Raw genomic sequence first — 121,896 nt, 5'->3', positions numbered from 1 at the left:
ACATCTGCTCGCATTGGCGATAGAATCCAAACTGATTCAATTTTTGTTAGGAGCTTTCTTTTACGTGATTTCGTTTGTAGGGATTCGTCTCTAGCATTCAGAAGGACCAAATTGAGAAACTCACTACGATATTCACCACTTTTCGGAACATTTCCCTCAAACGATTTGTTGTACAGCAGCAGATATTTTGTTTTCTTCCTAAGAACGCGTTCTGGATTGGCTGGTGTTGACATGGGTCAAATGAGACAGGTTTTTCAATAGTGTACTATTGAAATACTTCAATGCTTTTGCTATACACGTCTAAGTTGAAAAATCTCGATTCTATTGGTAGTAAGATTATAGAAATCCCTTCACAGATCACTGAGCTATGAGCTTTAAAAATACGAGAAAGACAAACGCGCCTTATGAATTATCCTCTTTGATACTCGTTTATACCAAACATTTCAGAAAAGTTTGATTTTGAATTATTTGAGATTATGTCACACAACTGAAAATTTTATCATAAAATTGTGATCATATTCCCGATGGCATGTAGCAAAAATTATCTTGATTCGTTAGATACAACAAGAGATATTCACGATCAAAAACTTATCGTAAATTTTGAAAAGGCACCCCATAGTAAAGTAAGTCGTATTCACGACAAAAATGGCATTCGGTTCAATGGTCTGTTTTAAAATCGGCAAAGGAAGGTCTCGTGTTGGCCTCCCGTTGAACGACTGATTGGACGTTCATTGGAGCAATGATCCAACGTATTGGACCAACGAAGGACCACCGTTGAACGTTTTTTTCTAAGAGGGCACTTAGAGATTACTGTCCACTTAAAATAAAACTAGCGCCCACAGGGTGGCAGTGGGGGTCATTTTGGGAATCACCCCAGATAGACGATGAATAGGCCATCGTTTTTTCTTACTAGCAAACCGCTTTCGTGTGCTACACGGTAATTATCGCCAATTATTGGCGAGTATTGCGATGAGATTTGAGTGAGTGTCGTACATTTAGGCTGTGAACAGAGATGCCAGAAGTTAGTAGTGCCATTTCCGTAGATTGATTTTTCTCGAAAACTCACTTAGTTTCGATGTATTTCTTCTTTGGATGTAATGTGTTTTGCTATTGGATCGAACTACATGTGTTAATCACTTCATTTTCTAGTGGGAATGAGTACAGCACAAATGTATGTGCAAAACACTTGAATCGGTCAACTCTGTTTCAAATGAAATCTATGTGGAAAACTATGTGACATTCACATGAAATGCATATAGAATCTAGAGGTAACGATATATCTGATCGTTTTTAAGTGCATTTCATATAAACGTAGCATGCTTTCCACTAAATATCAACAGTTTTTACACTCATTTTATGAGTTAAGTGTTTATTTTCATGAATTTCATGTGTTCTATAAGCAGTGATAGATCGAATGCTTTGCACATGATGCTAGCGTGCAAATTATTTTCAGTGTACAGATCGATGCACTCAGAAAAATATTATGGTAACAGTTACTATATAGAGGGCCAACGTGACCATGCGAGTATAGTAGTTTTCAGCCGACTATTAAATCAGATGATTTCAACAATAGTCAAGTTCATGTTTACTATAAATGGTATCGGCTCTAGAATAGTAATATTGAACAGTATATTGTATGAATAACTAATACGATTGAGATGGTTAGGCTAACCATGACCGAATCTTTATTTACATTGTGGTTTTCGCTATAACCAGAGCCATGGTATTTTTGACATTTCACTTCTAGTTATTTCGAAACTGAAGGCAGTGGTTGATTCAACAATGCTGAAGATCAGCAAAACATGAGCTAATGTTAAAAAGTTTTATGAATTTGAATTCTAGAACAAGAACATCAAAATAGTTTCATTGAATTCTATTTTATTTTTGCAATTATTACAATTTTATTATGATGATGTGCCTGGTGAAATATTGATTATCAACGTAGACACGGAGCAGCATTGCTTGGTTGCAACTGTTGATCCCAGGCTCTGTTCGGTGAAGTTTTTCCTGAAGAAGAAATGGAAGAAATCCAATGGAAATGGAAGTCCAGAAACAAACCTCAATACCCACCTGCCATATATTGTTATTTTTTTCGTCGGATTCGAGCGATTTGAATCCGGGAATCGGATGATGTTCGTCGTTTTTAATCAATCGCTTGATGTTGTTTCTACAGCGACCGATAACGAATAATAAAAATTATACACACACTTAAATATTTTAGCTGAGTCTCGGCAAAAAAATGCCGAGATTCGCACAGCCGAGTAATCAGCAATCATCTCGGCAAAAATAAAATAACTGAGCGTCTCGGCACCCTCAAATTGAACAAACGTCAAATATTGCCGAAATCGTCAGCATAAGATTTACTGTTTGCTCAGTGAAACGTTCGCTGAATATTCGGCAATCCAATAAAACGAAAAAATGAAAAAACAAATTACCGAATCATTAGTAATTAAAAATCTAGTCAATTTTGTTTGTTTGTAATTTCTCAACATTATAAACACACCATTCAGGATCAAAAATTCATTTTATTAACACTTAAAGGAGGCTTACAAATTTTTCGCTAGTAGTGCTTAAAGCCTCTACCTTAAAACATGTAGCATAATAAAAAGCGGCGTTTCTGGGTGCGGCCACCTTGAGTCGAGCTGGAAATATGAAAATAAAAATAAATATACAAAAATGTTCAATATTTAATGATGCATATACGGTATTGTTCAAAAAATAAACTTACTTTGATCTATTGAATTTGTCCATGCATTGAGTTATTTTTTCGCATATCCCCACAAAGTTTTGTCTCGAGGACTCTTTGAGCCCCGTGTTGGGTGTTTTTCCCTTATAATGTGCTCTGATAAAGTCGCTTTTTATAAAGCGAAACATGTCACTATATTTATTCAATATTTTTACTTGCAAGTGGTTCCACGTTCCAGATTATCCATTTTTTCACTCGAGAATTTCATCAGAAAATAATCGCGCAATGCGAAGCGAAAATGTAACGCGGCAATAAATGACAGCTGTCGTGCTGAATCTCGGCAACAGCTAGCGCATATTCCGAAATCTCGGCAAACGTCTTTGCTGATATCGGCATATCTGTTGTTTACTGATAAATTCATTTCATTTGATTTACCGAAATATCAGTGAATGCATTTAACGAAGTTCAGAAACATGCGTATTGATTACTGAGCAATCAGCAAATTTAGGTGTTGCTGATCAGTTTCGGCATTTTATTATGCCGAGCTCAAGAAATGGTTTTAAGTGTGCAGGACGTCGATTTCACTAGAAAACAGCCATTGCCGGCAAAATTGTTGAAAAATTTAATTTCAACGACGGAAACTAGTAAGGCTACAAAATTTACTCACCTGCAAGACCTTCCAAATTGCACAATATAAGTCACAATATACATTTTTTTCAAATCATTCACTGATGTGTTACGAAATTGTCTGCTGTATTGTAACTTTATGTGACAATAACAAAGTATATCCGTTTATTGACAATTTGTATAGTCAGCACAAATGAAAAACATAGTCGGTTAAAAAACACTATACGAAAATGTGCTTACTACATAAATTCTGTTGATATGGACTACATGAATAGTGTTTTCAAACTTCCACATTTCATTTAAACCATGTATCTATTTATGGTAACATTATTATACTGTGTACATATTTACATGGTAGCGATAACTATTCAGCTCCTCATATATATCAAGGCTCGAGAGCAATTTCACCTCACTAGAAATTGTGATTTTAACTATTTGTTCTTATATTTGAGATGACTACCATTGTCAGGATGACCATGCCAGAAAAGTCATAAATACAAATAGTTTAGTCAAGTCGTAGTCTTTGTTGTCTAGTAATTTATACAATACAGATGGTGAATAGTCATATATCATGATTGTTGCTACTATTTAAGCGTATAGTTGAAATGACAATGGAAAACAGGCTACGGTTACTATGGTATTTTGCTCAGTGTGGTTATTTTCCGACACTGAAAAAAATCTTGCAATGAAAATTCTAATATTAATTCTTTAGTAAAAATTATTTCTAGTGACCCAAATAACTTTCCATCCGTAAAACTTTGAAATGGGCCGCAGTTTTAGTTAAATTTATCTACTCGACACAAAATAACCATCAAGCGTCAGATTTCAACCAAAAGTTAAAATTAACCGCGAGATGGTTCACAGCCTAATGCCCCGTTTACACTTCTGCTGGCTGCCAGCATGCTGGTGTCAGTGTATGCCCTCTTAGGAAAAAACGTTAAACGGTGATCCAATGATTGAACGTATTGGACCAACGAAGGACCACCGTTGAACGTTTTTTTCCTAAGAGGGCAGTACACTGACACCAGCATGCTGGCAGCCAGCAGAAGTGTAAACGCTACATAAATGTGTACGACACTGCTTAAGCAAACGACTGACCAGGGATGTCAGGTTCACAGATTAATCTTGTGTTTCACAGATTTTGAATTTTCTGCACAGATTTTAAAACTGAAACAGATTTACACAGATTTCTGAAAATGATCATAGATTTTCACAGATTCTTGAATAAATCACAGATTTTGGAAATCGAGCACAGTTTAGCACCAAAAACTACAGAGCGGTTGAGGAAAAAGGTACAGAGCGTGTTGGTAGTGAGGTTTTGGGTTTGACCACAGATTTTTGAAAAAATGACCTGGCATCCCTGCGACTGACACTATTGGGATCGCGCGACTACACGGAAAATAAAAACTACCTATTATTTGACTTCTTTTTACTTAATTTTGAGTACTTCCTTTCATTCGCTCCTTCAATTGTTGTCAAAATACAAAGAGCAAAACCACCCAACAGCGAGAGTTTCGTTCAATAAGCTAAAATTAAGTAAACCGTATTAACTTGAAATTGAGTCAATACGACTCAACTGTAGAGTAAATATAACCCATCTTTAAGTATTTTTTTGCACGTGTCTTACGAAAACTACCTAGAGCCACTTTACCTAAAATTAGTTTATTGAACGAAACCCCCAAATTGGGTGGAATGTACTTAAAATTAGGTTGATTTGCGGTTCCGTGTAGGAAACACGGTAAGAGCCAGAGATGCCAGGTCTGCTGATTTGTCTGTAAATCTGCAGATTTGGGGTATAGTGCAGCAGACAATTTTTGTTGTGCAGACTTTTGAAATTCTCGCAGACTTGAAATTCTCACCGACTTTCGCCTATATTTACAGACTTTTGAAATTGCTGCGACCTTTTTTTTTTTTGCTCGCCAAGTCAGTTTTGCGTGTCATACTTTATAGAGAAATTGCTGCCAGCAAAAGACATACTTGCTGACTGCAAATTTTTTTCAGATTTACAGACCCTGGCTGCAAATATTTGAAATTATTACCTGGCATCTCTGGTAAGAGCAAGACTTTTTCTAGAGTGCCTATAACCAGAGTGACGACATCTCATCCGTAAGTTTGGCAACAATTCAAAACATTCCATTAGCTTTACATTGAATTGACAGGTCGTTTGCTCGTTTGGAACTGGGAGCTGTCATTCCAAACGAACAGCTGTCGCCACTCTGATTATAGTCACTCTAACTTTTTCCATAACGGAACTTTAAGACCGCTCACATTCAGCGTGAATCTCATTTTTTCTAAGAGTGTAGTTATAATATTTGGATGAATTTACTAGCAAATTTTTATGAAAAAAATATCCATGAAGGGCTTTTGTTACTGCCACGCACCTCTCAGCAGTTCTACATAATCCGCTACACACACGTAATGTGATCTAATACGAAGATGTAACTAACACCATCATTGAGTGAGAACGTTTTGACATTCGATTTGCTTACACAAAAGCATTGTTTATAAAATGGAGTCGAAAGAACAAGTGCGTACATTTTTTTTGCACAAACGTTCTAAATATACATCGCATCATGACATATCGAAGTCCATATTTCGACAATATGTAGTGTTTTGAAACGCTTCCGAAATCGGTTGACTGTCGATAGGAAACCGAGATTTAGCGGCATACCGCATGACAACTTCATATCCCAGCGGAATGCAGTGCTTAGGCTGATTAAAAAAAAATTTTATCCATTCTGCCCGATATTAAACTCAAAAGGTCATGACGTCGTAGTACTTCGCTCGAAAAGTTAAAAAAAAAAATCGGTAGAATATAGGTCGTTTCAAAACAGAAACGAGAAACAGGGAACCAGTTCAAATACAAGAGCGCGTAAGCAGCACGAAAAAATGTTCACAAATATCAAAACAGACGTCAAGTAGCTTTTTAGTCGTAAGTTTTACAACGGTTTTTCAAGGAAAAACCTTGACGTCTTGTCATGCAGAAAATAACAATAATGTTGTACAAAAGTATGGCAATCCTCCGAACACCCCAGAACTTCATCCAATCGAGATATTGCGAAACTAAATCTTGGGAAATCGAAAGGACAGAAAAATAATGAGAAAAAATGTCTTAAGTAGGAAAAGACTGATGACATCCTGCTGAACTTAATGGGTTGATTCAACCATCAGGCTAGAGCATGCGGATATAACAAGGCCGAATACTTTATGGATCAATTTGGTGTATGCCAAAACTGAAAAGAACCTATGTAAGCGTTTAAGCATAAGAATGATGATTTGAATTCGATTTTCAACGAATGCCGTTGACTGCTGTTGCTGTTACCTAAGAAGTGTATCGAAAATAAGCTCCACAAATTTTTCAAATTATGATAAAAAACGATATTTTATTCAAACTAAAAATTGATCCTTTATTGTACGAGGTTAGACTTGAACATAATGAAAACCGGATGAAATTTATGTCATTCCTTCACGAATTTTCGAACTTTCGATCGAACGCTCTTTATCAAGTTTCGGACAAGTGTTGCATCGCTTTTTTTGGACACTTGAGCCCAAATTTTTTTGTGAACTCCTGATGTTCCCAGCTGCCTTACCAGTCTTCTTGAAGACCCTCTTCACGATTACACAGTAACGTTCGATGGGTCAAAACCGAGGGTAATTTGGTGGATTGATATTTGTCTCAACGAAATTTATAAGCTTTTCCGCAAGCCAATTGAGAGTGGTTTTGGCATAGTGAGCCGATGCTAAATCCGGCCAAAACAGTGGAGGTGTACTATGCTTCTTATATAAAGGTAGCAATCTCTTCTGGAGACACTCAGATCGATAGATTTCGGCATTTATAGTTCCGGTAGTGTAAAAAAGGTTGACTTCAAACCACAGGAACATATTGCTTGCTATACCAGTACCTTTCGACCGAATTTCTCCATTTGAATCGACTTGTCCGCATCGCTCACATCCTTCCCAACGACGACAGTAAAGTATTGTGGACCTGGAAGGATTTTTGAGTCCTCGTTTACATAAGTATCATCGGCCATCAAAACGCATGCCTCCGGACACTGCCAAAAACGCGAATACAATTTCCGGGCCCTTGTTGCTTCTCGCTTCTTCTATTCTACACTTTGTTTCGAGATTTTCTGCTTCTTGTAGGTCTTCAGGTGATTTCGCCTCATGATACGCTGGATCATTCCGACACTCGTTCCTGCTATTTTGTCCAAATCACATATTGACATTGATTTGTTCTTCATGATTAGAGATACCACTTTCTGGTCCAGTTTCGGGTTGGAAGAACCGGGTTTTCTGCGTCTTCCTGGTTGTGTTCCCCAAACTCATTAATGATGGTATTAACACTGATATGATGAATTCCAAACCGCTTCGCTAATTTTCGCATAGTAATACCCTTCTTACTAAGCCATGTGTTCAGAACCTTAATTTTCACTTTCTTTCAATACGCGACATTTTGAAAACGCAGAATTTCAACCGCACAAATAAGTAAAGAAACGAAAGCTGACAGCCAAACGCACAGCATGCTGTGATCTGAGCATAAAAAACCATAACAAATACATGCATACAACACAAATGTATGTGGATAGCTTTTTTACGATACACTCCTTATTCTCAGACTGATCCGTTGTTTGTGGGTACAATTACTGACTCTGAATAATGAATACGAAGCTACTGTTATCGAATATTGCTGAAAAGAACAATCAACTGGTTCTCTTGCTGTGGAATGACGAACACAAAGCAATATCCTGTTAATCTCCTTTGTATTAAATTTCGAAAAAGCGTAAATTGAGACGCATTCACGTCTAAAGTTTCAACCTTAGCTAGCAATCATAATGAAATTGAGGAACACAACGACACTACTGAAATCAAAAAGACACAAGTATACAAGTTTTCATAACGTATATTATATGATATATCAAAGATATTTGCAATTAGTTCTCCATTTTTATAGGTATTAGAAATGTTCAATTAATCCACCAATGCGTAACTGATTTCAATAAAATGTAAAATTATTGTAACATGTATAATATATGCTTAGGCCACTTTTGGAAGTCGATTCAATAATTGCACTTGTGGCTTAAACAACCTTACAGCGTTAATCCTCTAACTTTTACTTGTTCCTAAGCACATCAACGATTACCTCGTCAACCGTGTGATTGTTCAGTAAAGATTTGATATTGTCGTCGTCCATCGTAAGTGCGAAAAGAATTTTCGTATTCTCTCGCATGTGGGTGGTGCAATCACCGGAATCCTCATCGCTTGCCGGTTTGTGCCCGCAACGCTGAATAACATTACTTAGTACCTCCTCGACTGGAGCCGTTGGCCAACCAAATTCTACCAGCGTTTCTTCGCCAATCAATAAACATAGCAGTTCAGAGATTTTAGTTTTCAAAACAGCATCACTAAGGAAGATAGGAGTACAATCGTCTTGGTCTTCGATCTTGATCTTGGCAGTTGAGAATTCGCTAATCTCAGAGGTTCGTTTACTCCTCTTCCGTTCTTTGGTAACTTTTTTCTTAGGCGTGACAGGCTTCGGCTGGACCACTTCCTCTGAAATGGGAATCACTAACAACTCTTGGGTTTCAGTTACTTTCATTACGCGTTTTTGTTTTAATTCCGGTTTGTTATCTTTTCTCTGTCTAACAGGTAGTGGAGCAGGGGGCGTTTTTAACGGAGAAGGTGGGTTGAATTCCACTTCTTCTACCACCTGAATTTCTTTACTTTGCTCATCTTTCACGTTTACTTGCGAGCTGATTTGAACAATTTGAATATTTTCAACGGGTGTAATTTGGAACACTTCTCCGTCAATCTCTAATACTTGATGATCTTTTTCCATTTCCTGTGGATCACCAACATCCATAAGTACTGATTCTTCGGGAATCTCGTAAATGTTGTCACTATTTGACGGAACCGCAACGTTTGATCTAGAAGTATTTGCCGATTATTATCAATAGAATACACTGAACCCACAGTAACTACTCACCGATGTTTTGCTCGCATGTGTCGGGTCAAACAATCTTGGCGAATGAACTGACGATCACAAATTGTACAAATGGATGGCTCCTCGACGATGTGTGTCTTTTGATGAAGTCTCATAGAAGCTTTAGATACGAAGCATTTCTGACATTGAGGACAACTGAAGTCTGCAACGAATTAGGTTATGTTGATGGGAAATTTTCATCAGATGATTCTCTTCTCAACTTACTTTTAACTGAGCTGTGCGAGTCCATGTGGCGGTTAAGATCTTCTTTTCTCATAAATTCTTTTCCACAAGTCTCACATTTCTGCTGTTTTTCCTTCTTGTGAACGAAACGGATATGTTCGTCCAATCGAGCCTTGCGATTGAACTCGCTTGAACATTGATCGCATTTGAACCCATTTTCTCCAGTGTGGTTGAACATATGGGAACGAAGTTGCGTTGCTTGGATAAATCGTTTGCCACAAACTGTACATTGGTGAGGTTTTTCACCTGCAAGCGGAAGGTGGTTGCTTAGTGGTGGAAGTAATATACGGAAATGAAGAGAAGGTAAGTCGAAATTGAGCGTCTTTGAAGATGTCAAATTTACCGTGTGCGAAGCTCATAGGAACAATTTGAGGGTAATAAATGGAAGCTTTATGACAGTATATGATGATGATGATGATGGTCCCACCTCATACCCCTACAAAGGTGTGAGCAGAACGAGTTATCTAAATGATAATTAATATTTTTGCACATATCTTAACAAGTAAACAAAAGAAAAAGATCTGATTAATCTAGCAGGTATAGATTCTTCTTCAAAAGAACGACAACGAATAACATTCAAATATTCCAGGGTTAATCAAGAAAATTTCCAACCCGGGAAGATCCTTGATCACATCAGGAATCGAACCCGATATCTTTACCAGTATCAGACAGTAATTCACCTGGCCCTTCCCGCCGGACCAGTTCTTCGCTACACACATCAGCTACGATGGAGTAACGAGACTGCGGATGAGCAGAGCCAAGCCCAATTCCATCAACAACTGTCGATCCCAATTAGTTTCCCGAATCTATTCCTTAGTTTATTAATCAAAACTTGCGATCAAGGTCAAGAGCAAACTTAACACACCGAATGCTAAGGCTCTTCGGCCAGTTCTGTTCGCTTTACAAATAGTCACTACCTGCTTTGCGCGCGAGGCTCAAACGTTTGTAGACTGCTCATTATTTTTAACTCTCAAACAAACTAAAAATCCATCATCATCATACCGAACACAGTAACTTAATACGTCTCACAATAATATATACACATATATATATATATATATATATATATATATATATATATATATATATATATATATATATATATATATATATATATATATATATATATATATATATATATATATATATATATATATAAATACAATCTTCGTAATCCGTAAAAAATCTAAAAAATTTGAACTAACTAAATATTTGCTTACAAAGCGGACTTTATGTGTGAAATACTTTTTGAACTCCACTAATGTCGTCGCGCGCTTGATTTCTCTTGGCATCGAATTGAAAAAACTTATTTTCCTGTACAATAATGAGTTTTGCGATCTGACTAACAAAAAGCTTGGTGTTCTAGCATCAGATGCGTTTCTAGTATTGTACCTATGCAAATCAGTTCCTCTTTCAATTCGATCACACAAATATCGAGTCAGCATGCCATTTAAGATCTTGAAAATAAATACCATGGTTAAGTAGTAAATTCTCTGTTTCACTGAAAGCCATTGTAATGCGTTCAGTAGAAAATCTGAGGAGGTATATCCACTACATTTTAGAATTAATCGCATGATCTTATTTTGCAGTCGCTGTAATCTCAAGATTTGTGTGTTATTAGCAAGAAACAGAATCGATGGGCAAAAGTCAATGTGTGGTGAAATGACTGTTTTATATAGTAGAATCTTACTACGGATCGTTAGGTCATTTCTCAAACGACACAATATACCGTACTTTTTGGCAATCTTCTTGATGACGTTATTAATATGAGATTTGAATGTTAACTTTTCATCAATTATGACTCCAAGATACTTCATTTCTCTAACGCGATCAATAGTTTCACCATCAATTTCCACATTGGCGTCATGACCAGGGCCGGTGAAAGAGGTGGGTACGGTGGGTAGCACTACCCACCCGAAAATTTCAAAGGTGGGTAATTACCCTACGAACACCCGGCGGCCTGGTTATCGACTGGAGCGGTTCTTCGGTTTTTGTTCTCTATACCGGTGTGCGAATTCATAATACTGAGAACCGTACAAACAGTGCTCAGGTTTTAAACATCTATATCTCAATCATTTTTAATTAATTTTCCATATTATTACATGAACTGCATTAAAAATATTTCTACACTTCGATTGGAGTTGATATATTTCAGATAATTGGTGATCGAAACTTCAGTTAGTAACGAAAATCTTTGTCATGGTTTCTTCTAACAAATGCATACAAGTTCACAGTTTCCATTAAATTTCTGCGTTTCGATGAGTGTGTTTGCTTTTAAGAAAATCACTCATACAAACCAAGATTCTGTATCGAATGAACTTGAACTCTGTGTGGTTCAGAAAAGAAGTAAAAGTTGCTAACACATTGTTCAAACAGTCCAGGAACTAACCAGAAAAAACATAATTTCGTGTGCAGGCATATTTTTTATTATCAACATTATCATCTTCAAATGACATGTAACCGTTCTAGCACTTTATACATTTTGCAATACAATCCTTATAGAATGATTTGTTACTGGTCTAAACATCGGCTTCCTTTGCGGCGATGACTGTTTTATTCGTGCCAAATATTTTTAATCGGCGTGTCTTTTTTTTGATCCGCAAAAGACAAGCAATCGCTGGGGGCTAGGAAATTGTGAACAAGGTGGATGAGGATGAGGATTTTTTTCATTGTTTTCATTGACTTATGGCACGGAACATTGTCTTGGTTAACGGTGAATCACTTTTGATGGTACTTTCCTGTTCAAGATAGTCTGGATTTGACTTCAACCTTTCACGGAAAACAATTCAAGCAAATTTTTTACTTAGTATTAGAAACTATCATTAGGACTACAATGTGTCTGTTGATTTTACAATGATAGTCGATGTTAATTATACCTCGAACATCTAAAAACATATGCCATGATTGTTCCAGCTACCTGTTACGTTTTCAGATGGCTTTCCCAGTCTGAATGCTGGTATGACTCCAGATAAAAATGTGGATCCACCATGTTTCGTCCACTGTTTCATACCAACGCATTCCATTTTATTGACATTCTAAATAATTATATGTTTTTGATTTCGGGAGGGGCCAGAGCCCCATGGGCCCCCCTCTGGGTACGTGACTGTCAGATAGGGGGCATATTATAACACTTTACCCTATGTCTCGTTTTTGTGTTTTAGTGTAGAGTAGCCGTTTTCAACCAACTATTATAAATGTTACACCATACTTGACGAAAAATATTTGTAGTCGTTGTGAGTACATTTTGTAAAATTATTGTATTTTGTGACTTAATAATACGTAAAATTACAGTTGCCCTGAAGATGAAGGTATAACCTTCGGAACGTTGCCCTTTTACGAAAAAGAAATGTTTTGACCAGAAACCAATTGTCCAAAAAAGCCATCTCTTTATTTGAAACAACATTAACTGGTCGCATCCGCATCAAATAAATTTGATTTTGCGTTCATACATCACGTTCATCAAAAGTTGCTTATTTTTTCCGGTTGACTGCTTCATTTAGCCACGTTCCAAATCAGAATACCACAAACCTTCATTTTTCATGGATCCTAGTGGGGAAAACACTTCTCAAGCTATAGCTGGGCTTGCGCGTTTTTACCTTTAAGAAGCAATGTTTTAGCAACACACGGAATTCGTTATTTCCATTTTTTATAAATGAAATAGTAAAGTCACTTATATGTCGATAAATTCAGTGTTCGTAGCTATTGATGTTAAATGTTCTTTGAAGGTTGGTACTTTGGATTGAAAACAAATATTGGCAGTGAGTTTGAAACCAGGTTAAACCTTAGATGCGAAATTTTGTTTTAAAACTTAGTAACGAAAACTCTTCAAATATCTAATTTACGCGTTTCATGAAAAGTTTTATATAATCAATATTTTATTTAAAAAAAAAACGACTAAAGTGCAGAGTAATAAATATAGGGATGAATATAATTTCCATTAGAATAGAGAAATACTTCAAAATAGTGGGTCGCTCTCCGCAGTATGAAAAATTACCCACCTGGGTTTAACATGTTTCACCGGCCCTGGTCATGACCGGTGCTAATAGAAGAAATAATCATATATTTAGTTTTCGCGACGTTTAGTTTCAGTTGATTAAATTTTAACTATCGAACCAGCGAACTTAGATCCTCATTTAAATGTGCAACAGCTTCATTGAAATCTTTAGCCGTGATGAACAGAACAGTATCGTCTGCAAACAAATGTATATCACAGAAACGTAAGACTCGCTTCATATCATTAATATACATAATAAATCGAATAGGACCTAACACACTTCCCTGAGGCACACCAAGTGAATTACCAAGGGAACTAGATACTACATCGTTAAAAACAGTCTTTTGAGATCTACCACATAAACAGTTTTCAAACCATTCATGTGCCATTCCCCCGATGACAAAACGCCGTAATTTCTGTAACAATAAAGATCTTGAAATTGTTTCAAAGGCTCTCTTCAGATCCAAGAACACAGTAAAAATACTCTCTTTGGCTTCGATTTTCTCCTTCCATTTTGCCAATACTAGGTTCAAAGCGGTTTCACAAGAGTGACCCTTACGATATCCCGTTAGATGTTAGAGTTCAAATAGTTAACCAGCTGATCTTTAACAAGTTCCAGAATTTTTTCCAACGTGTGCAACATGTTAATGGGACGGTACTCCTCGGCTTTATCCGTTCCATTAACCTTGGGGATAGGAACCACCAGAGATTCTTTCCACACTTTTGGCACGTGCCCCGTGTACAACGATTCATTTACCAAATCCAGTAGATCGTGTCCGATAACATGAAAGCAATCCTGTATCACTTTTGAGTTTACATTGTCAATACCAGTCGATTTTTTCAAATTGAAACAAATATTTTTCAATTGTTCAAAAGTGATTGGTTGAAATTCATCAAGTCTACAATAGCTATTCATCGGCTGTGTTATTTCAACAGGTTCACTTACCAATTCAATACTTTGATTGATCTGCTGAACACTATTTATGAAATAACTGATGAACTTTTCAGATATAATTTGTTCTGTGTGTTCTTCTATACCGCCAAAAGTTATGCTTTTCGCTGCACTATGTGTAGGCTTGATAATCTGTTTGAGAATTTTCCATAACTCTCTGCTGTTTTGTTGATTTCGATCGATTCTCCTCTGTATGTATTTATATCTAGTCTTCATCAGGCCCCGTGAATAAATATTTCGTGCTTGTGTATATCTATACCAGTGACTATCATTGTTAGTTCTACAGAATCTCTTGTGCTGTGTCTACCAACTATTCAAGCTGTTCAAACTAACATACTTTTCAGTTACTAATTCATTAGTACACCTTTTCAATGTGTCAGTAGGAATAGATGCCCTGTGATCCAAATTTCCAGTCAACTGTGTACAACCCAAGCTTCTTGATACAAGTCGAGATAGGGTTTGCTTTGAACAGTTTTTCCAACACTTGAATTTCACCACATCTTCCTCATTTCTAGAGCTACTCGTTATGGAAATTGCAATTGTTTCATGATCTGAAATCTTGCAATCGGATTCCACATTTGAATAAACACCGTCGAAATTGGAATACACGTGATCTATCAATGTTTTACTGTATCTCGAAATTCTTGTAAATTCATTCACAGTTTGCTTCAAATTTAAGAATTCTGCTAACTGTTTCAATTGGTTCAAATCTTAAATATTAAAATCTCCAGTAATAATATTTAGTGTATCGAAATCGACGAAATTCTCCCACCAGTTTTCTAGAATTTCCCGAAACTGGCGGTCGCTTGAACTTGGACTGTGGTAAACAACTTCATAATCTCCTATCTGCATGCCTCTTTAAACGGATATACCCAAAAACCAATTATTTCCAACTGCTTCGTTTGATTGAATGCTGAATTTGGGGGCACGGGTGTAGCGTGATGGGATAGTCGATGCCTTTCACGCAGCCCGCCTGGGTTCGATTCCCAACCCCGCACATAGGGTCAGAAAAATTTTCTGGTCCGAAGAGGCGAATGACCTAAGATGTTAAAGCCTCTATAATTGAAACAAAAAAAAAATGCTGAATTTAATTGATTCTGTGGCGCAAATTGCAACTCCACCCGTGTGCCTGGAATGGGACAAACAAAAAGCACCAGTGTAACCCGGAACACTGAACTGATCGAAAGCGTCAGAATCAACTATATGTGTTTCTGAGAGCAAAACTAATGAAAGATGTCTATCTATGCAAATATAACATACAAAAAAGTTGCGTGTGGATGTACCGATACATGTATGCTGGACGAAACTAGAAGCTTTTACCCAATGTGGCAAGGAGCTACAGTCAGAGAATTTTTACTTTACTACTTGTGCTTTAAATGGGCTAGGAGTTGGTTTACCATTCCGCTTAGTGTTGAATGTACTTCTGCCTACAAATATTGTGAATCTATCCTTCTGGGGATGTAGAACAGCACAAAAAAGGATCATTGCAAAGCATAGTCAAATGTTTGGAATTATTGTTAAGTATATTCCAATGTTTGGATCATAGAAATTGGTTGCAATCAAACTTGCTATTGTATGAAATCCCTGTTAAAAAGTAGGTTTTAAACGAGATAGTTAGAAATAGTTGTCTGGTCTAAATTCCAACTGACGGAGAAGCGAAGAATATTTTTTTAATAAACAAATGTACTGCATTATACATACCAGTATGTGTTTTACGATGTCTGTTTAAAGTTTCCCGAGCCGAAAACGTTGCGGAGCACTACAAAAAAAAAAACAAAAAACTTGAAGAGCCACATGTTTCGATAGTAACAACACCTACCTGGTCGCAGCGATAAGGTCGTTCACCGGTGTGTGATCTACGATGTTTTCTTAATGCTCCAGTGGACGGGAATGATTTTGAGCACAGATCACAAGGGAATGGTTTCTCACCAGTGTGAGTGCGGATGTGAATACTGTTGGCAAACAAATTTAATTAATACACAATATCAAGTATACAATTAAACGCAAATTCTTACTTCAACAATGATGATCCATAAAATGATTTTGGACAGTACGGACATTGGTAATCACGTTTGCGAGATCCTTGTCCCATATGAAATCGAAGGTGCTCTCGGAGATTATCTAGCCTTGTAAATTCCTTACCACACACTTCGCACGGCAAAGTTTGCTTGGGTATGTCACCACAGCTAGAATGATTCAAGTGGCGATCAAGGTGGTATTTGCGGGTAAAATCCTTGCCACATTTCAAGCAGGAAAACGGTTTTCCTTCACAATGAGTCAGTAAATGGTCATCGAAGACATCTCGTGAGGAACACTTAGCATTGCAATGAGTGCATGCAAACTCGTCGTTGTCTACATGAACCGAAGCTAAATGTTTCTCCATATACTCGTAGGCTTTAAAAGACTTTGGGCAAAATTTGCATTTAATATGACCAACATGTGCTGTTGATAGATCTTCTCCGCAGCAGTAACATGGGTGCTCAGGATTTGGATTGCAGTATTTAAAAAACTCTTCACCCGGTTGAGCAACCTTTGCAGCTACCTTTTCCTTTTCCAAAACATCCTTGAACTCTTCTACTTTGTCAGTACAACCCAATTGGTGCCTTGCAAGACCCTAAAATGTGATAAAGTTGAACAGTAATGCTATTCGCACTGAATATAGTTAATTACCCTAGCCGTCCGGAAAACCATCCTGCAGATATTGCAGGCACGACCAACTTTCATCGCTATAATCAACCGTCCGTCCTTGGTCTTGACCAGGTCTGGTTCGGCATTTTCCTCCGCAATGCCGATAACGTCGTGTGTGTTGTCATCCATTGGGACGAGCTCCACCTCATTTTCATGTTCAGTGGATACAGTAAGTCGGTATTTACTACCTTTCGTACTAGTCTGTGTCTGCTTCGGCATTTTCAATCCTTTTCCGGTCTGTGGAAAAAAATTGGTTTAAAAGCTGAAAAGTTCTTGAGTGTTTTGAGTTATTCAAACGTGAATTAATGGTAAAATTTAGAATATTTTATTTATATCATGAATAGATAATAGGTGCAAGCCCGATAGATATTTGCGTCTAACAATGATTTTACAATACGCAAATGAAGTCTTGAACTACATCCAAATTCATGAACCATACTCGACATTTTCAAATTTATTGAAAGCAATAAGACTTTCGTAAATTTTTCTATGAAGTGCACGAAGTTTGGTCAATTCATCCGACATTTTCCATTTCCTGGAAGTGGGTCTAAGTAGTTCCCATATGCCCCGTTTACACTTCTGCTGGCTGCCAGCATGCTGGTGTCAGTGTACTGCCCTCTTAGGAAAAAAACGTTCAACGGTGGTCCTTCGTTGATCTAATACTTTGGATCATTGGACCACAGTTGAACGTTTTTTCCTAAGAGGGCAGTACACTGACACTAGCATGCTGGCAGCCAGCAGAAGTGTAAACGGGGCAATAAGGCCCAAGAGAAAAAAATATTGAACGGTAAGTTATATCTACTCAATAGTAAAATATATTTACTCAACTATTGAGTTTCATTGAACCAATTTAAGGAAGAATATGATATACTTAATTTCAGCTTATCGTAAGAAACTCTTACTATTTGGTGATATTGCCTTTTGTGTTTAAAAATATACAATGAAAAACTAATGCAAGAAAATTTAAAAAAAACTTAGAATTAAGTTAAAAGTTATTTTTATACGTGTATGTTTTGCCCTTCGCGTTTCATACAAACAGGAAGATATTTTTCGATAGCCATGAAAGAAGAGAAAGTTTTTTTTTTTTTGTAATTTTACTTTCCGAACTTTGCACCATTGGAAATAATGAAACGGCAGATTCATATTCTTCACGAAAAATCTATAAAACCTAGCAATTTTTAGCGTTTACAATTAAATCAATTGCAAATGTCATGGAGTTTTATGAACAATTTATTGACTTATCCCGTGTGGTCCGGAAATTATCCGGTAATCAAATCCACAATATTCGTCCGAATGTTGTTTAACGTACTGTGAATGTAAGTTTCGCCCTTCCTTAAAACGACCATTGCAATTGTTTATCAAAACGCCCAGAAAACGATCTATCCCCAAGCTTTTCCAAAATAAAAATATTCTAATTTGAAATGAATCTGACGCAAATCCCCTATTTCTATACACACACTGCACATTCAGATGATACCTCACTCTCACACCCATTATACGCCCGGATGCCACACGTATATCGGAACGCAAGTATGAAAAATGGCGATTTCCACCAATTTGTGGTCTACTTGTTGCATCTTTTCCGACTCACCAAAGATAAACAAATCGAGCGAATATGCAATTGCTTTCTACTTACCTACGTGCTGCAACTAACTCAGTTGAAACTAAATAAATTATAATACGCTTAGAACCGAATTTAACCAGAAAACTGAACAGAAAGAAAATGCACAGAAAAATAGACAAACTACGGCTGCCCCTAATCAGCGTTCCGTCACATTGTCTTTCCGAATCATGAATGATGACTGCAGAATGAGTAGCAAACGAGAGGCTATGCAACCCAACACGTCATCGGAATCGTGTTGCCGTTCTGTAGGCGTTTAAAAAATTAACACCGACGTTCAAATTGTCAAAACCGGAGAGTCAAAACAGTTTTTGTTCGAAAGGGCGTAGTTAATATTGTTTTAATCGAGTTTATACACTGAATGAAAAGTTTTTGCGTAGTATCTATTACAGATCCTCTGAAAAGGAACTGCAATTGAAGTTGTAAATTTAGTATTGATGAGGCCAGACGATAGAGAAAACATTTCTCTTTTGTTGAATGTTATGACACCTTAAGTATGTGGATGTTTACAGGTGGCCTATTGACTGTTAGAAAATAAAGACGCGAAAATAGTAATCTCTTTTACGAAAAATTGTGCAGATTCCTCAGTGAAACAAATTCAAACGCAGCTAATCGTTCTTTTAGATTTACATTTAGCTATTATGTTTTTTAAATGTTATTCAACTGGTAGTAGATACCAAGGGGTAAATCATTTTCAACTAAGAAGAGACCAGGGTTTGGCAAGAATGGACCACGACTCCAATTTCGTCTCTGTAGGAGTCTTGACTGCTAATAAATATGGCGTGTAGTGTTTGACGTAGTTTTCAATGTCGCTGTCGATACTAGCCAATAAACAAAACTTCTTGCTATTGCCTTCATGCGTACCATTCCGGAATGACTTAGATGAAACTGTTGCAGAATCCATCTCAGGAATAATGACTCTGTCGCCAAACATTATACAACCGTCGACTAGGCAGGGCGATTCTCGTCTGTTGTAATATGGTTGGATTGCAGTGGAATGATTCTTGGAGCAGGAGAACCATCTGGCACGAATATGCTCGATAATAGTATGAAGAGTGACATTTGTTGATGTTACTTCCTGAAATACTACAAATGGAACCGGCACCTTTTTTGTGGCATCGGAATGAATACTTGATAAGTCTTCTCCAGAATAGTGCTGCGATGCCGTTTGTTGGTTCGATCGATCAACCTAGACAAGATCTCTAATCGTAATTGTCCAGCGTTTCAGCCTGTTTGCTGTGTGCATTCCTGAAATGCTGCAAATGGAACCGGCACCTTTTTTGTTGCATCAGAAAGAATACTTGATAAGTCTTCTTCAGAGTGAGTGCTGCGGTGCCGTTTGCTGGTTCGGTCGATCAGTCTAGACAAGATCTCTGATCATAAGTGCCCAGCATTTCAGCCTGTTTATTGTGTGCATTGGTATGTATGCCTTAAGGAATTTCTTGGAATCAAAAATATCGGGCTTGTGGTCAATTATCAGTGTGAAATGACGTCCTAGAAAAAAATTGTGGAACTTTGTTACCGCATAAACTAAAGCGAGTGCTTTTTTCAGATTGTCCATAGTTCCGCTCTGCGGGTGCGAGAGTTTTTAAAGCATGTTGAACAGCTTTCATCTTTCCATCGGGAAACATTTGGAAATAACGTATCTGTTTTTCGACAATCTGAGATTTAAATTTTTATATTTAAATAAGTAAAATAAATTCAGCTGGCATTTCTAGACATTAATAACATAATTATGATGATAAGTTACTAAGGTTTATCAAAAGTATAATTTTGCTCTTTTCATCAATAGAATGTTTAAAAGTAGTTAATCACATTTCAATGAACGATGAACGTGAAGTAATTTATTCTACTGAATCTTGAAGAACAATACTACCTATTTGCAAACCAAGATTAAATCTATGGTTCCCTTATCTTTATCCTCCTTTATACTCCTACAAATGGCTACTCATTCTTTGCGTGTTCATTGTTACGACTATATACGTTAGGTACTCTTTAGTCACACACCACATTTCTAAAAACACTTAATTTCTAACTCTATCAATTACTATTAACAATTATCTTTTCAAAACAAAGAGAAAACGTTGGGCAGAGTGAATTAAAAGATAGAAAAATTACAAAATACGCATGTTTGTAGATTTATGACGGGTGTTATGGATAAGTTTGTTACTATGCAGCGCTGTTGTAAAAAATCGCTATATTTTCATTTCGTTCAAGAGTTGCGTGAGTCACAATCTGAAAATTACGCTCCTTTTAAATGCTGGAACCATACACAAGCAAACAAAGTCTTGGCATTACATTCCTTTTGTGGAATTCGGCCTTTCTGTTTCAACAGACTTCGCAGCCGATTCTTAGCGTACAGAATCATTGCATGGCTACTACTATGGATCCTACTGACACTAAGAATCCTTCCAGGTCGGGGCTCGAACATACGACAACTGGCTTGTAAGACCAGCGTCCTATGCATTGAACCGCCAACCCGGAACAAATACCATACACAGTAACCGTAAATAACGTAATGAAGTACTGGTTTCTCTTGTAAACTTTTTGTTTCGTAATTCATTGCACCCGTATTGTTTAGGTACACTAGCGCCGTCCTGAATTCAGTGGAACACATATGAAACAGGAACATTTCTGTCAGGTTGTGTATGGGTTAGTTAGTGGCAAATTTGCCAAATTTGAGTTAGTAGCAAATTGAATTGTTTAAAGGCGCGTTGGCATTCTGCTCTTGCTTTATTAGAAGTCAATCAAAGAATAAATTAAAATAAGATTAATGCAAGGATTTATGTCAGTTGTTATATGATCTTTGATTGCTGTGATCCAACAATTATTATCATTATTATTATGATTGCTATTAGAAATTTGCTCGCAGTTAATCCACAAACGAATTTCCAGACATAACAGTCACGATCTTTTTTTGGCGCACATTCACGGTCCTCCATGAAACTAGCAACTATGATGATAAACTGGTTGCACTGCTGAGTTCCCATCATCATATTTATAATGAAATTGTCAAACCGTGAGAGCCCTTTCGATTCGTTTTCGTTAGCTCATTTGTATATATTGAGATTTTATGTTACACTTAATATTCTGCTTGTTTTGAAATAATCGACATGATCTCTCGTGTATTTAAAGAAATCGCGAGAGGACAGATTACAGCAGATATTCATTATAGCAATTAATTGGAAGTTACAATGTACATTTCGCGTAAGGTACCTACGATTACTTTCTAGTGCAATAAAGAACCTCGGAAAGCTCGAAATTCCAAGTGCTAACAGAGTAGATTTCCGACGTTCCGTTATGTACTACGAAAAGTCAGAGTGTGAAAGAATCAAAATCTATGGTTAACGAATATATGGAAGAAATGAGCAAACATTGTTTCGAAAGATTTATTGAAAAATTCATCCTCTCTCGACAAATATTTTGACTCTTAATTCTTAACAGCTTGCATCGAACAAGCTGCTTTGTCAAGGTATCAAGTACCAAAAGAAGAACGAAATGATACTTATTGTAGAACTTTATTTCTCTCTGTATGCTTCGGAAATTTAAATAACGATACGACTGTAGATTTTCTCCGACAATTTTCAATAAAACACAGTTTTCCCATTTTAACCAACAACTCGTTAAACAGAACCGAAATGAGGGACAATGTTTACATTTGATTTTGTTCTACTCATGGCACACTTTATTTGAAATGATAACAATGCAATTAATCTCGCGCTCCACCAAGCGGTGAGTGCGGTCATTTTAGAAAATACCGGGAACGAACCAGATTTTTTTTTAATTTTTGTAGGCACATACATGTCTTTATTATTTATCTTTGGTTAATCTCTGTTAAATTTCCAGCTCAACCACTTAGACTTTTTTCAAAATTCACGATTCGAAATTTTACGCTACGCCCTTTAGAAAAGACTGTCACTGTCATCATTGTGTTGATTTCACTTGCCAATAATTTTTATCTCAACATTTTTGTTTGGTTTTGTTTGAATAATATTTTGTCTGGCTCAATCAAATTAACGCTTTGTTTTATCTGTGTCTGTATTTGAGTATCGATAAACGAGCCATGGGGGATTACGACTGGGACTCGCATAATCGTCGTCAAGTATTGGAAGGCCGCCAGATACTAGAACGTACGTCGGCCAGTTTAGCTCGTTCCAATCAGATTGCAATTGAAACCGAGCAAACAGGTCATGAAGTAAGTGAATAATAAATTATAAGTCACTGTTGTCTTGATAAATTTGGTTTGCTAGCGACAAGAGAATGGAGTAGACATAATTGGATTAGTTATTCTTGCTGATCGTATCATGATGAATAATTCAAGATTTTCTCCTATAGGAAATGTCCGACTGGACTGTTCTTTTCTGTTTTTGAATAGTAACTATATAATTAATTGAACAATTTAAATCTTCGAATTATAATGTCTTATTTATCGAGTTTAATTAAACCGAGTGTGATGCTTCGTTAAAAAAATAATAATTTCTCTACTTCAGGTAATCTCAGAACTGGAAGTACAACGAGAGTCATTGCTGCGTAGCCAACGACGTTTAGAAAATGCCAATGATGGTTTATCAAAATCAAGGGCTATACTTCGATCCATGCAAAGGAATGTGCTCTACAACAAGGTGATCTTGATATTAATCATTATCATGGAGGTCGTCATACTTGGCGGATTATTATTTTTAAAATTTTTCCATTAAATTAAGTGATTAAAATTTCTTTTTACTACGCTGTTTATTCACCAAAGCTGTTAGATTATATTTATGTTAAGGCGATAATGATGATTATAAATAAAAATCGTATCGTATTCATATTTACTTGAAAAACAAACACGTTTAAAAACTCGACGAAAAATTCAGTTCTGCACTAATTCATTTCTATGCGACTTTTCTTCGATAATCACTTTTTATGCGAATTTCTGAATCTATTCGGTTTTCTGGGGTTATGCGGATTTTTTTCCAGAATTCGTTCGTTGAGGTCGCAAAATACTTTTAGGTAACAACAATGTTAACTTGAATTTTCTCGGAGATGGCTAGAACGATTTCCATAAATAAAAAAAAATATTTGGTTCCCATTGTATTTTATTATAGATCTTGTTAGTAGAAGAACCTACCATAACATTTTGGCTTTTTCGTTCGTCTGTTTCCGGTTCCGGATAGTCTGGTTATACGTTGATAAAGATCGTGCAGGTACATGTGACTTCTCCTAAAGGGAAATGTAAAAAAAATCTGCTACCGAGGTTTGAATAACTGAGATTGGTAATCCAATTTAAGTGTGCAGAAAGGTACGATGTTCATGAATCTATAAACTACCTTCTGATGGAGAAAATGCAGTGCTCGCAATGAATCTTTGTCTAACAGGAAAATTAAAAATGTTTGCTAATAAAGTGCGAATCGGAAAAAGTCATTACCGAACGATTCGCTAAGCTTTGATAAATTACAGATCGTTTAGCACGATTTATTTCAAATTTGCCGAATTATTTTGACATCAATTTTTTTGTAAACTAAAAAGCGTTTCTGTTTTAAAACATAATGAAAACGTATAAATAGCGAATAATTCAGATATTTTGACTAAAACTATGATTTTTTTTGTAGGAATATTGCCGAATTGGTAAGCCGAAATTAGTGATTTGAGGCAATCATGCATTGAACCTTTACGTTAATTTCTTTGTAACAAAGATATAGCAATATTTTCTTAGGTGTATTTTACCTCAACTTCCCTCGGAGTAGATGGTTAAATGGACGCAGGTCTAGCAAGCAGATCTAGTCAGCTTAGAGAGAAATCAGTTTTCAGTTATACTACGCCGTCGCACGGCATTACATTCTTCTTCTTCTTCTTTTTTCTTTGATTGATTAGAAAAGTTCCAATGACCATACATCCAGCGGTTTCGTTTATAGTCACATTGACTTTACTATTTTTGACTACCGCCGAGCCACTTCAGCACGAAATCCAATACATCTTGTAAATAAAAGGGTCGTATATATTATTGTCGTTTTCGCTTGATGCCAAACCTAACCCAGTTTCCACTCTAACTGCTGTCAAACCGTTTGTTTGAAGCTAGTTTCGAACCTAGTTTTAACGTTGTTGAACTGAAAATCGAGTCAGTTTCGAACCTGGTTGTTATATCAGGTTTGCTCAAACCCCCGTTGCTAAGTGCTAAATCAACACAGTTTCGTGAAAAGTGTTTGTTTGATGAAACTGCCCTGGGTCAGTGTCAGTGTTCTCAAGCGAAAACGACATATGTATATATTTTTAACAACTTACTTTACTGTCAAGTGGTTGCTATAGCATCATGATCGGGTAACCTATTTTGCCCTTCATTCCCCATAGATATTATATATGGAAACGATATCCCCATTCATGATTTCACGTCGAATGCTTTGCTGTGGTTACTTGTTCCGAGTGCTAGTGGTAGGTACATAGACAAACGAATGCAACCGTATCCTAGGCAACGGTTAGCCTACAACACGAATTTATTATTCAGTGATAGAATCTACGACTGGTGAAATAAAAAGAAAATACGACACGAAAATGTTCCTTCTTCCCGTTACACAAATTTCACACATTTTACGAAATAATGATCGAAGTTGGGTTTGAAGTGATTAACTATTAGTACGTTTAACAGTATAATCAAATGTAAATTGAAGACACAATGGCAGAACCAGATCCGGCTATCATCAAAAAGACTCAGAATTCTCTTGGAAAATATGTGAAAAAACCGGCCCTCACGGATAAATTACTTAGGAAGCCTCCATTTCGTTTTCTACATGATGTGATCAATGTGGTTAGTTCCTAATTAGATATTTTAAATTCAAGATACTAGCAGATCTACTTCTTGTTCGAGTTTTTGCCACCAAAATAGGAATCAAATCATTGTGAAACACATTTACGCCATAATTAAATAAAATAAAATTTTCTAGGTCATCAAGGAAACGAACTTCTTAAAGGGCCTGTATACACCCGATGAACTAAATTCTGATAACGTTAAGGATCGGAAATCGAAAATAGCCTACCTTCAGAAGTTAATCGATGTGACTAGTGAGTTTTTTTCAAATTATTTATTCCTATACATATCAATCATCCTATAAGTTTTTTTGTAACAGAAATTAGTTAGCTCAGTTACTTAGTGAATTTTACAGTAAACGAATTGCAAAGTCATGTAATGTGAAAACAAGTGCAAGCCATTAATTTTTTGTAGTATGACTGTTATATACAAATAGACGTCTGATTAGTAGAGTCGCCCAGCTATTGCTTAATTTTCAGTCAACGCATTGTGATGAAATCGAATACAATCGAACAGAGACTGTAAAACTGACTCTTACTCATGTTATATGAGATGAATAGTGGAACTGGGATAAATGGGGATACCGTTACCCTAGTATTTTGTATTTAATTTTTGTATTTAATTATGTGACTTGATCCAACCAGACTTGATTGGAAAGGAGATCAAAAATTACAATATTCGTCTACTTTTATGCTTAAAACTTCAAACTGTAAATGATTTAATATGCATCTCATATACTTGAGCAACAAAATTAAGCGATAATTAATCCATCCATTGTGAAATTTATATACAGGGGGACTAGGTCCGAAAATCACTCCTAACTGAGCTATTGCAGAAATTATGTTGTGCTAACCTACCATGCTTCTTTTTGCCCGAGTACTCAAAGGTAATGAAAAATGTTTTGCGCCCGTAGACTTACAACAATGATGCCAATCAAAGTAGTCGGTATTAACTTTGGGTTGACTTCCTTCATATACAATGGCCCTTATTAGGGGTATCACTACACGGTGAAACCCAAGTGAAGTGATTTTTGCCTTATTATCGGTATCATTTCACGGTGAAAACTAAGTGAAGTGAATGAAGGTCATTATCAAGAAAGTCACTTCAGAGGAAAAAGTAATTACTTAGATGAGCTTGTTGTTATTACGAACATCAAATCACCAAAATTTTGTTGGAAAAAATGAGTTTTTTCACTACAGTGATTATTTTATTAACCATGACACTGGTAATAGGTAAAATCAAGTGAAGTGAAAGTGGAAGTGAGAACGGTAATAAGGGCCAATATGTTTTTTCATGTAGTTGGTAGTATGACTTTCAATGTAGTAGTTGTAGTAATGTAGTTGAGCGGCCCGTCACACCAAAAGCGCCGTCTAGTGGAAAATGGGTGCGTAAATGCTCCTAAAATGTATGTATAAATTTGCCTGTGCATCTCACACAAACACAGAAGCTAATGGAAAAAATACAACCGTTTCTTACTAAAAACTCTGTCAGTTTCTCCGTACAGTGGGAAATCTAGGTTTACTTGATTTGTTGAGATAGTCAACGTAAAGTTAATGCCGACTACTTTGATTGCATTGATTAGTGACATTGTTGTAATCTATTGGCGTTTTCGTTTTTAATTTGCACTACACCGGTGCAGTGCTACACTGAGGCATGAATAAACGAACAAAAATGACGAAAACATAAACAGTAACCATTGACTACAATAAACGATTCCATTGCACAGAGGTACACCAAACTTTTGATGAGTGCTACACCAGTGGTATCGGTGCAGAAAAAGTGTAGCACTGGTGTAGTGCAATTGGTAAAAACGAACGGTTTTAGTGCAGCTTTCGCTACACCAGTGTAGTGCAATTTAAAAACGAAAACGACATATGATCGTAGAACATTTTGCATTACCTTTGAGTATCCGAGCAAAAAGAAGTCTCTTGGTCCAGCACAACATGGTTTTTGCATGTCCGTTAGGACAGATTTTCGGACCTAACTTCGCATACATCAAAGACATCATGTTAACAAGATATCCAGCTCTCCGAACAAATCATTGGCAACTTCTTTTTTGATGTGGAACACATCTTTATTTTCTATAAAGGGTTGCAAATCAAAAACTCAAGAAAAACTACAATTAGAAATGTGGTCAGGTTTTAAACACTTACAGCTCAGTCTATTTTGTATCAATTATTAATATTATTTCATCATTTGATAGGAAATATTTCTATGTTTCGATTTGAATGTATCAAGCCACGTATTTTCAATTATATATGATTGAAATTTTGATTAGTAGCGAGCAGTGTCCTATTTGGCTGCTGAAAATCTTTGGCATACCGGATTTCCCTGCCATAGACGATGGTTTTGAAGGAGTAAGCGATGTATCAAAGAGAGAGCATCGCTCTGATTGGTCAATCGATGCAAAAGCGAAACTGTTGGAAGCACGCGAATCTATGAATAGAAGCGAAATTAAAGCTAACGTTTGAGTCCTACTCGTAGCATGCTAGAGGTAGGTTGTTGCTAGACAGCAAGACAAAAACGTGCCATAAAACGATTTGAAGGTTTAAGGGCTGAGGCCAGTTGTTAGCGTAAAACCGTGTGGCTCGCTGTGCGTATTACATTTCTCTACATGCTCTCTCGTAAACGTGTAAAATGACTCTCGATGTGGCCGGGTGGCCAAGAAAGTTTTGATATTTTCGGTTACAAGTTTGATTACATCACATAAAATCCAATAAAGCTACCGCTTGTTTGGCAGCCTTGCTGGGCCGATTTTATTTCTCTCTCATGTTTCGTTACGTTACCAGGATACAAGAGCAGAAAAAAATAGTCCCGCCATAGCAATGGACTTACCTTTACAAAAATAACATTCACCTAATTTTTATCGCGACAACATATATGTTTTTATGCACTAATCGCATCTAAACTAAATTATTTAGACATTATCAGGATAGATTTTTGATCCATGCTTCTGAAGGCGGGATATTCAATGAACAAGTTGAAAGTTGCCGTTTGCAGCTATGCAATTCTTCCTTCAGAAAAAAGACTTTCCCGACCGCTAAAGTCAAACAATCATTCTGAAATTTTCACAGAATAATCTAAACTAATTTTCTAAGAGATTGTCAGTTGGGTTCTTTGATATTCGTCACCGTTTCTGAGAAAATCAGATTTTAAGCGTGAAAATAGCCTGTGTTCAAGTTTTTTATGCAAGCAGTTTTTTAGCGTTAAGTTTCTCTACCATTCTGCGATTTTGGTTGAAGCGATAAACTATTTCTCATTATCAATCGAGTTCATCTAATATAAATTAGAAATTAATCTTAAGCACTCCAAATTTATTCAGAGGTGTTGTCAATTTTTCATGGGGAAACGACATAATATGGAATTCTGAGCTTGCATGACACAAGATCAGAGTATACCAATTGAGGGCTGAGGCCAGTGTGTTTAATTTCTAATTTATATTAGATGAACTCGATTGATAATGAGAAATAGTTTATCGCTTCAACCGAAATCGCAGAATGGTAGAGAAACTTAACGCTAAAAAACTGCTTGCATAAAAAACTTGAACACAGGCCTGGCGAAGAGAAGCTTAATGATCGAAATCGCAAGTATGTACAAAGATATAATAGCATACATTTATGATAATGGTGTAATTTCGTCGGTTGGGGTCTACTATCACCACTTTTCTGGTTCAACACCAATTACCAGTCACTCTTTAGGTATATTTGTAGTCAATTTCTGTCATAAGTTTCGTCATACTATCTAAAAAAACATTGTTAAAAAAAACAATGGCTGTCCGATGTTGCTGCATGAAAAAGAAATAATCGTTATATTTACAACAATAAACTACATTATTCATTTATTCATTCATACATTTTCATCTAATGCCATCGAGAAACCCTGTTTTTAAATTTTACATCAATAGCTGTTTGTCTAGAACTGTTTGTAGTTTTCATCGGAGATGTTTTCATAAATAAGTCATACAGATGTCTTTTTTCTATACTTTAGACTCTGTGTCTTCGAAATCGTCGTTGTACATTTAATAATAATTAATATACTTATTTGCAAATTTAATAATTTAGTAATACTGAGCGAGCAATAGACTGAAAACGATAGCAGTATGGAATAACAAACAATAAATACACAACCTTCACTTAGCCACGAAATTGATCAGAAATATAATTTCTCTGGAGTGGAGAAAAGACACATTCGAGAAAGTAACCCTATGAATTTTTATTTATTTTGTTTCTCGATGAGTATTGATGATAAGCGATCACGTTTGAGAGTTGAAAAAGTAAGTAAGTAAGTTCAATGTAATGCGATGTAACTTGAAACAACTACACCAATTTTCATCTTATTCTTTGAGACAGTGGTCTTCGATTGATTGTTGTAAATCGGTAGTAAGATTCTTTCTTTTGACCTTTCAGAAGCGGTAACGGGTAAGGATCTTAAAGTTCGTCCCTCCAAGGTTATTGCAGGACTCGAGCCGGACAAAACAAATGAGCTATTACAAGCGATAGGATCAGCATTGGAAAAAAAGTTAGACAGCACTAGTGCGGTACAAAATTATATAAGCACGACTGCAAATGAACGTAGAACACAAGATGCACCTGCAATTTCGAATGGCAAACCAGCGAAGGATGAGAAAAAAAGCGAAAAAAGAAGTAAGGATAAGCTTAAAGAGAAAGAAAAAGAAAAAGGACGATCAAAAGATAAAACCAAGCGAAGCGAAGAGCCTTCTGATGTTAAAAAAGATGAAGCGACAATAAAGAAGGAGAAAGTTGAAAAAACTAGCAAAAGCAAAGAAAAAGATAAAGACAACAACAAAGTAGACAAACAAAGAACCGGAAAGGAAGAAACGAAAAAATTAGAAAAATCTAGATCGAGAGATAAAGAAAAAGGTATCAAGAGAACAGAATCAATCATAGATGAGCCATCTGTAGCAAACACTAATCTACAGCTCAACAAAACTAGCGTAGATAATGATAGTAAGGATTCTCTCAAAGAAAATGGTGATACAGTAGAATTAAATGACACAAAGAATACTAAGCTCGCTGAAGACGAGCTGGTAACGGTTATTGACGAAGACGCCGAGCTTCGTCGGATTGAAAGAAACTCCAGCCGTAGATCATCATTGAAGAAACAAAGCGGTCTTACTCCTAGTGAAAACAATGTTTTGGGAGATCTTAATCAATTCAATGGATTGGACGTTCAAGATCTAAATCGGCAGATTAATGGTGTCCTGGGAGACGTTCTATCTCGGCATGATTCTGACCCGGTCGAACCTATTGCGAGTGAGCGGATATCTGCAAAAGTACCAGTCAACCGACAACAATCTGTAGATAGTGTAATACGGCCGAGAACAAGTTTGAGGCCACCGAGTGTACGTCCGCCATCGGCCAGACCTGGTGCACCAAGACGAAAGGAGCGAAATGTGGAAATAGTTCTGCAACCTAACGAGACTACTAAACTGGGAGAAATCAATGTTAAAATGGAAGTATTCAACAATGAATTACTTGATGATGATGGCGAAAATTTGATTGTTATTGAAGATCCAACCCAAATCGGGTCTGTTTATAGTGAAACAACAGAAATCGAACAGGAAAACAAAGGAGAGCTTGATCAGGGACATCTTGTCCAACAAATTTTGGAGACTCAGAAGGAATTTTCTAATATAACCGGTGGTGAACCGATATTGGACGCAGTGAAGAAACCGGGATTGGTATGCATCAGGGACGAAAAGCATTTATTTTTCCTTTAAATAATTTCTATCTATTGCTTTTTTTAGGAGTACACCACCAACCAACGGCAATCATCTTCGAAACAGATGGAGATCTTGCGGGATTCGATCCAGAAACTAACCCGTTCAGTTAATCCACTCGGAAAATTAATGGACTTCCTACAAGAAGATATAGATTCGATGGAAAGCGAACTTACAAACTGGCAGCAGAACTACGTGGAAGCGGCAACCGCGTTAAACAAGGAACGAAGGTAATTTTGAGTATTCGTGTTGTGTTATTCAAGTCTGAAAAATACTTTAAACAAAATTAATTGGACATTGGACCACTTTTTCCATTCGCTTATATCAGGTGATAGCCTTTTTCAAAAGATGTTTTTATTCAACTATTTATAATCACACAAAAGATAATGTTCTCCTGTAAGCTACTGACATAACGCATGTTCATCAATATATGACATTTCGTTATTGTGTTCCTAGCGGTTCAAAAAAAAATATATATTTTGACTTGGAAGCCAAGGAACATCCCGTTGAAGATGAAGATTCGGTTACATTGCTTGATGAAGACCGCGTGAACTCATCACTGGTGACGTATACAGACGACAATTGACGCGGCCGTAATAAAAAGATCGTCACGACAAAGTAATTTTACTTCATTACAATGCATGACATCGTGTTTCGAAAGTCGTGAAAACTTATTGGGAAAAACTAAAATGGGAAGTTTTGCTTCACGAATCATATTCGCCGGATATTGCTCCATCTGATTACCATTTGTTTAGAGCAATGGCACATCGCTTGTCAAAGCCATTTCGCATCCTACAAAATGACATAATATTAGATCGATTCATTCATTCAATCTAAAAAAAAAAGATTTTTTTTTAAATGCGATATCCGAGCTTTACCAGAAATATGGCAAAAAGTAGTGTATGACGATTAACAATGATTTGAATAAAAGTATTGTAATGTTATTCTCATAATAAATCGCAAAAGTTTATTTAAAAAAACGGTTCGAATTCGTCGCAACACCTCAGAAAATGCATCGTTTTATCTTTCATTATTCAGGTTATGCAATTAACATGCGATACAATATAACTTTGAAATCGCATGAAAAAGAATTCAGTATTTCTCATTACTAAAAATTAATGCAATTTGAGACCCAAAATTAATGTAAAAATTATTAAACTATACTTCATTTTGAATAAAGTACACTATGATTCATTGCTTCAAATTATTTAAATCGCTCGAAAAATTTTCCCTTTTTTACTTTCAGTGTCAATGAGAATGCAATCGAACCGTTGAAACATCAGCTCAGTCAAATTGAGGGCAACATCAAAGAGTACCGGGAAATGATCGACATCACAAGGTGTAATATTATTCAAAATGAGTTGAAAATCGAGCGACTATACACGGTGGAGATATAAGAGACCTGTTTTAGGCGTTGTTCTATGAAATTTCAAATTTATGATAATAAAGTAGTACATAAGACTATAATACTATTTTCAGTCCAAAACTTTCGCTCAGCTGTCATAGAAAGCTCACCTGAAAACAGACAGGTTGTATAACAGTTCAACATAAACTGTTATGCATCGACGAGTCTAAGACGAAACGCAAATCTCATAAAAAAGGTTATGTGCCCTAGCACAAAAATAGATTAATCCCTAAATGACCATCTAAATCGACCAGTATAAGTCGTTTGTTTTCGTTTTTCACGTCAATTTTCGCGAAAAATCTTTGCAAGGTGCACCACTTCTTTTTCGCAGGAAAAAAAGGTACTAATGATTCAGTGATTATTTAAGGCACAAATCTCCAAATAACTAGTGAAGCGTGTCACTTGAGTCAATTTATTCTGAATGATAAATAGACGTAACCAACAAAATGCGTTTTTTCTCTCTGCTCAATCTCGTAGAATGCTTATCTGTTTATTTTTACAAGTTTTGGCTTGTTTGGAAGCTATTGGTTCATCTGCAAAGTTCAAAGATCAAATGGCGGTTCCAGAGATATAATGATATAAGTGACTCTACAGATATAGATGGTCGGGTAAACATTTCAAACCCGATATGTATGTTTGTGTATGTGTAATCGTGTATCGTACTTGGTTCTCTCGAAGATGGCTGGACCGATTTTGACAGACTTATGTTAGATTCAAATGAAAGACCTCGTGATCCCATACGAAATTCCTGAATTTCATCCGGATCCGACTTCTGCTTCCCTTATTATAGGGTATAGTATGCGTATTAATTTTACATAGGTTGTTACTTATGCATTTAGCCTTGGCAACACTAAGTGTTGCCCGGTGGATTTGACATGGATTGCACCGCATCAAAACGCTTCGCATAGCTTCGCAAATCGTGTTCTTTATAGCAGCCCTTCCGCGATCATTAAAAGTGTCATTACTAAAAAGTAATGTAATTATTAATGAACGTGTAAGGTGCAGTTATGATGAGTTCTAAATACAAGTTTGAATATTTTGTAGATGGGACACACAATTTCCTTATAGCAAAAAGAAAACCTGTTTCAATCCACCTAGTGGCGTAATGGCTCCTTCCTCGTTAACATTTCACGAGAAATAGATGCGAGTTTCATATTCGACGTTTTGAGTGACTGTCTCCGGAACCAGAATCGGAAGACTGTCGCAGTTGCAGTAAATTCTTACGACCATCAAATTCCATTTTGAAAATTTCGTGATTTTTTGTTTCGTCCACTACATGAAGGTTAGACATTTTTAACTTTCAACACCCCGAAAGTCGGATCCGGATAAAATTCAACCACATTCAATGGGGGTAGTAAAATATTTATTTGAATCAAAGTTCGATCGGTTCAGTCACAATTAGTTTGTTTAGTTATAAGTTAATAAGACCTTATAGAGAGATTTTCGTTCGGCACGTTAGAGAAGACGTGACATTTCGGTGCCAAATAAAAAGTGTTCTGTAAATAGCAAAAATTGTACGTCTCCTTAGCGGTTCAAATTGAACTGCCGAGTTTTTCATTAGGTAGTTCAATTTGAACTGCTCTACACTGACGAGTCAAAGACAAAACGTAAAATAAATTAATAGGACCTGCATACTAGAAGAATTTAATAGTTTTTAAGGAATTTATTCCTTTTTCAATACCCACTAACAATAAATTCATTGAAAATAAGTTCCATTTTGAATATTGGTTATAGAGACAAAGTCTTTATTTTAATTCTAGTTGTTTTACTAGCTGTCATGCTCTATTTCGATTAAACCGATTTTTCGAAAACAAACGAACCAAGTGAAATCCTGCACTTCTGTTACTTTTGTATATAAAATTTTTGAATCAACTGCATAAAACATGATTTGTGATTGGATTTCTAATCAATTTTGGTCACAGCATGTGCATGAATATTGTAGTTTCCATTGACATCATTACATCATTACACCACCGGTACGATATTACTGTACTGCCGGATGTAAAAATCAATTGCATGCAATTCCGAAGCATACATCTTTTTAAACTTGAATCAATGGAAATTCTTTCTTTCTTCCGGGTGCACATTCCAAAAACTGGTTATGATTTGTCTCTACATCAGCACCAACCGGTAACAGACGTTCTTGCCTGTGCCGTGATTCTGTTTTATTCAAAATGGTTGAATACTCGAGCTCGGTCATGTGTGCTCGGTGGCGAAGGAGTCGCTTAGGGTTTTAAACTCGAACTTCGGTGTCGATTTTCGTTTCCTTTATAGTGTACATGAAATCGAACACCGCACGCAAGGTGCTTCGTTCGTAGAGACGGTGCTGTGTTTTCTTCTTCCGTACCAGCGCATGTACCTACCGGCGCGCTTTATATGACAGTTGAAAATTTTGGACAATTATCACCTTGTACTTCCGGAACCAGAAGTAAGATCTGGATAAAATCCATGAGTTCCTTTCATTAAATCCTGAGTTTGTTAAACTCGGTCAAGCCATCACTGAGAATAGTTCGTTTCATTTTAGAGTTTGTGACCACTATTTTTGGTACTCCTGGAACCGGAAGCCAGGGACTGGCATGGCTGGAATGGATTCGTTTGACAAGTCTATCAATTGGAACTGATTTGAGTCCAGTTTAAAAACATTTTCCGTGTTTTGAATTACTGCTCTGTATAACTGCTTGAAATTAAAATATAGGATATTTATATGAAACTATTTTTTTTGAAATTTGGTTCAGATATCTCCGGGAAAAAGTGCATATATTTTGACAAAATGTTCAACCCCATAACACCGAAACCGAAAGTCCTTATATTCCTTATATCGCATTTTGGTGGGAAAAGGGTTCCAATCAGCTTTACAGACCTGTCCAAAATGTGTTTCCCTCCCCGTTAGTTTGTATCAGGCCGAATTAGCGCATGCGCGCCATATAAACGCCTCTTTCAATATAAGGAAATTATATTATTACCCAACAGGTTTTATTATTTATTTATGTTGGTTTTCTTACCTTTGGTCATAGTTTATATTCTGTTTTACCTTAATTCCAGTGGTTGTATTCAATTGTGTCTCGTAAGTGTCTTTTGTTGTCATTCTATTTTATTTCCATTCCGTACTTTTGCTGATGTGTTATTTTATTTTCTTAAATGTAAAAGTTAGTTGTATGTGTTTATATTCTTACCCATGTTCCATTGTGTATCTAAGATTTTCTAAGAGTGTTAATTAAATTACTTTTCAATTTTTCAGCTTTCTTATTCATTCTAAGTCATCCATTTTCGAAAAAAAAGATTAGTGTTTTTTAATAACATCTTTGGTCATGATGGTTTGACGGAAAAGAACTGAGGACATGCGTTTTTATTTAAATTATATTGACACTTATAAGTATTACTACAGCATGTTTACATTTCGTTATCTTCGGTTGATCCTTGACAGTGTTACCATCCGCTCAGGCACTTTTGGGCATCTGATGTACACTGACTCACAATCGAAATGCATTACTACCAATTTGATACAACGCACCCGAAGGCACGGTAAAATGTATATTGTACAAACACACAAAAACACATACATACATACATACACACAGGCACACACACATACACGCATGCATACATACCTTAATGTATTCCACACGCAAGTATTACAACATTGAGTTACTATTTCTACTCTAATAGATCCTAACTAAAACTAGTGTGCCAATAGTCATCTCATTAGTAGAGTCACCATGTTATTTTAGCAATCACTCGACTTTCAATAAATGAATTGTAATAAGATCGAATACAAAGTCTTTGTCTCGTCTATAAGAAGCAATAACGCATAGCAGTAGTTCGGAAGTGGTTCAATACTGCTGTTTTAGCGAAGCAAAATGCTCCAAATTTCATGCTACTTCTGAAAATTATCTATCAAACAGAGTGGTTATCTGTTATCTCACTATAACTAATGGTATATGAAATGACTAATGGATTTGAGATGAATGGGGGTACCGTTACCCAATCGTTATCTCTTCTAATGGTCTATCGTTAGTCCTGAGCTGAAACGGTGGCCTTTATTACCATTCTTGCATGCACTTACTCTTACATTTCACTCACACATCATCTCACCCATCAGGTCCCAAACGATACATCCTCACAATACAAACTGGATGAACATCGTTTGACAGCTATCAGTGGTTTGCTCATTGGTTAAGTCATTATTATTTATTCGATTTACCGTTTATTTGTTGTCATCGTGTGAAACCCAATTAGTATACGTTCACTCCACTTAATTTCCACTTCACACTGATAATAAGGGCCGGTAGTATGAAAATAAAACATAAAAAAGAGCTCAGTTAAGCCCTACCGGCCTCTTCAATCCCGGATTATTCATTTGATTCAATTATGAAACTAAAAGCTGTAACGCGTATCTTTATCAAATTGTAACGCCAATTGATTGTATGTGATGATGTTTGCAATACCGTCAAGTCCACCAACCAATGGGAGGGCATAACACCGAAACCGAAAGTCGGACTCAAACAAAATTCAGGAGTTTTGTTGGAATCACAAGACCTGAATCTAAGTTTGTGAAAATCGGTTAAGCCATCTCCTAGAAAAGTTTGTACTTTGTTTTTCATATTTTTTTGCACTTTTCACCTCATGATTCCGGAACCGATTCAGCAAGTTTGTACGAGATCACAACCCTTTCATATAAATCTAAGTTTGTGAAAATCGGTCCTGCCATCTCCAAGAAATTTTCTGCACAAAAACGTTACACAAATAGGCATTTTGCGTGCTTAACGAACTCAATCGAATGGTATATGACACTCGACCCTGTAGCGTTTAAAGGAAATCAACTGTCTTTAGTGGAAGTTAATAACTTAATGATCATTTATTACCAAAGAGATATTCTTAGCCTACTTGATTATTATATATATATATATACACTACATCTCTTCCTTGTTTTAACTATAATATTGAAATAATTATTTATGCTTACATCTATACAATGAATAATCATTTAAATAACTAGGTATTTTAGTTTTTCTTCGATTTCCAGGTCTCCTTGTTGGCCCTACCAACTCGGTTTCATCTTTTCTCTCATCAAATTTTTCGAATGGATTTGCTGATATACATTTCTTCGCATGATTCACATGCCTATCTATTTCAGCTCTGGTTGCCAGGTTCTTTACTGTCAGTCTAGTTCCTGTTCTTTTTAACACTAGATGGGGTTGCGGGTTGAAATTTGTTGTTAATTTGTTTCGCTTAACATTGTTTTTAATAAATACTGTATCACCCACATCGATATTGGATTTTCTAGCTTTCCTTTTTGTGTCTCCAAACGTTTTTCCTTTTTCTTTTCTTTCACGATCAGTTGTCTTTATACTATTATTTGTAGCTCTATTTATACTTTTCATTGGAATTTTATCTCGAATTGTACGTCCAAAAAGCAGTTTTGCTGGCTCAACGTTTGTAGTAGAATGTGGAGTTGAACGATAAGCAAGAAGAAAATTCTGCAGATCTGATTTCCAATTTCTACCCATCGCAACACTAATCTTTACAGTTTTTAATAAAGTTTTATTGAATCTTTCAACTAGACCATTTCGAAATGGTGCGTATGGTACGGAATATTGAATATTGATTCCGTTTGTAACACAGAATTGTTTGAATTCTTCTGAATGGAAAGGAGGCCCATTATCACAAACTATCTCTTCGGGAAATCCAAATCTTGCAAATATAATTCTTAGTTTAAAAACGGTAACAGTAGCAGTTATTGACGACATCATCTCTATTTCCGGATATCGTGAAAAATAGTCAACTACAACAAGTAGATGTATACCGTTTTCAACTTCAGTGAAATCGAGAGCGACCTTCTTCCATGGACCTGTTGGCATATGTGATCTTATCATGGGTTCTGTTGAGCATTCAGAAACTAATAAACATCCATGACACGTATTTACAAAGTTTTCAATCATAATGTCAATTCTGTTCCACCATACTTTCTGTCGTAATCGTTTTTTCATTGCTACTATACTTAAATGAGGATCGTGAGCAAGCTGCAAAATACGGTTTTGCAAACATTTGGGTATAACAATCTTATTGTTCTTCAATACAATATTTCCATCTGTTGTTAAATCGTTTGCAATAATTTTATATCTACAAAGTGTCTTAGGCCATCTTTTCGTTGGATATGGTAACCATCTGATCAGTTCGGTTAATTCTATATCATTTCGCGTGGCGTTTATTAACTCCGCATCCGTGAGAGCTACGGGACACTTATCAGTACAAATAAATTGAATAATCCTTTCCGCTTCTTCATCAAAACTCTTAATACTGCTGTCATTTTCTTGATATAGTCTTGAAAATGGGTCTGCAATATTAGCTTTTCCAGGATGATATAATACTTTGTAATCAAAAGACATCAATCTTAATATCCATCTTTCTATCCTGGCACTTGGCTTTGCTCTTTCTCCGAAAATCGTAACTAAGGGTTTATGATCCGTAACGAGCCAAAAAAATTTTCCATAAAGGTAATAGTAATATTTCTCGACAGCCCATACTAAAGCAAGTGCTTCACGTTCTATTTGAGCATACCGTTTTTCAACGTCAGAAAGGGTTTTCGATACATAACTTACAATTCGAAAAATTTCATTATTATCTTTTTGGAACAGGACAGCTCCTAATCCCACTGGGCTAGCATCAGCTATAACATAAGTTTCTAAATTTGAATCATAATAGGATAGAGTTTCATTTTCCGCAAGCTTCGATTTTAGTTCTACAAATGCTTCCTGGTGATTAGTTGTCCATTTAAATGGAACTCCTTTCTTTGTTAATGTGTTTAAAGGTTTTGCAATTGTTGATAAATTCGGAATATAACGATTTACAAAAGTTATCAATCCTAAAAAACTTCGAACTTCTTCAGTTGTTTTAGGTTCTCGAAAATTTTTAATGGCTTCTAGTTTTTCATTTGATACCTTCACTCCTTTTTCAGATAAATTATACCCAATGAACTCTATTTCATTTACACATTCAATAGTTTTTTTTTCGTTAAGAACTACATTCCTTTCACGTAAACGCTTCTTTACCATTTCTGTTCTAGTTCTTAAAGAATATACATCAGGTGCGTATATTAGAATATCATCAATAAATATGATTATCCAAGGGAAATCTCCTAAAATTGTTTCCATACACTTTTGAAACAATTCTGGCGCTGCCGGTAATCCAAAAACTAAACGCTTATATCGCATGAGACCAATTGGAGAAATGAATGTTGTAATGTATCGACAATCTTCTCGTAATTTAAGTTGATAGAATGCTTGTTTTATGTCAAATTTTGTAAAAAATTTACTTCCTTTTAATTTACAAGCCATTTGTTCCATTGTAGGTAAAGGATGAACCTCTCGTATAATGGCTTTGTTAGCTTCTCGCAAATCAATTATTATTCTAACCTTAAATATGAAACATTCTAGTAGTATAAAAAATTTTTATTATTACCTATTTTTTTTTCAACCTCATTAGCACTTTTTCGCTTTATCAACATTGGTGAAACCCACTCAGATGCTTCATTCACTCGTTCAATGATATCTTGATTTTGAAGTTCTTTTAACTTAAAAAGAGTAAGTTCTTCTAATGGGATGGGTATACGTCGTAAAGTCTGTTTTACAGGTGGGATCGATTTATTTATTTTGATTGATGCATACATATCTGCCAGAATATTACACTTGTTATACGAGTTTCTTTACCATTTTATATACTTTACCTTTAATAGAAGGGTAGGGTGTTTTCGGAATTTGGTGTAAAAATTTTACTATACCTAGAGCTTCAGAAGTTTTTCCGGATAATAACGAACACTTTCCATTTTGTATTACATATAATGTTGTGTCACAATTTGAGTTTCCGTACTTGATTTCCGCCTCGATCTCTCCAAGAACTACCAAAGGTTTATTGCTTCCATATGCTTGGAAAATTTTATTACTCCCTTTCCTCACACCAAAACTTCTGAATCCAATACGCTTCATAGTTTTCCAATCAGCCATACTTAATACATCTTCATCGGCTCCAGTATCCACGACGAACTTTATTAGGACTCCTCCAACATCAACCATAACCGAACGTTTTCCGTTAATATGAAAAAGATCATGGATTTCGACTTTCTCTGTAGTATCTTCTATTTCCCGAATAAACTTTTGTTTTCTGGCTTTCTGCATATTTTCATTTTTAATTTCAGAGGGATTATGAGGCTTACTAATGATGTTTTGCGAGTTTCTCCGATTCGATTTACAGCATCTTGCGAAATGTCCAATCTTACCACACAAACGGCATAACTCGGAACGTGCGGGGCATTTTGGATCATTTCCTAAATGGTTTCCTGAACATCTGTTACATTTATTCTTTCTTCTAGTAAGTTCACAAACGTCTGCAGAATCAAACACGCCTTTATTTCGCAACTCTTGAACCTGAGCCTTTACAGATTCATGTGTTCGACCAATCTTCATCATATCTTCCAAAGTACGATCACATTCCAGGTATTTGGCACGTAGTTTATCATCCGCTTCTGTAGCAAACACAATTTGATCCATTATCATTTCATCCAACTGGTCTCCGAAATCACACAAAGCTGCTTGTGATCTAACTCTTACAATGAAATGATCTAACTTCTCATGGGGGTTGAATTTAATCTGGCGAAATCTAAATCTTTCGTAACGTAGAGACATCCTGGGTGAATAATAATCATCTAGGACATCCATTGCGGCACGGAATGGATTATCTATCACATATGATCCTTCAAACTTAGCAGTTTGAGCGATTTTCCTTACATCGGGTCCTCCAAAACACATAAGAGCTTTATATTTTTCGTCGTGATCTTCTACGGACTTTAGAGCTAAATAAGCCATGAATTGTTCTTTCCAAGCTTCCCAACAAATTCTTGCTCGACCATCACCATTTTCCACAAATGGTGGTATGTTAAAATCCAACTGCATTTAGAAAAGTTATTCTTATTAAAATTTAATTATGAAAACTAAAACAAGATAAATTTATTTCTGAATCACACTTATAGCCTAGGATACCTGTAAACACAATTTGAAATAACTATAGAAACAGTCATGGCAACAGTTGTGGTCATGACAACTTGTAACATTTTTTTTTTCAAGCCTCTTAACTAAACGAGCTGGTCGTGCTGTTTACTGTTGGACTAGTGTCTCATCTTGAAACAGGCAAATCAAACGAGCGGATCGTTCTGATTATGGATGGACTTTAATCCCATCACAGATCGAATCAATCATACGAACGGATCGTGTTGATTACAGATAGACTTGTGTCTCATCTTGAAACTGGTAAATCAAACGAGCGGATCGTTCTGATTATGGATGGACTTTTGTCCCATCACTAATCAATTCAAACAAACGAACGGATCGTTACAATTCCAGACCACCAAGGTCCCATTTTTTCAAAATTATGTTTTCGGCCAAATATCGACTCACGAAATATATCCAACTAAACTTGAGTTTTTTTTTTTTTTTACTTACTTTAGACATTCTGTCAAAATGAGCTTCAAAATTTCTTGAGTTCTTGAAAACTTTTTTTTTCAAAATCCCACTCGTCGCCAATGTAGCGTTTAAAGGAAATCAACTGTCTTTAGTGGAAGTTAATAACTTAATGATCATTTATTACCAAAGAGATATTCTTAGCCTACTTGATTATTATATATATATATATATATATACACTACAGACCCTTCGGGCTATGGTTCAAAAGCCGGTTTTTATATGAGAAACGCAAAACGAGTTTAATTGATACCGATACTGTTTAAAATAAAATTTAATTTACAAAATTGAAAGATGAAGCAAATTTGAAAAAAAAACTAATGATTTCTTTTGTTCAATTTCATTAACTAACGTCGTCGGAATGGTTAAGATATATAGTTATAATTTATTCTTGTTTGTTTTTTATATGATCCCATGCTCTATGCTTATATACACAAATTTACACATACATTCACATACAATTTCAATATATTTTATCACTTTGGGAAGTGAAAACGTTGCTATCTCTTACATATCCGTGACTATCTAATTTCACTTCGTCCTTGCAAACTCGCGGTTATCTACTAATAAACATATTCATATTCCATAGCAGACATCTTCGTTACTATTATATATAGATTTATGTATCAACGTTTAATAATCATTCCTTTGTCTCGCGACGATATTAACTTCCGTGAGTTTTTCTTAGTTTGGGTACACAATAAAGCTTTATAATTATTATTGGTAGGTTAAACTATGTGTTATTTTCGTATTCGTGACCACGTCGTGTTTGCTATCATGATTGATTGATTGATGTGTGGATGAGTAATAGTATTTATTACATATTAGTTCAATAACCAATTGCACCTTTAATTCGAATGTGATAAGCCAGACAATTGGGTGTAGTTTTGAATATATATATTTATAGTGGATAAACAAAAAATCACATTGTTACGTATTACATACTCAAGTCAAACATATTATTACTAAGCAATGTGGTAGGGCATAGACGAAACGACTAACCGAGTTACAGTTTTCGTCGAACTTATAAGTATCACATTTTTGATTGGTTGCTTATTTTTAAGTCGCCCTCAGACGATCGAGTACGGGGACATCAACTAGTGTGTTAGCTTGGATCTCAAATCAATTTTCTGTAGAACTGATAAGCGGGAAGAGTAGACAGCCAGGGTGAAAACTATTTTTCTATACTAGTGACAGACCTTGTTAGGCACTGGGAAATTGAGACTTCTTCGTGTTTCTTTGCTATGTTTTGGTGGGCACCAGATGGTCGGATGTCGATAGTTTGTAAGGAAAAACTAAACATCCTTACAGTGCAGGCAGCTGTTTTTCTTGTTAGAAAAAATTTGATTGATATTATTTGCATTTGCAGAATTCGTGGTGCCGGTATTTTAAGTATTTTACATGAGTGGAAAAGTATTTTATTATTTTACATGAGTAGAAAAGTCTTTAAAACTGCCGGACGGCAACACAGAGAAAATAGTTTTTGAATCTGATTCGTTGGGCAAAAGAAGAAGACGAGCACAGCGAGCTAGGTGGAGGCGACCTACGAAGTATTCGTACCTTAAGTGGCTGACGCCGAGCATCCACGGACCGAGGTGTTGTTCATCTCTTCGAAAATTTAGTGTAATAAATGGACTTTGTCAGATAGTAGGTGTTCACGTATTTTAGAAAAAAACATCTATGTTTTTTAGAATTACTTAGGATTACGAAAAAATTCCGAGCTGTCCTGCTCATATTCGCATATCAGTCCCATATGGGTTCTGGCCATTTTTGAGTTAGCCAGACGGATAACGTCTATTTTTACCTTACTTTCTGGAATCGCAAAAATAATTTGGGGTTAGTTCAGTAAAATGTGAAAAAATACCAAGTCGGGTCTGTCCCATGTGGAAAGTACTCGCATATCTGTCCCAAGCATTAAAAATCACGTTTTGGTAACTAAAAACGTAAAGCAAAGCCTTGGTATTACATTCCTGTAGTGGAATTTGACCTTCTGTTTCAACAGACTTCGCAGGTACGATAATTCTTCTTGGATAATTTGTGTTTTTATCTCAGCTCCTCGCCAAAATAGCTTCTTTCAAACGTATTGCTCCCATTTATAGTCACAATTTCATCCTCCGAAGCAACAACTTAAGGAAAAGAGTTAGCTCTTTTGTCATAACTTTGACTAAAATAAGATGTAGGCATATGCGAATATTTTGAATTGGAACCTACAAAGTCACTGTTTGAGCTGTCTTCCGTGCAAGAGTCTATGACCATACCATTTAATTGCATCAAGACGTGGCATTATATCACAAACTTAAATATATCGAACAATTAAAAGTTTCACACGCATGGAAAATCAAACATGAAATTTTGTCACGTGGGAGTGAAGCATAGCATGCTAAGATGGACCGGTATGCGAGTATCTTTTCGTTCGTTAACAGAAGTACTCGCATCTTAGTCCCATTTTGTTGCGTAACAGCTTTTATATAAACGAATAACGAAAAAATGCAATATTTCATCCCAGATGAAAAGTTTATGATGTAATGCATGTATGTCAAGAGATTCAATAGTATCACGGATCAACCGTCATAGTAGCGGAAAAAAGCGAATTATTTCCGAAATATGTATTTATCTTTTCCAAAACTTGTTGATTTTAAATATGGGACTGATATGCAATTATGGGCAGTATCATTCAAGAAAATAAATTCAAATGTTTTGCATAATAAGAAGCATTATTCAAAACCCAATATGTTATATTTTCGTGAAAAAACATTGAGAAATAAACTGGTGAACGAGTATTTTTAAGGATTTCGTAGAAATCATGATTTGCGGTGTTCACTGTATCTCAGCGCAGACTTATCAGAAATCAACAAATCGAAGCAGCATAGTTATATTAGATGTTTTTCTAGGCCCCTACGTTTTAGTTGGTAAACGACTGGGCAATGCGCAATTCAGGCCCCAATGTGGTTCTTAGCCTCTCGTCCAGTAACTCCTATCCATACCTCCCCGCGGTGCCGGCTGGGGTACGAGTAACCATAGGAAAGGTCGGGTAACCAACCCCGGTGGGACCTTGGACATATGCTGACAGGGAAGGGAGGGCTTGCCTTCTCTTTACAGAGAGCGAGCTTACCCGAGCGTCTGTTCTCCATGTTAGTAGCGGCTGATTACCGTCCTTGTGTCAGTGTGGGACTCTAAACAGTGCTGGCACGATGACAGGAGGTTGGTGCAGGCCTAATAAGACGCCCGGAAAACACATGTTACGCACAATCAAGTAAGAAATACGACTCGGCATAATCGGCAAAGACCTACGCAACGAACAAAGGACTACGATTGGAAGCCTGGCACATGAAACTTCAAATCGCTTGGCTTCCCAGGATACGACCGAATGCTGCATGATGAGCTTCAAATCCGCTGCCTCGATATCGTAGCACTGCAGGAACTTTGTTGGACGGGACAGGAGACGTGGAAAAGTGGGCATCGAGCGGCTACTTTCAACCAGAGCTGTGGCACAACCAGCGTTCTAGGAACGTGATTTATAGTGTTGGGCAAGATGAGTCAGCGCGTGATTGGGTGGCAGTCAATCAGTGATAGGATGTGCGTATTGAAGATCAAGGGCCGTTTCTTCAATTATAGCATAATCAACGTGCGCCGCCCACATGAGACGAGACCCGATGACGAGAAGGAAGCATTTTACGCGCAGCTGGAACGAATCTACGACAGCTGTCCACGGCGGGATGTAAAACTCGTCATCGGCGACATGAATGCTCAGGTAGGCCGGGAGGCAATGTACAGGCCCGTGATCGGGCTGGACAACGGTCAACGATGCGTAAACTTTGCAGCCTCCCGCGGAATGGATATTCGAAGCACCTTCTTCCCCCGCAAGGAGATTCTACCGCAGGAATGGATGGATGGAGTGGTATGTCCCGTTTACAAAAAGGCCGATAAGCTAGATTGTTGCAATTACCGCACAATCACATTGCTGAACGCCGCCTACAAGGTACTCTCCCAAATCCTTTGCCGTCGTCTATTACCAATAGCTAAGGAATCCCGTACCAAGCGGGCTTTACTGGAGCCCGCGCCACATATTCGCGATAAGACAAGTACTCCAGAAGTGTCGTGAATACAACGTACCCACGCATCACCTATTCATTGACTTCAAAGCGGCATACGACACAATCGATCGAGAACAGCTATGGCAAATAATGCACGAATACGGTTTCCCGGATAAACTGATGCGATTGATCAAAGCAACGATGGTTGTTCTCTATGGCCACGAGACCTGGACTATGTTGGCAGAGGACCAACGCGCACTCAGTGTTTTCGAAAGAAAGGTACTGAGAACCATCTATGGCGGAGTGCAGATGGAAGATGGAACGTGGAGACGGCGTATGAATCACGAATTGCAACAGCTGCTAGGAGAACCACCTATCGTACGGACAGCTAAAATCGGACATCTACGATGGGCTGGGCATGTCATACGGATGTCGGACGACAGCCCAGTGAAATGGTTCTTGAATTTGATCCGACTGGTAAACGAAGAAGAGGAGCGCAGCGAGCAAGGTGGATCGATCAAGTGGAGGGTGATCTCAGAAGCATCCGTGCCTTGAGTGGCTGGCGACGAGCAGCCATGGACCGAGTTATGTGGAGACATTTGCTTGATACAGCAAAGGATCCCAGGACTATAGCTGTTAGGTAAGGTAAGGTAGGGTACGTTTTAGTTTGATTTTGTAATTTTTGATGGGTACTTAAAGTCAAAACTACGACTTTTCACATGTTGAACGAGTGTGCAAAACTTGAAAATAATTGCTGAAGTAATTTTTAAATGACGATGGACACGAAGGACTTTAAAAAACGGGCTTTCGAGAAAAACATGTTTAAATTTTATTGTCTATAAAATCGAAGGAAACAAATTATTTTTCTAGAGGGCGCGTAGTGTCTAACACTTTCGAAAAATCATATTTTTTCTTTGTATTGTGTCATAATAAAACATTTCAAAAATTTTTGGTCAAATTATCCAGTCAATCGAAGCCGAACTTTCTGGCCTGTGCGCCTAGCTTTTCCTTTTTCGAGCTTCGCAGTATGAGATAAGCAAAGATAAAAATCCATAACTTCCAGAGTTTTGTACCGGTAAGCTTGAAAATTTGACAAAATATTCTTGAAATGTATGATTAATTATTATGAGAAAATATAAAGCAAAACTAGATTATTTTTCAAAAGTGTTAGACCCCTACGCCTTTCAATATAATAACAGGAGCAGTAACAAAAAATAACAGCGACGGTGGCAACCAAATAATTACGATGACGAAATGATCGAAGATGCGAGCAAGCCATCTGCCCCCCAATCCTCGCTAGACAATAATGATAACATCTATCTCTTAAGGAAACAGACTACAAGAAGATCCACTAAGGAGATTTTTAGTTAAAATTCCGGCTCCGTAAAACTTAAGGATCGAGTGCCGTGTCAAAAAATGAATTAAATAAAAAAAAACTAAAAATAATATTTTTAGCAATTATTTACAGAAAAATAATTGAAAATTATTGCAGAGTAATCCAAATTTTTTAAGTCTGATTTTTATGATTATTGTTTGAATTTCCTAAAATATCTAGGATAAGAAACCCCTCCCGAGTAGAATAACGTTTCATTTTATGATTTCAGATAAAAATTTGGATGTAAACTGCGACACGACTTACAGGAACTACCAATCAATCAATTTTTCGGAATCAAAAATATGTGTTTTTTCAAGGATTGCCTAAATATATATGATGTTAATTTTAATTTGCACTGTTTTTATTTTCCCAAGAAAACAAAATGCAAAAAAGTATATTTTACGGCCTCTATGGATACTTCCCCCTAAATAGGCTATAGTATTCAGTCGCAGTTTTATCTACTTGGTAACAGTTTTAAATATGAATGATATATCGCGAAAATTTACGTCAACAATGAATAAGAAATATGTCTCATGAGCTGCGAAGGCAGTGTTGATTCTATCAACGTTAAAAAAAATACAATAAATGATAAGATTTCATTAAAACTAATGTTCTTTTTTTATATAAACTAAAAGAAGTTCTGTCGGACTGAAGAAAAATAAACCAAGATGTTCGTGAAATCGTATCGGCAATCACAACAAAACAAGTTTTCTTTTCATTACAAGAAAACATTAATCATTTCATTACTATCATATACATAGAAACGAGATGAAAAATCATGAAGGCTAACTAAATATGGAACGGAAAAAGCAAGCATAAAATAATCTTCGCACCCGAATTTCATGTTCGCACCAGAAGCATTAACCAAAATGGTAACGGAGTAATAATCTTTGTTATCATGAACAATAAATTTCGATACCCAAAACATTTCGATAGCAAAGAAAGCACCATCCTTATCGCACTGGCTGATTGCTGTGCAGTTAAGCTACGAGGGTTAGTATTTGTTGAGAGTGATCATATTGTTGAATAATCATAGCTTAATTTTTAACTATCACACTGCAATGGTTGACGGAGAAAGGAAATAAATTGCTTCTTTAGTAGATCTTGCTCTAGACAAATCTCATTAGTTATGTACGTGTATGTGTGAGATTGGCTTAATTTCATTTTGCCTTCGAAGAATTACTATTGGCTTGGATAGTTGCAATCTACTTACCGTGCAGGTACTTCTGGAATTTCTATCCGGTGGTCTTTGGCCACTTATAAAAACTCTTGAAATTCTGGTCTTTTATCTTTATTCGCTTCGGATTGATAGGCGTCCCTTCATCTGTCTCTCGCCATTCATTTTGCTGTCGATGGTAGTGGTGATATCGCAACTGACGTCGTTCATTGCGATTGCTTCGCATAAACAGCCCTACAAGGCTGTTGATCCGTGATTTGAATCCGACTATTAGTTGACGATAGGATGGGTGGGTTTGGTAGTGAAAGTTTTGGAACTGTAGCTCACTACTGTTGGTACCGGAACTAAGCGCATACTGTTCAGCATGATGGTACCCGACTAGCATCTTCATATCTATCTGATCGGATGATTCTGTTGTCGAATGGGATAAATCCTGATGATGTCGCTGCTACAACTCAAACAGCTCGTCTTGTTGTTTTTCTAATTTTTGAATCGAAGTCTGCACCCGTTTTCCTTGGGTCATTACAATTAGCTGACTCGTATCGGAAGCGGTACTCCCGGTCGAGCTTTGTCGTTTGTGATTAAGATGGGACGTTGAACCAACCATTTGTCCTGCCCCCGCCGCCGCGTTGACAGTATGATAGTGATATTGTTGATATGATGATATTGACGACGATGAAGATGCCGTCGAGTATGCCCGCGGTTTTGAATAATACCCACTGCTGTTCATACTCGCACCGGAACTGAAAATGTTATCATCGCTTTGGCTGCCCATAAACTCGCTATTCTTCTGGGATTCTGCTATATATTTCCGAGATGACGCTATTGAGGAATCAATTTTTCCTAAAAATTCTTCCATGTTCTTTCTACTTTCTTCCTCGGGTGATATAATATTCGCATCGCCTACTCCCGTGTCCATCGGCGTAGGACAAGCTGACGAATTGGACGGACACGCTGAAACGGAGGCCGATCGCAGTGATAGAGCACTTGGTCGGATGATAGCTGACGGATCTTTTGGATAATATGGAGAATCCTTGTCTACCGGTATCATTAGAAATTGTCTCAGGAATATGGTGTCGGTTGGTAAAAGTCGGTTGATGCGACGAATTTGTTCCATCTGGAAGAATTAGAATTGTTCAATTTCAAATAGGATTCTATTTCTAAGTTCATAAATAAAGTTTGATTCAAAAGTTATAAAAAAGCCATGAAATCACACATTACTTACACTACATCCATACTTCAGTGCAATTCCCTGCAACGTGTCCGTTTTCTCTATTTCGTGTCGGATGAGTGCTTCGGTACACATGGCGGGTGATCGGTGCCCACTCCCGCTGAAGGCAGTACCAGACGCTGATATGCTACCATACTTCTTCAAAGCTCGGGCAGAGTCTCGTATTGACTGCTTCTCGCCGAAGATAGTTTCGTCCTCCATCCCGTCTGAGACCAGTTTTACGAACTGCCCAGGGCAAGATACACCATCGGATGTCGAACACGAATGAAAATAAGAATCATTAGCTAGTTCCTTGAGCTCCGTTTTTGATACTTTTCGTTCAACAGTATATGATTGATTTATATCATGAACTTCAATGCGACTGCCAAACTAGATAACTGATCTCTGTTTTCTACTTGCAATATAAGTTTAAGCGAAAAATGCAAAACAATTCGTGTAGTGGGTGTATGAGCGTAATCAGCACAATCACTATTTGCAGTTTATATATATTTATCGTTGCAGTCAAACAAACAAGTCTAAAACAGTTGTATGCTGCTTAGTTAAGGCCAACAAACGAGAACGAAATATATTTTCAAACGTGGCTATCAATTTATATTTTCTCCTTATTAGAAAGATATCTGTCTCTCGTTCGATTCGTTTTGTTACATGACACTATTTCCGATGACATTCGCTCTTTTTTGACGTTTACAAGACAACGAAGTATAAACAAAAGACAACATAAAGTATTGAATTAAAACATGAAAGAAAGTATCGAATATTATAATCGATGAAGGGCACGTTCACAGGTTTCATCGAATATTTTCATTTTTCATGATTTACACGTTTCCAGAACAATACCCCATTTAAGTACTTTTCACGTATTTGCACAAAGCTAAATCTAACCCAGCCTTAATCTAAAATACTGCTAACAAAAAAAGATTATCAATGTCAGAAAACTGATCATAAATTTTTATAACGCTGTTGTGGAAAGTATGTAACACCCGATAGATAGAATTCGGTTGGCTTCTGGTCGCAAGCTTATGAAAAACTTACAGGTTCCTTTTGGTTAAAAACACAAAGCAGCATAATAGCACCCTGTCAACTTGGAGCGTAATCAATCTTCAGTTCAGCCATCGCACGGTGTCGCATTCAACATATCATGTCAATTGTATAGCGGCCCTTACACGATCATTAAAAGTGTCATTACTAAAAAGTAATGGCACTTTTAATGATTGTGTAAGGTATACGAATTCAGTAATGACACGAGTAATGATGAAATTCCGGATTTTCCATCATTACCAACATTATTTCTTCTTCTTATTTTTTGTGTGGAAGTGCTGAACATCTTTAGAACTATACGCGAAAAAATGACAAAGTGTAGATTTAAATTGTTAATATTTCATTAACCTTAACATTTCAATGGCAAATCAAATTTATTTTCAGCTAAACGAAAATAAAAATATTGCTATTGCTATTGCTGGAGTAGTTACAAATACTCATCATTAATGAACGTGTAATGCTAAAAAGTAATGATGTACAGTAATGCAGTAATGGCGTGCATTTGAGCAGAAGTGTCATTACTTAGAAATGACACTTTTAATGATCGTGTAAGGGCCGCTTATGGGTGCGCAATGCTGTTATTTTGGCGCGCACGAATTTGATATTTCTCTCCTCTACTCCTGTGTACGAGACTCGACGCGGACTCGCTTGAGGGCGCCATGCTAGCGAAAAATGTTGTTGCCAATGATTTGTTCCGGAAATGTGAGCGCTGGATATCTTGTTAACAAGATGTCTTTAATAATAGGGCAACAGAGGTACAAGTTACCATGGAGCCCGTGAATAAACAATAATTTTATAGAGTAGCAGATACATGTCTGCATAACTAGCTTGAAAAGTGAATCAATTAGGATTAAAATGAAGTAGAAAGCATTGATTAGTGTTTTAAGGATAGTTGTAATCAACCCTATTCTGTAATTCGATCGAGTGAAGCTTTTGTAAGGGAAACTCGAACTCAATTGAGATACTAAATTCAAAATATCGTATTGGATCGAATTAATTCGATTCGAACAAAATACAGAATTGTGCTGAATAGCTTTAGCAAGAAATACCAATAAACGTTTATTGTAGCGAGAAACCTTCTGTTGTACATTATAACAGTTTTGTAACAAATTAAATTCATGGTTGAGAAATAAAAAGTACGGGTGTGTAATGTCAGAGACATAACTGGATGTCGTGAATACGAATATGACACGCTTTATTTATGCTTCCGAATTCGAATTGGTAGTAGCGATTGTTTGAATTGTGCAACTTTCGCCTCTTTCATTACTAGAAATTTAAACGATGCGCCTAGACTAAATTACAAATTAGTTACATTAAACATTCTGAAACGCAATTAAATATTATGAAATAAGCAGTATAGTTTTTTATAATAAAAAAATGGTGGCTCTGAAAAGAACTTTTTATGAAAGCGTTCGTGATGAAGAGTGACGAGTTGAGTTAGTTCAGCACGCAAACTCTGAATTCTAAACCCATATTCCAGAACTAAGCTCTGAACCTTGAAGAAGATTTTTCGCCATGACTACCAGAATGGGTTGTATAGAGTACAGTAAAGTAAATTTCCGCATAATTCTTTAGGAGTATTATTATGGTTCTAAAAAGAACCGAATAGAAGAAGTCTGGAATAAAGAACTGGATCCTGAGTTCAAGAACTAAATTTAGAACCAATAACAGACTCAGAATCCAGTTTCAATAACTGCAATTTCGAAATTATTTCCGGAATACAGTTCCAGAATCCAGTTTCAGCACGCACCTGAGCGTTTAAGGTTTTACCCACGCAGAAGGTGCACTCTCCGTCGCTTCTGGTTGATGGTTTAACTCTCGCGATGGCAGTCTGCTCGCCTTGATGGCCAGCAAGCGAATGAGAATTGCTACCTGAGCGTTTGAGGTTTTACCCACGCAGAAGGTGCACTCTCCGTCGCTTCTGGTTGATGGTTTAACTCTCGCGATGGCAGTCTGCTCGCCTTGATGGCCAGCAAGCGAATGAGAGTTGCTACCTGAGCGTTTGAGGTTTTAACCACGCAAAAGGTGCTCTCTCCGTCGCTGCTGGTTGATGGTTTAACTCCCGAGGTGGCAGCCTTCTCACCTTGATGGCCAGCAAGCGAATGAGAGTTGCTACCTGAGCGTTTGAGGCTTTAACCACGCAGAAAGTGCTCTCTCCGTCGCTGCTGGTTGATTGTTTAACTCCCGCGATGGCAGTCTTCTTGCCTTGATGGCCAGCAAGCGAATGAGAGTTGCTACCTGAGCGTTTGAGGTTTTAACCACGCAAAAGGTGCTCTCTCCGTCGCTGCTGGTTGTTGGTTTAACTCCCGAGGTGGCAGCCTTCTCACCTTGATGGCCAGCAAGCGAATGAGAGTTGCTACCTGAGCGTTTGAGGTTTTTAACCACGCAGAAGGTGCTCTCTCCGTCGCTGCTGGTTGATTGTTTAACTCCCGCGATGGCAGTCTTCTTGCCTTGATGGCCAGCAAGCGAATGAGAGTTGCTACCTGAGCGTTTGAGGTTTTAACCACGCAAAAGGTGCTCTCTCCGTCGCTGCTGGTTGATGGTTTAACTCCCGAGGTGGCAGCCTTCTCACCTTGATGGCCAGCAAGCGAATGAGAGTTGCTACCTGAGCGTTTGAGGTTTTTAACCACGCAGAAGGTGCTCTCTCCGTCGCTGCTGGTTGATGGTTTAACTCCCGCGATGGCAGTCTTCTTGCCTTGATGGCCAGCAAGCGAATGAGAGTTACTACCTGAGCGTTTGAGGTTTTAACCACGCAGAAGCTGCTCTCTCTGTCGCTTCTGGTTGATGGTTTAACTCTCGCGATGGCAGTCTGCTCGCCTTGATGGCCAGCAAGCGAATGAGAGTTGCTACCTCGCCTTGATGGCCAGCAAGCGAATGAGAGTTGCTACCTGAGCGTTTGAGGTTTTAACCACGCAAAAGGTGCTCTCTCCGTCGCTGCTGGTTGATGGTTTAACTCCCGAGATGGCAGCCTTCTAGCCTTGATGGCCAGCAAGCGAATGAGAGTTGCTACCTGAGCGTTTGAGGTTTTAACCACGCAGAAGGTGCTCTCTCCGTCGCTTGACTCCCGCTTGACTCCGTTTGACTCCCGCGATGGCAGCCTTCTCGCCTTGATGGCCAGCAAGCGAATGAGAGTTGCTACCTGAGCGTTTGAGGTTTTAACCACGCAGAAGGTGTACTTTCCGTCGCTGTTGGTTGAATGTTTACCTCCCACGACGTCTGCTACCATCGAACGCACGAAAAGAAATGATCGATTTTCACCACGGTTCCCCTTTTATACGCATTCAGTTGAAGAAATGTGCCTGACTACCTCAAAATCGTCGTCCTTGCGCGAAAAACCCAAGCGAAAGTAAAGAGTTTTCCGCTTTATTGTGAAATTTTGAGAAAACTTGATTTTTGAGTTGTTTGTGGTTATCTCACACTGTTTAAAATATTATCCTAAATTCCTGATCATATTTTTGATGAAATGGTGAAAGAATTATGTTGCTACCATTAATACAACTCGAGATATTCACGATTAAGTTCTGCCCATTCTTCCATATGGCTAATTTTGAAAAGGCACCCCATAGTAAAGTAAGTCGTATTCACGACAAAACAATTGTGAAAGCAAAATTGCAAAATATATTTGTGTCTTTTATAATGTCTAACGTATTTATGATGTAGGAAATATAATATTTATGATGTAGGAAATATATGAGAAGTACTGCCATGTCGTATCCCAATATTTTTTTAACTGAAAACGTTCGTCGTGTACAAGTTCAAAAACACATCTTTTTTTTAATGAGAATACCATCCAAAAAAAAAATCAGGTTTTAGTAAATACAATCTTTTTTGACTCATTGACTTCATCAAACCTTTGAGCTACAGCGATTTGTCGAAGTTGTTCTTTGAAATCCCATTCCATCTCATGCTTTATATCTCCTCAGAATAAGCTATCGCTCTAGACTTCCTACGGTGGAACATTTTTCTGATGCGACGCTCGCTTCTCTAATCTCCACCCCGATTCTGCATTTCGAAATTTTGCATTCTGTGGCCAGTATTACCGTTCTCACTTCCACTTTTACATTCACTTCACTTACATGTCACTTCACTTGATTTTCCTTATTACCAGTATCACCCACAGTGAAGTAATCACTGTAGTGAAAAAACTATTATTCCAACAAATGTGATGTTCGTAATAACCACAAGCTCACCTAAGTAATTACTTTTTGCTCTGAATCGACTTTCGTGATAATGAGTTTTATTCACTTGATTTTCACCGTGAAGTAATACCGATAATAAGGGTCACAATCACCGGTTTTCACCGTGTAGTGATACATTATTCTTTATTTGTAACTAACCTGATGCATCCCAGCTTTCTGATTCAAAATCGATTTATCAGAAAATTCTACCACTGATTTGGGTGGGTTTAGAGTGAGTGGCCACAAACGGGTTCCATATTAATCGAAAATGATAAGCGCAGTTCCCATGACTAGAGTACCATGAGAAGACTTCCATTCGAGGTAGTTGATAAATCCAAATTAAATTCTCCGCGATTCGCAAAACGATTCGGAATTTGTTTCGTTTACGTTTCTCGTGCCTTTAATACACAGTAACTAAGGTTTTAGTAACTATTATTCAAAATCAACAATTTATCAACTTGTGTTGCCAGTTCCAAATTTTTTTGAATCAATTTCGTTTTTACTAGAGTGCCTATAACCAGAGTGACGACATCTCATCCGTAATGCTGGCAACAATTAAAAACATTCCATTAGCTTTACATTGAATTGACAGGTCGTTTGCTCGTTTGGAACTGGTAGCTGTCATTCCAAACGAACAGCTGTCGCCACTCTGATTATAGTCACTCTAGTTTTTACATTACCAGTTACTGAGGGGTAGTTAAATTCGCTGCTGGTTGATTGTTTAACTCCCGCGATGGCAGTCTTCTTGCCTTGATGGCCAGCAAGCGAATGAGAGTTGCTACCTGAGCGTTTGAGGTTTTAACCACGCAAAAGGTGCTCTCTCCGTCGCTGCTGGTTGTTGGTTTAACTCCCGAGGTGGCAGCCTTCTCACCTTGATGGCCAGCAAGCGAATGAGAGTTGCTACCTGAGCGTTTGAGGTTTTTAACCACGCAGAAGGTGCTCTCTCCGTCGCTGCTGGTTGATTGTTTAACTCCCGCGATGGCAGTCTTCTTGCCTTGATGGCCAGCAAGCGAATGAGAGTTGCTACCTGAGCGTTTGAGGTTTTAACCACGCAAAAGGTGCTCTCTCCGTCGCTGCTGGTTGATGGTTTAACTCCCGAGGTGGCAGCCTTCTCACCTTGATGGCCAGCAAGCGAATGAGAGTTGCTACCTGAGCGTTTGAGGTTTTTAACCACGCAGAAGGTGCTCTCTCCGTCGCTGCTGGTTGATGGTTTAACTCCCGCGATGGCAGTCTTCTTGCCTTGATGGCCAGCAAGCGAATGAGAGTTACTACCTGAGCGTTTGAGGTTTTAACCACGCAGAAGCTGCTCTCTCTGTCGCTTCTGGTTGATGGTTTAACTCTCGCGATGGCAGTCTGCTCGCCTTGATGGCCAGCAAGCGAATGAGAGTTGCTACCTCGCCTTGATGGCCAGCAAGCGAATGAGAGTTGCTACCTGAGCGTTTGAGGTTTTAACCACGCAAAAGGTGCTCTCTCCGTCGCTGCTGGTTGATGGTTTAACTCCCGAGATGGCAGCCTTCTAGCCTTGATGGCCAGCAAGCGAATGAGAGTTGCTACCTGAGCGTTTGAGGTTTTAACCACGCAGAAGGTGCTCTCTCCGTCGCTGCTGGTTTGACTCCCGCGATGGCAGCCTTCTCGCCTTGATGGCCAGCAAGCGAATGAGAGTTGCTACCTGAGCGTTTGAGGTTTTAACCACGCAGAAGGTGTACTTTCCGTCGCTGTTGGTTGAATGTTTACCTCCCACGACGTCTGCTACCATCGAACGCACGAAAAGAAATGATCGATTTTCACCACGGTTCCCCTTTTATACGCATTCAGTTGAAGAAATGTGCCTGACTACCTCAAAATCGTCGTCCTTGCGCGAAAAACCCAAGCGAAAGTAAAGAGTTTTCCGCTTTATTGTGAAATTTTGAGAAAACTTGATTTTTGAGTTGTTTGTGGTTATCTCACACTGTTTAAAATATTATCCTAAATTCCTGATCATATTTTTGATGAAATGGTGAAAGAATTATGTTGCTACCATTAATACAACTCGAGATATTCACGATTAAGTTCTGCCCATTCTTCCATATGGCTAATTTTGAAAAGGCACCCCATAGTAAAGTAAGTCGTATTCACGACAAAACAATTGTGAAAGCAAAATTGCAAAATATATTTGTGTCTTTTATAATGTCTAACGTATTTATGATGTAGGAAATATATGAGAAGTACTGCCATGTCGTATCCCAATATTTTTTTAACTGAAAACGTTCGTCGTGTACAAGTTCAAAAACACATCTTTTTTTTAATGAGAATACCATCCAAAAAAAAATCAGGTTTTAGTAAATACAATCTTTTTTGACTCATTGACTTCATCAAACCTTTGAGCTACAGCGATTTGTCGAAGTTGTTCTTTGAAATCCCATTCCATCTCATGCTTTATATCTCCTCAGAATAAGCTATCGCTCTAGACTTCCTACGGTGGAACATTTTTCTGATGCGACGCTCGCTTCTCTAATCTCCACCCCGATTCTGCATTTCGAAATTTTGCATTCTGTGGCCAGTATTACCGTTCTCACTTCCACTTTTACATTCACTTCACTTACATGTCACTTCACTTGATTTTCCGTATTACCAGTATCACCCACAGTGAAGTAATCACTGTAGTGAAAAAACTATTATTCCAACAAATGTGATGTTCGTAATAACCACAAGCTCACCTAAGTAATTACTTTTTGCTCTGAATCGACTTTCGTGATAATGAGTTTTATTCACTTGATTTTCACCGTGAAGTAATACCGATAATAAGGGTCACAATCACCGGTTTTCACCGTGTAGTGATACATTATTCTTTATTTGTAACTAACCTGATGCATCCCAGCTTTCTGATTCAAAATCGATTTATCAGAAAATTCTACCACTGATTTGGGTGGGTTTAGAGTGAGTGGCCACAAACGGGTTCCATATTAATCGAAAATGATAAGCGCAGTTCCCATGACTAGAGTACCATGAGAAGACTTCCATTCGAGGTAGTTGATAAATCCAAATTAAATTCTCCGCGATTCGCAAAACGATTCGGAATTTGTTTCGTTTACGTTTCTCGTGCCTTTAATACACAGTAACTAAGGTTATAGTAACTATTATTCAAAATCAACAATTTATCAACTTGTGTTGCCAGTTCCAAATTTTTTTGAATCAATTTCGTTTTTACTAGAGTGCCTATAACCAGAGTGACGACATCTCATCCGTAATGCTGGCAACAATTAAAAACATTCCATTAGCTTTACATTGAATTGACAGGTCGTTTGCTCGTTTGGAACTGGTAGCTGTCATTCCAAACGAACAGCTGTCGCCACTCTGATTATAGTCACTCTAGTTTTTACATTACCAGTTACTGAGGGGTAGTTAAATTTGCGATATATATATATATATATATATATATATATATATATATATATATATATATATATATATATATATATATATATATATATATATATATATATATATATATATATATATATATATATATCGCAAATTTAACTACCCCTCAGTAACTGGTAATGTAAAAACTAGAGTGACTATAATCAGAGTGGCGACAGCTGTTCGTTTGGAATGACAGCTACCAGTTCCAAACGAGCAAACGACCTGTCAATTCAATGTAAAGCTAATGGAATGTTTTTAATTGTTGCCAGCATTACGGATGAGATGTCGTCACTCTGGTTATAGGCACTCTAGTAAAAACGAAATTGATTCAAAAAAATTTGGAACTGGCAACACAAGTTGATAAATTGTTGATTTTGAATAATAGTTACTATAACCTTAGTTACTGTGTATTAAAGGCACGAGAAACGTAAACGAAACAAATTCCGAATCGTTTTGCGAATCGCGGAGAATTTAATTTGGATTTATCAACTACCTCGAATGGAAGTCATCTCATGGTACTCTAGTCATGGGAACTGCGCTTATCATTTTCGATTAATATGGAACCCGTTTGTGGCCACTCACTCTAAACCCACCCAAATCAGTGGTAGAATTTTCTGATAAATCGATTTTGAATCAGAAAGCTGGGATGCATCAGGTTAGTTACAAATAAAGAATAATGTATCACTACACGGTGAAAACCGGTGATTGTGACCCTTATTATCGGTATTACTTCACGGTGAAAATCAAGTGAATAAAACTCATTATCACGAAAGTCGATTCAGAGCAAAAAGTAATTACTTAGGTGAGCTTGTGGTTATTACGAACATCACATTTGTTGGAATAATAGTTTTTTCACTACAGTGATTACTTCACTGTGGGTGATACTGGTAATACGGAAAATCAAGTGAAGTGACATGTAAGTGAAGTGAATGTAAAAGTGGAAGTGAGAACGGTAATACTGGCCACAGAATGCAAAATTTCGAAATGCAGAATCGGGGTGGAGATTAGAGAAGCGAGCGTCGCATCAGAAAAATGTTCCACCGTAGGAAGTCTAGAGCGATAGCTTATTCTGAGGAGATATAAAGCATGAGATGGAATGGGATTTCAAAGAACAACTTCGACAAATCGCTGTAGCTCAAAGGTTTGATGAAGTCAATGAGTCAAAAAAGATTGTATTTACTAAAACCTGATTTTTTTTTTGGATGGTATTCTCATTAAAAAAAAAGATGTGTTTTTGAACTTGTACACGACGAACGTTTTCAGTTAAAAAAATATTGGGATACGACATGGCAGTACTTCTCATATATTTCCTACATCATAAATACGTTAGACATTATAAAAGACACAAATATATTTTGCAATTTTGCTTTCACAATTGTTTTGTCGTGAATACGACTTACTTTACTATGGGGTGCCTTTTCAAAATTAGCCATATGGAAGAATGGGCAGAACTTAATCGTGAATATCTCGAGTTGTATTAATGGTAGCAACATAATTCTTTCACCATTTCATCAAAAATATGATCAGGAATTTAGGATAATATTTTAAACAGTGTGAGATAACCACAAACAACTCAAAAATCAAGTTTTCTCAAAATTTCACAATAAAGCGGAAAACTCTTTACTTTCGCTTGGGTTTTTCGCGCAAGGACGACGATTTTGAGGTAGTCAGGCACATTTCTTCAACTGAATGCGTATAAAAGGGGAACCGTGGTGAAAATCGATCATTTCTTTTCGTGCGTTCGATGGTAGCAGACGTCGTGGGAGGTAAACATTCAACCAACAGCGACGGAAAGTACACCTTCTGCGTGGTTAAAACCTCAAACGCTCAGGTAGCAACTCTCATTCGCTTGCTGGCCATCAAGGCGAGAAGGCTGCCATCGCGGGAGTCAAACCAGCAGCGACGGAGAGAGCACCTTCTGCGTGGTTAAAACCTCAAACGCTCAGGTAGCAACTCTCATTCGCTTGCTGGCCATCAAGGCTAGAAGGCTGCCATCTCGGGAGTTAAACCATCAACCAGCAGCGACGGAGAGAGCACCTTTTGCGTGGTTAAAACCTCAAACGCTCAGGTAGCAACTCTCATTCGCTTGCTGGCCATCAAGGCGAGGTAGCAACTCTCATTCGCTTGCTGGCCATCAAGGCGAGCAGACTGCCATCGCGAGAGTTAAACCATCAACCAGAAGCGACAGAGAGAGCAGCTTCTGCGTGGTTAAAACCTCAAACGCTCAGGTAGTAACTCTCATTCGCTTGCTGGCCATCAAGGCAACAATTAAAAACATTCCATTAGCTTTACATTGAATTGACAGGTCGTTTGCTCGTTTGGAACTGGTAGCTGTCATTCCAAACGAACAGCTGTCGCCACTCTGATTATAGTCACTCTAGTTTTTACATTACCAGTTACTGAGGGGTAGTTAAATTTGCGATATATATATATATATATATATATATATATATATATATATATATATATATATATATATATATATATATATATATATATATATATATATATATATATATATATATATATATATATATATATATATATATATATATATATATATATATATATATATATATATATATATATATATATATATATATATATATATATATATATATATATATATATATATATATATATATATATATATATATATATATATGGTTAAGCAATCGCTGTGAAAACCGACTTTACAATCGAGGACCAGATGGTCGAGTGTCATGTACTATTCGACTCAGTTCGTCGAGATCGCAAATGTCTGTGTGTATATCGGACAAATAATGTCACTCAATTTTCTAGAGATGACTGAACCGATTTTCGCAAACTCAGATTCAAATGAAAGGTGTTATGGTTCCATACAAAGTTCCTGAATTTCATTTGGATCCGACTTCCGGTTCCAGAATTTCAAGGAAATATGTGCAAATTTAATTCGAAATTTTCCAACCGATTTTCGCAAACTAAGAAGCAAATATAAGTTCTTTAAATTCTTCAAAAAGTCGATCCGGATCCGACTTCCGGTTCCGCTTTAACACCGCGATAAGTGAGAAATATTCAATTTTATGAATATTTTTTTCACTAGTGATGCCGAAATGAGGTGCAAATTTGTATCAAACTGATTGGTAAATTCATGTACACTAAGGTCTTTTTTATGCGACTTTTTTATGCGAAGTTTCAGAGTTATGCGGTTTTTTATGCGAAGTTTCAGTGTTATGCGGTTTTTTTATGCGAATTTTCAGAGTTATGCGGTTTTTATGCGGTTCTTAGACTCGCATAAAAAAGACTTCAGTGTAGTTGGTAGATCCTGCTAGTTGGTGGAGGGTTACTACATTTAAATCTATATTTTCAGAAAAATCCAATATTTTTCAGAAGAGAAATCCCCAATACAGGCGGATTAGGAATATATGTATATGAACATGATAAGAAATTAAAGTGCAACGAAATGAAAAAAATTTTTTAAATCGAATCTGAAAATGACACCTACTTTTTGCTTAGAGGTAGCATTTATTGTAATGTAATTGGCAATCATTTCTTTTTACTATCGTACATTATGACTGAGGCCCCAATTATGCTAAAATAATTGCAAAAAACTACAAGGATCAGCCCCATGGGGTTGTTCGAGCCATTGATGTGGAACAAGGCCACCACAATTTCTAATGATCTACAATCAAAAAGTTCAATCAATCCGAACCAACACTGAACATCATTTGTCTTGATTTGCATTTGTTTTATAGCTGACGAAATTACACCAATATCCCAAATGTATGCAATTATATCTTTGTACATACTTGCGATTTCGATAATTAAGCTTCTCTTCGCCAAGCTTGTGTTCAGATTTTGTATGCAAGCAGTTTTTTTTAGCGTTAAGTTTCTCTACAATTCTGAAATTTCGGCTGAAGCGATAAACTTTTTCTCATTATCAATCGAGTTCATCTTATATAAATAAAAAAAATTATCTTAAGCACTCAAAGTTTACCGTGGAGTAGTTGCCAATTTCTCAGGCGAAACGACATAACATGGAATTTCATTCGAGCTTGCATGACACAAGATCAGAGCATACCAATTAAAACTTCAAATCGTTTTATGGCACTTTTTGTCTTGCTGTCTAGTAACAACCTACCTCTAGCATGCTACGCGTAGGACTGAAACGTTAACTATAATTTCAATTCTATTTATGAATTCGCGTGCTTCCAACAGTTTCGCTTTTGCATCGATTGACCTATCAGAGCGATGCTTTCACTTTGATATATCGCTTACTGCTTCAAACCGTTGTCTATGGCAGGGAAATCCGATACGCCGGAGATTTTTAGCAGACAAAATACGCCACGGCTCGCTACTAATCAAAATTTCAATCATTTATAATTGAAAATACGTGGCTTGATAGATTCAAATCGAATCTTAGAAATATTCTCATTCATTCCTTGAGTTTCTGATTTGCACCCCTGTATAGAAAATAAAGATGTGTTCCACATCAAAAAGTTAATATGACATGAGAAGGGCATCATTACATCACTAGGTGGATTATAACAGTTTTTTTAAATCACTTATTTTTGTTTGAACCAGAGGTAGAAATAAGCCCATTTTGCGCATGAAAATGTGAATCAAGATATCCGATTGTGAATCAAAAAACCGAACATCGTGAATTAAAAAATTGGACAACAAAACTAGAATTGCGATTATGTTTTAAATTGTGGGAAATGAAACTGAAGACCTTTTTAAATTCTAAGTAAAACCAAAAATTATCTTCCTCAAAAATCATCCTTTTCAAAATTCATTAAAATATCTACAATAAATATGTGATATGAAAAGATAATACTGACTATTTTTATTTACTGTGAATCAAAAAATTTGCTTATTTTCACCCCTGGTTTAAACAATATATCAGTATCATACTTTTTACAGATAAAAGTATATACAAGTACATATATGTATATTTTTGGTTTTAGTTCCATGCAATAGCTTTGGAAAGGACTAATCTCGTTTTTAGAATGAGCGACCTGGCAAATACATGTAGATGTCACCGCGATCGACACCGTTTTGAGTGATTCATTCACATCACGCAAAATGTTGGTTTTGATGTAATCTAAAGCTCAAATAACAGATACCCAGGCAATGTATCGCAAATTCAAAATTCCAGGAAATGTATCGCAAATTCGCGAATTCAAAAATACACAGGTTTTTGGAAAAAAGCTCGAGTCTGTACATCTGTAATCTGTGATAACATCCATTTTTCATATAACGACTAAATTTAATATTTGTATTTTTTTATCAACAATCAAAACGAACGAAATTTGGTGTCAGTTCCATCTACTTATTTAGTTAGACAGAGAGTTGTAATATCTCAAGTTCGATAATCATGGATATGAGTTGCTTTTCTAAGTTTGGAATATAAACATTTTTCAGTGCCAATCATCAAATATCTGCACAATTTTGGATAGATTTTCTGATTGAACTGTGATTTACCCATTGATTATAAAACTATCATCTAACCATTGCTACCAAATCCTAAACGGCAACTCTTGTTTTCTTGCTTTTTGTAAAATCTGTTAGAATCAGTGTTATTCTATTCGTAGATCTGGGACCGGTTGAACGGGTTGGCTATAAAATAATGTTTATGTTGAACTTCGAGATGGTATTAGCAGTTCAACATAAACTGCTAATGCACTGATGAGTCGAAGTACATTTACATTTTGATGAGATATCTTCTGATCACTAGAAAGCTGACGAGCCAATATTGCTGCCCTTTTTCAACGGTTATTCTATCCCGCAAACAATGGGAAAACAAATAAACTCATTTACAAGCCGACACATTAACTTAAGCTCTGGATCAAATATATCGTTTTCTAGACAGCTCTTCAAAAACAATCATGATGGTATATCGAAGATGATTGTAATGAATTCTCCCATATGAGCAGATATGCTAGACCGTCTCTCTTGATAGTTTGGGATCGATAATAATTATATCATTATATTGTTAAGATCATGAAATTGATTCCATATAAGCAAAATGCCTTCACAGTTTTATAGTTTCGGAAAGTATGCGTATGGAATAGGAACAAGACAAGGTTTTAACCACGCAAAAGGTGCTCTCTCCGTCGCTGCTGGTTGATGGTTTAACTCCCGAGGTGGCAGCCTTCTCACCTTGATGGCCAGCAAGCGAATGAGAGTTGCTACCTGAGCGTTTGAGGTTTTAACCACGCAAAAGGTGCTCTCTCCGTCGCTGCTGGTTGATGGTTTAACTCCCGAGGTGGCAGCCTTCTCACCTTGATGGCCAGCAAGCGAATGAGAGTTGCTACCTGAGCGTTTGAGGTTTTTAACCACGCAGAAGGTGCTCTCTCCGTCGCTGCTGGTTGATGGTTTAACTCCCGCGATGGCAGTCTTCTTGCCTTGATGGCCAGCAAGCGAATGAGAGTTACTACCTGAGCGTTTGAGGTTTTAACCACGCAGAAGCTGCTCTCTCTGTCGCTTCTGGTTGATGGTTTAACTCTCGCGATGGCAGTCTGCTCGCCTTGATGGCCAGCAAGCGAATGAGAGTTGCTACCTCGCCTTGATGGCCAGCAAGCGAATGAGAGTTGCTACCTGAGCGTTTGAGGTTTTAACCACGCAAAAGGTGCTCTCTCCGTCGCTGCTGGTTGATGGTTTAACTCCCGAGATGGCAGCCTTCTAGCCTTGATGGCCAGCAAGCGAATGAGAGTTGCTACCTGAGCGTTTGAGGTTTTAACCACGCAGAAGGTGCTCTCTCCGTCGCTGCTGGTTTGACTCCCGCGATGGCAGCCTTCTCGCCTTGATGGCCAGCAAGCGAATGAGAGTTGCTACCTGAGCGTTTGAGGTTTTAACCACGCAGAAGGTGTACTTTCCGTCGCTGTTGGTTGAATGTTTACCTCCCACGACGTCTGCTACCATCGAACGCACGAAAAGAAATGATCGATTTTCACCACGGTTCCCCTTTTATACGCATTCAGTTGAAGAAATGTGCCTGACTACCTCAAAATCGTCGTCCTTGCGCGAAAAACCCAAGCGAAAGTAAAGAGTTTTCCGCTTTATTGTGAAATTTTGAGAAAACTTGATTTTTGAGTTGTTTGTGGTTATCTCACACTGTTTAAAATATTATCCTAAATTCCTGATCATATTTTTGATGAAATGGTGAAAGAATTATGTTGCTACCATTAATACAACTCGAGATATTCACGATTAAGTTCTGCCCATTCTTCCATATGGCTAATTTTGAAAAGGCACCCCATAGTAAAGTAAGTCGTATTCACGACAAAACAATTGTGAAAGCAAAATTGCAAAATATATTTGTGTCTTTTATAATGTCTAACGTATTTATGATGTAGGAAATATAATATTTATGATGTAGGAAATATATGAGAAGTACTGCCATGTCGTATCCCAATATTTTTTTAACTGAAAACGTTCGTCGTGTACAAGTTCAAAAACACATCTTTTTTTTAATGAGAATACCATCCAAAAAAAAAATCAGGTTTTAGTAAATACAATCTTTTTTGACTCATTGACTTCATCAAACCTTTGAGCTACAGCGATTTGTCGAAGTTGTTCTTTGAAATCCCATTCCATCTCATGCTTTATATCTCCTCAGAATAAGCTATCGCTCTAGACTTCCTACGGTGGAACATTTTTCTGATGCGACGCTCGCTTCTCTAATCTCCACCCCGATTCTGCATTTCGAAATTTTGCATTCTGTGGCCAGTATTACCGTTCTCACTTCCACTTTTACATTCACTTCACTTACATGTCACTTCACTTGATTTTCCTTATTACCAGTATCACCCACAGTGAAGTAATCACTGTAGTGAAAAAACTATTATTCCAACAAATGTGATGTTCGTAATAACCACAAGCTCACCTAAGTAATTACTTTTTGCTCTGAATCGACTTTCGTGATAATGAGTTTTATTCACTTGATTTTCACCGTGAAGTAATACCGATAATAAGGGTCACAATCACCGGTTTTCACCGTGTAGTGATACATTATTCTTTATTTGTAACTAACCTGATGCATCCCAGCTTTCTGATTCAAAATCGATTTATCAGAAAATTCTACCACTGATTTGGGTGGGTTTAGAGTGAGTGGCCACAAACGGGTTCCATATTAATCGAAAATGATAAGCGCAGTTCCCATGACTAGAGTACCATGAGAAGACTTCCATTCGAGGTAGTTGATAAATCCAAATTAAATTCTCCGCGATTCGCAAAACGATTCGGAATTTGTTTCGTTTACGTTTCTCGTGCCTTTAATACACAGTAACTAAGGTTATAGTAACTATTATTCAAAATCAACAATTTATCAACTTGTGTTGCCAGTTCCAAATTTTTTTGAATCAATTTCGTTTTTACTAGAGTGCCTATAACCAGAGTGACGACATCTCATCCGTAATGCTGGCAACAATTAAAAACATTCCATTAGCTTTACATTGAATTGACAGGTCGTTTGCTCGTTTGGAACTGGTAGCTGTCATTCCAAACGAACAGCTGTCGCCACTCTGATTATAGTCACTCTAGTTTTTACATTACCAGTTACTGAGGGGTAGTTAAATTCGCTGCTGGTTGATTGTTTAACTCCCGCGATGGCAGTCTTCTTGCCTTGATGGCCAGCAAGCGAATGAGAGTTGCTACCTGAGCGTTTGAGGTTTTAACCACGCAAAAGGTGCTCTCTCCGTCGCTGCTGGTTGTTGGTTTAACTCCCGAGGTGGCAGCCTTCTCACCTTGATGGCCAGCAAGCGAATGAGAGTTGCTACCTGAGCGTTTGAGGTTTTTAACCACGCAGAAGGTGCTCTCTCCGTCGCTGCTGGTTGATTGTTTAACTCCCGCGATGGCAGTCTTCTTGCCTTGATGGCCAGCAAGCGAATGAGAGTTGCTACCTGAGCGTTTGAGGTTTTAACCACGCAAAAGGTGCTCTCTCCGTCGCTGCTGGTTGATGGTTTAACTCCCGAGGTGGCAGCCTTCTCACCTTGATGGCCAGCAAGCGAATGAGAGTTGCTACCTGAGCGTTTGAGGTTTTTAACCACGCAGAAGGTGCTCTCTCCGTCGCTGCTGGTTGATGGTTTAACTCCCGCGATGGCAGTCTTCTTGCCTTGATGGCCAGCAAGCGAATGAGAGTTACTACCTGAGCGTTTGAGGTTTTAACCACGCAGAAGCTGCTCTCTCTGTCGCTTCTGGTTGATGGTTTAACTCTCGCGATGGCAGTCTGCTCGCCTTGATGGCCAGCAAGCGAATGAGAGTTGCTACCTCGCCTTGATGGCCAGCAAGCGAATGAGAGTTGCTACCTGAGCGTTTGAGGTTTTAACCACGCAAAAGGTGCTCTCTCCGTCGCTGCTGGTTGATGGTTTAACTCCCGAGATGGCAGCCTTCTAGCCTTGATGGCCAGCAAGCGAATGAGAGTTGCTACCTGAGCGTTTGAGGTTTTAACCACGCAGAAGGTGCTCTCTCCGTCGCTGCTGGTTTGACTCCCGCGATGGCAGCCTTCTCGCCTTGATGGCCAGCAAGCGAATGAGAGTTGCTACCTGAGCGTTTGAGGTTTTAACCACGCAGAAGGTGTACTTTCCGTCGCTGTTGGTTGAATGTTTACCTCCCACGACGTCTGCTACCATCGAACGCACGAAAAGAAATGATCGATTTTCACCACGGTTCCCCTTTTATACGCATTCAGTTGAAGAAATGTGCCTGACTACCTCAAAATCGTCGTCCTTGCGCGAAAAACCCAAGCGAAAGTAAAGAGTTTTCCGCTTTATTGTGAAATTTTGAGAAAACTTGATTTTTGAGTTGTTTGTGGTTATCTCACACTGTTTAAAATATTATCCTAAATTCCTGATCATATTTTTGATGAAATGGTGAAAGAATTATGTTGCTACCATTAATACAACTCGAGATATTCACGATTAAGTTCTGCCCATTCTTCCATATGGCTAATTTTGAAAAGGCACCCCATAGTAAAGTAAGTCGTATTCACGACAAAACAATTGTGAAAGCAAAATTGCAAAATATATTTGTGTCTTTTATAATGTCTAACGTATTTATGATGTAGGAAATATATGAGAAGTACTGCCATGTCGTATCCCAATATTTTTTTAACTGAAAACGTTCGTCGTGTACAAGTTCAAAAACACATCTTTTTTTTAATGAGAATACCATCCAAAAAAAAAATCAGGTTTTAGTAAATACAATCTTTTTTGACTCATTGACTTCATCAAACCTTTGAGCTACAGCGATTTGTCGAAGTTGTTCTTTGAAATCCCATTCCATCTCATGCTTTATATCTCCTCAGAATAAGCTATCGCTCTAGACTTCCTACGGTGGAACATTTTTCTGATGCGACGCTCGCTTCTCTAATCTCCACCCCGATTCTGCATTTCGAAATTTTGCATTCTGTGGCCAGTATTACCGTTCTCACTTCCACTTTTACATTCACTTCACTTACATGTCACTTCACTTGATTTTCCTTATTACCAGTATCACCCACAGTGAAGTAATCACTGTAGTGAAAAAACTATTATTCCAACAAATGTGATGTTCGTAATAACCACAAGCTCACCTAAGTAATTACTTTTTGCTCTGAATCGACTTTCGTGATAATGAGTTTTATTCACTTGATTTTCACCGTGAAGTAATACCGATAATAAGGGTCACAATCACCGGTTTTCACCGTGTAGTGATACATTATTCTTTATTTGTAACTAACCTGATGCATCCCAGCTTTCTGATTCAAAATCGATTTATCAGAAAATTCTACCACTGATTTGGGTGGGTTTAGAGTGAGTGGCCACAAACGGGTTCCATATTAATCGAAAATGATAAGCGCAGTTCCCATGACTAGAGTACCATGAGAAGACTTCCATTCGAGGTAGTTGATAAATCCAAATTAAATTCTCCGCGATTCGCAAAACGATTCGGAATTTGTTTCGTTTACGTTTCTCGTGCCTTTAATACACAGTAACTAAGGTTATAGTAACTATTATTCAAAATCAACAATTTATCAACTTGTGTTGCCAGTTCCAAATTTTTTTGAATCAATTTCGTTTTTACTAGAGTGCCTATAACCAGAGTGACGACATCTCATCCGTAATGCTGGCAACAATTAAAAACATTCCATTAGCTTTACATTGAATTGACAGGTCGTTTGCTCGTTTGGAACTGGTAGCTGTCATTCCAAACGAACAGCTGTCGCCACTCTGATTATAGTCACTCTAGTTTTTACATTACCAGTTACTGAGGGGTAGTTAAATTTGCGATATATATATATATATATATATATATATATATATATATATATATATATATATATATATATATATATATATATATATATATATATATATATATATATATATATATATATATATATATATATATATATATATATATATGGTTAAGCAATCGCTGTGAAAACCGACTTTACAATCGAGGACCAGATGGTCGAGTGTCATGTACTATTCGACTCAGTTCGTCGAGATCGCAAATGTCTGTGTGTATATCGGACAAATAATGTCACTCAATTTTCTAGAGATGACTGAACCGATTTTCGCAAACTCAGATTCAAATGAAAGGTGTTATGGTTCCATACAAAGTTCCTGAATTTCATTTGGATCCGACTTCCGGTTCCAGAATTTCAAGGAAATATGTGCAAATTTAATTCGAAATTTTCCAACCGATTTTCGCAAACTAAGAAGCAAATATAAGTTCTTTAAATTCTTCAAAAAGTCGATCCGGATCCGACTTCCGGTTCCGCTTTAACACCGCGATAAGTGAGAAATATTCAATTTTATGAATATTTTTTTCACTAGTGATGCCGAAATGAGGTGCAAATTTGTATCAAACTGATTGGTAAATTCATGTACACTAAGGTCTTTTTTATGCGACTTTTTTATGCGAAGTTTCAGAGTTATGCGGTTTTTTATGCGAAGTTTCAGTGTTATGCGGTTTTTTTATGCGAATTTTCAGAGTTATGCGGTTTTTATGCGGTTCTTAGACTCGCATAAAAAAGACTTCAGTGTAGTTGGTAGATCCTGCTAGTTGGTGGAGGGTTACTACATTTAAATCTATATTTTCAGAAAAATCCAATATTTTTCAGAAGAGAAATCCCCAATACAGGCGGATTAGGAATATATGTATATGAACATGATAAGAAATTAAAGTGCAACGAAATGAAAAAAATTTTTTAAATCGAATCTGAAAATGACACCTACTTTTTGCTTAGAGGTAGCATTTATTGTAATGTAATTGGCAATCATTTCTTTTTACTATCGTACATTATGACTGAGGCCCCAATTATGCTAAAATAATTGCAAAAAACTACAAGGATCAGCCCCATGGGGTTGTTCGAGCCATTGATGTGGAACAAGGCCACCACAATTTCTAATGATCTACAATCAAAAAGTTCAATCAATCCGAACCAACACTGAACATCATTTGTCTTGATTTGCATTTGTTTTATAGCTGACGAAATTACACCAATATCCCAAATGTATGCAATTATATCTTTGTACATACTTGCGATTTCGATAATTAAGCTTCTCTTCGCCAAGCTTGTGTTCAGATTTTGTATGCAAGCAGTTTTTTTTAGCGTTAAGTTTCTCTACAATTCTGAAATTTCGGCTGAAGCGATAAACTTTTTCTCATTATCAATCGAGTTCATCTTATATAAATAAAAAAAATTATCTTAAGCACTCAAAGTTTACCGTGGAGTAGTTGCCAATTTCTCAGGCGAAACGACATAACATGGAATTTCATTCGAGCTTGCATGACACAAGATCAGAGCATACCAATTAAAACTTCAAATCGTTTTATGGCACTTTTTGTCTTGCTGTCTAGTAACAACCTACCTCTAGCATGCTACGCGTAGGACTGAAACGTTAACTATAATTTCAATTCTATTTATGAATTCGCGTGCTTCCAACAGTTTCGCTTTTGCATCGATTGACCTATCAGAGCGATGCTTTCACTTTGATATATCGCTTACTGCTTCAAACCGTTGTCTATGGCAGGGAAATCCGATACGCCGGAGATTTTTAGCAGACAAAATACGCCACGGCTCGCTACTAATCAAAATTTCAATCATTTATAATTGAAAATACGTGGCTTGATAGATTCAAATCGAATCTTAGAAATATTCTCATTCATTCCTTGAGTTTCTGATTTGCACCCCTGTATAGAAAATAAAGATGTGTTCCACATCAAAAAGTTAATATGACATGAGAAGGGCATCATTACATCACTAGGTGGATTATAACAGTTTTTTTAAATCACTTATTTTTGTTTGAACCAGAGGTAGAAATAAGCCCATTTTGCGCATGAAAATGTGAATCAAGATATCCGATTGTGAATCAAAAAACCGAACATCGTGAATTAAAAAATTGGACAACAAAACTAGAATTGCGATTATGTTTTAAATTGTGGGAAATGAAACTGAAGACCTTTTTAAATTCTAAGTAAAACCAAAAATTATCTTCCTCAAAAATCATCCTTTTCAAAATTCATTAAAATATCTACAATAAATATGTGATATGAAAAGATAATACTGACTATTTTTATTTACTGTGAATCAAAAAATTTGCTTATTTTCACCCCTGGTTTAAACAATATATCAGTATCATACTTTTTACAGATAAAAGTATATACAAGTACATATATGTATATTTTTGGTTTTAGTTCCATGCAATAGCTTTGGAAAGGACTAATCTCGTTTTTAGAATGAGCGACCTGGCAAATACATGTAGATGTCACCGCGATCGACACCGTTTTGAGTGATTCATTCACATCACGCAAAATGTTGGTTTTGATGTAATCTAAAGCTCAAATAACAGATACCCAGGCAATGTATCGCAAATTCAAAATTCCAGGAAATGTATCGCAAATTCGCGAATTCAAAAATACACAGGTTTTTGGAAAAAAGCTCGAGTCTGTACATCTGTAATCTGTGATAACATCCATTTTTCATATAACGACTAAATTTAATATTTGTATTTTTTTATCAACAATCAAAACGAACGAAATTTGGTGTCAGTTCCATCTACTTATTTAGTTAGACAGAGAGTTGTAATATCTCAAGTTCGATAATCATGGATATGAGTTGCTTTTCTAAGTTTGGAATATAAACATTTTTCAGTGCCAATCATCAAATATCTGCACAATTTTGGATAGATTTTCTGATTGAACTGTGATTTACCCATTGATTATAAAACTATCATCTAACCATTGCTACCAAATCCTAAACGGCAACTCTTGTTTTCTTGCTTTTTGTAAAATCTGTTAGAATCAGTGTTATTCTATTCGTAGATCTGGGACCGGTTGAACGGGTTGGCTATAAAATAATGTTTATGTTGAACTTCGAGATGGTATTAGCAGTTCAACATAAACTGCTAATGCACTGATGAGTCGAAGTACATTTACATTTTGATGAGATATCTTCTGATCACTAGAAAGCTGACGAGCCAATATTGCTGCCCTTTTTCAACGGTTATTCTATCCCGCAAACAATGGGAAAACAAATAAACTCATTTACAAGCCGACACATTAACTTAAGCTCTGGATCAAATATATCGTTTTCTAGACAGCTCTTCAAAAACAATCATGATGGTATATCGAAGATGATTGTAATGAATTCTCCCATATGAGCAGATATGCTAGACCGTCTCTCTTGATAGTTTGGGATCGATAATAATTATATCATTATATTGTTAAGATCATGAAATTGATTCCATATAAGCAAAATGCCTTCACAGTTTTATAGTTTCGGAAAGTATGCGTATGGAATAGGAACAAGACATAACTTTTCCGGTCAATTACCTTAATTATTTGCAGTTCCAATCTAGACATTCTGGAAATATTTAAGCAGTTAGCGACACTTTAGTATCAATACGGACCGTTTTACTTTCTTTCCATGCAAACGCTCATTGCTATTATTTTTTATATAAGAAAACCATTTTTTGCTTTTTTCTAACCGTTGTCCCAGCAGTAAGACAATTTCACTTAGCACGATGATCTTATACGATAAATGCTTCAACCAAATGATATCTATTATTATATCATACAAACGATTAATTTGTTGCATAGTCATCGGATGATTCAGCCCGCGAAATTTCCCATGAAACAAACAAACGTTGACGTATTAATGCTAAGTTCGGAAATATACACGTGGTGTGATGGAAGGTACAGTAAACGAAAACCAGACACGATCAAAGCAAAAAAAAGAACTGATATCGATACCATACACTTAACACATTTGAATGATTCAGTAGTGCAGAAAGAATTTAATTTCAATTACATGGAATTCAATTTTTTTCAAATTTACTCATAATTTGAGATGTTTTCCCAATCCTTATTTGTGTCGCTGCTGCTTTAATCCTCCTACGTTCTTTTTACTTGAAGGAAATTAATTCATAAGCAAATGTCTGTAGAGGTTAATCATTTCGAGCTGCATTTTGAAATCAGTGCCATTTACGTCGTGCTCAGTACTCAAAAACACGATCATTTCATACTGTCTCAACGGTGATATGACTTTCCGTTTCACAGAGGGAAGCTCATCGAATTAGAATGTAATGATTGCGGAACGTAACTGTGTCGAAAATCAGGGCGATAAGATGACGTTCCATGTGAAGTACTATGTTATGATCATTGCCATATGACAGAGATGTGAGTAAACACCGAATAAAATTGTACCATGATGGTTTTTTTTCTCAACATCACAGTCGAAAAGAAAAGTTTCTCCACACTCGTTGCGCATACAACTGGGCGGCAATCGAATTAGCCGAGCTTCGACAGCAACAGAGATTTCGTTACCATGGGCAGAGTAGCGTGCATTGAAGATTTCAGTTAGGAAATTTATGCTAATTATAAAATCAATAGCTTAAAATTTAACGCATACTGTAACACTCACTGACCTTGATATAGGATTTCCAATTTTTGTACTTTTGTCGTAGATCATTCATCGTATCGATACTCATGATCGTTCTGAATCAAGATACACTAAATCACTTAATCAATCTACTGTCTATCGAACACAAAGACACAACTGCTTGGCCAAAATCATGATCTTCCCACAAAATCACTTTTTTCTTTCGTTTCAGTAGGTACGATGGATGCGACAGATTTTACTCTATACTACACGCGACGAGCTCTACAGCTGATAAGAGAGCACACAGAAGTCACAGTATGATGGACAATAATAACGCATTTAAAAGCTTGTCCAGCTTGCTATCGCTCACATTACCGACTCACGATCAACAGCTGTTCGGGTGGTATACGTGATGTGCTCTTTTGTCTAGTCTAGCTCGCTCACTATTGCGGTTATCACTCTTTCGCGGGTGCGGATTATCGTGGCTTTGCTAGAAGTCAACAACCGAAAATTCTTCTGATGCTTTGTTCACTTCGGGTAAGATTTGCAGATTCATCTGCAACTTCGCATACTCTGCAAAATCATTTTAGTTTTTTCGAAGTGGCAGTTTCTGTAGTTGTACATTCGTTTTGCGTGACCAATTTTCGGACATAACTACTACCGAGTTCTTTAATTATGAATCTTTTTCACCAACAGAATTAAAAAATAATATTCAAAAAGGAGTAACAAGTTATCAGATTTCTCACACTCCGATTTGGATGAAACTTTGCACACGTCTTCAGTATTGCAATCTATTTCTTTTACAAAGATACCAATCCGATACAAGGCTATTTTTTTTAAAAAGGGGATGATGTCATGGATTTTCTTTAAACCGTTCTAACTTGAAATTATAAAACTGTACTTAGAAGAGCTATTGGAAACCAATTGAATACTCTACATTGAAAAATACACTGGAAAAACCTGTTTTAATCCACCTAGTGGTGTAATGATGCCTTTCTCAAATTACTTATATTTAAAAAATATATCACTAGAAGATTTTTTGAACATTTTTTTTTTCAATCTCGAATAAAATAAGAAACTTTTCTTTGGGTATAAACTAACATTAACAGTTCTATAAAGTCAATGAGAATTTTTCTTCATTTTGAATCGTCGCACTAAATGATTGAACACACTTTACTCTATAGTACTAAAAGCAGAAATTGGATTGGATGAAATTAAACAGGAGCCTATGAGACTATAGGAACTTTTGTTTGAGCCTGTTTGTCGAAATCGATCAAATCATCTCTGAGAAAATTGAGTGAGTCTCGTTTTAAGCTTTTTAACCACTATTTCCTTTACTTCTGAAACCGGAAACTTGGAACCAGTATAGCACAAGTCGGTTCGTTTAGTAAGTAATTAATTTAGCCTACAAATTGAATCAGTTTTAAGCCAAATCTAGAATATTTATCTCTTCGCTCTAAATGACGGTGTGAAATTCAATATCAACCTGTGGAACTACGAGATTTTTATTTTATGAGTGACAATATTTGATACATACTCACACACAGACAAATACATTGCTCAGCTCGATGAACTGTGTCAAATAATATAGAATACTTGGCCCTCTGGGCCAATTTTCACTATTCAATTTTTCAAGTGATTGCATCGTTATCATGATCTTGTGATAACATTAACAAGTAGATACAAATTGAATAAAAGAATTGAAAATTTACTTTTTTCATCTGAAAAATATCAATTTTAATGTGGCAACCCTGCACGCTATAAAAAATTGAACAAAGCACCCTGCAAACGGAGCAAAGTCGCACGTACCGTCGCGTAAGGAGTGTATCGATAAATAGTTAGCAACATTCAAACAGTTATTACTCTGAAATGGCTTCATTCTATTCGTGTTTTGCGGTGACATGTTTATTTACATGTCAATAAAAGCTGCGCAATCGAATGGTTTCGGTAGGTTTATCGTTTCAATGATGAGTCGAATTGATCCGGAAACGCGAAAGAAAATTCTGCACACTTGGAGCTCAGAAAGTGGTGTCACGTACAACGACATTGCAAAACGGGTGAAAGTGCACCACACCAGTGTCAAAAATACTATCGAGAAGTTCGGTAAGACCCTTTCCATAAAGGATTTGCTCCGATCCGGTAGGAAAACGAGTCCCAGCCAGCCCGGCCGAGACTTAAAAGTGGTTGAGTACATCAGGAAAACCCCATCGGCGTGGACGCAGGATTTGGCCAAGCAGTTCAACACCAGCATCGGGATGATTCAACGGATCAAAGTTCGGAACTCCCTGAAAACGTACAAGAAACAGAAGGTGCCGAAAAGTCCCTGGTACAGCAAGTTCAGGCCAAAACAAGAGCGCGAAAACTGTACAACCGGATTCTACAGAATAAAGACGGATGCATCCTGATCGACGACGAAACCTACACCAAGGAAGACTCTCGAGCGCTGCCCGGACCGCAATATTATACGAAATCGGTGTACCAGGACCTAGACGACGCTGACACCACGGTGGCGATGGACAAGTTTGGGCAGAAGGTGTTGGTCTGGCAAGCAATTTGTACCTGTGGTTTGCGGTCGTCGATTTTCTTCACAAAGGGCACAATTAACGCCAAGGTGTACGAGGAAGAATGTTTGAAGAAGATAATGCTGCCACTGTACAGAAAGCATAAGGCTCCTCCTCTCTTCTGGTCGGATTTGGCTTCAGCCCACTACGCCAACTCTGTTCTACAGTGGTTGTCAAAAAATAATGTACAATTCGTGGAAAAGCACATCAACCCATCGAACTGCCCGGATCTTCGGCCAATTGAATGGTATTGGGCAATTGTCAAGCGGCACTTTCGGAAGGAAGGTACAGTGTCCCAAAACATGCAGGAGTTTAAAAAAACTGGACACCTGCCACCAGGAAAGTCACAAAAGTAACTGTGCAGAATTTAATGATGAATGTCAAGTCCAAAGTTCGAGCGTTTCACAGAAACTAGGATTTTCAATATAATCAGTGAAATGCATAAAAATGTAATTTTTCTACAACATATCGAAAACTGATGTCAATATATGTTTTTTTTCGCAATAATCAATGTTGCTAACTACTTTTCGATACACTCCTTACTAGTTTTGCATCGTCGTTTTCAATGACGATTTGAATGTTTTGATACTCATCGTACTATAACATCGGAACCGGAAGTCGGATCAGGATGACATTGCACAGTATATTTAAAGACAATGAGAAAAAATTCGTAAAAATCGGCTTACCGCTGCTGAGAAATCGAAGTGAGTTCCGTTTTTGGAGATTTTCTTCCCTATTATCGGTACTTTCGGAAGCGGAAACCGGAGACTAGTAGTCCCAAAGCAGTTTTATATATTCACTAACTAACAAGATCTGCCAACTAGATGAAGAGTTTTAGAGTTTTATAAAAATGTGCACCTCGTTTCGCTATCGCTTGTGCAAAAATTCTCATGAAATTGTAAATTTTCACTAATCGCACTTTAATACCGGAACCGGAAGTTGGATTTGGATCAACTTTTCGGGGACTTTTAAAAAATTTTAAACTTCCGAGAAAATTGAGTGCGCAGTTTTTAATAAATTTGCACATATTTCCTTACAATTCCGTAACGGGAAGTCGGATCCAAATCAAATTCAAGAAAATTGTATAAGGCTATAATACCATTCATTTGAATCTAAGTTTGTGAAAATTGGTCACGCCATCTCTGAGAAACGTGTGTGACAATTTTTTTTGGTGCATATCACCCTGTTATTCCGGAACCGGAAGTCGCATCCAAATGAAACTCAGAAACTTTGTATGGGACCTCAAGAACTTTCATTTGAATCTAAGTTTGTAAAAATCGGTTAAGCTCTGAGAAAATTGAGTGACATTACTTGACACATACAACATACATACATACACACACAGACATTTTTTGATCTCGACGAACTGAGTCGAATGGAATATGAAACTCGGCCCTCCTGGCATCGGTTGTCAGGTCGGTTTTCACAGCGATTGCATAGCCTTTCTATATAGGAAAGGCAAAAAAGATGAATTAGAAATTAACCTAAACAAGATTTCAAAAAATCGCATCCTCATTTTTTCGAAGTTGTTTTTAAACTTATTATTAATTATATTCGAGATTCTTAGACATTAGGCTCAATGAACTCTCGGTTTTGCTGAAAACCGCTTTAGTAGTTATACTCGTAGGTTATAACTATGTAATTTTCATGAGTATTTTCTCACAAGTGATGACGAAAAAAGGTTCCAGGTTACTGGTAAATTCATTTAGTTAGCAGACCTTGGATATATAAACCTACTTTGGGACTGCTAGTCCCCGGTTTCCGGTTCCGAAAGCACCGATAATAGTGAAGAAAAGCTTCCAAAACGGAACTCACTTCGATTTCTCAGCAACGGATAAACCGACTTTTACAAATCTTGATTTAAATTATAGCTCTCATTGTCTTAAAAGATACTGTGTCATTTTATCCAGATCCGACTTCTGGTTCCGAAACTATGGAACACTCAAACCATCATACACAATGACGATGCAAAACCGGTAAGGGCTGGTACAATTTTTTTGCACTAACTTTTCTCGGAGATGGCTTAACCGTTTTCACAAACTTAGATTCAAATGAAAGGTCTTGTGGTCCCATACAAAATTCCTGAATTATATTTGGATCCGACTTCCGTTTCCGGAGTTATGGGGTAAAATGTGCAAAAAATGAAAATATGTGTTCTAACTTTTCTCATAGATGGTGAGACCGATTTTCACAAACTTAGGTTCAAATGAAAGGTCCTGTGGTCCCATACGTAATTTCTGAATTTCATCCGGATCCGGAAATATAGGGTAATGTGTTAAAAAAATTTATACCAGCACTGAAAAGGGCGAAAACCGTAAAAAGTTTTCTAAATCGACCTCAAATCTTCTCCAATTGATAGTTTTTATCAGTAGACGGTCAAACAAACCGATTTTGGTTATTCGTTTAAGAATCGGAGAAAATTATTTTGAAGTGGTTTTCAGAAGTTGGAATGGTATTGCTGAGTGTTGGGACTCATTCACAACTATTACTTTTTGTTACGTGTCAGAAGAATAATACGAATGGAATGTGAAGTAGTACATCGAAATATCAGAATGGTATTTCGATGTACTACATCACATTCCATTCGTATTATTCTTCTGACACGTAACAAAAAGTAATAGTTGTGAATGAGTCCCAACATCTCTGCTCAGCCCAATCGTAATTGTTTGTTCTTTTTAATTGGAGGCGCTAGTAGTTAAGCCAAGTTTTCGGGCGGATGTGTCATTTGCCGGAATGTAACCATTTCGTACCAAAGACCTGCAATTTTTTCCATTCTTATACCGTGAGATTGCTCCATAGGACATAGGTATTGCTTTTTAGATTTGAAATAAAATGACAGTAAATGTGGAATAAATACTTGAAACGTAATGGTATCTATTTCAGCTATCCTGATTCTCTAAAATAAAATTGTAGCATGATATCTTTCAAAGTATTCTGTATGATTAGGGAAACTAGATTGCTAATATTATATAAAATCATATGTTAAAAGTTTGTCTAATTTTCGCATGTCTGTGAAACAAATTCTTCTTCTGGGTTAACAAGTTTTTTTAGATCAGATCTGTCAGTAGTAATACATTGGTCAAAACTTATATCAGTAATCCATATATCAGTATGATAGAACAATCTTCGCATTCACGATGCTCAAAATATTTTGATATTCTTGATGAGTCACATAATATTTTTTTATAATATTTATTATGATCATAATGCTACAAATATTTTTCTGTGCAATGAAACATTAAAATAACATTCTCATAGATTGTGCAAGCGCATATGATATATGAAGCAGAGCTGCCCAATAACATACAGTGTTTTCGTTTTGCAATCGTTTTTGTATGTATTGACGCTTACCGTTCAGTTTGGTTGAGACATAATCTCTCGTTCCTGACAATACACTGCTGATAACATTTCTGTTGAAATATTGAAGCACCTCGTTTTTTATCGTTTGATTTTTGCTGCGCACCGTTGGTTTCTTTGCTTTTTTCTCGTCCATAGATCCTCTTGCATCCGTAAACTGTGTCCGTCTTGAGTTTGTAAGCTGTCTTCTCCTTTGACCACGGCAGAACGGATTACAACCGTACTTTTTTATTCCTAGTTCAATCAGTCAGCAAATTGACTTATCTATTATTTTAGTAATAACCCATCAAAATCTGCTGCCATTATTTTGAGTAATTCTGGATTATTTTCGTCCACCGGAAACACTAATAATTACTTTTTTATGCATCCTCTGGTTGATGTAATTGAATTCATCGAGCTGAAACTGACATAGGCACGTTATAAATAAGTGAGCATTTTATTTACATTAACCGCCTATGAATGCATAAAATTTAGTATGACTTGTTAAAATAACCTCATTAAGAAAACCTTATTTTATCCACCTAGTGGTGTGATGATGCTTTTCTCATATTATTTATTATTTCAAAAATACTACTAGAAGATTCTGTCAAGAATAATATTTTTTCAAACTTGTAAAAAATCAGAAACTTTCTTGGTATAAACTTACATAACCTTTACAATTTGTTAGTAGTTATGTCGAGTTAATGGTAATTTTTCTTTATTTCAAGTGATTGCGTAACCTTTTTATTTGAGAAAGGCAAAAAGTGTACGAGAACAGAATCAAAGAACAGGTATAAATTAAATAATAGAGAATATCAAGAATGGTAAAGACTGTCCCAGAAAGTATGGACGCTCTTGATTTTGCTGTAAATAATTAACAAGTGTTAGATATTCAATTTTATTCGATATACTGATAATATTAGACTACAATAACAGAATATAATTCACAACATTTGCTACTTAGCCATTGTAGACTAGCTGGCGCACCTTCTTGCGAACGTTCCTCATTAAATTCCGTACAGACTTCTTGGCGACAAGTTTTGACACTTTTTTCCAATCTTTTTCGAACTGTTGAATGGTTTCGGCTGCCGAGACATGTTTCCTAAGATGTGCCTTCGTTAATGCCCAAAATTCCTCAATTGGTCAAAGTTGTGGGCAATTTGGTGGATTCATGTCTTTTGGGACGAAAGTGACATTTTTGGTAGTATACCATTTTACCGTTGATTTCGAGTAGTGGCAAGAAGCAAGATCTGGCCAGAAGACAACAGGATCCTTGTGGCTTCGAATCATGGGTAGAAGTCGTTATTGTAAACATTCCTTGATGTATATTTCACTGTTCATTGAAGCAGCGGTGATGAAGGGTTTCGAAATCTTACCGCAGCTACAAATTGCTTGCCAGACTATAGCTTTCTTACCAAATTTTTCGACTTCAATCGATGTCTCGGACTGATTTAACATTTGCCCTTCTCGCACCGTATAATATTGTGGTCCCGGCAAGGATTTGTAATCGAGTTTCACGTAGGTTTCGTCGTCCATGATTATGCAGATCAAATTTCCAGCAAGAATCGTATTGTTCAGCTTTCGAACCCTCGGCCTGATCGATGCTTCTTGTTTCGGACTATGTTTTGATTGTTTCTGCTTCTTATAGGTTCGAAGATTCAAACGTTCTTTAGCACGAAGAACATTTGACTTCGAAGTGTCTACTTTTTTGGCCACATCCCGAACTGAAACCTCCTTCTTTTGCTCGAATGCCTTCAGTGTACGTTTATCCAACTGAGGATTAGCAGGACCTTTTTTTCGACCCGTTTTCGGTTTATCCTCAAAGGTGTTATCCTCACCGAACTTCCTGATTGCATTTCGCACGGCTTTTTCACTTACTCCTTCCATTTTCGGTATCCTTCTCAGTGACAGTTCCGCGTTCTGTGCACCGGGTTTGAACGAAAAAAATCTCATGTTCGGGTACGGTTGAAAGTTTTTTTTTTATTTTTGATCGGGTACGGGTTCGGTTCGGGTTTGTAAACATACTTACGACCATCTCTACTAGCCATGCCATAAATCTGTACGCTAAGAATCGGCTGCAAAGCCTGTTGAAAATTTCGCCAACGATTTTTACTTTTCCTGTAGTCTATCGCTAAGTTCATGGGAAAACCATTTGCCCACCTTCTGAATTTTTCCCGTGACGTCGAGACGATCAGAAATGGCTTAGTGACTAACACTTAATCTCTCGTTTTATTTATTTTTGATTCTGACTGATGCTATGATCTCGGGTTGGTGGTTCAATGCATTGGGCGCTGGTCTTACAAGCCAGTTGTCGTATGTTCGAGCTCCGACGTGGAATATACGGGAATTAGTCGATGCTACGTAAAATCTAACACTAAAAATCTGCCTAATGATTTTTTCAGTAACAGTGCTAGTGATTAAACTTTTGTTCAGAAAATTACGGAAGGCCTGAAAAAGAAAGGGCATTTTTGTCAGGAGTGTCACTTAATACTACTTCACCATAATGAATTCCTATCCTACTCCACTGTTCGTTTTTGAGTTAACGTTCGAACAGTGACATATAAATGTTATTGGAGCTTTGCTCCCGTTTTGAATGTGTTAGTGTAAAAGTCAGTCAACTCACATGATATTACACTAGCTAGAGCTGGATGTTGTTACTGGGCAACAATATTTTTGCGGAAAAATGTCGACAATAAGGAATTCATGAAAAATCAACTCAGGAACTGTTCCGCTGTTTGTCTTGCGGCTTTCTTCGAATGTTTCGGACTAAAACAAATTTGAAGGCAGAGCGCACACATCTTTATTCCGTGCACGAATATTTCTGAACACATTTAATCTGTGTGCATCATAAAGACGTCAAATATCTTAATGAGTGGCCTAATAAAAACAAGTAGATTGACATCTTTTTTTGGGTGCTACATTCACATCACGCTAATTTTTTGTTAAAATCCCTACTTTATTTTTGTTCTTGACGTGCCGAAAGAAAGACGGCATACTGGACCTTACACTTCGGCGCAAACAAGTGATTTTTAAATTGCCAATATTTGACATCCGCTTAGGAGATTATGTTGATCCGCGAGGTGGTGTTAGCAGTCCAACATAATCTGTCAATGCACTGATGATCGAAACGGAAAAAATGAAATTATTCATGTGCACTTTAGCACAAACCGGTACCCATAAGCTACCCAAGCCCCTGAATGATTCAAAGCTGTTCATATCATTAACAAGCGTAATGATACCGGTTTCTCGCAATCTTGGTTAAATGTTCCTTGCAAAAGAGCAACGATCACGTATGATTACGCTATCTAGCGAACGATCATAAAACGGGAGTCATCAATCAAGGATTTATGAGTGTTATTGAATTCTAAACTTAATTTCAAAGATCATATCGTGCAATCATATAATCATAAAATATCAAAAGCATCTAGGAAGCTTTTTTTTTGGTATTGAAAAAGGTTTCGACAATATATACTGCTTAAAATCGTTACATAGCGCATTAGTACTAAATATCAACCCTTAAGTACTAGAGATGGGCAAACAAGTTAATTTCAAAGAACCGTTCAGAACTTGATATTTCTACTGAAAAAACTAGTTCTCCTCAACCGTTAATTCATTCTTCAGAAATTTTGAATGTTTCTGCAAGAAGCGTACGAGAGTAAATAATTATATTTTGTTGGTAACTAACACTTTAATAATTTAATTGAGTGATTTTTTATTTCATTTGAAAAGTTTAGAGAACTGTAGTTCTGAAACAAAGAACTGTTGTTCACTCATTCTTCCGCAAGAACCAGTTCACGAATGGAATTCCCATCTCTATCGAATACGCTGTCGTTTTGCTTCTTCGTTCTGGTTGGTATCACTACACTTGAGAGGACGATGATGGCTATGTTGTCAGTTAATTTTCGTTTACACAATAATCGATATAATCTTGTTGATGGAAGCCCAATCTACGAACTAATGCACAACATGTTTGAGTTCCGTGATTAAAACTCGAGTAATAAACATTCACATGTTAGTACCGAAACATTCTTTCTTTCTCGCGAAGTACTCGAATTTTCACCATACTAGTACGATATCGTCGCATATGCAACGTGCTCACCCGTTGAGAGATTCACCGAAAGTGGCTGTAGTTTTTTGAGCACCGTATTATCAAAACGATCAGCTGTGAAAATTCGTTCGTTTCGCTTTGCGTCGTATGCCATGGAGAAATGCATCAACTCTTCCAAAGTACGAAAATTCATATATCATCTCGATTTGCTGTCTGTTCGTCGAGATCAGAACAGGCGAGATTCTCTGCTGTAAATAGTTATACACAGGCATAGCCAGCCGTCTATTGAAGAATCCAACCAACTCTTTTGCGATCGCTGCGCTGTGGCGAGCTTTGAACTAAGCGATGGTGATAATTTTCAGATTTTGCTTGAAGATTCGAACAAAAAGCAGGGTTTTTATTTATTTTTCTTATGAAACGAATACTAACATACAAAAACGTGTGAAAATTTGGTAAAAAAATCGATCATTAATGATTCAGTAACTTTCCGTGGTATGTTTGATTGATATTTATGGAGAAATCGTAACATGAAATACCAAATTCAAAGAAGTGAGGTTGGGTACTGTTTTCATATCTGGGATATCATAGTGTTTGTAAACAACGTACCGCCATTGTTCGTGTGATCGACGCACTAGCACTTTTTATTGATTTATAGTGGTTTTTATTCGTTTCTATTTCCTGCGTTACTCGTAGTCTCGATAAGAATTGGACAGTTTTTTGTGTCGTGGTGAAGTGAAGATAATTTGTGGTGTTTTTCGGTCAGTTTCGTTGCCGCTCTTTTGCTATCGTATCGCGAAGTGACGCCTATCGAAGATATCGTTTTATCAAGATACTCAGTTTCACGCTCTCTCTTACCCGACCGAAGCGCCATCTGAATTTCACTGTTGGCATCCTGAGATTTGTTCACTATGGCTAATGCTTGTGATCGTTGTGCCAAAACTGTAAAATCGGAGGAAGATTTTGTTGAGTGTTCAGGTTTTTGCCATCATTTGGTACATATGAAATGCGCAAAACTCAACAAGCCGTTTCTGAAAGTTTTGGACGAAAATCCCAACCTGTTTTGGATATGCGATGAGTGTTGTAAACTGATCAAACTTGCTCGTTTCCGCGACTCGGTTTCTTCGTTTGGAAGCGCATTTGCATCTATCGCAGAGAGAACAGAATCGATTTTTGCTGAGCTGAAGGCCGAAATTAAAAAGAATAGCCAGCAAATATCTCGTCTCTCGCGCAAAGTGCCTGTTTCGTCGCCGCTGCCGCCGAAGCCCGACGGATTTGGTCCCAATGCGAAGCGTCGTCGGGAAGATAGTTCTGAGCCAAGTAAAACCTTGGAAGGTTGCCGGAAACCATCGGATAACTGTAATATCGCCACAGTTCCAACGCCCTGCTCCCTCGTATGGATTTACTTGTCACGTTTTCACCCCAGCGTTAGTAAGGAGATGGTTTCGCAGCTAACAAAAGATGGTTTAGAGTGCAGCGAAGATGTCACGGTCATCCCGCTGGTGAAAAGAGATGTCGACGTAAATACTCTGAACTTTGTCTCCTTCAAAGTTGGGATACTGCCCAAATTTCGGGAAGCGGCTCTTAATCCCGACACCTGGCCACAAGGTGTTTTGTTTCGCGAGTTCGAAGACAACAAAAAGCAAAACATCTGGTATCCTCCAATCGATATTTCTCCACCGATTCCCGACGAAAATGGATGCAGCACCGTTATGAATGTAGACGAAGTAACACCCAGCCCGCTCCGTTTGATGAGAACACCGCCCCGGCAAACGTTATGAGAGTACAATGGAACCACACCGGGACGCACTGAAGTTGATATTTTGGAAGCTCTCGAACCCCCCGCCACAGTCGTGCCACAGCAGCCAGCGTTCTCCAGTCGTCCTGGTCCTGTGCGTGGGTGTGGTGAAAGAGTCTTCCAAATGTCTCATCTCGGCAAGTATTTGCATATTCCGTCCTTTCCAAGTGCTGATCTCTCTCGCACTTATAGATGTCCTCCTCTCGCTTTGAATCGGATACCGGGATGCACAGATGTTCGCACCATGGAAGCCCCTGATACGTTCCCCACAGTCGAGCTATTGCAGCCAGCGGTCATCAGTCGTCCCGGCCCTGTGAGTGGGAACGCGGAAGGGGTCTTCCAAACCATCTCAGACGGCAAGTACAATTCAGTCTCAAACGATTCAGGCGTTGATTCACTTCCCGTCGTTTGCAGTTATCCATCGCACGATCAATCTAGTCAACCGCTGCACTTGTACTACCAGAACGTTGGAGGCATGAACATGCACATCACCGACTATTTGCTGGCTTGTTCGGATGATTGCTTCGACATCATCGCTCTTTCGGAGACCTGGCTCAGTGATTGTACGCTCTCCGTTCAAGGTTTTGGATCCAACTACGAAGTCTTCCGTACCGATCGCAGCCCCTTAAATAACTCAAAAACTATTGGAGGCGGGGTGCTTATCGCAGTGCATCGTCGTTTGAAGGCGCAACTGATCGAAACCGCATCTGGTAAATGCGTGGAGCAGGTTTGGGTGCGTTTGAAACTGGTCAATTTTTCCCTCTACCTTTGTGTGATATATCTTCCTCCGGACCGATGCCGCGATCTACCGCTAATCGATGCACACATACAGTCGTTGCAAGAAATTACTTCCACTCATGTACTACCCGTAGATGAAATCTTGATTGTGGGAGACTTCAACTTTTCCAGCATAAAATGGCAAACAAGTTCCGGTGGTTTCTTCTTTCCTGATCCGGCGCTCTCCACTTTCCACATTGGCATTACAACCATGCTCGACGGCTACAACCTCAACCTTCTTCGACAGTCGAATCCTGTCGTTAATGAAAATAACCGGATGTTGGATCTTTGCTTTTCAAGTAGAGAAGATGTTGCACCAAAGATTAGTGCTTCACCGTTCCCTCTGGTCAATTCCGTTCGTCATCATCCTCCACTACATATTGTGCTCGATTCAAATCGCTTACAGAACGCCTGCATTCCAACGGACATCATCTGCTATAATTTTAGTAGAACCGACTACACCAATATGACCGACTTCTTGACGCAAATCGACTGGGATGAAGTTCTCGACAACGATGATGTCAATGCTGCTGTGCAGACGTTTTCTAATGTTATGAGCTACGCAATCGACTACTATGTACCGAAACGATCGAGACGGCAGACCCGGCATCCACCATGGCTGACTGCGGAAGCGAGACATCTGAAAACGACCAAAAGAGCCGCTCTAAAGAGGTATTCTAAACATGGAGGATTTTCCCTGCGTAATCACTACGTGCAGATAAATCAGTTGTACAAGAAAACCGTTAAGCGCTGCCATGCCAACTACTTGAACAACGTACAACGAAAACTGAAATCAAATCCAAGGTATTTCTGGAAACATGTGAATGAGCAAAGGAAAGAATTTGGGTTGCCCTCGTCAATGAGCTTTGGAGATCGTACTGGTTCGTGCACACAGGAAATCTGCCAGATGTTTGCGGAAAAGTTTTCTAGGGTTTTTTCAAATGAAATCCTGACTCAGCAGCAAATTGCTGCCGCAGCACTTAACGTTCCCCTGTCTAATAACTCATTGAACTGCATCAATATTGACGAAGACTCAATACGGACGGCAATTGTAGGAATGAAAGCCTCAAATTCTCCAGGCCCCGATGGAATACCGGCAGTTATTCTTAAAAAGTGCTCGCGTGGAGTAATCGCTCCCCTCTGCAAACTGTTTCGAATGTCTCTCGCTACAGAAGTTTTCCCCAATTTATGGAAAGCTTCCTTTATGTTCCCAGTCCACAAGAAAGGCGATAAAAAGGATATAAACAACTACCGCGGTATCACTTCCCTTAGCGCTATACCAAAGCTGTTCGAAAAGGTTATACTGACACCAATTTTCAATCACTGCAAGCAATATATCGTCGATACTCAACACGGTTTCATGCCTAACCGCTCAACAACCACAAACTTACTATCGTTTTTGTCTTATGTGTTTGATGCAATGTCTAACGGTTTACAAACGGACGTTATCTACACAGATCTTTCCTCCGCTTTCGATATAATCAACCACGACATCACGGTTGCTAAGTTGGACAGACTTGGATTCAGTTCGAACATTCTTCGTTGGTTGCAGTCGTATCTTAGGAATCGTCGTTTAGCAGTTAAAATTGACGATCATACTTCCGGAGAGTTCCTCGCATCATCCGGAATACCACAGGGTAGTCATCTAGGACCGTTAATATTTTTACTGTACTTCAATGATGTCAATTTTGCCTTGGAAGGTCCTCGCTTATCGTTTGCTGATGATGTCAAGATCTATCACATCATCCGCAACTTAGAAGACGTAGCCTTTCTCCAGCGGCAATTGGTAATCTTCGCAGATTGGTGTAAAGTTAACCGTATGATTGTAAATCCAGACAAATGCTCGGCCATTACGTTCACGAGGAGAAAAATGCCATTGCATGTCGAATACTTTCTGGATGGATCCTCGATTGGAAGATCTACTAGCGTTAAGGATCTTGGCGTCCATCTCGATGAGCAACTTACATTCAAGCATCACATCAGTTACATTGTAGCTATAGCTTCCCGTAGCTTAGGATTCTTAATGAGAATAACTAAGCACTTCACAGACATACACTGTCTAAAATCGCTTTACTGCTCGCTTGTTCGTTCAACTCTCGAATATTGCTCGGCAGTTTGGAACCCATGCTACCTGAACGGTGCTCATAGAATTGAGGGAATACAGCGTAGATTCGTTCGCTTCGCTCTTCGTCGATTGCCGTGGACCGATCCTCATCAACTACCTAGTTATGAAAGTCGCGGGTTATTAATGGGTCTCGACACATTACAAGTGCGACGAGAATTATCACGCGCTTTGATAATAGCAGATATATTCAACGGTAGGATCGACTGTCCCGTTTTGCTCAACGAAATTAATATTAATGTGCGACCCAGAGCTCTCCGCAACAGTGCTTTTCTTCGACTTCCTATACGACGTACCAACTATGGCGCAAACGGTTCTATTATTGGTTTACAGAGATCGTTCAACCGCGTTTCATCTGGGTATGATTTTAATGTGTCACGAAGCAGAATACGTACAAATTTTCTGAATATTATTAGGAATTATCATTAGGACCAAATTGTGTCTGTTGATTGTAAATAAATAAATAAATAAATAAATAAATAAAAGATATTCTTTGTTTTTTGGGTTGAATTTTGAGATTAATTGATAAATTATGATCAAATGTTTTATGACTATTCTATTTACTCATGTTTTATCATTTAAATCAAATCTGTATGTAAACTGAAAATTTCAAATTTCATCCGAGATTGTCAAGAGTATTGGACAATTTGAAATCATATGTTTGATAACAACACGTGAATAATCGTTTTTTTTACCCATATTTGTAAGGTTTTGCCATCTGCATTGTTTCAAACTCTACTAAATTGAAAAATTCGTCAATTTTTTTTCTAAATACATGGGATATGTCAAAACAATCATCATAACGCTATCTCGTGGTGACCACGCTGATTGGATTGTTCAATTGGGAAATCTGTCCGCCGTGTACAGGTGGGGTGGTTTGGCTCACTCAATTCCGATAGATTTCCGAATTAGATTGAGATCAACTGAGTTTAATTTCATCGTGTATTTGTATCGTTTGCGACTCTGTGAGCGTACTCCTCACTTGGAGTGTTTTTAATCGATTTATATTGCTTTTACCAAATTAGTGTATTTGCTTTTACTCCTGTCATCACCAGAGTTGCCAATACTCCGAATTTCGCTAGCGTTTGCCAAATATTTTTTTATATCGACAGAGACAATTCAACTAAATCTTTTACCAGATTCTGTAGATTTCTCATGATTTTCAAAATTTGTGCATATGAAATACTAGTTTTTTTTGCATAACTTTAAAAAAATCGCTTAAAAATAAGTCGGAAAAGTTATATGTCAGATAATACATTTCGCCATAGTGTGATAACATAGTTTCGCTCAAGTAGATGCAAACTTTACTTCTGTGAATGGCGTCAATTTATTATGCATGAGATTTTACTTACAAGTTGAAAAAAAATTAATAGATTTTTTTAACACATCCTAATAATGCACATAAAAGGAGCGTCGCGATTCATTTACATTCACAATTTAAAGCATGTAAAGATAAGTCATATAATTAACTTTACATTCAATTTAGCTGAAGCTTACATATTACTTACATATATTTTACATATTAATAATAACTTTATTATTTAATTTTGGCATCCCTGGTCTTCACTGTCATCAGCAAAAAGTCTGCAAATAACTCAAATATAATATCAACTTAATTCAATATTCCATATGTCTGTAACCTGAATATAAGATAAAATAATCAAGATAGTGATTTAATCGTTTAATAAAATTGTTGATTGAAGTTTCTGCGTTGACTTTCTAGTTTGTTATCGCGCTTAATAGGAGTAATTAATTCGTCAAACTGCAATGTCGTATCAATTGTACAGAAACACAACGCTTGGAAATACTCTACAGGAAACGTTGGATGAGTTGATTCAGGTAGGTGTTTTTTCTTACTTTTTCCATATTTAAAAAAATATACATGTTACAGTATGGACAAATCACTCCAGCACTGGCGGTACGGGTGTTGGTGCAATTCGATAAATCCATTAACGCCGCGCTATCAAATCGTGTCAAATCTCGTGTAACCTTCAAAGCGGCGAAACTTAACACTTACCGATTTTGCGATAATGTTTGGACGCTTATGTTAAATGATGTCGAATTTCGAGAAGTGCACGAATTCGCAAAAGTGGATAAGGTGAAAATTGTGGCTTGTGATGGCAAAAGTGAGAATTTGTAGTTTAAACCAATGTAATGGGTATCAATTTAATAATATTTATCTTTTCTCTTCAGATGCTAACATAAATGACGATATCGGAAGAACCGATCGATAGTAATAGGACTTTTTTATTGTATTATCCAACAGCACAACTGACATCCAGTATCGAAATAATCGTGAAATTTATTAAAAAAAATATAAATAAAGGTGTTCATTGAAAATTCAATCATTTCTGTTAGGATTACAAGAGTTTTAATGTGGCGGATGGCTGCTGTGAATTCGAGACAAATTTCTGAGCCTCTTGTTGTTACGGTTTGAATGACTTGCGTTGCCTAATTTATTTTAAAAATTGGAAAGAAATACCAACTTAATTAAAATTTCTGCAGAGATGAAATACGGTGACACATCCATGAATTGCATTATTCCCAACAGCTCAGTCGAAATCGCCACAGTCAAAAGAATTTACATTGAACCCTCATCTCTGATCTACGCCAACATCGGCTACTCCTTTGCATTTACCGATACATCACAGCAAGTAATCTTCTCAATAATGCCAAGCTTCTACTGGCATAGCTTTGAAGTTAGGTCTTGTGGGTCAATTTGTTCTGTTTTTTCCTTTCTCATATAGAAAGGCTGTGCAATCACTGTGAAAACCGAGTTTCGAATGGAGGCCCGGAGGGCCGAGTGTCATATAATATTCGACTCAGTTCGTCGAAATCACACAATGTCTGTATGTGTATGTGTGTGTGTATGTGACAAACAATGTCACTCGATTTTCTTAGAGATGAATTTAGATTCAAACGAAAGGTCGTATGGTCCCATAGACTGCTATTGAATTTTATTCCGATCCAACTTCCGGTTCCGGAATTACAGAGAGGTATGTGCAAATATATGAGAAAATGCGCACTAAATTTTCTCGGAATTCAATGGATTTCAATTTCTCAGCAACGGTTAAAAATATTTTCACAAATTATTCAAATTGAAGCTCTTATTATCTTAAGAGATACTGTACAATTTGATCCGGATCCGACTTCTGGTTCCAAAATTACTGTCAAAACTTTCAAACTGTCATAAGTGGTCCTTACACGATCATTAAAAGTGTCATTACTAAAAAATAATATCATTTTAATGAACGTGTATGGTGCAGTAATGAGTTTTCTATGCAAATTTGAAATATCATTACTTAGTCTTCATTAAAAATGACAAAAATAATTCTCGTGTAAGGGCCTCTATAAAAAATGATGCAAAACCGGTACGAATCGTGCTGGTACGGAACAAGAAAACACCACCGCCTAGAGCACAGCGTGCTTTGTTCAATTTGTATAGCTTGCAGGGTTGCCACATTTAAATCTATATTAAATTGACATAACTGTTTACAAATTGAAAAGGTTATGGTAGTTTATACCCGAAGAAAGTTTTTCATTTTATTTAAGCTTGAAAGAAAAAATCTTGACAGTATTTTCTAGTGATGTTTTTGAAAATATAAGTAATATGAGAAAGGCCACCACACCAGGTTGAAAAAGGTTTTTAAATAAGGAAACTGTTTGCTCACTGAAATTAGAGATTCATCGATGATTTAGTTTTGGTTTGCATTCTTGTAATAAGACACCAAATATTATTTGTCTGTGGAAACAGACTTGAACCGACGACACGACCTGCCATTCGTCTATCGAAACTGTATCGCAAATTTAACTACCCCTCAGTTACTGGTAATGTCAAAACGAAATCGCCTGAAAAACTATTGAAACTGTCAACACAAGTTGATAGATTATTGATTTTAAATAACAGTTACCATAACCTTGGTTACTGTATATTGGAGACTTGGGAAATGCGAACAAAACAAACTGCATCGAGTGGAATTATCATTTATGTCGTTTTCGTTTTTAAATTGCACTACACCGGTGTAGCGAAAGCTGCACCTAAACCGTTCGTTTTTACCAATTGCACTACACCAGTGCTACACTGTTTCTGCACCGATACCACTGGTGTAGCACTCATCAAAAGTTTGGTGTAGCTCTGTGCAATGGAATCGTTAATTGTAGTCAATGGTTACTGTTTATGTTTTCGTCATTTTTGTTCGTTTATTCATGCCTCAGTGTAGCACTGCACCGGTGTAGTGCAAATTAAAAACGAAAACGCCATTAGTTTAATCGGATAGAGGTCTTCGTTAAGGCGTGCTCGAACATATTAAAAATGACTTCCAGACAATTCAATATTCATGGACGTTTGTTAAATAGTTCAACGTAACCATACTTAGATCTATAATGACTATCTGCTATGTAAATGAGTTTTTAAATGGTGTTAAGTTTTGCAGTCATTCAATCCGTCATTGCGAAACTTATCAGTCCGATCATCAGAATTTAGTATTGAAAGCATATTTGCTATTTTATAATGACTTTCTAAAGTAAAACCATTTCAATTCGCTCCTTGTTCCAAATCGTTCAACCCTCGTTGCTAATCAGCATACATGTTGTGAAACAATGCGCTGTCATATTTTGGAAACTCCTCTACTTCTACTATCAGTGATTTGAGGTCTTCGCAAAGTGCGTGTATACTTTGATGAATATGAAAGGCACTTGAACAGCACGGGAATCAAATTTCTCAGTATACTAGATCTGATCGAAATTATAGGTTTTGAAGTGCACATCGAAAGCCTCCAGTGCAAACAGGTCCCCTTCAAATAATTTGATAATTTGTGTCTTAAACAGAAAACAGACTGTAACTACGGTCTACTGTAAGGCTGCTGGAACTTGTTGAAGTAGTCGAATGTAAAGAGTGTCGGATACAATTTAACAATGAAGTCTCATTTTCATTTCGTGAAGACTGGTACTAACTTCCGGTATTATAGCGCGATAAGTGAAAAAAATGGAACTCATTTCAATTTCTCAGCAACGGTTAAAAATATTTTCACAAATTATTATTCAAATTGAAGCTCTTATTATCTTAAGAGATACTGTACAATTTGATCCGGATCCGACTTCTGGTTCCAAAATTACTGTCAAAACTTTCAAACTGTCATAAGTGGTTCTTACACGATCATTAAAAGTGTCACTACTAAAAAATAATATCATTTTAATGAACGTGTATGGTGCAGTAATGAGTTTTCTATGCAAATTTGAAATATCATTACTTAGTCTTCATTAAAAATGACAAAAATAATTCTCGTGTAAGGGCCGCTATAAAAAATGATGCAAAACCGGTACGAATCGTGCTGGTACGGAACAAGAAAACACCACCGCCTAGAGCACAGCGTGCTTTGTTCAATTTGTATAGCTTGCAGGTGCCACATTTAAATCTATATTGAATTGACATAACTGTTTACAAATTGAAAAGGTTATGGTAGTTTATACCCGAAGAAAGTTTTTCATTTTATTTAAGCTTGAAAGAAAAAATCTTGACAGTATTTTCTAGTGATGTTTTTGAAAATATAAGTAATATGAGAAAGGCCACCACACCAGGTGGATTGAAAAAGGTTTTTAAATAAGGAAACTGTTTGCTCACTGAAATTAGAGATTCATCGATGATTTAGTTTTGGTTTGCATTCTTGTAATAAGACACCAAATATTATTTGTCTGTGGAAACAGACTTGAACCGAGACCCGGAGGGCCAAGTGTCATATGCCATTTGATTTAGCTCGACGAACTGAACAAATGCATTTGTGTATGTATATAAGCGTAGGTGTGTTGACAAAAATATTCACTTCTCCGCGATGGCAGACATGATTTTAACAATCTTAGGCTCGAATGAAAGTTACTTTTGCCCCATAGACATGTTTTGAATTTCATATGGATCGGTTTCGGAATTACACGGGGGTGAGTGAAAAAAAATTTCAAATTCAATAGTGAGCAATATGAGATCATTTTTCAAAATAAGTAAATAAATTTCTCTATTTCACAGGTCTTGTAAGGTGTCTTGTAAGGTTAGACTCCTTTCACTTCCACGAGTTCAACCAATAGCCAGCAATATTATATTGAATAAAAGTGATGAACTGATACAAACAAACCTGAAATAGTATTAAAAAGTAAATAAATGTATTTTATAATAGCAAATTGCTTGATTAAAACAGTGTTTAGATTAACTAATGAATACCAATATACTAATATGATATTCGAAATGTATTAGGTCTAAAGTACTGTGTATTGTGGATGCCACGGGGAAGAAAAACTTATGTATATTGCCTATGGAATAAACGTATTTATGAAAAACAAAAATGATTTGTTCGGTAATTGTATTAGAGTTTGCATACAAACGTAATTCATGCGTGCGAAATCGCACGTAACGATGATTTTCAACGAATTTTAACTAGGATGTATACTTTACACTGCAGTTTAAAACTAACTAGGTTGTATGTTCTTCGTGGTATTTTTCCATTTTAAAAATGACTTAATTGTCCACAGTAAAATTTGACTGTATAAATCAATCATTTCACTACACATTGACTTCTGTCTATCCATGTACTTTCGTTGATTTTCTATGGATAGTTTTCAGTGGAACAAAGAATTTAATACTTAACCACAGAAAACAGATATACAGGCTCTTATATGAACTATGTGTAAAATTTGCTCATTTAGCGTGGCGAATACTTGCAGATGTCACCATGATCGACACTTTGTGCTACCACGATTTGGGTGCCGCTTTCACATGAGACACAATTTTGGGTGCAACATTCACTACACGCTAGATTTTTGTTTTGCTGTTGGTTAAAATGATAACATAACATGTTTTGTTATGGTTATTAATTCAAATATGTAAAGGATGTTTTTAAGAGCTTACTGATTTGAAATTTAAATAAAACACATGTCAAAGTATGAAATGGTTATTTTTTTAAATTGGTAGATAATTTCTTGGCTTTTAACATTTAAATATGGTTTCGGGCACATGGCCGCCACAACTATTTTTCACAAAGGTTATTCTGGAGATCGTCATTTCTTCCCCATACATATCTTGAAGATTTGGCAACAAAAATTCGTTGATCATGGTTCTGTATCGATTCCTATTCACGGTAACGCGTCGTTCTTTCTCATTTTAAAAGAAATAAGGACAGATGATTCCAACGGCCCATAGACCGCACCAACATTTATTGCGGTACATCGGTAATTCTTGAACGGTGTGTGGATCATCTTTGCTCCAAATACTGCAATTTGGCTTGTTGACGTATTCATTCAACTAAATATGCCCCTCATCACTGAAAAGAATTTCGCGATATAAACAGTTTTCATTGAAGTTCTGGAGTTAACCTATTCATGATGATTTGCCAAACAATACTGAGTAGAGATATCACTTTACACTATCAAAACAACTTTCAGATAATAGATAAAAACAAACCTCCTAAAAACCCATTTCTAAGCCAAAAATGATCATTTTTATAACTCGGACCATCATTATCATAATACTCTGAACAATTGTACTGACAGTACAATTCTGAACCAATTAGCGAGGGCCATCGGAAAATATCAAATAAATAAGTGTATTTATCATTTGTAAACAATCGAACATGATTATTGTTTACACTAGAATAATTTTCCAAATCTGTGCTCTCACATTTCAATAACAAACGCTTAAATATTTTTTTATGTACGAGTCTTAATACACAACGTTGGAATGTTTTTCTAGAGGCTATCATTCACGGTGTAAAACAGTATAATCAATACGATAATAGAGCAATACATCTAAGTAGTTTGGCAGTCTGTTCACCTTTAAATTGCTGAATCCGAACTTGGGTACGACCACAACAATACGTCTATTTTTTAAGTAAAAACCAGCGAGACGAGAAAATAACCAATCCAATTTCATTCCACATTGCGCTCCCTTTATTCTATTCCCGCTAGGGTTGAAAACGTTGCTCGGTGTTGTATATTTGTACTAGAACGACAATCGAAGCCGGTTCTTTGATGTTAGACCATCTTCGTTACCTTCCTGGAAGAAAAGGTAAGGCGCACCCGTTTCGAAAGGGTGGATAAATAGAAAATTCAATTTACTTTTTGCCTTACTTAATACCTGCGAATCTCGCTGGTGGCGGCGCGGTTTTAACTTTTCCCTATCATACATGCTGGTAGCTAGAGCTGTCTTCTTGTCAGTGGAATAGGTTCTTCAACTTCGGTTGATAAAGTGGGCGTGACGAAATCATACTATTTTCCTGTAGTCAATCACTTTATCGCTACTAACAGACTTGTTGGGTGCGGTTTAGAAAGGGTTTTTTGCGCTACAAAATGATTGCTTGGAAGCATGTGATTTACTAGCGCTAATGGAATTGTTTGACTATGAAATTTCAATTTATGTTTTGCGGAAAATATTTATAATTTGAAGATCACTTTTTAGTTGGGTGGCTTTGTAGCACGATGCTTTGGTTATTTGCTGAAATATAATATGCTTACCATTTGGAAATTATAGGAATTTAAACGAATTGTATCATTCACGTTCAGTTTCCCCGCTCAAACGCTAAATTTTCACTTCTGAAAAATAAATCGATTTGGCAGATATGATTCTTACTGATGTAGTCAATGTCAATAATGTTTACTGGCAGGCGCGGCAAATATGGGAGGGCAATGCCCCCCAATATTTTGCAACTGGAATAAATATTTAAAAATTTGCTAGAAATATCTTATGATATAACACTTTTTTCTGCTAGCCCCGTAGTTCGTCTCCGTAATCGTTCATATTCCTCAGCTAAGTTACTTGAATTTTCAAACAAATTTACTACAATATGAAATGTGCTATACTTTACCACTTTCGAATATTGCTTATGATTGAAATAGTAAGGAAAATGTTTGTGATCTCGTCAAAAAATTTGGAAGAGAAACTAAACTTGCTTATTTGTTTGCTTTTTATTTGCTCTGTTCTCTCCGCTCCCTTTATAAAAATGTTTTATACATTGCAAAGTTTAATGATCTGTAGTAATATTTTTTTGTGACCCCCCCAACATTTCATGGAACTTACTGCCCATGTTTAATGGAATTCTTCGTTATTATCAATCGATTAAATTTTAATGAATTGGGATAAGGTAATGACATTTCAAAGATTACCGAATATGTCACTAAAATGAAAGAAAAAGCTCGATAATATTTTGTTAGAAGGTACCAAAATCCGGTAATTTATTGACAGTTGACTATGAACTGTATAAATTTAACAGAATGTTCTGTGAAAATAGAGTTTTACAATTCAAAGCCGTAAAAATATTTACTGAACATCAAAAAGCAAATTTGGTGTGTAATAACGAACGGTCCAGCAATCACGTAGCCCAAAATTTGGTACTTTGATTTCACAGTTATTACAGATAAACAAACGACAACGAGATACAATGATTCTCAAATGCCTTTACCAGATGTACGATGGGAAAGAAAATGGGTTTTCTTCTTAAAGTGGTTCAAATTAACAGTCTTGCGGAAAAGAGATAGTTTGCATTCTTGAGTTCAACCTTTGGAGTGTATTTTTTGCAAATTTGTACTTTCACAATGCTGGCCATTTATCTTTTTCGAATCTTTCTAGCTTTAGGAAAAGCTAAGCTAACGAAAAATTTACTGCGATGACTGAATTTCGCTGGTAGCTACTACATTAGACCAGTCACGTACCCAGAGGGGGGGCCCAAGGGGCCCGGGCCCCTCCCGAAATCAAAAACAGATATATAATTATTTAGAAGGTCTCAGAAAATAATGTAATATTACAATAATAGTTCCAGTGGAAAAGTTTAAAGTGTCTGTTAAAATCACCCGAACACACCGAGAATTAGGTACATAAGCAGTCTTCAGTAACATTATTTTTGTATCTTTGGGCCCCTCCCGAAACGAAATCCTGGGTACGGGCCTGCATTAGACAAACTAGTGAATTGGTAAGCCTTTATTTTACTTTTATTACTAAGCTAGTAATATTGATATCTTAAATTAAATAACTTATAAAGTTCTAGAAAACAATTAAGAATGTGGTTTACTTTGCTCGACTTCTTGGACGTGTGAAATTAATTTATAATTTAATTTCCTTCTGCTGCTATATATTGGAGAAGCCAAATGAATGAAAAAATCACGGAGATGATTTTTTGGAAAAAGATACGCTCAGAGGCAGGACTCGAACCTGCGTTCTTTTGCAATCCGTGCATACGCGTTCATAATTTCCGCCACCCTGAGGATGCACAGCTCTACCACAAAACTGGGTTTAGTAAGTGTTCATCGAACAAATGGTCTCAATCCTAGCCGCCTCACGACCGGCACCATATATCCAAACATCTTCTCTGTTTATCAGACAACAAACACTAGTCTTTTCGCTCTATAGTATATTTATAATCACTTGTCACCTTCTCTACTATGCTAGTCGCTGTCTGGGTATCGTCAGTACCAGCCCCTATGAAGGCTGTTTTAATTTTTTCTTGTTTAAAGGTGTAGGTCTATAAGATGTAAAATCACAAGATTTCTTCAAACTGTGTATAGTTATAAACTTATCGTTTATAGAATTATTTCATCTGTAAATTTTTTTTTGTGTATATCCAAAAATTATCTTCGATGAGAAAAATATTACGGATATTACTGACTCCTCTTTTCAGCTGAAAGAATGTTTGAGTTCGACTATACTTTTTAAAAGTAAAACAAAAACCATTAGCGTCAGTGAAAACAAAATATAGTTAACATCAGTGGGTCATAGTATAAAACCCCTTTCGCACCCTTTCGCACCCTTTCACAAATGGTGAATTTCTTTTCTATTGTATAGTTAACAAGACATTGCCGTTACTCCTTTAGATGTCTCGAAGTCGAAGAATGAATCGAAGTTAGATACAACAATCTCTCTAAATATATAACTGAAATCATCAAATTGCCACGAAAAAGTCATGCTAAAATATTCATTAGGGCAATTTTCACCCACTTTAAAATTAATCCAGACCCTACCATTAAAATTTAGGTGAACGAGATCGTTATCATTAGCACCAAGTTTTACCGCTTATTAAAGTAATTGGTTCTCAGATTTGCACAGTATCTAAGCCACCCGAAATTCGCTTTCATCCTAGTCGGTGAAGGCAAAAGGCAAAGCGTGGTGGTGACGAAGATGAAGATAATTGTCTCAGATATTTTCACTCACCTTTCTCGGAGACATCTAGATGCTTATGTTCCGTGCCATCTTTTCGCCGAAATTCACAGCATAGGAAGCAAAGGAACCGTCAGCAAACTTCATCGTCCGATTGGCCTTGCTATCTTGCTGGTTCATCCAATGCCCGGCAGCAATTGATTTTATCGAACTCATGTTTTATTCAGTAAACAATGTCTTTGAATCGATTTAGAGCAACTAGAGGTACGAACAATATGGTTACTGACAGACGAGCTTGTTGTCCTGGGTAGTATCTCAGTCTGTCCGGATTCCACTGGTTGGGGCGGCCGTTTTCTTTGTGGGATGTTTGTAAATTGTGTTTTTATTTCGTGGATCCGTGCTAGTTTGATAGCCTCAGAAACACGAATAAGCAGATTTGGGTTCGATCACTATTGTAATGTGATGTTCAGTTCATAGCAGCATTGTGTTTTTTTTCATGTAAAGTTTATTGACTGCATGCATGCATGCATACATCAATCGGTTGAATAAGTAAGTCGAAATAAATTTGTTCATTTTAGACACAGGTATGTACATATTGATGATCTTTAAATCATACTTCCTCGTTGTCCCGGGTTTGCGGTTCAATACATAGGGCGCTGGTCTTTCAAGCCAGTTGTCGTATGCTCCGTTCTGGATGGATTCTTAGTGTCAGTAGGATCGTAGCACCAGCCATGCTTTCACCCCGATTAACGACCATGAATAGGTTAATGCCGGGGTTAAATGAATAGATATTAAAAATCGCAATGAATCGCTGCGAAGCCTGTTGATACGATCCAACACGACTGCCAGTGAACACAGTTCGAAAAAATCTTGTGATTTTACATCTTCTAAGATGCACATAAATGCAGCGTCGTATTTCACACAAATTTGTATGCAAGAACATGTAAAATTGCATGATTTGAAAATTACATGGCCTAAAATCGAACAGTTAGTTAGTTAGTTAACATGTAAACCTTTTTTCGTCTAAAGACTTTTTAAAGACTTTCTCTACGACATTAAACTCTGGAACATTTTTCGCAAAAACAAAGAAGGCTTCACTTGATCTCGATTACTGTGAATTTCACACAGTGAAAAGTGCACAAATCTAACCAAGCTGTTCTAGATTTTCACTAAACTGAGGATATTTACTTTTGATTTGCGAACAACAAATCTTAATAGATTTTTAGAAAACTTTTGAGCCATTAGAACGGCTGATTTTGTGTAATGCTCTCCACCGTTGTTTTTTCATCAATGCAAATGACTGGCAGCTGTGACGTAATCGCTCTTGTCGGAGACGAAACTAGCTTTGCAAATGACACAAAATACATCTGCTCGCAGTGGCGATAGAATCCAAATTGATCCAATTTTTATTATGAGCTTTCTTTTCACGTAATTTCGTTTGTAGCTTGTTCACTAATGGGCGGTCCTACCGGCTATAAAAATAACCGCATACAGAATTTTAATGTCGATTATTTCATTTCGGATTTGTATAATTTATTGAAAGAAACTATCAATATGCTGTAGGGATTCGTTTCTAGCATTCAGAAGGACCAAATTAAGGAACTCACTACGATATTCAACGCTTTTCAGAACATTTTTCTCGATATATATCGATATATCAAACATTTCAGGAAAGTTTAATTTTGAATCATTTGAGATTATGTTACACAACTGATCATTTTATCATAAAATTGTGATCATATTTCCGATGGCGTGTAGCAAAAATTATGTTTATTCGTTAGATACAACAAGAGAAATTCACGATCAAAAACTTATCACTCTCTCAGAGGGTAAATTTGGAAAAGGCACCCCCGGATTATTTTCTACGAATCTATGGATGGACCTTTAAAATCTACGGATATTTCATCATTTTTCCCCAAAATTGCCTTGTTTTTCTAGATATGTACGGAAAATGATTGAATATTGTCACATCATTTTACAGTTTTTTTCGCAAATCCAAACAAACGTGTTGATACACAAATACTTAAAATCAAAGCTCCCAAATCGTCTCATCTGCTGAATGTTTGGCGCACCGTTACCCTAGTTCTTAATAAATTAAATATTCACGGCAGCAGACAAAATAGTTCCAGAAACATAGTTTGGAATTAAGAAGACCCTTGGCACTATAGAAACTTATTTTAATAGCAAGCAAGATAGTAGGGGTGACCGGGGGGAAAGGTTGGTCGAGTAGAATTTATGAAGAGGCTATTATACGCAAAGGCGACATCTATTGTGATTTTGGTGGAGTATTAGGCCACCCATGTACCGACGTAATTTCAGACGTTTTTGTGTCGTCGTTTGTGCAGGAATCTGTTAATTCTTTTTTCGGCACTTTTGAGTAGATTTAGGTTTTTGTACAGTAATGTGCGTAACGCGCATCATTTATCATTCGAACTCCAAAAACATTGTACCGCTGGAAAGGGCATTCAAAACCCTAAAATGATGATATGATGGCTTCCAGCGTTCTCTTATTTCTGTTGGTGTAAATCGTGGTTGTTCTCGAAAACATCCATTGGGGTAGGTTGGCCGAGTTTTGTGGGGGGGTTGGTTGGGCGAGTTGTGAATTTAGTGTATTCGTGAAATGCTAACTTTTTTCTGAGTGAACTTAAATGTTACGCTAATGCTGATGATTATAAGTGTTGTATTCATAGATAATGAATATGTATGTACATAACAGTTCGGCTGAAAAGTTCGTATCGTTTAATAGAAACACACATTTTTTTGCCAAAATTCGTTTTTTTTATTCAACATAATTGCCATCAGAGGCGATACAGCGATTATAGCGATCTTCCAACTTTTCGATACCATTTTTGTAGTACGATTTGTCCTTTGCCTCAAAATAGGCCTCAGTTTCAGCGATTACCTCTTCATTGCTTCTAAATTTTTTACTAGCGAGCATTCTCTTGAGGTCTGAGAACAGGAAAAAGTCACTGGGGGCCAAATCTGGAGAATACAGTGGATGAGGGAGCAATTCGAAGCCCAATTCGTTCAATTTCAGCATGGTTTTCATCGACTTGTGACACGGTGCATTGTCTTGATGTACCAAAACTTATTTCTTCTTCAAATGAGGCCGTTTTTTTGAAATTTCGTCCTTCGAACGCTCTAATAACGCTATATAATAGTCACTGTTGATGGTTTTTCCCTTTTCAAGGTAGTCGATGAAAATTATACCATGCGAATCCCAAAATACAGACGCCATAACCTTACCGGCCGATTGTTGAGTCTTTCCACGCTTTGGGTTCGGTTCATCGCGTGCAGTCCACTCAGCTGACTGTCGATTGGACTCCGGAGTGAAGTGATGGAGCCATATTTCGTCCATTGTTATATATCGACGAAAAAAATCGGTTTTATTTCGATATAACAGCTCCAAACACTGCTCAGAATCATCAATTCGTTGTTGTTTTTGATCGATTGTGAGCTCACGCGGCACCCATTTTGCACAAAGCTTTCTCATATCCAAATATTCGTGAATAATATGTCCAACACGTTCCTTTGATATCTTTAGGGTGTCAGCTATCTCGATCAACTTCACTTTATGGTCATTGAAAATCATTTTGTGGATTTTTTTCACGTTTTCATCGGTAACAGCCGCTTTTGGACGTCCACTGAGTTCATCGTCTTCGGTGCTCATATGACCAGTACGAAATTTTGCAAACCACTTACGAATTGTTGCTTCGCCCGGTGCAGAGTCTGGATAACACTCATCAAGCCATTTTTTGGTATCGGCGACACTTTTTTTCATCAAAAAGTAGTGTTTCATCAACACACGAAATTCCTTTTTTCCATTTTTTCACAATAATAAAAGTAGCTTCACTCAAAATGCAATATATCAAATTTATACACGTATCTTTTGAAGGTTGGTACTAATTGAAAATATCATGGATTTAATTCTAGTGGCGCTTTCTCATAGAAACGATACGAACTTTTCAGCCGATCTGTTATTACTATTCGTTCGGTATTATAATTCCCTCATGCATATTACTCACTACGAGTTACTACAGCTTTCTTATGAGGAGTGATATCTGCTCGATTCTCTCTTTTATTTCTCTCCTTTCATGATTCCAATTGATCTGAGTTGTTTCCATTAATAAACGTTTTCCATTGATGCATTGGATGTATTCCACATATTTCATCATCCTCGGCCAACTACCCCGGCCTTGGGCTTAATGGCCGATTTTTGTCGTGAATACGACTTACTTTACTATGGGGTGCCTTTTCAAAATTTACTCTCTGAGAGAGTGATAAGTTTTTGATCGTGAATATCTCTTGTTGTATCTAATGAATCAACATAATTTTTGTTACACGCCATCGGAAATATGATCACAATTTTATTATAAAATTATCAGTTATGTGACATAATCTCAAATAATTCAAAATTAAACTTTTCTGAAAAGTTAATAAACGTGGTATAAACGAGTATCAAAGGGGATAATTCATAAGACGCGTTTGCCTTGCTCGTATTTTTAAAGCTCATAGCTCAGTGATCTGTGAAAGGATTTATATAATTTAACTACCAATAGTATCGAAATTTTTCAACTTAAACGTGTATAGCAAAAGCATTGAAGTATTTCAATAGTACACTATTGAAAAACCTGTCTCATTTGACCCATGTCAACACCAGCCAATCAGAACGCGTTCTGAGAAAGAGAACAAAATATCTGCTGCTGTACAACAAATCGTTCGAGAAAAGTGTTCCGAAAAGTGATGAATATCGCAGTGAGTTCCTTAATGTGGTCCTTCTGAATGCTAGAAACGAATCCCTACAGCATATTGAAAGTTTCTTTCGATAAATTATGCAAATCCGAAATGAAATAATCGACATTAAAATTCTGTATGCGGCTGTTTTTATAGCCGTTAGGACCGCCCATTAGTGTAAAAGCTACAAATGAAATCACGTAAAAAAAAGCTCCTAACAAAAATTGGATCAGTTTGGATTCTGTCGCCACTGCGAGCAGATGTATTTTGTGTCGTTTGCAAAGCTAGTTTCGCTTCCGACAAGAGCGATTACGTCACAGCATTGATAAAAAAACAATGGTGGTGAGCATCACACAAAATCAGCCGTTCTAATGGCTCAAAAGTTTTCTAAAGAACTATTAGGATTTGTTGTTCGCAAATCGAAGGTAAATATCCTCAATTTAGTGCAAATCTAGAACAGTTTGGTTAGATTTGTCCACTTTTCGCTGTGTGAAATTCACAGTAATCGAGATCAAGTGAAGCCTTCCTTGTTTTTGCGAAAAATGTTCTAGAGTTTAATGTCGTAGAGAATTACGCAATTTGACACTCCTGAATGCTAGAAACGAATCCCAACAGCATATTGATAGTTTCGTTCAATAAATTAGGCCTATTGTATCATTGATCAACCTAGCGAATTAATGTTTTCTTTATTGGAAGATTATAATCGGATGTAAACGCTACACCTACACCAACCATATCAGTATCGCACCCACGTACAACAGTTCAGCCTGGAATTAGATGACGGAAGTCAGCGGCATCCATCGGAATTCGAATTGAACTCATCACTCTTCATCATAAACGCTTTCATAAAAGGTTCTTTTCAGAGCCACCATTATTTTATTATAAAGAACTATACTGGTTATTTCATAATATTTGTGTTTCGGAATGTTAAATGTAACTAATCTGTACTTTAGTTTAGGTGCATCGTTTCAAATTCTACATACAATTTCATACAATTGATCAACTAATTAATATTCGGAAGTGTTAAGGAACATGTCAGTTGTTTTCGTATTCACGACATCCAGTTATGTCTCTGACATTACCCACCCGCCTTTTTTCCTCCGTATTTGATTGTTAATAACTTTTTCCCTGATTTTTCTAGAGTTATGGCGAAATTCTCAAGTGTGCTCAAAAGATATATCTTCAAGACAGCGTAAACCGTTCATCAAGAAGTCAAACCAGAATGAGTACAGAAATTCCGAAACGAAAATTCGGCCAACTAGCCCCAGTCCCCTTTATATGAAGTATTAGACCTAATTGTTTTTCAATATCAGCAGTATATTGTATCGATTCAATTTCAACACAACTTATTTCATATACCTAAAATCGATATGATTTGAATATACAGCCTTCCGATGTTTGTACTGCTACGAAATAGCTAAACAAAATAGGTCACGAAAAACCAGATTCCGTTTGAAGGTTCCACCTTACTCCGCCATTACTCCCTTGACGATATGCAAACAATACTAGCCATGATTGTCATCACCTATGTTATTCTGTAAACAACAAAATCCCTCTTCCGGGAGTCCAATCACCAGCAAAAGCCCACCGCATCCACGTGGGATGCAATCGAAAGCTGTTCGATAAAATATGCGTAAATATGCGTGTAGCGGCGACCATCATTCCCGCCATTCACCCACTATGCACTAGAAGTTTATTCATTGTACCAAGCAGGCATAGGGTAACAGAGGTATTTTGGCCACTTCATATATTTTGGCCCACCTAACAAACTTTATCGATTTCATCGAATTTTATCGATGTTAAGTAACTCATTTTGCATCAATTTGAAGCTAATCAATTAAATTACCTATTGCGGAAGGGGTTTTTAAAGATATTACAATATTTGGTGGATATTTTTATAAAGTGGGCCAAAATAAAATCAATCCTAAAGTGGGCCAAAATACCTCTGTTACCCTATTTACTGCCGCGAAAATCTCTATGGATTGTATAGAAAACTGCATCACCTGTACGGACACGTTTTACCTGCTATACACTGCAGAGAAAAATGTTGGAACAGCTGTCTACGGGAAATCCAGGACGCTTTACAATAGTGAAGTGTTCGATTTCCTCAAGAGTTTTTTTCAATTTTATGAACTAAAATGCTCATAGATATATTCCAGAATAAGATATTCTTTCGAGTATAATAAATGAAAGTGTGACAAAAAATAATAGCCTAATAACAAATGGTTATAACGGTTACATACCATTTCTATCCACGGTGTGATCGTAGGTCTGCAACAACTGGCAGGTAATATTCAATACGGTCTGTTTGTGTTATTGAAATTTTGTAAAAGCTTTCCTTTCCAGGAAATGAACCGAAAGCACGAACCCAGGGCTCAAAGTAGATCAACTGTGCATTATGAAAAGTGTACAAATCAAGTTGCATCGCATGTGGAAGTGAACAAAAGCTAGATTTGATTATTGAAAATATGAAATTATCTTCAACTACAAGCGACTGGTTATTTGAAATTTTCTCAGTAGTAATTTAAGTTTTTGAAATTTCCTGAAAACATATTCTAAGCAAAAACAGTAGTAGAACGAAAAACAAGATAAACGCAAAAACCTGTTTTGTAACTTTTTACCATATCAAGTTCTTACATCTTTAGCCTATAGTTTAAGGAATTCTTGTAAAGTTTTTGTATTGATACTAAAACGATGTAAAACAAAACAAATAAAAAAAAACTTTCTACTGAAAGATCGACAAATAAAATTAAGAAAAACGACATTATGGTTTTCCGGAACAAATGTGAAGAGTTATACGGTTTTTTTCGATGCAGGAAAACGACTTTCACTCCAGCAAAATAAAAACGGTGAGCTGCTGCCACTTCTGGGTTAAGTAGAAAACATCAGGTGAATACCCGGCACACGATGGGTTGGCAGTTTCACGTTGACAATAAAATAGCACCCGCATCTATGTTTTACTTTTATTGCTACCGAGCCATGCCATGCGCCTCGTTTGAGTCGTTTTGAATGGAAGATCCTTTCGCTTTGGCCACTTACCACTACCTATAAACTGGAAACAGTGCGTTTGAGTGCCTGAGCTTTCTGCTTGCCGAAAATATGTTCATGTGGCCCATAAAGCAGCGATTGGCGTCCCATAAAACTACGATTGGCGAGAAAGCAGGAAACCAAAAACGCGCCAACACTTCCGGAGAAACAACTATTAAACAACAGCTCCGAATGGCGATCCCAATATGAGACCGTGAATTATAGCTCATTTTTTATTGAAACGACTGTCGAGAAAAGACTGTTCCGAATGGTTAAACACGTCTCCTCCATTTTTAAATGATGCCTTTATACTACACCCTTTGGAAAACCATAAACCACTGTTTTTCAGACAAATGGTGCTGCTTGTCTTGTCTTCTAGAGGACTCTATGACTTACACTATCAACATCTATCTATAAGAACAACTCAGTCAAAGAAATCGAACAAATGGTTAATAACCTTACCAGCAATTATATCAATTAGTATTGATTGACACGTTGGGAGTAATACTAATACCTAGGTCGATAGACACTCGCATTATTTTGGAGTTAATACGTCGGCACATTTTCCAAATTTACCATGTGGAAAAGGGGTTGATGAATAAAAAAAAACATTTCGGCATGATATTCGGGATATCATGTTGAATTGTCAAAAGTCGCGGATAATGTCATTGAACGCACTTATAGGCGTTCAGAGACCAATAAATTCGAAACTTTAGTTATTGATTGAATTTTGATAGAGGGAGGTATTATTATGGATATTTTTTTCAATGAGAACATTCAATATGTCAACTTAATTGTCAAACAATATCATTTCATTTATATGTGAACACTTTGATGTCATATGCATATAATCTCGGTATATCATGTGATATCAGCGCTAATGTGAGCGCTTTGTATAAGTCTTCAATTACTTTTTTTTTTGTTTCAATTATAGAGGTTTTAACACCTTAAGGTCATTCGCCTCTTCGGACCAGAAAATCTTTCTGACCCTATGTGCGGGGTTGGGAATCGAACCCAGGTGGGCTGCGTGAAAGGCATCGAGTATCCCATGCTATACCCGTCCAAAGTCTGCAATTACTTGATCGATATTATACGAACCATTAAATATTTTATTTGTGTTTTTTATTAATTTTTTGACGCAATCTGTTTTTTGATAATTTCAGGGAAAGGGTGGTGCTATATCGACATTGACACTATTCATTAGATTTGACAGGCAGCATGTCAAATCGGACCGAAACAGGATCTAGTCTTCAAGGAACTTCAGGGTCTCTTGCGACTCTTGTCACAGCAATGTTTTATGAGCAATATTGTAGAAATAATAGTCAGTTGGCACTAAATGACGAGATCCTTCGAGTCATCGAAAAACAAATAGATTGTGCGGTTCCTGCCGGTACTTTCATCTCTTCTTCTTCTTCTCACTGGACTACCACTGGCCCAAAGACATCATATTACCAAGCTATTCAGCTTTTACGAATAAGTCATGAGCTACATATTTTTTTTGCGAGCATGGCGCCTCCAGTCGAATCCGCATCGATGCTCGTACATACAAGTTGTTAAAAAAATGCCAACCCATGCTTGTGGAATTAGCAGACATTTATTCAGACAGATCATGTGACATGACATGTTGAATGTGATGCCGGGTTGCTGAACTGAAGATTGATTGCTCTCTAAGCAGACCGGTTTCGACTAGCCTCGCAGTGTCGCAGCTCCGAGCCACCACAGTATGAATGAAAATTTTATATATTTCAAATTTAATACTCGAATTTTCACCACACTAAGAATCATAGGAAACTTCACAGAAAAAATATTAATTTGACAGATTACATTATTCTACAAACGATACAATTCATAACAACTTAACTTGTCAAATGACGCAATAATAAACTCGAGCAGAATTTTATAGGATCCGAGTGCAATTTGCATAAGGCTACCAAGTGCTGTTGTGTGGGCTTATATGTATCAATTATTCATTAAGCAGATCTGTGCTGTTGTGGCTCAGTCGATTAACTGATGTGCTTTGTGATTTAATGTTCCTCGGTTCAAGTCGCGCTGTGGCTATCGTTCTTTTGTTTTTTTTATTTTGTTCGACTTTAAGTCATGTAATTTTCAAATCACAACATTTTACATGTTCTTGAATATACATTTGTGTAAAATACGACGCTCCTACTATGTGCATCTTAAAATCATAAGATATTTCCGATTTGTGTATCAGCAATAATACATTTCTGAAATAGTTATGCGAATATAAAAAAACTGTTTTAATCCACCTAGTGGTGTAATGATGCCTTTCTCATATCAATCATACTATCATATAGAATACTGTGGTGTTCTTCAACATAATTTTCTTTAATTCTTAAAACAATATACGAAATCGGTTTGTTTGACCGTCTACTGATAAAAACTATCAATTGGAAAAGATTTGAGGTCGATTGAGAAATTTTTTTAAGGGTTTTCCCAAGGGAGAGTCGCTTAACACAAACTATATTGTGCCTTTAAAAAAACACGTGATATATTGTGAGTCTCATGTCGTTTTTCATTGATTCCACTCGCTCGGTGCCAGTGTTTTGCCCTGACAGCTGATCAATGAAACGGTTTTGTAAAGTTTGGTTTGCACGCATGCTGCTCGGAAAAGAAACGGGTGCAAAATAGTTGCCCGCGAATTGCCCCGAAAGTGAATTTTTTTCGTGCGGTGCAAATCAATGAAACACAGTGCACCTGTTTTGATTGCCCGACTGCACGAAAAGTGCACGAATCGAGCAAAACACTCCACGAGTGTTCTCAATGAAAAACGACATCAGTGTGCCACGCTGTGCCCCATGAAACAGCTACTTGTCAAAACTGAGCCCTTTGTGTGCCGCAACTGTGCAACTGTATGAAAACGAAAGTGCCAATATTGATAAATGCACCAACGCATTGTGTTAATGTGTGATTGGCACATTGTTCTAAGCGTCCTCCGCTTGGTTTTTCCCCATTTTCAGTGATGGTATACAATTTTTAACCCACTTTACCCTATATTTCCGGATTAGGAAGTCGGTTTGGCATGAAATACAGGAATTACGTATGGGACCACAGGACCTTTCATTTGAACCTAAGTTTGTGACGGTGGCGCTATTTATGAGAAAAGTTAACACATATTTTCTTTTTTTTTGCACTTTTTACCCCATAACTCCCAAACCGTCGGAAGTCGGATCCAAATAATATTCAGGAATATTTTATGGGACCTCAAGACCTTTCATTTGAATCTAAGTTTGTGAAAATCGATTCAGCCATCTCTGATAAAAGTTAGTGCACTTATTTTCATAATTTTTTGCACATTTTACCCCATAATTCCGGAACCGGAAGTCGGATCCAAATAATATTTAGGAATTTTGTATGGGACCATGAGACCTTTCATTTGAATCTAATCGGTTTGTGAAAATCGGTTCAGCCATCTCTGAGAAAAGTGAGTGACGTTATTTTCCCATTTTTAGTGCATATCACCGTGTAATTCCGGAACCGGAAGTCGGATCCAAATAAATTCAGGAACTTTGTATGGAACCGTGACCAAGAATCCTTTCATTAGAGTCTAAGTTTGAGAAAATCGGTTTAGCCATCTACGAGAAAAGTGAGTGACATTATTTTCACATTTTTATTGCATTATTTTCACATTTTTTATGCATATCACCCTGTAATTCCGGAACCGGAAGTCGGATCCATATAGAATTCTGGAACTTTGTATGGGACCGTAGGGCCTTTCATTTGAATCTAAGTTTGTGAAAATCGGTTCTGCCATCTCCGAGAAAAGTGAGTGACATTATTTTCCCATATTTGGTGCATATAACCCTGTAATTCCGGAACCGGAAGCCGGATTCAAATGAAATTTAGAAACTATGTATGGGACCATGAGATATTTCATTTGATTCTAAGTTTGTGAAAATCGGTTCACCGTCTCCGAGTAGAAAGGTTGACATTATGTTCACATTTTTGGTGTATATCACCCTGTAGCTCCGGAACCGGAAGTCGGATCCAAATGAAATTCAGAAACTTTAAATGGGGCTATGAGTTTGTGAAAATCGGTTAAGCCATCTCCGAGAAAAGTGAGTGACAATATTTGTCACACACACACACACACACACACACACACACACACACACACACACACACACACACACACACACACACACACACACACACACACACACACACACACACACACACACAGACATTCGCTCAGTTCGTCGAGCTGAGTCGAGTGGTATATGACATTCGGCTCTCCGGGCCTCGGTTCAAAAGTCGGTTTTTGCAGTGATTGTATAGCCTTTCTATATGAGAAAGGCAAAAATTGATTTATCGTTTACGTCACTTGTACGATTATATCTCCGAATCTTGAAGTGTCAGCCATATGACCCTTGAACTCAATTAACAACTCAATTCTAGTCTCCGGAATCGTGACAGCTGTTTGATTTTCGAATTAAATTCACGACTCAATAATATCTCTCAACCTGATTGAAGTTTGTTAAAATCGGTTCAGCCATCGGAGAAAAATAGAGCGAAAAAGAAAAGAGCATTTTTTCGGTTACGTCACTTATACCATTACATCTCCACAAACATGAAATGACCGCAGTTTGGTCTTTAAACTTGATTAAAAATCTAATAAATGCTTTCAAACGAGCTTAAGTGTATAAAAATCGGTTCGGCTAGTTCTAAGAGAACTTAGCGGTAAAATGCAATGTGCTTTGTCGGCTGCGTCACTTATACACTTATATGTCTGGAAGAAGAAACCACAGCAATTTGATTTTCGTACTTGATCAATGGCCTAATTTCCCCGGTGAACGACCAACATGGTTAAAGCCGAGTAAAATAAACGATATAAAAATATGACCTAATAGTAGCTTTCCAATGAGCCTGAGTTTGTTGAAATGGAAATTCATAGACAGGTGTACACACATACATACACTCGCACAGTCTTTTTCCGATCTCGACGAGCAGAGCATGATGTCCTGCTACACATTCCTGGTGTTGCTCTGATGTGGTTTCCTTCCACACATCTAAGGTGACACAATTGGAAGAGCCGTCTCACGGATTGAAGAAGCTTAGTATGATTACGGCTGAAAAACTTTCGAAATATCAAAAACTAGTTGCGCCTAATGCTTTGACTACAAATATTTGAGCATCTATTTTTTTATTTTCGAACGTATGCTGGTAGTATACTTATATAGAGTTGAAATTTATCGTATGACTAGATAGTCTGAGAGATCGTTATACATAATAACATTTTCCTTTTGTCGTTCTATCTTGTAATGCAATAGCATTTCCCAAGTAGCACGTTAAGTTGCTGTCCTGTATTTATCTACAGATTGTGCAATTTCTCAAGTTAGTTTATATTACTATTGTAGTAACTGTTGTGTTATGGGAAAAGCGCAATTTTTCTGTGTTGTGCAACATATCTTTAAGTTCTTCCGTTGTCACGAACATTTATTCACAATTATTGTGCAACTGTTACAAAAACTCATGCATCGATCCCATTACAAATGCAGCAATTGAATCAGCGAAAAAACAATTGTGAAACTCATGGAAACTACTACCCCAAGTAGCAAATGTGACTTATTAAAATTTCAAGAGGTTCTACACTTGTTTTAGAATTGTTTTTTATGTTAGATATGTTCAAAAGTTTTTTAAATATATTAAAATCAGTTGTGCAACTTATACCTGTTAAGTTTTACGATAACGTACGTACCGCATAGGATACATTTTTATCGATCTGGCATCTAATGAATATTGATATTTGAAGCATGACTAGTTTTTGATGAAAAACAATCATAACTTTTTACTGGTAGCTCATATGAAAAAGCTTGGTTGAGCAAAATTGTGCGCAATGATTAGTTCAACAACTCTTCTAAAGACAACTTTTCGGTGGAACGTTTCATAAAAAAGTTAGAACAAAAAAATTGATTTTTCAGGAGCCACCCTACTTTACTCGGGAAAATTGATGTAACTCGATCAAATGAAGAGCTACAGAGGTGCTTTTTTCAGCAAAGTTGCTCGCAATAAAATTTCCTACAACTTTATTGTACAACAAAATCATTTTTGAGTTCAATTAGGAAAGTTAGATTTCAGAATTAAATCTAAATAAGGACCACCCTAGTTACTTTTTTCATCAAAAGAAGCGCCATTTGATTACAAAGTGGCTGATAGGGATATTTAGAATAAAAAAGCATGATGATGGCTTTAGTCATCATATTATGCAGAGAGTTAGATAGAAAGTTTACTGTAATAATCGAAAAAGAAAGTAGATAAATTATCATTTACAGCTTGCACATTATTCTTGAAATATAATTTATCTTGCTGAATTCAGTATTGTTATCCTAAATGAAAATACACTCCGAGATAAACAAAAATAAAAGCTGAATTGCGTTCCGTCAGTTGAACAAATTGATAATTTACTTACGTCTCAAATCAAACCATTTCGTCATTAACCCGAGAAACGTTGAGCCAATGTAGTGGAGGTGGTAATAGGATTTGCAATTACGTCAACAAAGCGAGTAGATTGTCTACTTCAGAATACTTCATGGTAGCAATCCGGTGTCAACCTGCTTAAGGGGCAACATCTGCGTAATTGCCTCGTCAGCCGAATGCATTGCGAAACACAAATTTTGATGGACCGATTTCCGCTCAGGACTGCTACGTTCGTTCCTAGTTGATGTCCATCACGAAAAGTGAAAGGTATAATTTTAATTGAATCTGATTTTCCGCTTTCACTGAGTTGTGATGGTAGTTAACGATTCGTAAAAATGGTTTCAAATTTTGAATTAGACTTTTGTTGAGTCTTCATGTTGTCATAGTATTGCTTTAGATGCTTTTTCCATTCAAAACCATTTGTAACGTTTCAATGAGAATGCATACTAACTGATTATGAATTTAGCGCAGCAGTATATTGGATATTTTGTTAAATGTAATCATTCGTTAGAATTATGTTCAATCGCAGTACAGTGATGTCTTTTTATGCGTAGAATACGTACCGCGAAAAAAAAAACCCTAACTTCGGAAATACCGCAAAACAAAAGAATGATGCCAAATGTCTTAGAAATGCATACAACGTTCAGTTTTGGTTTATTCTCATAATTTTTTTTTGAAAAAAAATCGATTTTTGGATTTTGGGACCGCGTAACTGGAACGAAAACCGCGTGGAAAAAAACCGCAAAACTAAAGAAATTTTTTATGCCAAATGTCTTAGAAATGCATGAAACGTCGAGATCTAGTATTTCTTTGAAAACAAGTGTCAGAGAGTTGACTTGAAAAAAATCGGGATAACACCAGATTTCGACGAAGAAAACCGGATAGCTTTGTAAATTCGCGTAACACCGGAAATCGGGGTAACTGCAAAAATTAACGTAAAAAAAGCAGCGTAAAAAACACATAAAAACCGACGTATTAATTTGATTTGGTCACTGAGCTGAAAGACGAGTGAATATAAAAACTTAGTGCATGAAAATAAATTGTTCTATCAAAACGGCCTCATTTCCTCATTTCCCGACAATTTACTGATTGTTCAGTAATTCACATGCTCTTTTCTGAAATGTGCTAAAGAAATATACTTATATCTTCGTAACATGCATTTTTGCCGAAGTTTGGCATAATATATTGCTGAACTTCTCAGTGAACAATATATACTAATACCGAAATCAGCAATCTGTTTGCCGAAATATAGAGCAGTGTGTTGGCTTTTACTGAATTTCGTTGAAACACTTGTAATCTAATGTCGTTGGTCGATTTAGCAAAGCACCGTTATTTCTCTAGGAGCTAATATATATATATATATATATATATATATATATATATATATATATATATATATATAAATATATATATATATATATATATATATATATATATATATATATATATATATATATATATATATATATATAAGTTGGAGGAAGGAAAAAGATTTTAATATTTCGCGAAAAGACAAGTGAAATCCAAAACTATCTTCTTTTCATACATACTTACACGGATAAAAATCCATCTTGAATCATGTCTATCATGAATAATAAGTCATGATTTCATAAGCAAAATGATTGATATCATGAACAATAACACATTTTTCATGAAAATTTTCATGGTATCAATCATTTTGCTCATTAAATTTCATGAAAAGGCATGGTTCATGATTTCATGATTAAAAAATCATGGTACCGGCATGATCTTTTCTTGGTTTTAATTGCTGTATTTTGATTTAAAATGAGCATTAATCAAATGCAAATCAAATCGACAAATTTTCAAAAAATAAAATTCAAATAAAAAAAATTATAACTCAACAAAAAATGAGGAATAGTTGGTTGGCCAAAAAGCCGACAAAATTATTTTACCCTAACATGGCAATGGTCACTCTAACGGGAAAACGAAAAACCTTTTTTAATCGACCTTGTGGTGTAATGATGCCTTTCTTATATCACTTATATTTTGAAGAACATCACTAGAAGGTTTCATCAATTTTTTCTTCAAACTGGAATAAAATCAAAACTTTTCTGTGGGTATAAACTACCATAACCTTTTTAATTTTTAAACAGTTATGTCAAGTTAATATAGATTTAAATGATGGCAACCCTACACGCTATACAAAATCGAATAACGTACGCTGTTTGCTAGGCGGTGGCGTTTTCTTCTTCTGTATCAGCACGTACCGATGCGTGCCGATTTAGCATCATTTTGTATGACAATTTGAATGTTTTGAAGAAGGATCTGTATAAAATTGTACAGTATCTTTTAAGACACTAAGCGTTTTAATTTGAATAATCATGATTTTGTGAGAATCGTCTTAGCCGTTGCTGAGAAATCGCAGCGGAAACCGGGGACTATTAGTCCCTAAGTAGATTTATATATCCACTAACTAACAAGGTTTGCCAACTAGATGAATCTAGTATTAAAATTTTTCAATCAGCATGCAGTAAAACAGAACTTGTTCACTCAAAAAACCAACAAGTGTATTTCAGTTCTCTCCTTACGAGCATCTAGTATAACAGACGTTACTTTTCGTTATGTTTCATTTCTTCGATAAGCTCAAGATTGAACAATATAACGTTAATACTATCAATATATACATTGAAAGAAAGGTAGACGTAACATTTACCTGTAAATTTTATAAGAATGTTCTTTTGAAAAAAATCTCATAAAATTGAAAATTTTCCCTTATTGCACTGTAATAACTTTTCGAGGACTTTTTAAAAAAAAATAAAGACCTTTCGTTGTATGTTCTTAATTTGTAAAATCGTTTAAGAAATTTCCGAGGAAATTGAGGGCGAATTTTCTCATTGATTTGCACATATTTCCTTGTAATTTCGAAACCGGAATTCGGATAAAGATCAAATTTAATAGCGAGTTATGGGACCATAAGACCATTCGTTTGATTCTGAGTGAGTATCTTTTTTTTATTGTTTTGTGCATATCACCCTGTAATCCCGGAACCGGAAGTCGGATTGGAACAAAATTCAATAGTGATCTATGGGACCATAAGAGTGACATTATTTCTCACATACACACATACATACATACATACACACATACACATACAGACATTTGCTCAGTGCGTCGAAGGGTATTTGGCATTGCACCCTCCGGGCCTCAGTTCAAAAGTAGATTTTCACAGTGATAGTATAGCCTTTCTATATGAGAAAGGCAAAAAGCGACATGCGCGACCAATTTGGAAAGTTATCCTATCAGAATCATACGGTTAACTTATCAGAGTGTAACAGTAATCACAACAAAACTTGTCCTAATGATAAGTCAAGTGCCACATGTGGCGCGAAAAATATCGTAACAGATCTTAAAAAAAAAATTATAATTATACATGTGTACGCTTGTTTTTTTTAATCTACATTCATAAGTAGTTCTAGACTAGGGTCAATTTAACGTTTCTTAATTTTGAAGATGAATGTCAAGATTATAATTTTAAATCCCGTAAGAAACGCCGTAAAAACATAACAATACTTTTCGTTTAAATCAGCTGCCGATTTCAAAAACTATGCTTGTGAGAACTGATTTTGAATTCGTCAGCTTAGTGGCTTAGAATAATCAAGCTTTTCAAAATGATCCGATTTTTATCTCACGTGCAAAATATAACTCAAGTTCTACAACGTCAACGACATTTTTATATGTTGTAAAGATAACCACACGAAATCATTCAAACAAAGACAAATAACTCTCTTAACTACCGTTTTTATCAATCGAATAAACTTGATTAGATGTCACTGTGTTACTGCATGTAGCTTAAAATTGGGAAAGCAAATTTGACGGGGGAGCACCCCCTGTTGCGATAAGAGATTACCTATATAAATCGAATCCCGGCCTCCAGAAAAACGGTAATTTCAGTCGAGGAGTAGCGAAATTCTGGTGTTTTGCTGAAAATTCATACAATCGAAATGCGATTCTTGGCAAGCTTCCTTTTGGTAGCTTACGCCACGTTGGTTGTCGCCCAGTTCGACACCCATCAATGGGCAGATCGGAGCGGCATTGTGCATCTTTTCGAGTGGAAGTGGAACGACATTGCTGATGAATGTGAACGTTTCCTAGCTCCCAGGGGTTACGCCGGTGTTCAAGTATCTCCACCGACCGAAAATGTGATCATCACTGGAAGACCGTGGTGGGAACGTTACCAACCCGCATCGTATAACCTAAATACTCGGTCAGGAACGGAGCAGGAGTTTGCTAATATGGTTGCGCGTTGTAATCATGTCGGTGTCAGGATCTACCCTGATATCATCATTAATCACATGGCGGCTACATCCGGTACTGGTACAGGAGGATCTAAGGTGGACGTAGAGGCACTGGATTTCCCGGCCGTTCCGTATGGAAGCGGTGATTTCAATCCGAAATGTGAGATCAATGATTACAACAACGCAGAAGAGGTTCGTAACTGTTGGCTTGTTGGATTGCCGGATTTGAATTTGAGTATTGAGTCGGTTCGTAATCAAATCATTGGACTTATGAATAAATGTATCGACTACGGTGTTGCTGGTTTCCGAGTGGATGCGGCCAAACACATGTGGCCAGCAGAGCTTGAAATGGTGTACGGAGCATTGCATGATTTGAACACTGATCATGGTTTCAAGTCAGGAGCAAGAGCGTTTATCACCCAGGAAGTGATCGATTTAGGCGGAGGAGCAATTAGCAGAGATGAGTATACTCACTTAGGAACTATAACAGAGTTTCGATTTTCAGCTGAAATCGGGCGAGTTTTCCGCGGAAAAGATAAACTAAAATGGCTTTCCAGCTGGGGAGAAGATTGGTCGTTTTTATCATCACATCTTGCTTTGGTATTTGTCGATAATCACGATAATCAGCGTGGACACGGTGCGGGTGGAGATAACGTTCTAACGTACAAAGATCAAAAACAGTACAAGATGGCAACGGCGTTCACACTGGCACATCCATTCGGCATTCCTCGAATGATGAGTTCTTTCGCATTCGAAGAAAGTGATCAGGGTCCACCGCAGGACGCGGACGGAAACTTGATATCTCCGTCGATTAATGCCGACAATTCTTGTGGTAACGGTTGGGTTTGCGAGCACCGTTGGCGCCAGATGTACAACATGATTCAGTTCCGTAATACAGTCAGAGGAACTAATTTGAATGATTGGTGGGATAACGACGACAGTCAAATTGCATTCTGCCGCGGTGGAAAAGGCTTTGTGGCGTTTAACAATGAAGAGAATAACTTCTACCACCGGCTGCAGACGTGCCTTCCCGCAGGAACCTATTGTGACGTTATCACTGGAAGTAAGATTGACGGAAGCTGCTCCGGTGGCAGTGTTAGCGTTGGAAGTGACGGCTACGCTGATATCTACATTGCTGGTGATGCATATGATGGCGTATTGGCGCTTCATATCAATGCAAAACTGTAGGCTAGCCTGAATGGGAGCTACTGTTTACTGATTACATTCAATTGAGATGTTAGCTCAACCAACATTATTGAAAGCGAATTCTGCATTCCTAATAAAATAGTTGTTCTTATTCTTGTCAGTAAGTTGAGTATAGCTTTCGGAAAGAAAATCTCTTGCTAATCATTTTATATTACTCTCATAAATAGATGAAATTCTTCAGAAATACTTACATATTTGAACGTGTATGTAAAGGTTCTGCTTTATGAAACCATTTCAGTCTCAATAGTCTTAGAATAATAATATGATAAGCTGGATCGTATTCGAAGTCGAACAAAGTTCGAAAAAGTTCCAAACGTGAAACTATATCTACTCTGGCACTTCACAGCTAAGATTTATATGCTACGTTATGTACTTCTTCACAATAGGTTATACATAGTATTTATTCGATTGATGTTTGAACAAGTAACAAAAAATGTAGATGTTGATAATTAATCTATTCCAGCAATGAAATTAGTTATAATGATTTATAAAAATTTTAGTTGGTTCGACGTAAAGGCGCCATAACTAAGTTCAGTTTTTGCAGTGACTGAGCGGAAACATATATTGAAGAAGAAAAATGAATGAAGAACTAACAGAAAAGATGATTTATTGGAAAAATATACGCTCAAAGACATGACTCGAACCTGCGTTCTTATGCATTCCGTTCATACGCGCTACCATTTCGCCACTATGAATCTTGTTATAGTCACTCTAAAACGCCAGTCAGACATAGTAGAACGTACATCGAACATGGTCTACATTCTGGCCGTCACCCGACCGATACCTTACTTCCAAACATCTTCTCTATCCATCAAACACTAGTCTTCTCGCTTTATACCTATTTTTTCTATCAAACATTGAGTAGGAGAGTGTATTTATAATCGCTTGTCACCTTCTTTGAAAAAAAGAGTAAAATAAGTGCGTTGCAAATATTGACTTTACGTCTGCTTAGCGGATTATGTTGGTCCGCGAGGTGGCATTAGTAGATCAACATAATCTGCTAATGCACTGATGAGCTGATTGCGAAACGTAAATGATTCAAACTAGTTATAATGGTTCACAACATGGAAACTAAAGGGCAGCATATTGCAGCAAGGGAAACGAAAAAAGCTACTACACCAAGTAGTACGATAATACCTTTCTCTTGTCAATCGAAAAGTTATTCAAACATTTTTTCATGGATCTAACTCTTGGACCAAATTTAGGTAGACACAATAATTTGGATCATTTGGTCATCTCCGAGAAGCGTTCGGAAGTGAGCTTTACACATTAGAACAACGACCTGATGATAACATTCAAACGATCTCAAGATCATCGACATTGGTTCAGACATCTCCGTGAAATTTAGCGGAGGTTCATAAGTCACATAGACCGAAATTTGGCATTCGTAGACTTTAGTAAATTCTCCTCCCTCTTTCACCAGGAAAATTCAATCAGGGTGGCAAGTGACCGGGAAAATCGGGAAAACCGGAAAAAAGTCGGGAATTTGGTTTTACCTGGAAAACCCGGGAAAAAGTCGGGAATTTTAGTGCAAATCCGGGAAAAAATTTACTAGTCCTAATCTTTGTAACGATTTTCAGCATCATGATTTTCCTGATACAACAAATGAAAAGTTGAAGGCAATTTTGTTTTTGAACTAGAAGTTCAGTACAAGTTTTGTCCCACACAGTACATCTTATTGTCCACACAGGTTCAATGGTGCACAATCCATTGAAAATGGGGCCAACACCTCATGTCTCAACGGATTTTGTATGAGTTTGACAGCCATTTTAAATCACTAAGACCTCTCTCAGTTGTCATCAATAACAGCACAATGAATGCTCAAACTGAAAAACAAGGATAGTTTGGATGCTTCTACTGGATTTCTGTTAAATTTCGTCAAATATTTGAAAAGGTTCCAAGTGCAAATGACAGTTCCTCTTTGTTTATTTTCTCTTTCAATTATTACGGCGTATTCCTGTAT

General features: G+C 37.0%; 8 protein-coding genes and 1 long non-coding RNA gene across 10 annotated transcripts; 5 read left to right on the top strand and 4 right to left on the bottom strand.

Annotated features, from left to right (window-relative positions):
* Positions 1 to 8,195: 8,195 nt before the first annotated feature.
* On the bottom strand, positions 8,196 to 18,979 carry LOC131440383 (protein suppressor of hairy wing). Its single transcript, XM_058611640.1, has 8 exons — positions 18,807 to 18,979; positions 17,153 to 17,407; positions 16,498 to 17,096; positions 16,302 to 16,434; positions 16,184 to 16,241; positions 9,519 to 9,782; positions 9,297 to 9,456; positions 8,196 to 9,237 (listed from the first exon to the last, which is right to left on the bottom strand). Exons 2-8 carry the CDS (start codon positions 17,387 to 17,389, stop codon positions 8,424 to 8,426), a joined length of 2,265 nt encoding a protein of 754 aa, XP_058467623.1. The 5' UTR covers positions 17,390 to 17,407; positions 18,807 to 18,979; the 3' UTR covers positions 8,196 to 8,423.
* A 3,739-nt stretch (positions 18,980 to 22,718) lies between these two features.
* LOC131440381 (uncharacterized) lies at positions 22,719 to 23,867 on the top strand. The gene is made up of 2 exons (XM_058611639.1): positions 22,719 to 22,986; positions 23,282 to 23,867. Exons 1-2 carry the CDS (start codon positions 22,855 to 22,857, stop codon positions 23,486 to 23,488), a joined length of 339 nt encoding a protein of 112 aa, XP_058467622.1. The 5' UTR covers positions 22,719 to 22,854; the 3' UTR covers positions 23,489 to 23,867.
* On the bottom strand, positions 23,720 to 24,632 carry LOC131440382 (uncharacterized). Of its 2 annotated transcripts, none has more exons than XR_009231383.1 (3): positions 24,498 to 24,632; positions 23,902 to 24,016; positions 23,720 to 23,820 (listed from the first exon to the last, which is right to left on the bottom strand). It is a non-coding gene; the product is annotated as an uncharacterized LOC131440382 (long non-coding RNA). The 2 variants fall into 2 exon arrangements; XR_009231382.1 differs by having other exon boundaries at positions 23,902 to 23,993.
* A 648-nt stretch (positions 24,633 to 25,280) lies between these two features.
* LOC131440380 (TRAF3-interacting protein 1) lies at positions 25,281 to 33,065 on the top strand. The gene is made up of 5 exons (XM_058611638.1): positions 25,281 to 25,572; positions 25,709 to 25,826; positions 29,979 to 31,273; positions 31,340 to 31,542; positions 32,559 to 33,065. The coding sequence occupies exons 1-5, from the start codon at positions 25,441 to 25,443 to the stop codon at positions 32,707 to 32,709; spliced, it is 1,899 nt and encodes a 632-aa protein (XP_058467621.1). The 5' UTR covers positions 25,281 to 25,440; the 3' UTR covers positions 32,710 to 33,065.
* A 6,707-nt stretch (positions 33,066 to 39,772) lies between these two features.
* On the bottom strand, positions 39,773 to 42,031 carry LOC131437764 (uncharacterized). The gene is made up of 2 exons (XM_058607361.1): positions 40,441 to 42,031; positions 39,773 to 40,385 (listed from the first exon to the last, which is right to left on the bottom strand). Exons 1-2 carry the CDS (start codon positions 41,660 to 41,662, stop codon positions 40,147 to 40,149), a joined length of 1,461 nt encoding a protein of 486 aa, XP_058463344.1. The 5' UTR covers positions 41,663 to 42,031; the 3' UTR covers positions 39,773 to 40,146.
* Positions 42,032 to 42,591: 560 nt separating this feature from the next.
* Positions 42,592 to 74,865, bottom strand: LOC131440379 (lysM and putative peptidoglycan-binding domain-containing protein 2). The gene is made up of 3 exons (XM_058611637.1): positions 74,558 to 74,865; positions 50,038 to 50,268; positions 42,592 to 49,929 (listed from the first exon to the last, which is right to left on the bottom strand). The coding sequence occupies exons 1-3, from the start codon at positions 74,618 to 74,620 to the stop codon at positions 49,261 to 49,263; spliced, it is 963 nt and encodes a 320-aa protein (XP_058467620.1). The 5' UTR covers positions 74,621 to 74,865; the 3' UTR covers positions 42,592 to 49,260.
* Positions 74,866 to 85,364: 10,499 nt separating this feature from the next.
* On the top strand, positions 85,365 to 86,234 carry LOC131426136 (uncharacterized). Its single transcript, XM_058588595.1, has one exon. It carries the CDS (start codon positions 85,365 to 85,367, stop codon positions 86,232 to 86,234), a length of 870 nt encoding a protein of 289 aa, XP_058444578.1.
* A 4,478-nt stretch (positions 86,235 to 90,712) lies between these two features.
* Positions 90,713 to 91,495, top strand: LOC131437696 (transcription initiation factor IIA subunit 2). The gene is made up of 3 exons (XM_058607239.1): positions 90,713 to 90,989; positions 91,042 to 91,276; positions 91,344 to 91,495. Exons 1-3 carry the CDS (start codon positions 90,918 to 90,920, stop codon positions 91,382 to 91,384), a joined length of 348 nt encoding a protein of 115 aa, XP_058463222.1. The 5' UTR covers positions 90,713 to 90,917; the 3' UTR covers positions 91,385 to 91,495.
* A 26,887-nt stretch (positions 91,496 to 118,382) lies between these two features.
* LOC131440378 (alpha-amylase A-like) lies at positions 118,383 to 120,033 on the top strand. The gene has a single exon (XM_058611636.1). The coding sequence runs from the start codon at positions 118,434 to 118,436 to the stop codon at positions 119,913 to 119,915; it is 1,482 nt and encodes a 493-aa protein (XP_058467619.1). The 5' UTR covers positions 118,383 to 118,433; the 3' UTR covers positions 119,916 to 120,033.
* The last annotated feature ends 1,863 nt before the right edge of the window (positions 120,034 to 121,896 follow it).

This window comes from Malaya genurostris, chromosome 1, assembly GCF_030247185.1.
Source record: "Malaya genurostris strain Urasoe2022 chromosome 1, Malgen_1.1, whole genome shotgun sequence".
Taxonomy (NCBI): Eukaryota; Metazoa; Arthropoda; class Insecta; order Diptera; family Culicidae; genus Malaya; species Malaya genurostris.
This window is presented reverse-complemented; position numbering and strand designations above follow the sequence as displayed.

Bases quoted from the DNA above. Each gene is read 5' to 3' on its own strand.
- LOC131440383 (XM_058611640.1), bottom strand. From the start codon at position 17,389: ATGCCGAAGCAGACACAGACTAGTACGAAAGGTAGTAAATACCGACTT. The intron at 9,457-9,518 runs GTAAGTTGAGAA...AATTCGTTGCAG, and splicing joins CTCGCACAGCTCAGTTAAAA to ACTTCAGTTGTCCTCAATGT. The intron at 9,238-9,296 runs GTGAGTAGTTAC...AAATACTTCTAG, and splicing joins CACATGCGAGCAAAACATCG to ATCAAACGTTGCGGTTCCGT.
- LOC131440381 (XM_058611639.1), top strand. From the start codon at position 22,855: ATGGGGGATTACGACTGGGACTCGCATAATCGTCGTCAAGTATTGGAA. The intron at 22,987-23,281 runs GTAAGTGAATAA...TCTCTACTTCAG, and splicing joins CCGAGCAAACAGGTCATGAA to GTAATCTCAGAACTGGAAGT.
- LOC131440380 (XM_058611638.1), top strand. From the start codon at position 25,441: ATGGCAGAACCAGATCCGGCTATCATCAAAAAGACTCAGAATTCTCTT. The intron at 25,827-29,978 runs GTGAGTTTTTTT...TTGACCTTTCAG, and splicing joins GAAGTTAATCGATGTGACTA to AAGCGGTAACGGGTAAGGAT. The intron at 31,543-32,558 runs GTAATTTTGAGT...TTTTACTTTCAG, and splicing joins GCGTTAAACAAGGAACGAAG to TGTCAATGAGAATGCAATCG.
- LOC131437764 (XM_058607361.1), bottom strand. From the start codon at position 41,662: ATGCAGTTGGATTTTAACATACCACCATTTGTGGAAAATGGTGATGGT. The intron at 40,386-40,440 runs GTAAAGTATATA...ATATTCTGGCAG, and splicing joins ACCCTACCCTTCTATTAAAG to ATATGTATGCATCAATCAAA.
- LOC131440379 (XM_058611637.1), bottom strand. From the start codon at position 74,620: ATGAGTATCGATACGATGAATGATCTACGACAAAAGTACAAAAATTGG. The intron at 50,269-74,557 runs GTCAGTGAGTGT...TGCCCTGGGCAG, and splicing joins ATTGGAAATCCTATATCAAG to TTCGTAAAACTGGTCTCAGA. The intron at 49,930-50,037 runs GTAAGTAATGTG...TAATTCTTCCAG, and splicing joins CACTGAAGTATGGATGTAGT to ATGGAACAAATTCGTCGCAT.
- LOC131426136 (XM_058588595.1), top strand. From the start codon at position 85,365: ATGGCTAATGCTTGTGATCGTTGTGCCAAAACTGTAAAATCGGAGGAA.
- LOC131437696 (XM_058607239.1), top strand. From the start codon at position 90,918: ATGTCGTATCAATTGTACAGAAACACAACGCTTGGAAATACTCTACAG. The intron at 90,990-91,041 runs GTAGGTGTTTTT...TACATGTTACAG, and splicing joins CGTTGGATGAGTTGATTCAG to TATGGACAAATCACTCCAGC. The intron at 91,277-91,343 runs GTGAGAATTTGT...TTTTCTCTTCAG, and splicing joins TGTGGCTTGTGATGGCAAAA to ATGCTAACATAAATGACGAT.
- LOC131440378 (XM_058611636.1), top strand. From the start codon at position 118,434: ATGCGATTCTTGGCAAGCTTCCTTTTGGTAGCTTACGCCACGTTGGTT.